Here is a 125,682-nt window from a genome sequence, read left to right on the forward strand (position 1 = left end):
TTCCTTCTATCCAAGAAACTGGTCCCAATATTTACTGGCTCCTTCCCTGTGACAATTTAGATCAGCCCTATAGTCTTTTATTTGCAATTGCCCACTGCTATGAAAATACACTAAATGTTTTACAGCAATATGAGAGAGGGGCTTCACTATCTCATTTTCTGCAGTTTCTGCCATCTGAAATTTCCACGAGCCATATCCTCCTGAACTGCTGCCCACCAGACTTTGATCACCAAAGAGGGCTCTGTTTCCTGTCACACCTGCCTTGTAAGCTGCTATTTTAGACTTACTTTAGAACCTTTTTGGGTTCTTCCAGATTTCAAGTACGGTAGATCAAATTAGGAATTCAATGCCATGTAGAACACGACAACTTTTATTGTATAGCTATAGTTAAAGCACCTTGCATGTCTGAATGCTCTTCCACCTTCCCTCCCTTTATCTTTGTGAGAACTAGGAAGGAGTTTATCTGAGATGTTTAGTAGGGTAACTTACTAAAGCCTCTTTTATTTCACCATTGACGTGGTAGTAGCTTTTCTTCATGTCTCTCAAGGCCTTTCCCTCTTCCCTCTACAATTTCATACCAGTACTTGTCAGATGACTCTGAGGATAGGCCCAGTCCATCTTTGGCATGTTGTCATTGCTGCCAGTCGATTCCTTGACAATGGGGAGAGTGTGTCTGAAGGGGAAGACCTACCACACTTCACAAACACAGAGGGACAACAAGATAGTTAAGGAAGGAAACAATGGTGTTACAGAAGAGATTCCTGAGTCCAGGCAATGGGGACAGTGCCAAAAAGAAACTCAAGAGTAGCACCACCTTAATTACATTAACTGTAAGTTGTGCATGAGTATTAATTTAATAGGCTTTAAAGATCCTGTTATATTTCCCTACTAACCCTAAAGATCTTTCCAAATCTTGGGCCAGCCTTACAGGACTTGACATAAGATTCTAAAAAAAATAATATTAGCGCAATTATGGGCACAGCTAGTGGCTACTCTCTGCCCTGCCCTCTAACAGGTGGGCATATTTGTTGGGCTACATATACCTAGTTTTCTAAAAATGATTATGTGGCCTCATTGCATTCTTGAAAATAATGTCATAGAATCCATCAAGGCTTTGCAACATAAAAATCCTACTTTAGTTAGAAAAATCTAAAAAATAAAGGTTGACAGACAGCAAAGAAGTTAACCACAACAATTAGTTTGCTTATCTTTAGCAAGTACTGCAATTTTGATTAGTAAAAAAAGGTAAATGAAGAAAATATGTCTCTAATTTAAAAAAAAACAGGACTCATGGTTTTAACCATTTTTGTTTTACATGAAATTTGAAAAATGATATGCCTATACAGTATTTTGTATTGCTTTTCTATGATGCTTCCCCCAATTAAGTCCCTTCTGGAATTTTGACTCCCAAATTCAGCAAAAATATGAAAATAAAACTGACCGTGTTTATTACAAAATCTTATAGATTTTACAGTTTATAAAGAACTGAAGCATTTATGAGTTTTTCTCATTATTCTCCATGCCTTAGCCCCTCTTTCAGAGTTATTCCTTCCAGGAATACTTCATATTATAGTCGGTAAAGAAAAGAAGGCAAAATAAATAAAACCCTGTGCATTCATCTCTTTTGTTTTACAATTGGGTCATTTCAGCTTCATATACTGTTGCAACAAACTTGCCACTCTCATGAATTTGGATTCTCAATCTAATTGAAGAATATGCTGATACATATTTTGCATACTGAAGTTCAATCAGTTGCAAGAATTAACCATGCAATACGCGCAGGAAAAGAAAATAAGGGTTTTGAAATGGCTTTCACAAGCCTTAGAAAATCTGGGGAAATCTTAAATGTGTAGGACCTAAGAAAGAAGAAGAGTAGGGAAAAAATAGCAACACAAGATTAGACAGACTTGGTTGACCATGCACAAAATTGGTAACTATTATTTCTGCCAAAGGAGACATTACAAAATAGTGACAGAAAGGGCAGTCAAACTTCTGAATCTACTATATTCATTGTTTTCTTATTTTGAAAATATAAACAGCAGCACTTGAATGTTAAGTATGCATTCAAATTTACAGAAAGATTGTTTCAGCTTCTTCTGAAACTTATAGTTTGATCAAGAGTGTTTAAATTTTGCATACAGCTACATTAGATAGTTTATTGTAATAAATAAAAACTTAGATGAATAAATTACAGTGTTTCATTTATTACAACTCAGCTTCCTCAGCATTCCTTAAAATTTAATAAATAGTTATTAATATTAATTCCTAGTGGTTGCAAACATCATAAAATGACCATAAATGTATACCTATTCCACTGTTCCCTTTTAGAGTAAACAACGTAATGTAAACATAAAAAAATTAAGAAACATTAAATAAAAAAATTAAGGTATAATATAACAGGAAAAATTGCATTTTTTTCATTAAGTAGCCATTATTTTCTTTTACAGGCAAAACCAATTTTGTTGTTTGGAAATATATATATTTTTTCTGTTGCAATTTGAACATTACAACAGGTGGAAAGGAATTAGAGTGGGGTGTTCATATGTCATGAAAATGGCTTTAAGGAGCTTCAGGATAATAAAAGAATATGATAAAAAAGTATTAGACCAGCAGATATAGAGCTACTCCAATTTCTGTTATGAACTACTCTCTTATTCTAGGAGTAGACATGCAATATATATTTATTTGCTGGTGCTTATACTGTATGCCATTCTAACTGAGCAGTCATGAAGCAACTTGTGAACGGAGCTATAAATATATTTTAGGGGGAGAATGGCTACTGTTAAATGTTAATTCTAGACCTACAGTCTTCCCCTCTTCTGTGGCCTTTAGGTATGTTGGACTATACTTCATATACATTCTAGCAAGTCTGACCAACGCCCTCTTTGTACCTCATCCTGTTGGGTCTTTCCATTGTAGGTCACAAATTGCCTTTAGGGAGTTCAGCTTTGAGTTGACTTTTGCCATAAAATAAAATGAATTCCTGGTCAGCCAAGTTTTCTCATGAAAATCATTCTGAGAATGCAAAAACCATTTTTGCAAATAGATAGCAATCTGTGACAAGAGAACAATCCTGCCCTTCAGAAAAACTCGTAACTTAAGAGGCCTGACCTTACATAACAGAGCCTCACAAACCAGACTGTTCTTAACCCCTGCATGAAAAGTCTCTGTCAAGGAGCAAATTAAACTGCAAAATGCTCAGACTATGAGCACTGTGTTGGTACAGATGAGTAACTTAAAGACCATGCTCTAACATCAGAGTAAAATGAATCAATGGATCATGCTCCCCAATGAAGGCATTGCTATTTGCTGAATTGTTTTTAGACATAGAAATACGCTTCACAGTTCAAGTGCATCTACAAAATAAGTAGGGCATATATCTTCTTTATCATACAGTGCAGTCTATTTTGTTTATGCCTATAACAAAAAAAATTCACAAGTATTTGTTGGTTTGTTACAAAGTAGTACCCACGCCACACTTTATCAAGAAGATACAATAATTCAAAAAGAAATTGAATGAAACTCTGGGATAACAGAAATTTTAACCGACAGGGCAGGGAGATGAGAAAGATTTAGCCATAATTTGATGGCGCTGCCCTTCAAATTATTTCTAACTCTGAGAGAAAATGTTTTTTACACTTTGAGAACTGGATTGTCACCTCTTCTCCAAATGTAAGCAATGTTTTAGTAAATGATCCTGTACTTTGGACAGCTTTATCTTTAACAACTAGATGCACTAAGGCAGGGGTAGGCAACCCAAAACACTCAAAGAGCCACTTGGACCAGTTTCCCACCAAAAACAAAACACCGGGAGCCGCAAAACCCTTTTGATATCTAAAATGAAGATAACACTGCATATATCCTTTTTTACCTTTATTATAGGGGTGTGTGTGTGTGTGTGTGTGTGTGTGTGTGTGTACAGACACACACACACACATTAAAAATAAAAGTAAAAATATCACTCTTGGGAATATCCATACTATTAAAACAATGATCACCAAGAGAATGCTTTAAGAGAATAAAATTACATACACACAAAGTTAAAAAAAGGATATATGCAGTGTTATCTTCATTTTAGATGTCAAAAGGGTCTCTCTCTCTCTGTGTGTGTGTCTCTCTCCCTCCCTCCCTCTCTATCTGCCCTTGGTCTGCCACTCCTCTTCCCCCCCCCGCTCTCTCTCCCCCCCTCTCTCTCCCCCCCTCCCTCTCTCTCTTTCTCCCCCCCCCCTCCTATCTGCTGCTCATCTGGCAAGCTTCAAGCTGTTGTCCAACAAGCTCAGGAGTAAGCAACCTCGTCTCTTTTATGACTCATGGACTTCAACTCCCAGAATTCCTGAGTCAGCCTAGCTGGGCTAGCTAGCTCTCTCCTGCCCTTCCTGCTTCCTGCTTCCTGCAGAGACGCAGCAAAGGGAGGAGCTCTGCCCAGTAAGCTTTTCAGCTCCTCGGAGAACACTGTGAGTGCACTCTTTTACACATACACACACACACACAAAAACACACACACACACACACATACAGAGAGAGAGAGAGAGAGAGAGAGAGAGAGAGAAAGAGAAGCAGGGAAGCGCAATTGCCTCTCTCTGTCTCTGTCTCTCTCTGCAAAGGCAGAGGAGGCTGGGAGCCACAGGGGAAGGCTCAAAGAGCCGCATGCGGCTCCGGAGCTGCAGGTTGCCGACCTGTGCACTAAGGCAATGATGGTGAACCTTTTACATAAACCGAATGCCCCAAAACCGTCCCGTCCCCGCTTCGCCTCCCACCCTGCCTGTTCTGCCCCCACCCGCCTCCTGTCCCGCCCACCCGCAGGGCCATGCACCGCCTCCATGGCAGATCGCCCACGCAGTCCTGCAGCGCCATGGCAGCCACACCCTCCACTTACACCTCCACAGCATCATCTCCACGCTATGGAGCATAACGGCAGAGTCTTGTCCCTGCTGCCCAGCTATGTCCTTGGCTGCACTGCTCCATGCGGGCTGCGCCCAGGGGCAACTCTCCTCCAGGGGGGCTGCTGGTGAGGAGGGGCCTGCAGGGGGAGGTGGGGCTGGGGCGATGGCATACGTGCCCACAGAGAGGTTCGCCACCACTGCACTAAGGGAATACATTCGGGTGCTTCATTTATAGCTGGATAAGAGCTAGTAGAAGCTACTGGAGAACCATATGCAAGACTGCATGTTTACCATTTTTGAATTCCACATCAAATTGCTTTCACTGAAACCACTGATATACTGCAATGTGACAACAGCTATTGTTCTTTTTTAAAATGCTGTATAAGAAAGCAGTGTAACTCACAAGTTTCCACAGATAGTACTTAGTGGAAAATATATACCCACTATATATAGTTTCAGAATAAACGAGAACTCAACATTCTAAAAAGAAAGACAAAGACTACATAAAACACATTGTTAAAAGAGATAGTTTAACACAACCTCAGATGCACGATCAACTTACTCCATTTCATAAAAATCTATGTACATCCAGATATCACCTTTCTTTCAATGCATAGATTTCAAACCATAATACAACAATCCCCTAGAAACATTCATTGGCAATGTAGAGCCTGTTAACAGACAATGACAAATAGAGAATGAGATACAGCAGCACAGAAGGAATGATGTATTTCTTGATGATGATTGTTCCAACAAGAATCAGAAAAAGCTAGTTTTAAGTTTAATTGTTGGTGTGGAATGTACTGTGGGCGGTGGTTGCCTGGCAGCTGCCTTTGCTTTGCTTGCCTGACTTGCTCGTACTGCAGTTTCCAGTCGTGCTTTCAGTTCAGGAGCTGCTCCCATCACTGTCTTAAATGCATGAGGATAGAGGGGCCCAATGCGGGTGAGATCCTGGAGAGCAAATTCATGAAGTTCCTTTGATAGCAGGGATGCAGAAGAAAATGCATCTTCATTTAGTAAATAAGATATGAGTGTAGGGACGAGAAGAGCGAGCAATTGTACTCCTATGGAAAAAAAAAGAAATCAATTAAAATAATTAAAATTCAAGACTGACAATGTAGAATATCTTCAGCATATACTGTTAATATATTACTGTTAGAAAATAAACATCCCCCAAATAATGATGTTTGTTCTTGATAACATTTAAAAATGCCCAGTGGTAGAAAATAGAACAACTATTTTAAGGCCTTCACATCATTCAGCAATGTGATCAGTTCTAGTCTAGAAAATATTTCTCTAAAGTGCTTGGTTACTATGGGGACAGTTATAGAATAAAACTACATTTAGCAATATACTGAAGAGGAGGTGACTTTTATAGATATGCTATTTGAATCTGTCACATGGATAAGAGAATTAGAATATCATAATCTCGTATTTCAGATTGGTTGCCACAGATAGATGTGCTCTCAAGAATGTGGAGAGGCTCTATCTAGGCATATTGCCTTATTCCTTTTAATAGAAATATATATGCCTAGTTGTCTCTTGCATTTGAATACAAATATACATATTTAAGTGAAAAGGGTGTATCTACCCATCCAACTACATGTCCATAGCAGGATAATTTGTGAACAGGATAATTTTTACACAGAAATTATTTATTAGAAATTCTAGGTTTTAGGGCAATGTGTTGCAAATGAAGATCTTTTTTTTTTTTGCTGATTAAACTAATAAAATCCAAGGGACATTGTTTTTCTTAAATAGCTCACAGAGCAGATACTAGGCATTAGGATGATCTAGCTAAGGGCTTTTCAACCTTTTCACCCATTGTACCACTTTTAGGAGATGGCAATATCCGAGTACCACCAGTCGCCTAGCAAGGGGTCAAAAACTTGATGACCAAAAAAAAAAAAAAACCCCCAGAAAAAAGTGATAAAAGTACAGGTAGTCCTCGACTTAAAACAGTTCACTTAGTGACTGTTTGAAGTTACAATGGCATTGAAAAAAGTGCCCCCCCAAGCCACAGCCAAGCAAGACACCTGCCTCCCCACCCGGCGGTGCTCTTCCTCCTGTCCAAGGTTTTCATTGTTGTGAGCATTTCTGTTGAGGATTGGCAGTGGGGGTGGGGTGGGGGCTGTTTGGTTTTTATTCCCCCCCCATCTGCTGGGTGGGGTTGCAGCAGGTTTTGGTCACTTCTCATGACCCTAGGACACTGTGACTGTCATAAATATGAATCAGTTGCCAAGCATCTGAATGTAAATCACAAGACCCTGGAGATGCTGCAACATTCAGCTGATTGGTGCTTCTTCAGGGCTCAGCAGAAGCACCAGGATCAGCGCCAAGCTCCAGCTGGAGCCTGGCGCTGATCCTGGCACTTCCACTGAACCCTGACAACCCCGAAGAAGTGCTGATAAGCTGGAAAGTGGCACTGATCCTGGCGCTTCCGTTGAGCCCTGACAGCCCTGCAGCTCCAGCCATCTCTCGCTCAGGCTTGTGCGGTGCTGCCACCAGTTCAGCTCATTCCCCTCCCCCGCTACCACTTTTCTAGGATGGTCGTGTACCACCTGCCAGGTGCCAATGTGCCACAGGTGGTACCCATACCACTGGTTGAAAAGCCCTGATCTAGCTCCAGTTAACTTTATCTCCCAGAATTTTAACTGCTCTAGATGGCTCCATGTCAGAATATTACACAATATCCTTGGAATATCACTGTCTTGCATTTAGGAAAAAGAGGGTAAGTGCTACACTTAACCAAAATATGTGGTACAAGATGAAATCTATTCAATCTCAAGAATGCTTCAGCTTTTACCACCTGTTAATGTGCTCCAACAAGATAAGTATGGTAATTCTCAATCAAGGTACTTACTATTCTGCTCCTCACCAAGCGCAACCAGTGTTTCAAGAACTTTAATTCCTTCCTGGATTGCTAAGAGTTCTGTTTTGTTGTTTGGACGGTTGTTCTCCACACCTTTTAGTTTCTCAACCATTATTGGTGCCAGGGAATGTATATATGGGGTAGAGAGAGCACGATTTGTGTGTTGGAATATAGAAAGTAGAAGATGGTAACATTTGGCTTGAACCTAATCAGAATACATAAATATAGCTGTGTTGGTAAGAATTTCCCATAAAATATCACGCTCAATTTAATCTTAAAAGAAAAAAAGCAAATAAAATTGCAACAATGGAGTCATATTTATTATCTACCTTGTAAACCTTTCCATCATGAAAGCTTTTTTTTTTTAGCTTATCTTTCTGTGGGTCAAAAATTGCATACTTCATTCATGACACATACAGGTCCAATCTCACTGGATTCAATCAAATGCTTCTAGCCACAGTAAAAAGGATTTTTGGAGAGGTAATATAATATTCTGCCTATTTTTTCACAGTTCCATATGCCAAGTGGAACACTGTATGAATATTCAAATGTGAAATATTTCAAACCAAACTATGTTGCACACCCTTAATACAAATACATATTCTCATCTAAGGCATTCTAGCCAATATGATCCTTTTTCAACAACATGATTATTAATGCTTCAATGGAGACAGAAATGTTTATCAGATAAACCTGGCTTGTCAATTTTTTTTTTATTTCTGATCTGTTCTCTAGTTTTAATTTTTAGGGTAAATATGTCAAGTTAACTAAGCATATATCAGAAACCTTATTTTTTAATTTGCTTTGTTTTCTTATTTTATTTTATTCCAAATGAAGTGTATGGCTGTCCAGCCCACAAAATGCAACTGTTGTTCAGCTAAAAATAAAATAAGATAAACAATAAATGTAAAATAAAGAAACCACAGCAATGGACTATAAAGAACGCAAAAGCCAAAAGTGCAACATATTCGAAACCTTAAAGTAATTCTGCAGATGGACTTATCCAACGTTCTAACTGAGTGAGCTTGGAAGGAAAATCAAGTTTTAAAGCCATATGGAAGATAAGAGTTGTTTTGTCAGATCTTGTGGGCTAGGCAGACTTAATCAAGATCAACAGTCCTATAAACAACTAGGCCCTATGTCATGAAAGGCTTTATAAATAATAACCAGCATCTTGAATTGCACCCAGAAGCCTACAGGAAGTCAATGCAGCTCAAAAAGTAGTGGTATTACATGGGTTATTGTGATATGCCCATAACTATACATACTATTGCTTTTCAGTAGTATAAGACCATTTCCACATAAAATGCATTCTAATAGTTGAAGCATGATCAAGGCATGAATGACTGTTGAGCAGGGCTCCCAATTCAGGATTAAGCCCAACTGGCATATAAGGAGTTACAGTTTTTATTCCCTATTCAGATCCCCCAAAGTCTCTAAACGCTGATCAAATCCTGTAGGCCAGGGGTCTTCAAACTTGGCCCTTTTATGACTTGTGGACTTCAACTCCCAGAATTCCTCAGCCAGGCATGCTGGCTGAGGAATTCTGAGATGTGAAGTCCACAAGTCACAAAAGGGCCAAGTTTGAAGACCCCTGCTGTAGCCCTTTGGAGAGCAGCTGCAAAGAACTCCAAGGCCAACAGAGAACAATCTGATCATAATATGGTACTGATAATAACATATATGCAAAATAATATCTAAAGGGATAAAAGCTAAATGACTTACTCACCCAAGGATCAGATGAATTCAATGCTGTTTTAAATCTGTTAATGCAGCCATTTTGCAATGTTTGCACACCAATTATTTCAGAGCTTGCAGACCAAAGGAAGAGTGTAATAGCCGTAAGCATACTTACTTCATCTAAAGTAGGCTTGGAGGCTTCTGGGGAAATAAAACAAAAAGATGCTGAAAAAGAGTTTGAGACAGGGTAATATAACAGCTATTTTCAAGAGTGAAGATGCTGAAAAATATGCAATGTTCCTGATTTCAAAAATAACAATCTTTTACAGGACAATCGATCAAAATATTTTTTTTGATTAAACAATAATTTTATAATGTAAATGAAAGTGGTACTAAGACAGTAAGAACCTATTTTGCTAACTTTGTGGGAAAAATCAACTTTGAATGAATTGAACTATATGAATTTTTAAAAGTGACATTTTACAATACTTACTGAATTTGATTAATTAATCAGTCCTGTCTAATAAAAAATAGAATTTCACATACATGTGAATTCCTTCAGCATGTATGGAAAAGTAAAATACTGTACGCATTAAGGAAGATTCTGAACTCTGCTCCATCAACAATGTGAATACAATACTATTTGCCTTGAATTCCGTACCCTTTTCTATAAATCTAAACATGCAGTATATTGATATAATTGTACCATGCAAATCAGCTAGCTTTGCTTCATTTTAAAAAGATGCTACAGTGATAGCATGAAAATTACCTGGTTGAGAGTATTCCAAGATTGAGGCTAGGGTGCTGCGGATAAGATTTGTCCACTGTTTATGAATATTCTCATTCATACTCATTGGAAGAGTTACTATGTTTTTCAGTCCCTGAAGTGCTGCACTGACTGGTGGTAGGATCTGATTTCCCACAGTTTTTATAGCAGTATCTTTCAACACTTGTATTATTAGAAAGAGGATAGTGGGTAATATAGTCATAGATCCTAAAACATAAAGTAACTTTATATCAGATACTTTCAGAATGCACAAGAGGCATGATCAATGCCAAACACAAAGTATTCATGAGTAACTACCATCCTGGGCTCTTTTGATGAAAAAAATCTTTTTCTTTCTTTCTTTCTTTCTTTCTTTCTTTCTTTCTTTCTTTCTTTCTTTCTTTCTTTCTCATTCATTCATTCATTCATTCATTCATTCAATTTGTATGAATACCATTCTCATTTAAATCAGCAATCTCCAACCTTTCAGGTACTAGGGACCAATTCCATGGAGAAAGATTTTTCCACAGACTGGAGGGGGCGTGGTTTTGTGTGCTGCCTGCACCCCGTGAATGGGGCTTTGCTTGTTTGCAAGGCCCAGTTTCTGACATGTTGCAAACCAATGTCAGTCCATGGACTGGGGGTGGGGACCCCTGATCTAAATAACTTTGAGCAGATCACAACAGGTGAAAAAAACAATCCAATAAAACAAGTTAAAAAAACTAATACACAAACATAAAAATCATAATCAAATTCATTATAAGAGACAGAATTCATTTTCTTCAACTCAACACAGCCACTGTAAATGCTTCCCACTACTGTCAGGATCCCAGACATGGCAGCAGAGCCATGTCTTCAGGGTATTCCTAAAGGGAAGGGGATTAGAGCCCATTGTCTGACAGATGTTCCACAGGTCCTTTTTATCATGGCATAAAAAGCTTTCTTCCTGAATCCTGTCAAATGAAACTCTTTTGTGAAGGGGACCTGTAACATGCCTCTCCTGATAGTGGGTAGATGTAACTGGGGAAAGGCAGCCTCTCAAATTACCTGGTCCCATGCCATATAGCAGGGGTCCCCAATCCCTGGGCCATTCAAAACCCGGCTATGGAAGCAGCAGGCAAGTGCATGCATGCAATTCCACTTGCACATGCAGCTCCATGTACCCGCCGCTTGCACAAATAGACCTGCACAGGTGCGGGTGCTTGCTTGCACTCACATGGAACCATCCCCTCTGCCCCCCCCCCCCGGTCTGCAAAACCAGAAAGGTTGGAGACTACTGCCATGTAGGGCTTTACTGGTCACAACCAGCACCTTGAATTGAATTGAAACTGGAGGCATACTGGCAACCAATGTGGCTTGAACAGCAGAGGTATAATGTGCACTGATTGAGAAGGACACATAACTTCACACTGATGCATTCTGTACCAGCTGCAGCTTCCAAATGCTCAAGGGCAATCCTGTGTAAAGCACATTACAGTAATCCATTCAAAAGGTGACCAGGGCATGAATGACTGTGAATATAGCCTCCAGGTCCAGGAATGGGCACAACTGGTATGCAATATGGAGTTGTATAAAGCAGGGGTCCCCAGTCGATGGACCAGTACCAGTCCGTGGCATGCCAGCAACCGGTCTGCACAAACAAGGAAAACCCCACTCACAGAATGCAGGCAGCTCACAAAATCACGCCCCCTCCGGTCCACGGAAAAACCTCTCTCCATGTAACCAGTCCCTGGTGCCTAAAAGGTTAGGGATCTCTGGTATAAAGGATCCTCTGGACCAAAGCTGCCGTCTGCCCTTCAAGAAGAAGACGTGAGTCCAGGAGAACCTCCAGACTGTGCCCTGAATCAGTTTGGGACAGTATGATTTCAAAGGTGCAACTCCTTAAAGAAATTACATCTTTTGTCCGATATTATGCAAGAATGCTGGAGAGATGTGTTTGATTTAGAGAGGTGTTTGATTATGCATGCACTTACACAGACCAATTCAGATAATTGATTAGTCCTATTAAATATTAACCAATGAAGAAATACAGGAAAGACACATGGCAAAAAATGCACATAAAAGATATGCCATAGATAAGTAGTGGTAGGAGGTAAATGTGGTTAATGCCCTTTTTTTAAGGTGTAACAAAGATTGTTCTAAAGAAAAGGAAATGTCCGAAACTGAAATTAAGGAATCTAGGGACTCTTAAAAAAGAAAAGACAAACTTAAGCTTACTCAAGTTCTCTAAGGCCCATAGAATAATAAAACACATCTTAAAATCTCTTTTAGATTTGTATGCTTGTTTTTGTCCATTCTATCACCAAGCAATGTTCTGTCCATTATTAAGTGTCACACACCACTTCCTAAACTCCTGCTGCTTGCTTAAATACTCTCCATACACTTTGTTTTGTTTAAATTTGGGTTTTTCATTTCACTGAAAAGAATTAACATTTTGCGGAACCCACTGATTGAATTTTGAGAAAGATCTATTATACTACCAGCTGGGGAACAAAGAGTGGGTAGATCAGACAGGATGGCAACAGTGGCAGCCACCAGACGAGCACTTTCTTCTGGGAGCTGGGTTCTGCTGAAAGAATGACTTGGAGAATCTGACATTTTTGTGCTCAGATGTGGCATGTGTCGCACAAGGATAAACATTAGAAGTTCCATAGCAGCAAATACAAGAGATTTTCCTGGCACAAGACCACCACTCTCTCCTCCTTCACCCAGCCCACAGCTGTTGTCTTTTTCTTTTGCATCTTCTTCATCTACAAAGACAAAAAATGGAGAAATAATATAATATGAAATTCATGCAAGACATTTTAGAAAATGTTACCAATTGCATACATTAAAAACGAAGTTTAAATGAAGCAATCAACTGAAACTCATAAGTAGTCAAAAGCTCACAGGTTGTATTTGTTTTCTATTTCTTTTTTTATAGAAACTAGTGAAAACAAGATGAGAGATGACAGAAAGTATATGCTAATATCCAAATTAAAAAATACAAAGATATGAATACATTCCATTTTAAATCAGTAAGAGATAAACTGTCAAAGCAAAAAACATCCAATGTTGACATAAACACTGAGTGACCCACCCATTTTTTTGCTTTGCTTCTATCATAATTGCATCAATGTATATCAAATTATTCCATTAAGAAAAGCTTTGCTTTTATTCTTATTTCCTTTGTACAAATTAAAAAAACAAGCAAATAAAGAAAAAATATACATAAACCTGCATATACAAAGCTAAATGTGACAGATTTATTTTCTTTTCTGACAAGGACAATAAAAACGTTTTCAACATTTTAAATTGTTTTCCTTATATTTTGCATGATAATTCACCTCATATCCCTGAAGCTAAAAACATACAGGATAAAAAATCATGAGAGGACATCAAATCTTCTCATGAACAACGTCCCTTAGAATTCTAAATAAACATCCAGGCTTATAACTTGGCACTGATCTGGTGGGGTTTTTTTTTTCAACTTTTCTTCTCTTTTAATTTATTTTAAATTTGAAATTATGTACAGTATAGCTGCTATTAAATTTCTATTTTAATTAGCTGAGGTACAAAAGTCCAAATAAATTTAAAATGTCATACATAAAATCATGTTACAGCATTTCAGAGCAAAAAATATTTTATTAAAGATATTTGTTTTTAATGTTGCAAATGTAATCTGGACATATTTTAAATATTTTGTAAATTCAAAAATGAACATCCAGGACCAGGGCAGACATTGGTCAGTTAAGCCAATACATGATTCAAGAGGACAGTTTTACATAGCCTGTTTCATTATTTTTCTAATCTGGACATCTGCAGCATGCAAAATAACATGTATTTCTTACTCAATGTATTTCTTTTGTCTTGTAAATGATCTTGAGCAGCTCTTATAATCTGTTGCACAACTTCTGTAACTAAGAGTTGAACTGAAGGAGGATTGCAGGTCAACAAGAGTCGATGTAGCACGCTCAGAAGTTCGACACCAAGTAGCTTAGAAAATTAATTGTAAGCAGAATTTTCAAAAAATGACATTTGCAATATTCCATCCTATTTTTGATACTGTCTTCTAGCCTCTTATTTAATTTATATTTGAAAGATTGTTCAGAGCAATGGATCATTTTAAGCATTATAAGCTTAAAAATGAAATAAGATCAAGGGCATCATTTTCCCACCTTACAAATGGTTAATTTCAAGTAATTTTACTTCAATTACTTTTGTGCACTTATTAAAATGAAACCATTACCTTTCATTGTTTTTTTTAATGCTTTGGTTAGCATTTTGTTGTTAGAGGTCTAAAATAATGATTTGTTATTTGATTACATTTTTTTCTTAATAACTATTAATAAGACCAATAAGGGAAGACACCAACTAATATTTCATAGGCATTTCCAGTCTCTGAAAATTACATTTTCCTTTCCTTTCATTTTCAATCTGTTCAATACTCTGCATGCTTAATGGACTACAATAATTTGTCTGCAACATACCTGATCTTCTGCAATGTGGATTCTAGCACAAGAGGAATCTAGTAAAGTGTGCAGTGCTTGCAAGCAGGACATAACATGTTCGACAGGCTCTTCTGGTCGAGGAGAACATAGAAACTGTATGCTAACACCTGGGGAGCAAATTACTTTAAGTTTATAAATAGTAAAGTAGTATTTTTTGCAGATTTTAAGGCATACATAAAGTACGGGTCCTACCGTAAATGCCGGCGTATAAGACGACTTCCGCGAGCGCTGAAATCGATGCTAAAGATGGGGGTCGTCTTATACACCAAGTCGTCTTATACGCCGGAAATACTGGTAGTTTCCGGCGTATAAGACGACGTTCTAGGAATGCAGCCCGGCTATAAAGACGGGGGTCGTCTTATACACCGGGTCGCCTTGTACACCGGCATTTACGGTAATAGTTTTTACACGCAGAAGCTGTATATTAAATCTTTTTAATTTTTAGTTTCATCAGGACAGTGTTTTCACACACTACAAAGAAAGATCTGGGTATTCTTGAAACCAGAATAGTTCTGTTTTAGTATTGCCATAAGAATCCTATTATTTGATAATGTGTGATAAATCAATAGATACACTACAGACTTCTGTAATAGACTGAAAAGCATTACCTAAAATCAAATGCATTCTATCTTTATTTATTTCTTGCAAGGTTTTGGTGGAAGGTGGCGTTTCTGATGCTGGGTTTAACATAATGGGTGCAGCATGCTTTTGTGGAGGTGTTGCTGCTGATGCATCTTCTGTTTTTTCATAGGCATTAAACCCTGTACTGTTTAGCCATAGTGCAATTGCATGTAAAATTGGGGTCCATGAATTCCGATAATGTAGTCTAGCTGTATCAATAGTCTCAGGAGTGTAAAATGCTCCACCTGTTAAATAATCATAATGCATTTTTAATAAGAGATAGAGACAATAACAATTATACTACCATTTTAATACATGTTTGTAATATATCCCATAAGACACAGAAATACCTGATCTCTCTTGTTTGGAATTCGAAGCTAAAGAGAGCTGGACCTCTTTGGTTCTTGGAATGGGAGATAATTATGGATATCAGACTTGTAAGCTAACAGGAGCTATCAAAAAATACCCTGGAAGGCAGCAATGGGAAATCACTACAGTATCTCAAGAAATCTACACAGTAAAATAGGAGCAAAGCCAAAGTCAAGGGAATCTTTACAATATAGGTGCCCCACCCCCCGGCATGGTTCACATATCCATTTTAGATAATGAGAGATTTCAGCATATGTGTAAATATTTTCATTGAGTCAATCCAGTCACAAAGTTCCGAACAGCTTTTGTGTGGCAGCTTTCTCCTCAAAAGTATCTTGCTTGGTTGGTAATGAAATGACTTACCTTTTTATACCACATGGCTCATGCTGACTTGTGTAGCTCTGTCACAATCTAAATCCATTATTGGAAGCTGGCTCTCCAATTTCCTCAAGATGACCGAGGGCAGTACTAGAGTCCAACAGTGTTAACTGTGAGCCATCTACAAACGATACTAGCATCCAGTGGAGTCTGGATTGTGGTCTGCAGACTGATGATGCCAAGCTCTCAATTGCAACAGTGGAAAGCTGTTCACTGACCTTTCAACCTTGCTCTGACTGCTGAGTGGCCTGCAAGCAGCCAGCAGCAGAATCAAGCAGACCCTTTACAGATATTGTGAAAGACCAGTTTGGAATGAAGAAGTTGGGATGAGACACGTGAGGCACAAAAAAGGCTCAATGAGCTGTCCCAAAGAAAAAGGCCAAAAAAGCCATATGAAGCCCCACAACCTAGCAAGCTCCACTGTGACTAAGCAAGGAAGAAGAGAAGCAAATACAAATACATTATGAAAACAAGTGTTGTGGGAGGAAGTCTTGTGGGAAGCAATGGATGATCAAAGGCTCCAATTAAGTAATGGCTTGATAACCATTTATCCATCCTTTACACTGGAACAGAGCTTTTATAATTATAAAAAGACAGGATTCATGACATGGCTGCTTAATATGATTCCAGTATACCATACTGATTGTCAAATTATCAGAAAAGTTGAACTACTGGTATCACTTATGTATACCAAACTGTTTCATGCATGAGGACTTGAGGCATGATTAAAAGCACTGTATTTAAAAGGGACATGATATAAAAATATTGCTGATACATGCAAGGGCTAAGTAATTAACTTATAAATGTCAGGATTTTTTTAAATCAAGGATCAGGGTGATTTTTTTTTTTTTTTTTTTTTTTGCTACACCTTCCCTCGCTGCCCAAATGCTTTTGACCAAAAGTAATTGTACCCTTGTATTTTTGCAATGTTCTGTCATGTCAGAAATGACAGCAGAGTAAATTGATAATCATCCTAATGTCTGTTTTTTACCTTTGTAAGTGGTTTCTGAATAAAATTTATGCCTTACCGTCTGGAGGAAGCTGACTTGCAAATTCAGCTGGTAATGTCAAAAGAGCATAGTCTTTAAGCGCAGCTAACCAGAGACGGCTAAGAGTGGGCAGCTCTGGTTGAACAAGGGTTATTAGACTATCTGGTGGCAGTTCATCTACTGCGCCATAATCGTTGTCATCATCCCCTCCATTTTTTGCTGCTTTCTTTGGTTTGGTCTCTGCTTCTTTTTTAATCTTCATAGCCACAACATATACCTTTAGATAAAGTATATGCAACGTATTACTAAATGTGTGGAGAATATAAAATATATCTTACATGTCATTAAACATGTTGAACTCTGATTGCTTTAAAAACTTAAAAAAGAGAATTTGGATAGTGACTGAATTAGTTTTACTAGTACCATTATATATATTGTAAAGAAAGTGTCTAAATACTATTGAATAACAAGAAAATTTTAGTAATCACATTTTTCATCAAATTACAAGTCCTCTGATATTCATTCTCACCACAATCCAAGAAAATAGCTCTTTATTTTCTTGACTGTTTTGCATTCAGGGAAGAGAGACTGAGATAAGAATGTTGCCTAAGATCAGCCAGCAAGTCTGTACGTGCAATGTATTTCATTTAAAAACTTTGCATACCATACTAGCTCCCAGTTATTGTGCTTTATGTGTGCATTAAATTTAGTGCAAGAAATGAAAACTCTTAGGAAATTTCTTAGGAAAGTATCCTAATTTACATTGGCTTAAAGCACTATAGCAGTATTTTTCAATTTAATTTAAAGGCTCAGTAACCATGAGGTTAAAAAAAAAACTTTAAAAACAGATGTATTAGAAATTTTAAATGAAAACGTATAAGAGAAAATCCTAAGAGAGCTTAGGATTTGGGCAAGAGCTCTGTATTATACCATAACACACATTATATAAAAGCAGGACTCTCCCCTGCCACCGCTGTCTTTTTTCTTAATTCTCACAATCTCCAAAGGGGATAAAATTTTAAAGGATCATCATTAAGATGAACTAAATTCAAACCTAAATGTACAGCAGACCGGAAATTTACAGAACCAGAATGAATTGAAAAATATCAGTAACCAATTCTTCATTACAGTCTGTATAAAATATGCAGTACAGGCAATTAACATGTTAATATAATCTGGAGAAGTGAAACGTGTAACACATGATATAGGGTAGCTTTGTCAGAAGCTATGTGCCTAATGAATAGCGCCTGAGGAACATGGGTAATTTCAATCAGAAGGGGGAGTGTAGATCTCAACAACATTACACTTTTCCATAACATTTAAGATCTATTGTCCTCATCAAATCACTCTGAACAGTAGAATATGGATATTAGTTAGATCATAATAAAGTCTGGCAGGGGCTGTGGGTCATTTAGCAAAATGTTAGAAATAAAATAAAATACTTTCCCTACAATTAAATTATGAAAGTGACTATCTTTTAGAGGTTATAAGTTTTAAGAAACACAAGATGCCACATAGTCCAGCCAGGATTGAGAATTTGAGAGGGATTGCTCAAAAAACATGACACAAATTGAGACTATCTTTGGGGGGGGAACCTCTGCATAAACGAAAATCTTGTCCTTATGAAAGATCAAATAGGGCCCATCTGAATGAAGGACATAAGTGAAATGTTATGCTATGCCATGCCATGTCAGAAAATGAAAAAGGCATATTCTGGAGACTAACAAGCAACAGCAACATGGGTAATACTGGATAGAATTTTTAAGAAGAGGACATACACTATGGAGAAACAAATTTGGTAAAACTTTTTCAAAACTGTTTTAAAACTGGGTGAAGAAAAATCAGTAAAGCCATCCATTAGGGCTACTGAAATTGCCACAGAAGTGATCCTTAGCTGAACGATCATAAATCTGAAAGTAGTTATGTCTAAATGCTCAGTCAAATTGTGTTGGGAGACAAATATTTTCCTGGGTAGCAGTTTATTTATTTGTATCCCACTTTTACTATTTTTACAAATAACTCAAGGAGATGAGCATATTTTCCCCACAACAACAACACTGTGAGGTGAGTTGGGCTGACAGAGAGAGTGACTAACCTGCCTTTCCTGGCTAAGATGGGACTAGAATTCATGGTTTCCCAGTTTCTAGCCTGGGGTCTTAACCACTAGACCAAACTGGTAATGGAAAAAGTTGATGAGGCCATTGCAGCATCAACAGAATAGCATATCTGCCCTGAATGATTCTGGCCAGATCCACAGAATCCATAAAAACAAAGGAAAAAAATACAAGAAATGTTGGAACCACTGGAACTAGAACTTACTTTCTAAAGATTAATAACCAAAGCCAGTTCTGCTGAAACAGGGGAGAATAATTGTTGACACAGATGGTGCAAAGCCTATTATTATGTGCTATTATGCTTCCTATTATTAGGGGCCCCCTGTAAGAGAAGAAGAGGGCCAGGATTGAAGCATGACATTTCTATCTGTGCACTGTTACTGCCAGTGCTTCAAGAAGCCTGCCAGTACAGTGCCATATTCTACCATAAAAGTGTGCACAGCTGCTATACAAGAAAGACATAAAATAGTGTATAGTCACTAAGATCTAGAGAACTGCACCTACATGCAAGTTATCAGTTAGAGCAGTGTTTCTCAACCTTGACAATTTTAAGGCATGTGGACTTCAACTCCCAGCAATGCTGGCTGTGGAATTCTGGGAGTTGAAGTCCACATGCCTTAAAATTGTCAAGAGTGAGTTAGAGTGATCTTACTGTGGTCTGGATAGTGCCTATCACAATCCCAATAATGGGAGCAAACTTTGCATGAATGGTGGTACCTTGAGAAAAGACTGAGCTATTTCAAAATAACTGCTGCTCCTGGAAGTACATGCCAGATAGCTAGAAGGCTCAAACATACTCTGGTCGAGATAGACAAGCTGGAAACTAGGAGCCATATCAATTCTGACAACATGAAACATGTTGACATTATAATAGCTTGTTTTGCTCTGTCAACATAACAGTTTATGTAGTTTAAAGTTATTTTCACCACATTTCCTATGTTTTAATGGGGGTTTTGCAATTTTGAGCTGTGAAGCTAGGCTGCTTGTTGATCGTTGACATACTGACACTTTTGCCTTGAGAAATATTGACTCCTAATGTAATGTCATGTTGGAGACTAATCATTGATCAACTGGACATCTGGAGAAATAGAAGATGAAGCTGCTACCTCTTGTTAAAGCAAATTAGAAGAGAAGCAGAGGCTTTTAAATCGAGGGAGCTAACACAGAACCACATGCATGAATCACAACAGCCACAACTGTAAGCAATAATTATTCTTTCTCTGTAACCTCAAATACCACTATCGCTATTTCACAATGTTATCCAACTTTATGGAACAGACTCATAACTGGAATTAAGTACTGCCAGCAAGAAGAGCATTGATAGTGATTTTTTTCTCCTCCATTCTGCCAGTGAAAATACTCAGCTAGGCTGAAAATCTTCCAAATATCACTCAAGTAATTGTTTTATGCTTAGAACCTAAAAAAGAAGGATGTTGCTTGCAATAGGAGCAAGCAAGTTAATTGGCTAATTTTGGCTACATTTCTATGTTATGAAATCAAGAGAGGTACAGCAGGGAACTACAGAGCATTTGCACTGAATGCATCCTTCAGTACACAGGAAAGCTAGAATAACTAATTGCTAGATTGTAATTGCTAAACATTTACCTCTGCCCAGGCTTTGAGTACTGCCAGTTTTTCCATCGTAGTGGCACTCTCCCTATACAGCTGGCTGGAAGACCCTTTTCCTGTTTGTACTTTGTCCAAAGAAGAGACAAGAAGGTTGTGAACACGACGGAGGTCATTAAGGTCACTTACTACGCCACTTCCAATCCAAGCACTGCATACCTAAATGAAAGAATAGCTCCAATAAGGTATCAGTTCAAATCTCATCTCAGCAAAAGAGAGAACGGCTGATACAAAAGAAACGAAAAGAAATTTTCAAATTAATACAAATAATTATCCCCTGCCTTTTGGAAAAGCAGAAAGAATACCTCTCATACCAAAATGGGAAAATCCCTATGCATGTATCTTAAACACCTTCAAAGATAGTTAAACTGAACTATGATACAGACGATCAGAAAATTTAAAGAAAAGAGTTGCTTTCTCAGTATAATGTTCTAAGAAAAACACTGAAACAATATTTATACTACATATTTTTAGTCAAATTTTTAGTCAAATGTCCAATTTGCCGTCCATTTCTCTCTCATTTCCAGATATTGCCTTTTGAATTTTTGAAATTGCAATAATGCTTTTCTTTGTACCTGGCAAGCTTTTGCAGTTATATCTGAAGGCGTATCCTGGGAGAAAGCCGGTCTTAAAGCAGCCCCAACCTAAAGAAGAAAGCAAGCAAAACATTTCATATTTCAGCAACCGAAATTGGAATTCCTATATTCTATGTTAATTATTTCATCTATTAGTGTCATTTTCATTGAGAAACAACATCCAATTTTAGAAGCATACAGATCCATAAAGTACTGGTTTTTTTTAAAGTATTTTTTATACTAACATTTCTGTAATAAGCAATGGAATTAATGGTGTCAGACAAAAAGGAAGTAAGCACTTCATGCGATTTGAATGGATCTTTCATAGTGTCCCTCTATAAAGACCATGTTGATAATAATAATAATAGTAGTAGTAGTAAAGTTGGAAGGGACCTTGGAGGTCATCTAGCCCAACCCCCTGCTCAGGCAGGAAACCCTACACCATTTTGGACAAATGGCTGTCCAGTCTCTTCTTAAAAACTTCCAGTGTTGGAGCATTCACTGCTTCTGGAGGCAGGTTGTTCCACTGGTTAATTGTTCTAACTGTCAGGAAAGTTTCTCCTTAGTTCTAGGTTAGTTCTAGGATCTAGTCAGGTTTATTAATATCTTAGGTCAGGGGTGTCAAACTACTGGCCCGGGGGCCCGATGCGTCATGAGGAAACTACCCACTCCATTGCCGGCAATGGGGAAAAAGCTCTGATATATCACGCGACATCACGTGACGTCGCGAGTTTGGCATGTCTGTCTTAGGTGATTAAAGAAAGAGCAACTGTAATGACAGGATGGAGAGAACAAGATTGCTATTTGATACAGCTCTAGAATAACAGATATTCTTTTAAAGCAGTGGTGGCGAACCAATGGCACGGGTGCCAGAGGCGGCACTCGAACCCCTCTCTGTGGGCACACGTGCCATTGCCCCAGCCTTGCCTCCCCTCGTGACTCTCTCCTCTCCAGCAGCCCCCCTGAAGGAGAGTCACCCCCAAGCGTGGCCACACGGAGCAGTGCAGCCAAGGACATGGCAGCCAGGCAGCGTAGACAAGACTCTGCCGTTACACCCCATCATGCAGTTGATGCTGCAGGGTGCAAGCAGAGGGTGTGGCCGCCATAGTGCTGCTGGACTGCCTGGGCGATCTGCGGCGGGTCCTGGAGGCGGTGAATGGTACTGTGGGCAGGCGGGGTGGGGGATGGGGGGGCAGAGCAGGGGTGGGGCAGGGGATGGAGCGGGGGCAGTTTTGGGGCACTCGATCTCTAAAAGGTTCGCCATCACTGTTTTATAGGCTCTTTTAAGTTCAAATAAGTATTCACAGGAAACAAAAGATATGAATGAATAATTCACACTATATATTTTAGAATGTAATTATCTTAAATTTGTACGAGTCTAGAGCATCAGATCACAACCTTCATATGAAGTACTACTTTGTAACTGAAATCTTCTGTGTATAATGGAAAACAGCAATCACTATATGCCCCCTGAAAATATTAATGGATCCTTGCAATACAATTACATTAATTTTGAATACTTGACGTTTTATAATGCAATATAACAACTCTTAATATGGTCAAAATCTCATCAAATTGCCAAATCTCATACTGCTCTAACTTAAAACCTCATGAGATTTTCCTATATTTCTTCAAATGAATAAATGAATTAATGGTGTTTTTCTGAGACACACAATATAGTCTGCGTGCAGTACCCTCATACAGCAAAACAAAACAAGCAAAATCACATTAATTTTAACTGATGAACTTTGGGAAATTAGGGAATATTTTTTCTTGGAGTAATCCAACATTTTATGAAGAAATGCCTGACCTTGATTTTAGAGTCAATCCTCATAAAATGAAATCAAGAGTAAAGGTCTGACAGAACTCCATGTCTGTATACAGACCACTGTTATCCAAAAAGCATTGGTATATGCGTTCAAAACTCCGACACAAGCAATACTGGGATGAAAGGCATAGCTTTTTCCATCTGATTTTTAAACTGGCATATAAAACCCAAAATTATCTTACATTAGCTTGATACTGTTCTAGAATTACGTGGCCTGGAAACTCTGGCTCAGGAACTGCTGCAAATTTCTTGATAATGTCTTCAAGTGTTTGGAGACCAGCCATTCGCAGTTGATTGCTGTGGTCAGTTGCAGCCATAAATGCCATGCGAATAAGGTCTGAGAGATGAAGCACTAGAAGGTCATCTGAAAATAAAAACCAGAAAAGGACTTATTTCAAAAGCCACTCACAATTGGCCAGCTTTGATTTAAAAAAATGTAAGTTGCGCGTTTACTCCAGTTTCAGCAAAGCCAAGCCTCCCACCACCCCCCCAAAAAAACCTGAGCAAAAATATTGTTTCAAATGCCAAGACTTCTCTTGTATTCTTTTCAAGATAGGAATTTTAAAAAATAATGACACATGAGTTCATCTCATGTTCTGCAAAAGTCTAAACTATATTTAGCGAGCTCATCGTGTCTATTATTCACAGAAGAGCATGTGATCCTTTCTGAGATTCAAGCCATTGGTTAATTTGGTTAAGGGAACAATGCACAGTATTTTTGAAACAAAGGCTTAATTCAGATTATAAAACAGACCTATTCGAAGAGTACAAAGATGAGAAACACAGCCTACAATCATGGCTTTCTTTGCATTTAGCATCTTTTAAAACTTTACCTTATATCAACATTATATTGGATGTGCAAAAACTATGAGAGATGAAATGCATTTTTATGGACTTTCAAAAGACTGAATCCCTATACGAAATTTGTGTGTTAAAATGATGATGATTTATTTTATTGGAAATTGCTTCCCTGGAACATCAGCAAAAATTATATGGCATGAGCTATGAGAACATAAGGCATCTTCTGTTAAGGAAAAAAATCACTATTGGATGTAAATAAATTGCCTCCCTTAACATGCAGTTTCTAAAATCTCTAACAAAAATAATATTCAGTGTCTTGTTTTATAAGATACAGTATATCACAGAAACATCTGAACATTTTTTTTTTAGTGTCCCAACTTTTAAACACATTGGTCATTCAGATGATTCTGAAAAGCTCACAATGGTAGCCTGCAAAAAATGACTTGTTCCATCTTTGTACCACTACTTTCATTGTCTTTACATTTAAGATTTCTCTATTGAATTAACTATATTTTGCGTTATACCTGGCTGAGGAAACTATGATGAGTAGCTTTACAATAAACCACGGTCTGAGATATATTTAAAAGGTGAAAGAAAGAAGGAGGGAATGATATAAGAACAGTATTCAAAAGTGAACATCAGAATATTAAGGAGCAAAACATAATTTAAAATTTCTTCTTTCATCCAAATTTCAACTGTAGAAAAACAAATCTAAATAGGCAGCACATACTTCGATAAGCAATTTAAAATCTAGAACAGACATGTCAAACACAAGGCTCGGGGGCCACATGTGACCCACGAAGTGGTTTCATGTGGCCCATGAAGCCATCTTGGAAACAGTGAGGGAATGGCCCCCACTGCCTTGGCCCTGGCCCAGGCCGGCTGGGAGCCAGTGTACAATTTTGTGGTGGCCATCTATGCTGAAACGCATTCAATCTTAGCTCCACAAGGCCGTCTGGAAACAGCAAGGAAACAGCCCCTGCCGCTTCGGCCCTGCTCCCTGGGTGCATGCTGGGGAGGTGTCACCCTTTGTGAGGAATGAAGAAATGCACCATCGCTTGGAAGTGGTCAGCAAATGGCCCTTGCCTATTTCACATATCCAGCTTGGAGGGGTTTCAGCAGGCAGTGAGGCTCTTCCAGTGGACCATGCCTTGGCACTTGCCCTGGTCCCACCCCCTTCTGCCAGAGACCCTCAGATCTGTCCCACTCCTGCCTAGGCACCCACAGGCACCCTCAACGCGAATGATGTAGAGCTGGCCGTGCCCACCCAATAGGCACACCCACTCCACACTCACCCTGGCCACACCCACCCGGCTCCCCGAGGGCAACTGCAATGCTGATGTGGCCCTCAATGAAACTGAGTTTGACACCCCTGATCTAGAAGACAAAAAACCTGCAAGCAAACACACTTGTAATGTATCTCTGATGCATTTTGCTATATTATGTCAAATCATATAGCCTATAATATATTTTGAAATATAATATGGCTCCAACAATCTTTCATCAAAGCAAAAAGAATATCTGATTACTCATTCATGATATTTCAAAGTAGCTAAGAAACAAATTCAAGAAAAATGAAAAGAAAAAAGGCACTTCCTTACTTTTAGGATCTCTAAGTTTGGCAGAACGGGCTAGAGCTAGATCAAAGTGGGCTTTATTTGCATGTTCACAGAGCATGATAATTCGACACAGACAATCTGCGGCAAATACTCGAGTAGCCCAGCGAGGAGCCACAGAAGGCTTTGATTTATCTTCTTCACCCAGTGTAGTAAACATTGTATCATCATCCATTTCATCCTTCTTCTCCAAATCTTCATCTTTTTCACCTCCTAATGAAACTGTAGTTGTCATATCTGTATACGGTAAGAGATGTATTACTGGTACAAAATATTTAGGACTGAGGCCTGAATAAAATGTCCAAGATTAGTTATTAAAATAATATCATATAAAAGGGTGGAAGAACAGCTTTGTTTTCATCCAGTGAAAAGACAAGACAGCGTTCACAATTGGAATGCCATCACAAAGGCAGCTTTATTTCCGATCATTACCTCACCTAATGGTCCCATCTGAAATTAATAGCTCATATGAACCTTCATGTGAAATGCAAGTAATTTCAGGTATTGCAATTTCATAATTGCAGTTTTGCCTTTAAATAGCCTGTTTCTCAGGAAACTGTGGTAAAATTGTCAAGAATGTAGGCAACGTGTTAACATTTCTACCAAGAAAACAATGACACATAAAGGAGAAAAAAAGAAGACTGAATTTCACTACTTCCCAGATATTGTCACTTAAAAACCCTGCCTTATGTTTTGATCCATTTAAGCCATCTGAACCATTCAAACATTACATTTGCAGTACAATGTACACAATGTATACATTGTACACAATGTATAAAAAGAAAAATCATACAACTATATCTCAGTTACAAATGAAAGCAACTCAGAACAAAATAACATTTTGAAAAATCAGGAAATTCGTCTTTAAGGGAGAGAAATTAAAGAAAAGAAAGTATATGGCCAATTTGTTAAACTGTCACCCTTTTAATAATTAAAGATAAGCATTTTAATGTTTTACAAACCTTAGTTTCTTGTATTATGTTGCAATGAAATGCTTCAAAATATGCCTAAATAACTGAAATTATGAGTTCAATTATCTATTTGTGGAAAACACAATTAACATTTAAATCCATTTCATAGATGTACCATTAAAAGTCAGGAAAATATATGAATGGATTATTGATTGAGCTCACCTGCTTACAACCTAATTTTATAGCTAAATTTCAAATAATATGGTTTTAATATTTAGGCAGTTATAGCACAAAACTTAAAAATCACAGAACTTTTAGAGGGCCATCTCTACAAATACGCACCTTCTCCTTTATCTCATTCAAAACATTAATTTAAAAAATTCTTTAAAAAGCCACATTTATGAAGGGATTTATTAAGCCCCATTGCACAAATCAAAGCACAAAAACCATTCAAAGCTTTTTCCATTACTTCATCTGTTGTCTGAGGAAATATTTATCAGCTGTCCAGAGCTCATTGGAATTAGGTGGCCCATAAATTCAAATAAATAAATAAAAAGATTTTGGTTTATCATAGATGACCTTTTAATTATTTATACAAAGATTTGCCGAAGACACAACAGATTGCAAACTGAATAGTTCTTTTACAGTAAACAAAGAACCTCTATAGAAAGAGGAGACAACAAATAATATTTTCTTCATTCATTTACCAAGTCATTTTCAGATTCTTACCACTGGATGCTGCGAGGACATCCTTACATAACATTAGCCAGTGAGAGAGCTTTTCCACTGCCAGAGATGAAAGCATATGGCCCAAAGTGTCATGAATATCAGAACACAACTTCCGATCAGTCTCACGATCTAACATTCCAAAAAGAACTCCTTCAAGTCCTGTTTCTGTTATATTAATTCCTTGATGTCTGCCATGACTATCTCTCCGGGAGCCAAGTCCTAGGGCAAAGGGATTAATATCTGCAAAACATATATTAAGTGGTACAACTTCTGAGATTTTTCTAGTGAATTATTTAACTTCATGTGCTATCATAATAGTTAATACAATGGCTACAACTAAGGAAACAAGAATAATTGTTACATTATAGTACCATAGATCTTCAATGTGTATAAAAACCTGCTAAAACTACAGCAAGATTTCATCTAGATTTTCAGTCAGACTGAATTAATCAGATATTTGATTCATCTTTCCATATCTTAAGAAGCACCCTTCAATGTTACACAAAACAGTTAATTAAAAATGCAGAGGATAAAACTGCTATTTATCTCTGCAGGCCTAGGCTCAGCAAATGCCTTTCTCTAGCCAATCAAGAGAAAACTACGAACAATCTATCAACCTGTGAAAGGAGAGAATGTTCATATTATTCGCAGAATTTTGAGAGAGAAAAATGTTTGTTGAAAAACAAAAACAGGAAACCTATTTAAGAAGTTCCACTGTTTGGTCCGATACTTACTTGTCCCATTATTCTCTTTCTCGCCAGTATTCTTTGCTAAGCTCATGGCATATTCACATACTTCTGCTGCTTCTCTTTGGGCAAGCTGCCTCAAACATGCCACTGCAGCCCTACGTAGAAGCAGGTGGGAGCTGCATAGGTGAACCTATAATCATCCAAAAGCAGCCGAAAGCACTTGGTTACTTCAAAATATTTGTACTTCTACAGATTAATGGCAATCAGTTGTTTGCTGCCTACAGATTTTATTATGTAAGATCATTTCAATCTGTGTTTCTCAACCTTGGCAACTTTAAGATTCATGGACTTCAACTCAGTTTATGACAAAGCCAAATATAATTTTTAAACAGAGATGTTAAATATCTTTCTTCCAATATTTAAATCTTTTACTTTTACGTAACATAGCAACCTCCTGATCTTTCTTCACAGAAAGAAACAATATGCAGAGTGCCAAATTATTCTGCAAGGAACTCTTTTTGAACAATTATTAATTTATTAACAATTATTCCAAAAATATTTGTGTTTTCGCCATTTCAGCAAAGTGTAACAAAAGAATTAGTTTCATAAAAGGTTCAAAAGTATACCACACTGTGTCTCATCTTCATTCAGAGGATAAAAGCATTTTAAAAATCTAAAAAATCTAAATGCCTACCTCAGACTTTCCAATGCACTCAAAAACTTACAAATTAACAGAAAGATCTATAGTTTATATATTTTATTACAAAGATAGAAAGTACATTTTATACATGCTTGCGACAAGCAGTGATCTGACAATGTGGGTATCATCATGAGCATTGTGGGACACTATTTTGGGATACTTTTGCTGACTTCCAGTGCTAAGTTTGGCAGTTCGATTCTCACCAGCTCAAGTTTGATTCAGCCTTTCATCCTTCAGGAAGTCAGTAAAATGAGGACCCAGATTGTTGGGGGTATTATGCTGACTCTGTAAACCACTTAGAGGGGGCTGTAAACCACTGTGAAGCAGTATATAAGTCTAAGTGCTATTGCTATTGGTAGGAAGGACAAAATATACTTACACAAAGACTGGGAACAAGACTGGAAAGGTTAACATGTCGTGGTGCAAACATGTGAAGCTGCTGGAGACAGGAAATGGCAGCTGCTTGAACAAGAGAGTCAGAATGATCTTGTGTAATTGCACATCCCACCAGACAGGAGGAACGAATGGTAGAAATAGTAGCTCCATTACCTATCAAAATTAACATTTTTAAATCAACTTTTATAAATTGTGAAATGAAAGACAGCCAAATGAGTATCTTGCAATTTAATACCCAAGAAAAGTACAATCCTTTAAGGCAGGGGTCCCCAACCCCCGGACCGTGGACCAGTACCAGGCCACAGCATGCCAGCAACCGGTCCGCAAAAACAAGGAAAGCCCCATCCACAGGATGCAGGCAGCACACAAAACCACGGCCCCTCTGGTCTGTGGAAAAACCTCTCCCCACATAACTGGTCCCTGGTGCCCGAAAGGTTGGGGACCTCTGCTTTAAGGAAATAAAAGGACTTAACTTAGGATATTCACTACATATTAAATAATAAATTTTTGAACATTTTCTCCCACCATCAGAAATCTATAAGATGTCTATTATTATATGTTTAAGTTCCTATAGTGTTGAAGATCTATCTATTCTTTTGGATTTTCTCTGTATATTATGGATAAATTTTATTTTGTTCCTTTTCCTGCTAACCTATCTACTAATGAATACTAGAGAACTTGTGACCTTTGGGCTGATTATTTCAGAGATATTTCCTTATCTAAAGAGAGAAATAGAATGACCACCGGAAGGGAGGGAAAGCAGTGAGAGTGGGAGCAACTTCTAACTTCTGGCAGGAAGCATTGGAAATCACAATCAAATGACTTGGCTTACTAGACAATATAGCACCACAGCAGCTTTTAATGAAACAGCCTCAAATTTGTCAAATTTCAATCTCATGAAGGTTACAAGCAATCAGGCACATGAGTGTTAGGGTGTATAAATATGTTTATACCAGTGGTTCTCAACCTGTGGGTCGGGACCCCATTTGGGGTCGAACGACCATTTCACGGGGGTCGCCAAACAAGGCTGTCTGACATTTTTCCCCCTTTTCTTTGGCCACGCCCATGGCACCCGGTGATGTATAAGTGGTTGGGGGTCACCACAACATGGGGAACTGTATTATGGGGTCGCGGCTTTAGAAAGATTGAGAACCACTGGTTTATACAGTTTTACTTCCAGTGTAATGTTTTAATCACTTCACTGTACACCATATTAAGATGCAGCTTATGCAAAACAGCCAAACAGTATCTTAAATAATAAACTGAGCTGCGAAAGGAACTGAACTCTATAATATAATTTCTGAGGGGTATTCTCCTTAAGATACATTTCGGATGGTATGAAACCTTAAAGAAAAATCTCTGATTAAATATTATTGAAAGATCAAGATGAATTCTCAGAATTTTGCTCCGAAAATGACCAGGACCCGAGGCAGTTCAAGAATCACTAGTATGGTATATCATAAAACCAGCCTAGAAACAACCGCATCTACATGCAGTTACAGTTAGATAATCTGGATTGAAGAGCCAGTTTGGTGTAGTGGTTAAAGTACCAGGCTAGAAATCAGGAGACAGTGAGTGATAGTCCCACCGTAGGCACAAAGTAGTTGGGTGATCTTGGGCTAGGCATTTTTCCCAGCCCTAGGAAAAAGGCAATGTCAAACCACTTCTGAAAAACCTGGCCAAGTAAACTGCAAGGACTTGTCCAGGCAGTCTCTGAGAATCAGAAGTTCTTAGATATAATAATGTAAAGTATATAATACACATAACATAGAATAAGACTAGAGTAAAAAAGAAGAAAAACAGAATAAAAATAGTAAACTTGCCTCTCACTTTGGATTTAAAGCCAAAAAAGTGTCTTGGAACAAACATTTGTTGGCACCTCCTCACTCCTAGAATCACAATAGCCACCTGGGGTCAACAAAATACCTGCTGGGAGTTTAAGAAGGTGCCAACAGTGTGGAAACATATGTCTGATAATGATTGTAGGTGCACTGTCAGTACCTTTTTAACTTAAACACCTATTTTCCAGGGATCATGCTTCTGCCATGCAATCTCAGGAAAATTAGTAGCTTTGTTAAGGATGTGCCAAGAAGAGCAGCACACATACTCACGTCTGCTTTGAAGAACTTTTTTTGGTTTTGGATCCAAAGCACTGTACCTTTGTATTAAATCACATGCAGTGTAATATGCATAAAACTGTAGGGAAGGTCCAATGCTTTTATTGTTTTCATACTAACCTTGAAGCTCAGGACCGACAGTAGTTATTATAGCACCTAGACATCGACCCAAACATTGGTGAACTTCTGTATGGGAGGGAGGCACTGTCAGAAGTAAGGTAAGGACCAAAGATAGGGTAGGCTCCACATAGCCACGATACATTGGTCCGCTGGAATCCACTATCAGAGCAAGTGAATGGAGAGACCATGTCTAGAAGAAGAATGAGTAATTTAATCATATGCTTTCATCTGAATTAGGATCCTTAAAAGGCTACAACTATAGGTAGTCCTCCACTTACAACCACTCCGTTTAGGGACCTTTGGAAGGTACAACGGCACTGGAAAAAAGTGACTTCTGACCTTTTTTTCTCACTCACAACCATTGCAGCATCCCCAGGATCACATGATCAAAATTCACTTGGCAACTGCCATGTATTTATGACGGTAGCACTGTCCTGGGGTCATGTGATCACCATTTGTAACCTTCCCAGCTGGCTTCCGGCAAGCAAAGTCAATTGGGGAAGCCGAATTTGCTTAACAACTGCATGATTCACTTAACAACGGCAGTGGTTTGCTAAGAACTGTGGCAAAAAGGTTATAAAATGAGACACAACTCATTTAACCACTGCCCCACTTAGCAACAGAAATTTTGGGCTCAACTGTGGTCGAAAGTCGAGGATATCTATATAATAAATGGATTCTCAAATTATATACTAACATCATTAACATCTCTCTCTAGATTGGGAACTGTACAGGAACTGCCTATTATAATGATAATTAAAGAAACGTAAATGTCCCTATGCCTCACAAAACAAGAGCAAGCAGACTAACAAATATAATTTATGATTTCTAGCCGACAGTTCTATAACATACACGTAATAGTTTTTTTTAAATTCAGCTGTTTACAAAAAGGATAACGAATAAAGATTTTAAAGCAAGAAGTTTGCCTTATTATGTTAAAAATATTTTATTACAAGAGTCATGCTAACTTTAATGAGTGGATTTGCTGAAGCAAGTTTGCAGAAAACCAAAAAAGTCATGCTTCTTAAATGAATAGCAGAGAGACTATACGCTTGTGTGAAGTCCAAAGCATATCTGAATATTTTTCAAAGCATAAATATTATATTCCTATCATGTATGTTCATACAATGTAATCAGACATGTCAAACTCGTGACATCACGTGACGTCGCGCAACATATCAGGACGGTTTTGCCATTGCTGGCAATGGGGTGGGTGCGGCTTCCAGATGAAACGTCCGGCCTGCGGGCCGGCAGTTTGACCCCCCTGATGTATATGAATGCATATTAATTTTACCTGAACTTCAGGAGAGGTTCCATCTTGTGCTAGCGCTAACAGAATGCTGACACTGGTTTTCAAATGCTGCCCAGAACCTATTCCACCAACATAGCGATGCAGACACCCAAGGGCCAAAGAGTGGCCAGTTCTTGAAACAACATCTCTAGCAGATTTCAACCTGCCAATATTTTTTTTTTTAAAAAATCATTAAATCCATTATTTTAAACAAAATTTTATAATTAAATTGTTAAAACCTGTTTATACTTCTAAATAACTCCATTTCCCCATTAAAAACATACTTTTAAAAATTCCAACAATATTAGAAAATTAATGTAGGATAGTAGCAATTGGGTCTAAGCTTTTGTCTTCATTATTATCTTCACGATTTTCTTCAGGGGTATCTTCCTGATATTTGTAATATAAAGCATTTATGAATAATTTACTAAGTAAATGAATCTGGGCTAAAAACTGAATCAGAAAAATGTTCTGAATTTTTCCCTCTTTCTTGCTCTCACTTCTTCCCTCATTTTTTTCACATACATAAAAATGTTCCATATTGTAGTGTTAAACCTAACAAATGTTATAATCATTTAAATCATTTGGAATACACAAATCCCTTATTTTTCTACAACCATGAACTGATATAAAATAAATACAATTAAAAGAATTGTAACTCTGGAACCACAAACCTTCTCTTTAAATTGATTTTCTTCCTTTTGACTCCACACGATTCCAAACTTTTAGAATACTTAGAACCCAAAGCCAATCAAGTTATCTGGACACCAAAATTAGCCATGTATTTGCACAGACACTCCCTTTCGGGCAGAAAACAAATGAAATAAACTGGCATTTTTGTATTCTTTTTCAAAGTAAGATCCACTGAACTGAAAAGTATTTACACCTTCTGAATTTGTTTGGGGTTATGTGGCGATAATCTTGGAAGAAAGCAGCAGCAGAGTTTACAACAGAATCTCTTTGTCTAAGTTGCTCAAGCTGTGCTAAGATATCTCTTGTACCAAGGCACTTGCCCTGCCTACTGCCAGAGAGGCTGTAACTTCTCTTCATTGAATAATGTCTGCTTTCAAACACTGCTTGACATGCCACATTTGCATCTGAGTCCATAATTGAAGCAACAAGGGCTTTTAGTCAAGCAGTTAGGTAGGAACTGTAATGGGAGGAGGGCTGGATCTCATTTACTATTCATTCCTAATCCATTTCCAAGCAGTCACTCGGTCTCTACTACCTCAGGATCCAGAACCACAGCCTTGCCAGTTGCCACTCATCCTCCTAAATTCTATCCCTAAATGGCCGTAGTGGGTGAGAGAAGGGGGACAAAAACTGCATAGCATCATAGCAAGCTTACCTTGGCACAAAGGCCACACTTCTTTTTAATCAACCAACTAAGGAAGTAATACTGATCAACTTCATTTATGTGCATTCTTACAGCCAAATTTTTCCAGTTATAGTTTATTCAGCCAAAATTATTGTCATATTATTGTTATAAACAGTTCATGTATTAGCAGTTTTGAATATTCACAACTGTTACCTGTAGACAACATTTGGGCATACAAATAAAAGATCTTCACATATCCACATTTTGGCTTCCATTTTATTTCTTTATATGTGTACAAACTGCAGATGGGCTTTTACATATCTGCAAAGCATGTCTTTCTTTTTCAGAATAGAGTTAGATTGTCTGCATAGTATATTTGTTACTTTTTCTCACTTGGTTATAACAGATCTTGCTGGATCAGCCTGACTGTAAGGTTCTGAGTGGCTATCTTTTGGTATCTGGCTGCTTTCTTCTCTAGAGCAAATTAGTTGGCTGGTGATGAAGAATGTTGCCTTCATCATGCCAAATGTCTTGTGGTAGTTTCTTACGTTTACATGATTTTCAGTGTCATAAGAACCTCTTAATTGGGTTTAATATGGCTGCTGGAGAGTGCTTATGGCTTGCTCCAATGGGATTGGGCTGAGGTAGTATTTTTTTTTTTTTTGAAACCTTAGAACAGGGGTCTTCAAACTTGGCCCTTTTATGACTTGTGGACTTCAACTCCCAGAATTCCTCAGCCAGCCATGCTGGCTGAAGAGTTCTGGGAATTGAAGTCCACAAGCAATAAAAGGGCCAGGTTTGAAGACCCCCTGCCTTAGAATAAACTACTAATGATAGAAGCTGGTACTGCTCTTGCAAGCAGGAAGACACAGCCTCTCTTGGCTGAGGAAAATGAGCACAGACTCCAGAATCTAACTACTCGTTATTCATGGTTTCATTATTCATGGTTTTATGAATGATTTGGAACAGAACCTCTACCAATAATAAGAGTCATACATAGTTTATATATTTTTCATATGTTGTACAAAAGTAGACAATTTTAAAGAATAAACAAAAAAGCCCAAACAGAAGTAATATTTAGCATAGTTCTTGTTTTACTTAAGGTAAAATTACAACATACTTATCAAAGCTGTACTGAGCCATTCTGGCAATGAAAGTTGCTTCCCCAACCACCTGTGCCATTCTGCCCAGAGCTTCTCCTGCAGCACATCTCAAAATAGGATTCGGATTGTCAAGTGCTCCCATTACGAGAGTCAAAGCAGACTTGCGGACTTCTTCTGGTCCTAAGGTACTTTTGTTCTCAGCCAAGCCCTTTTACAAAAGGTAATACTTTAAAACATTATCTAGAGCGTCTTTAAAGCAGTCATTGATTACTTTAAGAAAATACATTTATGAATGAGCTCTGATATACTCGCTTTTCAGCATCTTACAAATCATTACATTTTAATTATAAAATTATCGTTGTGTGTTCACTTTACAATCCATCTTTCCACCCAAAGGGCACTCAAGTCAAGTAACAATAAAACCGTTGTTTAAAGGGTGATAAAATTATTAACATCACTGTGTGCTAATTAAACTAAAAAGGCCTAGCTCAGGGGTCTTTAAACTTGGCTCTTTTATGACTTGTGGACTTCAATTCCCAGAATTCCTCAGCTAGCATGCCTGGCTGAGAAATTCTGGGAGTTGAACTCCACAAGTCATAAAAGGGCCAAGTTTGAAGACCCCTGGCCTAGCTGAAGCAACAAGTCTCTTACTAAAAACCAACAGAGCAGGAAAAGCTCCTAAGAGTCCATTCCATTATTTGAGAGCAACACTATAGTTTCATATTTTGAAGTAGATTTACCTTTAGTGCACTGAGAACAGCAGTAAAAATATTAAGCTGCACTGCTTGTTGACGAATGCCTTTTGCCTGTTTGATGCATTCTGCAAAATGATCCAACATCTGTAGCCTGAAAATAGAAATATGAGGAAACTAGTATTCAAATAGCAACCATCCACATTCCAGTAGTAATAGTTGCTAAATATCTTGACACTTTAAAGCAGCTTTTGTCAGATATGAATTAATGTAATTAGAATTAACTCTGAAGTTTACTTTGTTTACTTCTAAAAATCTAGTCTTGTGCTGCCGAGATTCACTGCAGCTGTGGTGAAACTTGGTTTATTTAATCCAGAATGGCATAATCACTTTTAAGTTTCTTGGAAATAAATGAATATGCTTTAACTTATTGCTGAACAACTTAAAGTAGTTCTTGCACTGAAATTATCATTTAATTAATTCTTTTTCCTATAGTGTGATATCTTAGGTGTGCAAGTGGTGGGGGTGATATTTTGACTTTCATTTATTCAAAGGAACCTTATGAGTCATTAAAAGCGCATTCATTGTATAATGATGAGGAAGAAAGTTGTTTCTCTTTAGTTTTATCAGTAAATGTCTCCTGAGTGCTTCATTATACAATCACCCTCACAAAGGATACCAGTATTTCTCGTCTTTTAACTATACTAGTGATTTCTTTTTCTTCCATCCAACTTTAGCTGCCTTTCTCCTCACCTAACTCCATCACCATCCCCTACAGTTCCCCAAATTCTCTTAGATTTCTAGTTGCCTTCCACATTTCGAAGTATCCATATAATTCTTTAATTTCATCAGTATGAACTTTAAGTCATACTGGCTAGCCATTCTGGGTATTACAGTCCTAATACATCTGGAGGGCATCAAGTTGGGAAGGAATGCTTTAGCCCCTTTTGAGGAAATATGCACACTGATAACATGTGGAAACCAACAGTTGTATTGGAAATAAATGTAAGGTCAGAGAATTTCTAGATAAAAATTACCTTTGAATGTCAAATAAGATGGAACTCCTGCTCATTATAGCCATTTTATCACATTTAGATAATTAGTATGCTAATCAAATAACATACAAGGCACTTCCGCTAGCTTTCTCCAAAAGATAAGCTGTAACATTTGAAAAATTACAAAACTGGAAAAAGGATAACTTATCTTTGTATGATTCTCATTTTGATATTACTGAATGAAAGAACACCTTGATGAGGTATAGAAGTGTTAGCTTTTATTATAACAAACCTGTGTTTGGAGGACACATGAGGGAAAACAACTCCAAAGAGAGCCACTGAGGCATCAATGACTGATACTCCCAATGGAAGAGGACCTGGCACTGCTTCTCCAGCTGGAATGCGCAAGTAAATGGAGGAAGGATCATGTTCTAGAGCACCACTACCTGAGGCACTGTTGGGCTGGAGCTGTAAAGTATCAGCACATTTGAAATCAGAGACATGTATTTTTTATCCCATAATATTTCATATCAGCTAAAAAATGTTGTCCTAGTTCAGGGATAGGCAACCTTGGCTCTTTTATGCTCATGGACTCTAACTCCCAGAATTCCTGAGCCAGCCATGCTGAGGGGAAAGGGAAAGTTTCCAAGCTGAGCCATGCTGGCTCAGGAATTCTGGGAGTTGAAGTCCATGAGTCATAAAAGAGCCAAGGTTGCCTAGCCCTGTCCTAGTTAAAAGAGTACTCTATGGGGACTATACAATGCATTTTCAGTTTTTGTAGAACAATTATATCCCCAAATAAGTATATCTGTTATTCATTACCATTTTTCATTATCAGAGAATCAGACTGTTGATAGGGGCCTTGGAGTACTTTTAATCCAATCCCCTACAGAATACAGGAATCCTGATACCATTGTGAACAAATAGATGTCTAGTCTTTTCTTGAACACCTCCAGTGATGAAGCACTCACAACTTCAGGAGTCAGGCTATTCCACTGTTTAATAGCTCTCATAGTCAGGAAATTCCTTCTTAGTTCAAGTTCAGATATCTGATTGTAAAGACTCTACCCACCGGTTCTTGTCTTATGCTTAGATAATGGGAAGAATAAATCTACTGCCTCTTCCCGGTGACATCCCTTCATGTATTGGAAGACTGCTATCCTGTCTCATATTACCCTTCTCTTCTTGAAGGTAAGCAGACCAAGTTCCTTCACAGGATTTAGCCTACAAGAACCTTACCATCTTTGTTGTTCTTGTCTGCACTCGTTCCAATTCCTTAGCATCCTTTTTGTACTGTAGTGACCAGAACAGGGTATAGTATATCAGATGTTGTCTGACCAGTGCACCATAAAGCAGTGCTATAAATAGCATGACAATACTGTGCCTCTGTTGATACAGCCATAAACTGCATTGTTTATTTTAGCAACTGCAGCACATTCTTGTCTCACCCTCAATCTATGGTCTACCAAGACTCCACCTCTCTCTTGCAAGTACTATTGCTAAGCCAAGTACCATTTATCTTGCACATGCACATCTGGTTTTTTCCTTCCATGTAATAGAGAAAGTCTATGTTAGTGGTGGGCCCTTCAGCTCAAGCAAAGTGAAGACCTTCTCATAGGCTGCATTATTCAGTGAAATGGATTCAATCATATAATTATCAGTATGGCATGAAATTCCTGAGTTATTCTGAAATAGAAACTACACAACATACATTTTCATCCAAAGTTTCTATCTGGAATATTTATTTATTTGTATCCTGCCTCTATTATTTTTACAAATAACTCAAGGTGGTAAACATATCCAACACACTATTTTCCCATCAACAATAACCTGTGAGGTGGGTTGGGCTGAGAGAGTGACTGGCCCAAGGTCACTCAGTTGGCTTTCATGCCTAAAGTGGGATTAGAACTCATAGTCTCCCGCTTTCTAGACTGGTGTCTTAACCACTAGACCAAACTGGCTTTCTAAAATATAAAAAGGAAGTATACGTCACAATGTGTAAAAACTAGAGAAGCACAGCACCCAATAACTATAGAAGGTGCAACTTTGTATCTTTACTAGAACCTTCTCCGCTTCAGTTTTTAGCCTGAAAAATAGTTTTATCCCAGAGCTGTAACTATATTAAATACTATTTATAGTGCAACATTGAAGTGCAATATTAGGGGCAGCACAATGGTGAACAGAATGTGAAGGACGTATGTATATAATGTATGTTCTTATTTGTGGTTTTTACTTGTGTGTAGTGTGCACTATGAACAGCACTTAATTTCATTGTTACACAATGACAATAAATATTATTCTATTCTATTCTATTCTATTCACAATGTACAATATGCTTTAGGGTCAGACAAATATTCCTATACATTTAAAGGCAACTTGCTAGAAATAATTATCAATTTCTTATATGGTGCCTTAACATATTGCAAGCCAAGTGTTGCACTGTATTTCAGCTCCTACTAAAAGTACTGCTGTAGGGAACCTGAAGCAGGAGCCTTTAGTGATATTGGAAATTATACTGTATGCACTATGTCTAATTTCTGCCTCTCTAAGTACCCAGATGTGGGATTGCCAGCAGCAGTCTCTACACTTTATAAGAAGGTATTTTTGCAAGCAGCATCAAATGAATGGGGAGGAAAAGATGCCATCACTTCAAAAGTTATGGATTTTCTCAAACATTAATAACAATATAATTTTTTCCAATACTTCCTCTAATATACTAGTCCATATTCCCAAAGCAGAAGTGAAAGCTGCATGGTGAAATAAATGGGGAAGCCCAAGATTTAGGGAAGTTGTATATCTGCTATAAAACAATTAATTGGGTTAAATATGTCAGCCTATATCAGCCATGGGGGACTATTGCTCTCCAAATATTGCTTCACTAATATTCCCATATTAGCCAGGGCTATGGAGAACTGGGCTCAGTACATCAGGAGTCTCAAAAGATCTTTTCATTTCTTTCATATTCTTAGCTTTACTGTTCTGGAAACTGATGGGGCAACTCTGGAAGGATTGAATGCAGAACCCATTTTATTTTGGGGTGGCTCCATTTCGGTATCAAATGCCCATCCAGCCATCCAAGCTCAACTTTAGTAAATAAACAGTTTCCCTAATGAATTTATGTCTTAACAATCTGACTAAGATTTAACATGCTAATATTTTAAAAAACTGAAAATGTGCAATTTATTTGTCACACACATAACAAGTGTGTAATTAAAAGCAATTGACACTTGGAAAGGATTTGAAAACAAGATCGGATACCTGATCTTCAATTGATTTATGGTCTGTTTCTTGCAGCCAGGAGCCAAGAAGAACACTATCATCATAGTGGCAAAGTGATCTAAGCAGGGAGGTGGTTGTATTAGCAGAATTGTCTGTTAGAGTAAATTCTGCCACCAGCTCCCGAAGAAGTGGATTAAAAGATCCTAGAGCAAAACAATAAAATACAGTTTTTACACAGGCCATTAAACAACAAGCATCACATGATTCAGCCTAGTTTTAAAACAGAAAAAGCAGAACTAATAATATTCTGATCACATGAAATCCCATGGCAAAATACTGTGTTACAGAAGCTTCAGTAGCTTTGTACGATGAGCAATTCCCCCATAATATTTCTATGATTATAAGGTCATTATTTGAACACAACTCCTAGAAAGTTGCAGGAAATGTTATCTGAGAGTAGGACTACTATGCATGAAAGTGAGTATATGGGAGCACAGAGTTCTCCTGCTGAACTTTCTGTCATTTAAAAAAATAGAGAAATAAAATGTTTACAAAGCTTCTACTTCATATTAAAGTGGTATATTTAAGAACAGGAGAGATAGTGGGGGAAAAACGTGAATTTTACCTTCATATGTTTTTGATGGTAACAAAGCCAAAATGTCATAAAGCCTTAATCGAACCATTGCTGCACTTGCCTTCAGATGTGCTCCATGGGCTTTAATTACAGAAGGAATGCTATCATGTTAAAAAAAACATGAAAATTACCATTACTTCAAAAAGCTATTTAATTTATACTGTAGATACAGAATACTGGGAATAAAACCACCTTTTCCCCTATAAACTTTGGAAGATATGTGCCAGTAGAGGAACATGTTATTTTGCCCTTTGAAATTACAGAGGGAAAATTGGTGAGATCAAAAGGTACTGAGAGAGAAGGCAGGGTATTAATGAACTTATTCTATGTTCATCACCCATATGTATATGAGCTCTCTTTCACATGAATTTATTACAATTTAGCCATCCACGTCCACATATCCATCTGGAGAGGGGAAAAATAAAAAAGATTAACAGAGGAGGAGAGAGGTTGATTAGTGGTTTAATAAGAAAACAGATCACAGATTGTGTTCTATTAGTGATTAGGTAGACAAACTGATTATAAAAGAAAACTAGTTTCAATTTCTAAGAAACATACTTACTGAGACATCATTGTCATAGCACATTCAATAGGTGTCATCAACTTTCGAATAACATCTTCTGTTAGAAGTTCAGGGCAGTGGGCAACAAAACTCCTCATAGCTAGCAACAAACAAAAATAGTAGAAATGCTAGCTTTAAAAAATCAGTGTAAACATATCCATCAAATATATAATGCAATGGACAGCTGAGTTGACATATGTTCAAAATAAAATTACTGAGGGGAAGAAAAGACATACAGAGCCATGGTGATGCAGTGGTTAGAATGCAGTATTGCAGGCTAACTCTGCATTTCAGGAATTTGATTCAGACCGGCTCAAGGTTGACTCAACCTTCCATCCTTCCGAGGTCAGTAAAATGAGGACCCAGATTGTTCGGGGCAATACGCTGATTCTGTAAAGCACTTAGAGAGGGTTGTAAAGCATTGTGAAGTGTTTACAGTATATCAATCTAAGTGCTATTGCTATATGTCATTATCTCTTTCTCTCTCTCTCAGAAACAGGGCTCTCTGCTCAAACTACAGCTTTCCACTAAAAAAAAAAAAGTTAAACTGGCTACACACAAACACACATACTGTCATGGTTCCGATAGATGAGACCAGAACTCCAAGGCAAAAGGTTTCCTTAAAGAATATATTTATTGGCTACAAAGTATTGGCAGGATCAAAAGTGAAACCAAGAGTGAAATTCTCTCCCAACTGTTACAAAGTTACAAAGTTGAACTTCCCACCTCAGTAGTATGTCATAAGTCACATTCCCCAATAAATTATGTTGGCGGGCTTTCTAAGAGAAAGCTCAGCCCGCCAAAACCCAAGCAGCAATGACCTTGGTTCCCACAGGACAACTTAATGTTATGTCTACCATTAAAAGCACACATCCCTCCTCCCAACTGTGACAACCGAAAACGAAGTTGCAGCGTTGACACATACATAATATGGTCACCTAACAAATACAGTGCTCAATTCAATTATATTTGTATCCTGTTAAAAAAAATTAAGAACATCCTATCCTATTCCTATCCATACTCATATACTAGCATATTCCAAACATGAATATGATGGAATACAATCCGGCTGCATTTTTCCAAATGTATTCTTAATATTTTGCATTTCAATGGTCATAACATATGTACCAGTTCCTTCACTTTGTCACAAGGAATCAACATCTAAAGATTATTCAGAATAGCGTTTTCAGTCCTTTTGATTCTGGCTAATTATTTTATTCATAAAATATAGAGTTAGGCTGGCTGAAATAGTACTGGACAAGGTACTGTATATTTGAGATTCATACCACAGAGAGCTCCTGCGCGTCCTTCCAGTGTTACTTGCCATGTAAAGGAATCTCCACGAGCTTTTTCAGCTTCTAATTCCTTTAGCGAACGGGGAAATACATTTCGCCACAGTAACAACATTTTAGGAAGATGGTAACGGACAACTGAAGGACCTACCAAGAACACAAATGATACTGGGGCTTAATAAATCTTCATGAAAGATAAAGCCAAAGAATTCTAAACAGACTTCAGTGCTATTTGTAGATGGCATTTTCAAAAACCGACTTTATATTTTATATGCCACTTTGACAAATTTTAATTAAAATAGAATTATCTATTAAAATAAATAACTTGTAGAGTAAATTTAGGAATCTTACTGTAATTATAATTGATTTTAAGGTTATAGAAATATTTGTACCTTTATAAATATGCTTACATATTAATAACATTAAACGATTCAAATCAACTAAAGCTAACTTTAATATTCTGTTATCCTTCAATGTGCTAATTGTAATTTAATACTCCTAGCTACTGATCAGAGTATATTTCTACCTAGACTTTTACTTCATAACGAAAGCAATCTGGCATGGTAACTGCACTTTCAAAATAATATGGATTTTGGTAGCAACAGCAGAACCTGATAATGTTTAGCATTAAAGAGATAGTGACAATCTTGCTGCGAAGTGCAAGTCAGACTGTGTTGCTAAAAGAAAGGAGTGTGTGCATACACACCTAAAGTCATTAGAGCACCCAGCAAAAGCCACCCAGCCTGGGTTCGCTGTAAGGACAGCCTGCTATTTTGTGCAGCAGTCCGCAAGAGATCCTCAGCAATGCTAACAACCATCTAAAATAAAGGGAAAATCAACTTAGAAGTGAATTAGAAAGCTTCTTAATAAAACTCATAACCTAACCTTAACACAGGATAGAAAATAAAAACTTTATTTAATATTAAGTTAATTATTATTCAAGTTATTTTTTCCTTTAAACAGTAAAATGAAGAAGTCAAACAAAAGAAGGGGTTGGTTGAGACTCAGGGCAGGCAAACAAAAAGATTACTAAAGAAAAAAAAATCAAGATATGGAAAGCGATAAGAGAAATGCCCTGAAAAGAAGAGCAAAAAAGAGGAAATGCTCCAACGTCAAATGAAATTTGCTTCTATTGTTGTGACGAAAAAGGTATTTACCCAGGAATAAGCACTATTCTGTAATAAAAATGAGCATGAGAGTATAAAACTCCTAGACTCGGCTAGAGCAATTTAAGAGGTCAGATTAAAAAGAAGCAACTTAGTATCTTATAACTAGGAAGGAGCAATCATAATTTCAAAAGGGATCCTTCCTAGTTTTGAAGCATAACAGTGTTTATAAAAAGGCATTTCCTTTTTGGCATGGCTAAGATATTTCAGGTTCACAGAGAAGTACATGTTCCTTGGTAGCTATAGCTTGAGCTGTTCAGACTTTAAACCTTGAATATAACGGGGAAACTAACATTCGGGAAAGCAAATCTTTGAATGCAATTTCTTTGGAATATTCCATTAAATAGCTCATGTTACTTTGTGACAGCCTCCTTCTCCACCCCGGCATAGACAAAACAATGCAGAAATGTATTAATAATCTCACCTTTCCTTTGGCGTGGGGGATGCCTAGAGAACATTGATGAACTCCACCTAACAAAGCAGCCATTGCAAAACTGTACCCGCTAACAGCTTCTGGGGAGGTCTTCAGGTTGTTAAGCCTTTCTGCACACCGGTCCAATAACGGAGTCAGCTGGAAAGGCAAAGCCACAGCCACACAGCGCAAACACCATGCAGCAGCAAGTCGAGCAGCCATACTCGGATGGAGAAGAACTGAAGTAACAGTCTCAAGCAATCCTGAAAACAAACCAGAGAAGAAAATATTTTGAGGAAACTACCAAAACATTTATTTGTAGTAGATTTGGTCAAAGAAAGAAGTTGAAATGAAGTAAATCTTTCATACTGAGTAGCAAAAGATACTAGGCTATCTATTTTTGATGCTTTAAAGTCTTAAAAACATCAAGAAGCATTTAACACAAAGCACTCTTTGGACACCAAATTCAGATTCAATGGCTATAGTCTATCCTGGAAAATACGCTTTTTCTGCCTTGGTGGTTCACTAGCATGATAATTTTTCTTTTTATGTAGGAAACAATTTTAACGAACCACCCAGATTTCTGATCAATATATGTACTACGTATTATCTAGATTTCTATGGCCACCTTTCCCACCGTAGCAACTCTGGACACTGAATAAAGCTGAAAATAGAAAATACAATTCTTTTTTTTTTTAAACTATTAAATGGCTGAGCATAAAAAAGTCAAAAATCACACCCAATCCCAAGTCTCTGTTATGCTTTATATTTTTATCTTTATGCGTTATTGCTTATGCTTCATCTTTTTGATTATGCTGATAAATAAAACAAATAACATCAATAAAATCAATATTTTAGTGTTTTATTATTTTGATTATATTACATTCTTAAATCTGTAACTATTATATCATTTTCCTATTATTAATTGCCCTGATGCCTTAGAAAGGTGGAAAACTGAACTTTAAGTAAACAAAACAAACAAAAGTGTATTGGTAATTACCTATTCTATCCACTTAATCAATTAAACTTCCCATCACTTGGATGAAAACTAGAAAAGCCCAAAACATCTCATTTTCACTGGTACTTAGGTTTATATTTCACATCGGTATTACATTACATACATAATTAAATGGTAGAAATAAATAAATAAATAAATTTATTAAATATTCTTAGTGTGTATAGCATGGCAATCTGAATGATTTACCTATAGAAGGTTCCTGTATAAGTGGTGATGCAGTAGCATTCAGGCTTTGAACTAAACTTCCCAGCTCTTGAAGAGCACAAACCATGACATGCTGACTTGCGGCAACTTCTGCTGCTCCTGATTTGTTTTCAATATTAGCATCATTCACAACTGTTTCTGTCAAAGTAAATTAGGAAATGGTGAATAATCCAGCATTCCGTTACACTTAAAACGCACTGCTTTGGACTGGGTTCCCAAAAAGTATTTCAGAGTGCACGAGGAAGAAGCCCACGGACCCTCCTTCCCTAACTCAAGTTCCAGAGATCTTCAAAATATAAGTATGAGATGGATGATGCAGGGTGAGGAGGAGGATGTGGTGTGGGATGGGGATGACATAGGCAGTGGGGCGCTACAACGTCCCTGCAGCCAGCTGTAAGGGTGAACAACCATGGGAATGCTGTAGTGGCCTTAACTTTGGGACTGAGTCATAAGTAGCTTTTGGGGGGGGGGAATCCCTTGTGACTCTGGTTATAAATCGAGGACTACCTGTACAGCATTATATTTTCACAGTCTTTATTCTTCAGGTACACAATTGTTGCAAATGATCTCATTTATATCATAACCACATAAGCCAGTGTCATACACGCGTAGCTCAATAAATTTGAAAACTAGCACCTCCTTATCCTAGAATTCAAAAGATTGGACAAGGATAGTAAAAACAATACATGCCTACACTAAAGTTTGCTCTCTTACCTACTGCCTTCATCTGTTTATCAATAGCCTGACAAATATCTTTAGCAGCAGCAATCTGTGCCTTCTCTCCCAATAAACTTCCTATTGTCGCTCTGAGGATAAACGAGACACATCTTCGAGAGTAGACAGCTTCTACATGAGTTTGAGTTGCACGAGGATGAGAAACCAAATCCAGTACATGTGACAAGAAGGTTGCAAAATTGCGTTCTAGCCACTGACCTCCTAGGGTTGTGACAAAGACAACATAGGCCTGAAAATTCAAAATTATTAAGTTACTTAAGGTATATGGGATTTGTATTCTGAATTTAAAATTTTATTTACATTTTTTACCTTCAATTCTCTAATATCCCCATCCCACCCCTTAAAACCATATTATGTTTGTTTCTGAAGTGAAAATACCAGATCAGGGCCTCTAATACAGGGGTGTCAAACTGCCGGCCCATGGGCCGGTTTCATCATACCGGAGCCGCGCCTACCCCATTGCCGGCAATGGCGAAAAAGCTTCGAGACATCGCGAATTTGACATGCCTGCTCTAATATTACAATCACATAGGTTTATCAAGCTCAGTTAACACCTCATCTATGATGAAAACTAATTATAATTTCTATAACTAGTTCTCATCATAGTTATAGTTTTAGTATAATAATAATTGTAATATTGTGATCATATAAGACAATCTCATAGTATATGGCCTCAAGGTTGTTGGAAGCCTTCAAAAGTGAGGGTTTCCAACAATTTGTTGAATAGGACTATCAGAGTTTGAGCAAAACCTTTTTCTCAGGAACTTAACCAGCATCTTCACTGATCTACTAATTTAAGCTACTCAATTGTATAGCATATTATAGCTAGATCCTGAAGGATGAGGCCTGTAGCATTCCACGTGGGATTTTTATTCTTTAGCATAAACAAGTAAGTAAACAAATTTTATTCACTGCTACTTGTTACTGCTGTTGAAAAGGCTCCACATTTCAAAAGAATTCTATCACTTGCCTTTTCAAGAAACAGCCCAATGCCCACTGGGCTTACTTGAATACTTCTTTGAATCTCAATATATACTTATCTTACAGCTGGAGCTGTAAGAACTTAAGTGTAAAATAATGAAAAGCAATCTTTATATGCTTATTAGTATATACATAACTAGTTTCTACAATTCTATGAAACCTGGGTTTTTTTAGTTTCCCTGGTTGTGAAAATACTTTGAAGCATTTTAAAATAAACATACCTGAGTAACCCCAACTCGTACTTCTCGATTAACAGATCCTCCTACTTTTAACATCTCTCCACCACTTTTTAAGAATCCAGATCCTCCTCGCAAAAAACCAGTAGCCATGAGTTCCAAAACCTCTTCTAATGTTGCTTTCTTCACATTCTGGCGCATCACTTAAAACAAATAAACAGGAAATTTTATTCAAAGGAATATTTTCAATCAGTTCTCATTGTAGTTTTGAGATTTTGGTAACTAACATGTCATGTTAAAAATACCAATGTATTTTTAACCATGAAATTAATACAAAATCTTCACCAAATTAAAAACTGTGAAAGTATAGGGTTTTTAATCATTGTTTACAGTTAACAATAAATATTTAGCTTATCAATGTGTCTATTGCTGAAAAACAAAATAATAATGATATGAATAACTCAATGTATAATACCTGCTGCTTGCTTTGGTATCAATGCCGTAGCCATAACTGTCCCCAGAAGTTTGGATACTGCAACTCGTACACCATAATTTGAGTTTTCCAGAGCCTTAAAACATAGAGTTGCTACATTTTCTAATTCTGATGTCCACATAAATACAGCTTCATTTTGCAGTTCTAGTAGACACTACAAAAAAATTATCCCAAAACTGTTAATACTTTTAGAATGCTTATTCATTCATTCTTTAAATTCAGCCATCACAATACCATCCTTTTTTTTAAAAAAAAAATGTAACTGATAAAAGATAAAGTGGAACCTTTCTTCACTTTGAGAGAGTTGTATATACTACAGTATATGCACAAAGATTATAATCAAATTTGGAATTGGTGAAAGGAATGGAACATTAAAGTCTAAAATGCTTTCCCAATAGTTTTCAGTGTTAAAGTCTTGTGTAGTGGGGATTCCATCTCCGGACAGGTTCCAACTTCAAAATCTGTCAAAAAATAAAATCAGCTTTTGCTTGACACCAAACAACCTAAAGGGAAGAAACTAGATACGGACAAAAGGCAAAAAAATATAGCAGCATTTTATCCCAGCAACAGGAATTCTGCCTTCAATCAGAATTGCATAATTTATTTGATTTGCATCGCAACTTTAACACTTAATGTCAGAAATAAGACTGTGAATGTAAGAATGTGAATGTGAAGCTACGCACCTTCAGAAAGTGATTAAAAACCAAACTACTAACATATCATGTACTTTTCCAGAAGAATCTATAACGCTGGTTGTAGCACACACACAAAAAAAGCTGTGTGACTTCAGAGCAGTGTCCATATCTACACTAAGCTGTACAACATAAAAAGCACACTTAGAACACTAGATAACCTAGAAAGCGCTATGAATGATGCAGTAATGTTTCTATCATTTAAAAAATTAAGCAAACTTACCTTTGCTACTGCACAGCGCACAGCCATAGCTCTGTCTGTCAGGAGAGACCGGGCATTCTTATAAATGTCACGGTGACAAGAAGCTGCTGCACTTCCCAGGCCACTTAAGACTTTTTGTAAACTCATTAATATTTCACTCCTTCCCTGTGACTGCAAATCACCGGAAGACATAAACATATTGTATTTTTACCAAAACCATGCTTCTCATTTATTTAAACACAGTATATATTGTAATGAAAAATATTCTTGTATCTCTAAAAATGGAACTCTTCATCATAATAGTAAATATTATCTTTTAATATAGTATGAAGATCATAAACCTTATTCTTTAATATGTTGCTGAGGAATTCTATTCCAAAGTCATAATTTATGGAACATATAAATCAACACTCATTCTTTTTCAAACATATATTATTTTATTTCACTAATATTTGACACATTTCATCCTTATTAAAAAAGATTATCATTTCTTCCAGCCATTTCCAAGGATTAAAAAATAAATAAATAAATAGGAATTTGCTTTTAATTTTATTTTCAAAATTAAACTAGGAAACTATAAGGGGCATTTGATACAGGAGGTAATTCTTATTCACTTCACAAATTTTAGATCTGATGGAAACACTACTTCTCCAACATCTATGAGAACAACTCCTTTTCAGTAGTTGTAGAGTATAAATTATTTGGTATAGTATATAGTATGGATAATAGATGAATCTAGTCAAACAGTGCTTCAGCTCAGCTATAAGTTTAGTTGGTTGCCTTTTAATAATATGAACTAGCACTGAGATTCAATGCAACATTTCAAGCAGTAATTATGTTAATCACAAGTCACATTTTTCTAATTGCCAAATATATCTCTATTTTTAGCTCACTACAACCTTGATAAGTACAAAGATTTTGTTGACATCTTAACATCAGGCAAATTTATTATGCCATAAGCTTTCATGAACCATATAACTGACTGAAGATCACAAAAATCTATGACATAAGAATTTTGTTTTTATTTAGATGGTCCAAAATTAATTTTTATCGTACAAGATTAAAAGACTCTTAATTAAATAAATGAAAACAGCACAAAAATTCAAATATTCTATGAACATTGCTGTTACTTACTTCAGCACTTTTTAAAGATTTTAAGAGATTGTTAACTGTTTCAGGAAAAGAACTGCCCAGCATTCTTCCCATTTTTTCATAAAATGCTCCAACACATGCCACTGCAGTACTACAAAAGACAAGATAATTTTGATAAGATAATTTCTAATTATTGTATAGTAATAGATTCAATAGGAAATCCCAAGTCTTCAGGTTAAACTTTGAAATAATAAAATAATAATAATTTGGAAGAAGACGATAGCAAACCATTTCTCCACTCTTCCTTAAATATCGTCCATTTAATCACCACGAGTCAAACTCAGCTCAAAGGCATCTGTCTTTTAAATGGGAGCATCAAGCCAATATACTTTGAAGCAAAGATGAACCTCTTCATATACTGGATAAACTTTAAATTCAAATAATCTAAATGTATAATCTGGATACTGCAATGATTTTACAGATAATCAGATTAGTAATGAGATAACAAGAAAACGGATGTAACAAGAAAACGGATGTAACTTTGACTTCGTGATTTAAAACTATTTTTTCTTCAAATATAATGTATCCACCAACAATTTGGCATATTTTAAGTATTTTACATAGATGCATACAATAATCAAATAAAATAGTTTCATATGATCTTACATATTGGAAATATTTCCTAATACATTTCTGAAGTTGTGGAATTTTTCTAGTAGGTAACATTTACTTACAGTTTTGTCAGTAAATAGGCAGAAGTATCATCTTTACTCCTGATGATATCATTACACTTATCGAGTGTTTGGAAGACAGTAAAAGTATCTCCAATGCTGTATAGAGCAGCAAGATTTTTAGCAAGTAATTTCCTTGTTGGTGGTCCAGGAGAGCTGCTGATAAGACCTGTTAGCTGTTCAACAAGCTTTTTTTGTTTTTCTTTTACATCTGTCTGTTAATGAAACAAATGAAATCTTGTTCAGTTTTTATATGAAATTATTGAAGTTCATTATTACTTTGTTATGTCATACAAATATTTATTTCAGATGTTCTCTAAAAGTTTATTTTTATAGTTTAAATGTGAACATAAAACTAATGACCATGAATTTAGACTAGAGGATTCATTAAATAAAGCTAAAAATACTTGCTATATTCTCAAGTTTATTTCCATAAATGCCTTTGGCATTTTTCAAAATAGCATAGCACAGCATAGCATAGCATAGCATAGCATAGCATAGCACAGCACAGCACAGCACAGAACAGAGTAGAATAGAATAGAATAGAATAGAATAGAATAGAATAGAATAGAATAGAATAGAATAATAATCCTATACAGCAGAACAGAAAATGGACTTTCTGTATAAATATGCATTATCAAACAGTTCAAAATATTTCTGACATGGCAATTTGGTCATATTACAGAAGAATCATTAATACAAAAATAAAGGCTGAAAAAAATCAATTATCAAACTCAAACTGTGAGATGGGTAACAAATAAATTTAATACCGGTAATAAAAAAATAAAAGTATACCTTGTTAGCAGCTACAAGCACCTTCTCAAGAAACCGTAACCACTCAAAGATAAAAACTGGTCGCTTTGCTTCAGTGATCTGAGCCAAGGCCTCTTCATTCAATAATAAACTATGAGCAAGTTCCATAGCTGGTTAAATTCTTTTTGTACAGAAACTACCCTTGTTTCCTATTATACAAATAAATAGAAAAACAAAGAACAGTAGATTTAAAATATCCCACCTAAAACAGTCTTAAAGTGGATTTGAATCAGTTTATCTATTATTTTTATAGAACGTATTTTATTAATTCAATTACCTACATATCTGCTACAAACAACAGATTTTTTAAAGTCTCTATCAAAAAGAGTGGAAGACCAATGATAATAATGTGACTATTATGTGTGCATGCACACATGTGTACTGGTGTACACATATATGGTAACTAAATTATTACTGTGTTCAATCAGTGCATCTTATTAAGTCATTAAAAACCTAGAAATATTTGATTAAATTTTGGTACTGTTCAACTCCAAATTGATTGGGAGGCTGTTTGTATGATCTAGTGACAATCTGGTTAAAATTTTTGTGGTTATGTGAATCCATTCAATGATTCCTTGTACTGTGCAACCTTTGCCCCCAAAGGGATCATTCAGTAAACACATCAAATACATACTATGATTGTAACTAATTGTTTGCTTAATAAGAGTGTGGACAAAAGTGTAAAATCTAATCTAAAATGGTTTCACTTAGGTCTATCTATGAATTTTAGAAATCTGTAGTATTTTATTTAATTCCAAAAATACATATTGTTGAAAGATTCAGATCCTACATTTTTTTAAAAAATGTACTCTCAAGTATTACAATTTCCAGTGTAAATTAACAAGGAAATATCAACATGAAATAAAAACAGAAAAAACAATATTCTAATCAGCAAGTGTATCTTAAAGAAAGAACTCATTTATTACATGCAAATTTGATATAGAATATTTTTTAAGTTTTAATAATAATGAGAATACAGTTACTCAAGGTTGAAACAAAAAATATGCTTTGATTGCCAGATTTCAGCCCTTTAATGTATTATTCAGGCAAAGAACACCTTTCTTTTGAATCTATAAAGTCTATTCACATAACTTTTTAATTTAAAACTTTGCTCTGATTTAAAACTTTGCATTGAAAGTTGAAAATTCAGATATAATTACTATATTTCATCATACTTATACTGCCCAGAGTCACCTTATAGGGGAGATGAACAGCATAAACATTTAATAAAAATACATACAGCCATCCATCTCACAAAATGTGACTCTGGGAAGCATACAATAAAAAAAAGTCCAGGTAATCTGCTTCATCCAGACTCCTCTGAAGCTGCTGCCCAACCAACTTCTCAACTACCAATGGTAAGAGTTGGGATTTTCTCCGGCTTTTTATTAGCAGTAGAGGCACCTCACAAATTCAGGTTTGATGTTGCATAATGTGTGAAATAGTTCCATACTGGAGTCCCTTCACCCCACACAGGCTGATATGACATGCTGAAACGCCAAGCTGCCAAGTATACAGTAGTTTATGGTTCAGAACAACATGCACACACAGAAAAAAATGTGGATTTAGTAAATTGATTATGAATAGCTTTTATAGTTGTATCTTGATTTTTAACTTATTTTTATTGGATTATGTTTATCCATTACGAACCTCCCAGAATCGCTTAGATGAAATGGAAGGCCATGGGGCAATAACAGCAAATCAATAATAATAAAACAGTTATGATGTATAGATAGGTAAGCATATTATGCAAACATGGCTTATTACAAAGGAGGGGATGTCCCATCCTGGGCTCAACTATGGAGTACAGGTAGTCCTCAATTTACGACCACATTTGAGCCTTTACAACAAAATTGAGCCCAAAATTTATGTTGCTAAGTGAGAAATTTGTTAAATGAGTTTTGTCCCATTTTATGATTTTTATTGCCACACCTGTTAAGTGAGCCACTGCAGTTATTAAATTGGTAACACCATTGTTAAGTCAACCTGGGTTCCCCATTGACTTTGTTTGTCAGAAGATCACAAAAGATGATCACATGACCCCAGGACACTGCAACTGTCATAAATATGAACCAGCTGTCAAGCATCCGAATGTAGATCACATGACCATGGGGATGCTGCAATGGTCATAAGTGTGAACAATGGCCATATAAGTCACTTTTTTCGGTGCCATTGTAACTTTGAATGGCCACTAAACGAACTGGTGTAAGTCGAGGACTACCTGTATATCCTTTGCATCCTAGGGTCACCAGCTCTAGACTGCCAAAACCTGAACGACAGCAAGGAGACACACAGGAAACTTTGCCTCTTTTCTGCCATCTAGCGGTTCCCGGAGCTTTGCCACTCGGATAGCAGACTATCCCGGGAGGGCGGTCCAAAGTGTAATACTGGAAAGGGGCCTTTAAGAGGCTGCCGTCAGTTGAGTCAGTGGGCTAAAGAAAAGGTAGGTCCCAGCTCCCCGGGTCATTGTTACACCTGCCATCCACCCAGGGAAAAGGGATCATCCGCAGGGACGATGGATGCCACCTCGGCGGGCGGTGCCTTCAGGCCGAAGGATCCTCTACAATGGGGAGCCCGCGGTGAACCGGCTCCCACCCGGGGAGGCAGCCGTGGTCCTGCGCTCCCGCTTCCTTCTTATGGCCTGTCAGCCCTCCCACCCCCTTCCCCCTTGGGCTCTTCCCCACCGAGTGCAAGCCCCGCGTCTCCCTGCCCAACCTTTCCCGACTGACCATCCCACCTTAGGCAGCGGCGGCCACCGACCCAGCCAGAGCCCGAAGGTCGCCACAGTTTACGCCCCCGATCCGGCCCGTCCCCACAACCAGCTGAAGCAGCGCCGGCTCAGACGCATGCGCTCTTGAGACTCAGGAAGTGAGGCCACCGAGGCGCGCAGGCGCAGGAGCGGCTTAGGAATTGGGGAGTGGGGAGTCTGGTGGGCTGTTTTTTTGTTATTGGTAAGGAATAGCAAACGAGGAGAAATTTTTGAGCGTTGCTGCCGCGGGTTGCGTGATGGTTAGATCAGTCAGTTATACAATAGCAGTCTAGATAGGTATGTTGAATTAAGTAAACTAGCCTCCCCCAGTGAGTTTCCACGAATGAGTATGAGCTGAATCTGGAATTTACAGGGCAAAGACCAACATCCTATCATTGCCCTGCTTTGGTTTTCTCCTGTGCTGATGCTGATGCTCTGGCTAGCTAAGAAATCAGGGTCTTATGGAACAATCCTGCACAAAGATCAAAATCAGAGTTTGTTGCGTTGCATCTAATAAGTATGGAATTTTCCTCTAGAAAGAAAAGTGGTTTTGATGCATTTTAAAATAATCATGAACTGTATTTATAGGTAGCAAGCTTGAAGGTGGACGATTGATATGAATCATGGATGACGCAGAAGAGGATTATATGTCTGATACCTTTATTAATACTAAGTAAGTGGATGTTTTTCTAAGTATATCATGCTTGCCTTCGCCTAATAAGATTGCTGAAGTTTAACTGGCTTTATGAAATTTCAAATATCCAATACCCAATTAAAAACTTGGGTACAATTTTTCAAATACACATTTTGCTTGAAAATTCTGCCCATATAGAACAAAACGTCAAGGAAGATAATTTACAGAATTAGATTAGAAATACAGGCGAATAAATAATAAATAATTTTCTATGACATATTTATTTTATTGTTTTCAGAAAGAAAAAGAAGTTAAAAATCAGTAAGACTTTTAATTACTATTAATATAATTCATTACTCAGTATGTATAGTGAATAATCCTTAAAGTATGTTAATGTATTATATAGTATTTTTTTACATTGAGGCAAAAACAAATAGAATATTAAAATTATAGATAAATAAGGATAATAAATTTAGAATATTTCAATTGAAACTCTTAACTATAGGACTGTTATCTAATTATGAAAAGAATTAAACTCGGATTATTATAAAATTGAGAATGAAGACATGTCCTTTCATCTTTGTAGAATTATGCTTTTTGCAGCTATAAGAGCATACAATGTCCTTTTCTTTTGTATTCATGTTAGTTTCTAAGCCATTGGTATGAGCATTAACAAAAAATTTTGCTTTGTTCAGCCAGGACATCAGGCCAGGAATGCCGATGTTGAGACGTGTAAAGGAAACTTTTAAAAAAGAGGAAAAAGGAAAAGAGGCTAACCAGAAAAGTAGGCAAAAAAGCATCAAAGAACAAGAAAAAGAGCAACGTGAAATGGTTCTAAATGTTGCTTTGGGGAATGAAAATAAAGGCTTTGCTATGCTTCAGAAGATGGGGTACAGAAGTGGCCAACCTCTTGGCAAAAGTGGTGAGTTTTTCCACATCCAGTTTTTAAAGTGTGACTATGTTAAAGAATCAAGTTTTACTGCCCCATAAATAGTTAACGCTGATATAAAATCTGCAGCTGGCAGAATAATGGAAAAGGGAGCCAAAGACATCTAGTAATTTACTTATTACATTTATATTCTGAATTTCCTCAACGTAACAAATTTGTTCTCTTGCTTTGCTCCCAATTTTACTTTCTCAACAACTCTATGAAATAAATTAGACTGATCCAGAAGTTACTTGATGCACTTTGTGTCTGAGTTGGGATTTGAGTTTGGTTCTTGCCAACCCTAAGCCAGCCTTCTAATCTCTGCAATTGTTTTTTGAACCATTGGAGAAAAAAAAAAAATAGAATTCACAGAGTGAATCCTGACTTGGGAAGATTACAGAAGAGTGGGGTGCCTTTCTGAGTTCCTTAAGATCAGAGATCCAATATGATCTTGCAGTCAAACCTGTTTCACAGGTTTATTTAATGTGGGGGAAAATTGAATAGACTGTTGAGTTCATGAAAGGCAAAACAAGGTATAAATATAAGAAATAAAAATATATAGAAGGGAATACAGTAAATACTATTACTATTAATAATATTTAAAATTTGTATACCATCCAGTTCTCAAAGACTCTGCACAGCTCACAGCAGTGAAACAAAGATATTACAATAAAATTAAAAAGTTAAAATATGGAAATAAAAGATAGCAAGCACAATGAAGCAAGGGGATCGTATGTTATTTTACTAATAGCAAATACATTTCTTTCTTCTGCAGGAAAGGGGATAGTTGAGCCCATTCCTCTGAATATTACTACAGGTTTGTGAAATAACTGACCTTTTTTTTTTCATTCAAACATGGTGTTGCTCAATCAGTCAAACAACTGCCTTGTATTTGGGACAGGAAGAAGTGGGCTTGGCCATGAAGAATTAAAAAAACGAAAAGCTGAAGAAATGCTGGAAAACTACAGAAAAAAAATGAATATGAAAAAACAAGTAGAAAAGCAGACAACTGACCTCTTCAAGTAGTGCTTTCCATTTATTTTATTCCTCTGACATTTTCTCTTAATTGCTAATGCCTATTGTATACTGAGGCAAGAGTTGTACTTAACCTGGACAGCATATATTTTGTGTGTTGAAGGACCCTGGTATAAATCCTGGCACCACAAGGTAAAGCTAAAGAGATAAAATCTCTTGTCAAATTCTACAAAACTAATGTAGAATCTAATTCAGCACTCAGCAGCTCCGCCCAAAATTATCATTGTCCAGCTATTCCTGAAAGATCTTGTATTCATCCCTCAGATATTAGGGATGAAGCTATTCTGTTTTAGCTCACATATTGAGTTTATTAATATCCAGAACAGAAAAATGTCCTTATCAAAATACAGTCTTCTATTAAATTTACTGATTATGGCTTTTGTCTCATGAAGAATGAGATTGAAGACTAAGCAGGAGCAACTGCAAGTACAACGGGACCTTGAAAAAAGTCAGAAAGCCTGCCAACAATTGGATACACAGAAAGTAAGTTTAAATAAAACCTTTATTTTTGCTTTTGGCATGTAGAAGCTTTGACCTCTGCTTTAACCTTCCTAATAATGCACAATTCAACAAACAATGGAAACATTTTAGAACAGTCCTGTTGCAAATATGTATCAGTGTAGATACATTTGGTACATTAATGAGTTTTTTTAAAAAATATATTTTAGATTTATAAATATGATTAGTCTGGAATCAGGTCAGCAAGCAGGAGGCTATTCATAAGACTGTTACTGACAAGGTCAACCTTTTGATTTTTATTTTTTTTACTACTGCAATGTAATATGTTTAAAATATCAAATCTACGATCGATGTTGTGTTGGATTTTTATTTCTACTGTTTGTTACTTTTAATTGAACAATTTCTATAAAAATAATGAAGCAGTTTACAGATTGAGAATCCAATACAAGAATATTAGAAACAATACCGCACAATAGTCTGTCACTGCAACATCCAGATGAAGAGCAAATATTAGGGGGTTCCATAGCAAAGACCTCATAACCCAAATGCTCAGGCTGAAATCAGCCACTGGTCTGGAGGTATCAGTGGCTCTGCAAGCAAGATTTATAGGCCTGGCTAGTGCATACATGAAATAATTTTCCAGCAAATATTTGGGTGTCAATAAGCTCTTTGAAGTATAAGTAGTAACAGGCAACTAGTATAGATTGTAGAGACTGAATGTAACAGCCTTACACATTACTTATAGAGAAGTGGCAACTTGCAGCAATGGAAGCTTTTAGAACAGCCTTTGTTGGCATTATAGTCTTCAATTTACAATCTTAATTGGGATTGGAACTTTTGTAGCTAAGCAAGGTGGTCATTGTGAGGTGCACCTGATTTTATGACTTTTTTGCTATGGCCATTAAGTGAATCACACAGCCATTAAGCAAATCCAAATTCCCCCATTGATTTGGCTTGTCAGAAGCCAGCTGGGAAGGTCGCAAATGGCAATCACATGACTCCAGGACATGCCTGCTGGTTTCCAAGCACTTGAATTTTAATCACATGGCCACGGAGACACTGCAACAGTTCTAAGTATGAGGACTGTTCATAAGTCGTTTTCTTCAATGCCGAATTTTGAATAATTACTAAATGAGTGGTTGTAAGCCGAGGACTGCCTATATAGTAATCTAAATTTGAAATTGAGATATGAAGATGTAAGGTAGGCCTCACATGGTTAGGTTCACCCCAGATCTCTGAATTACTTTACCCAGCAGTTTCATAGATTTGTGAAAAAGCATTGTGGATGGAACTGTGCATCCCCTACAGCTTAAACACTGCATGGCTAAGCAGACCTGCCACAGTGATACTATGAAAGCAGAACTCGCATCATCACCAAAAAATCCATTTCAAAAGGATAACTCTGGTTGATAATATAAAATAGGCCATGAGATCTAAGAAATCAAGAGCTTTATTAATATGCAGTGTCTCCTAAAATTTCTCTTGTGTTTTATATGATTTTTCCCCATTTCGGCAAAGATTTCAGCAATCCTAAAAAAATATAATAGTGTGGAGTATGAGTTATTGCCATGTTTTTATTTAAGGGCCTTGAAGTCCCCAAAGAGATTTGGTACTGGTTAAGCCCGAAGACCGAAGAAGACCAAGAGGAAGAAGAGGAGAAGGAAGATGAACTCAATGTAAATACATGTTCAGATACTGTCTTTGTAGTTATCTTTGGTGGATCTTTATATTATTATGCTCTATAGCACAGGTCGGCAACTGCATGTGGCTCTTTGAGCATCCCCCTGCGGCTCCCAGCCTCCTCTGCCATTTGCAGAGACAGAGACAGAGAGAGGCACTTGCGCTTCCCTTCTTCTCTCTCTCTCTCTCTCTCTCTCTCTCTCTCTCTCTCTCTCTCTCTGTGTGTGTGTGTGTGTGTGTGTGTGTGTGTGTGTGTAAAAAAAAAGAGTGGACTCACGGTGTTCTCCAAGAGCTGAAAAGCTTACTGGGCAGAGCAGGAAGCAGGAAGGGCAGGAAAGAGCTAGCTAGCCCAGCTATGCTGGCTTAGGAATTCTGGGAATTGAAGGCCATGAGTCATAAAAGAGCCAGGGTTGCCTAACCCTGAGCTTGTTGGAGAACAGCTTGAAGCCAGCTTGCCAGGTGAGCAGAAGATTGGAAAGAGGGAGAGAGGGAGAGGGGGGAGAGAAAGAGAGGGGGGGAGAAAGAGAGAGGGAGGGAGAGAAAGAGAGAGAGAGGAAAGAGAGAGAGAGAGAAAGAGTGGGGGAAGAGGACTGGCAGACCAAGGGCAGAAAGAGAGAGGAAAAAGAGGGGAGAGGAAAGAGAGAAATAAGGAGAAAGAGAGGGAGAGGGGGGAGAGACAGAGACAGAGAGAGACCCTTTTGACATCTAAAATGAAGATAACACTGCATATACCCTTTTTTACCTTTATGAGATGTATATATAAATATATATATAAAAAATGTATGTATGTATGTGTGTGTGTATGTATGCATGTAGGTCTTTGGTTATTCGGGTTTTCTCCCATGTCAAATTGGAAGTGTCTTGGCGACATTTCGACAAAGTCTCATCCATCATCTTCAGGCTGGTGTTTTCGCTTCGTGCTTCTAGGAGCAATGTGTGATCGTAGCTGTTTCTTCCTTTTAACTGCCAGTGGAGGTATAAACTGATTGGATGAGAGCTTGGCTGTGTTCTGATTGGATGGAGGTCTGTTCTGATTGGTTAGGAGCTTGGCTGTCCTCTGATTGGATGGGTTGGCTGTGCTCTGATTGGATGGGGGGTTAGCTGTGCTCTGGTTGGGGGAGTGTTGTCTTTGGGTGGGGGCTTTGTTGTGCTCAGGTTAGTCTGAGTTGCACGGGGATGTGAGATGGCGAGCTGCATTGCTATTGTTTGGCTTTGCGTTCGTGGTCGTGCCTCATCTTCATGGTGGGTGTCAGTTTGCTTCATGTATGGATTGGAGAGGTTTAAAGTGGCTAATGATGCAGCTGTGGTCTGGCTTCTGGTTTGTGGTTGTGCCTCATCATTGGTGTGGGTTTGGGTTTGCTTTTTGCGTGGACGTGTGGGGGTGACATCTTGTGTGGCTTTTGTGAGTGTGGGTCTGGTGTCATTCTTTGTGTTAGGGACTCGTCAATAAGGGCAGGTTTCCAAATGGCTGGTAGGCGGGAGGTATCATCTCGTTTGTTCATGCTGTATGGGCGTTTTTCTATCTCGATGGCTTCTCTGATTATTCTATTATTAAAGTGTTCAGTTTTGGTGATAGTTCTGGTCTTTTTAAAGTCAATTTCCTGTCCTGTGATTTTAAGGTGTTGGACCAGGGAAGAAGTTGGTTCCTCTTTTTAGACTGAGTTCTTATGTTCTTCAATGCATGCACTTATTCTTCTGTTGGTTTGTCCGATGTATGTGGTGGGACAAGTGGTGCATGGGATTTCGTATACCCCTTGATTTTCTAATTCAATTTTATCTTTGGGGTTTCTTAGGATGGTGGATATTTTTCTGTTTGTGCAGAATGCTGTCTTAATGTTGTGTTTGTGGAGGATCCTACTGATTCTGTCTGTGCTGCCTTTTATGTAGGGGAGGAGGGCTTTGCCGTTTTCTTGTTCTCTGTCTTGGATTTTAGTGGGGGTTTCTTTTTGGATTAGTTTGGTAATCTTATTTCTTTGGAATCCATTGAATGTAAGTACATTAGTGAGAGTGTGTAGTTCAGTTTTTAGGTGTTGTTCATCAGCTAAGCGTTTTGTTCTAGAGATGAGTGTCTTGGCTACGGAGTTGATCTGTGCTGGGTGGTTGTGTGAGAGAGCGTGCAGATAGCGGTTTGTGTGTGTTTTCTTCTGGTAGATGGTGTGTCCTAGGGAGCCATTGGATTTCTTGTAGACTAAGACATCCAGGAAGGGAAGTTGGTTATTAGCTTCTGTTTCCATGGTGAACTGTATTTTGGGGTGTAGGCTGTTGAGGTGTATGAGGAAGTTGTCCAGTTTTTCTTTCCCATGTGGCCAGATTATGAAGGTGTCGTCTACATATCTGAGCCAGAGTTTGGGTTTGTGATCAGATTTTTCTAGAGCTTGGGTTTCAAAGTGTTCCATGTAGAGGTTTGCAATGACAGGTGAGAGGGGTGATCCCATGGGTGCTCCTTCTATTTGTTTGTATTTTTGTCCATTATAGATGAAGTATGTGTTGGATAGGCAGTGGTTGGTCAGATCTAGGATGTGTTTGGGGGGGTTATATTTGTTTTGGATAGCTGTCAAGGCTTCTTTGATTGGCACTTGGGTGAAGAGGGATATGACATCAAAGCTCACGAGTAGGTCGCTGGGCTGTAAGTTTTGTTTCTTTATGATCTCTATAAACTGGAATGAGTTTTTTACGTGTGAGGTGATGGATTCTGCATAGGGCTGTAGTTGTTTGGCGAGAAATTTGGCTAGGTTTTGTAGAGGTGAGCCTATGGAGCTGACTATAGGTCTGAGTGGGGTTCCTTCTTTGTGTATCTTGGGGAGACCATAGAGTTTGGGCATCTGGATGATTTCTCTCTGGGAATGATTCTTTGCTGGATCTCTTCGCTAATGGGGGAGGCTTTTATTTTGGATCTGGTGGTTTTTTCCAGGTAGGTGGTGGATCTGTGTTTAGGGGTTTGTATGTAGAGTCTTGGAGTAGGTTGGTTAATTTGGTTTGGTAGTCAGATGTGTTCATAACCACCGTGGCATGTATGTATGTATATATAATGGTAAAAAAGGATATATGCAGTGTTATCTTCATTTTAGATATCAAAAGGGTTTTGCAGCTCCCAGTGTTTTGTTTTCGGTGGGAAACGGATCCAGGTGGCTCTTTGAGTGTTTTGGGTTGCCTATCCCTGCTCTATAGTGATCACCAAACTAGGTGAGAGGTAAATATAAATATTTATTGCTGTAAATATAAATGTTGAACAAAATGCATGCATTCTCATCACTCTTAATTAAGTTTGGTTTAGCTTAAATGCATCCATCTACATGTGCATCAGCACAATGTACGTTAATTGATTGATCTATGATGTGCCATGAAATCAGTTTCTGCTCTTAGACCACACAGATGCATTTCTTCATAATGGTCTGTCCCAAATCTGGTCCTTCAGATCTTCCAACAGGGCACTCATTGCCACTATAACTGTGTCCCATTTTGTTGCTGGTAGTCCGCTGCTTCCTGAGTCACAATAATGTAAGCTTTGGTATTTCCTATGACATAGAAAAGAAAGTTGGACTTTAAAGAAATATTGGAGCGATGGGGGCACGTTAGAACTGAAAGACCAGGTTTGGGCTACTTCAGGGGTGTCAAACTCAATTTCATTGAGGGCCGGATCAGCATTGCGGTTGCCCTTGGGGGGGGGGTGATGTGGTCAGGGTGGGTGCAGCCTACTGGGTAGGCGTGGATGGAGTGGGCGTGGCCAGCTCTACATCGTCCACGTCAAGGGTGCCTGTGGGGGCCTGGGCAGGAGTGGGACAGATCTGAGGGTCTCTGGCAGAAGGGGGTGGGACCAGGACAAGCGCCAAGGCATGGTCCACTGGAGGAGTCTCACTATTCCTCTCAGGCCATGCGTGGGGGCTGGATGATGGCGCGGGCTGCCCGGAGCCCTGGGCAACAGAGGTCAAACACCCAACCTGACCCTTGAGCACCTGCGGCACCAAGCCCAGCCTCACTTCCCCAAGGGGGCGCCCAGCTGTACTTACCTCCTCTTCAAGGCTGCTTCTGCTGCTGTACTTGCTCTCCTTAGCCAGGTTGCTCATGATGGGTACGAGGGCAAAGTCAGAGGGAGGCCCATTCCCTCTCCATGAGAGGAGACCCAGCTTTGTATCCAAAGCTTCCTTAGAATAGGATCGAAGACCCCCAGGATAGGCCAGGAGGAGGGGGCAAGGGGATGGTGAAAGGGCAGCAGGGCAAGACTAAGGCAGCACTTCCTTCTGACCCTCACTCTCCTTCTTCTTTCCTTCCTAAGTACAGAGTGGTGGACAAATATTTGAGATGAGGGAAGGAGAAAAACAGGCAAGAAACACAGCTAGGGAAGTGTCACCCTTTGTGAGGAATGAAGAAATGCACCATCATCTGGAAGTGGCCAGCACATGGCCCTCATCTACTTCACATATCTGGCTTGGTGGGCTCTGGCAAAGGGGATGCCATGAGCAGTGTGAGAGTCAACGTTACCTGTGCAATGCCGCCCAGCCCCTAGGCTGCCCAGTCTCGGCAGGCAGCAGGGCGCTCTCCTCATAATGCCGAGAGGTTGAGCCAGGCAATACAAAGCTCGCCAGCTTTGCACCTTGCTGCCTATTGAAACTGGGCAGGCTGGGGGCTAGGCAGCATTGCACTTCTCATCAGATTCGCGCCATCCGCCTCAGCCTCTCGGTGCTGTGAGGAGAGTGTCCCGCTGCCTGCCGAAACCCCTCCCCTGGAGCCCATCAAGCTGGATATGTGAAGTAGGCCAGGGCCATTTGCTGGCCACTTCCAGGTGATGGTGCATTTCTTCATTCCTCACAAAGGGTGATAACCTCTCCAGCGGGCAGGGCCGACACAGCAGGGGCTGGTTCCTCGCTGTTTCCAGACAGCCTTGTGGAGCTAAGACTGAATGCATTTCAGCATAGATGCCACCACAAAATTGTACATTGACTCCCTCCCAGCCAGCCTGGGCCAGGGCCAAGGCAGCGGGGGCCATTCCCTCACTGTTTCTAGGATGGCTTCACAGGCCACCTGAAACCAGTTCGCGCCCCCGTGCCTTGTGTTTGACATGTCTGGGCTAGTTCATCATGGGAAAAAAAAATCTATGTTGTCACTAGAAATCAAAAATAATATATGATGTATGTTTTGATTAAGTGCCATCAAATCTGTGGACTTTTAGTGACCTTATTATCGATTTGTTCATGCATGGCTTTATCTGCCAATAAATAAGATTCATAAAAGCCATCACAGATTTTATTCTAATATTAAGAAGAAATAATAAGTTGGAAGTAATAAAAGACTTTAAGAATCCTAATAGTTATTTAATAGGAGCAGCTAAAGGCAGAAGCTAAACATTCTAATTTATTTAATACTTTTCATTGCCAAATCAATGATTACACGTGTCTTTCTCAGATTGATTTATTCAATGGATTTAAAAATTTATTTATTGGTGCTTTTTCAGGAATCAGAAAAGTTGATCAGTTTAACAACTTATTTAAGAGAAGAGTATCTCTATTGCATCTGGTGCGGAACAAGCTACCAAGGTAAACATAAATTGTTTTTTTTTAAAATGCAACAATTCAAATTCTGTGGAATTTTTTATTCATTATGCATAATCAATTTTGATTGTATTGATTTTTATTACTTATTTTCTAGGGGTTTTCCTTGAAAATTTTGATGTTTCAGGATTTTTACTATAGTCATGTATCTTTTATGTCAAAAAGCTTTTATTTGCTAGTTTTACTGCTTTTATGATGGTATAAGTCAGCAAAAGGAGAGAGGTGCAGATGTATTGGCGCAAGAGCTGATGAACTAATTAATCTTACTGCTAGTCAAGAGCATTAAGGGGTACAGGTAATCTTACTGCTAGTCAAGAGCATTAAGGGGTACAGGTAGACAGCATTCCCATTAGCCCAGCCTTGTATATAGGCATTGCTGGGGGACATGGTGCTGGGTTTTTTTTTCTCTCCTTCTCACTCTCCAATTTACAAGGACTCTTGTAGAAGGAAGTGGCTGGAAAGAAAAATTGGAGATTGCGCAAACCAGTGGTTGGTTCCCAGGTGAGGGAGAAAAAAAGTCAATTATTGGTTTCCCTGGAGGAAGAGAAGCAAAGACTCAGAGAAGATGGTACATTCACCAAAGTACAAAACAGGAAAGAAAGAGATTGGATAAAAGTTGGGTTCATACTCTAAATAAGTTTGCTGTTTATTGTAAAGGAGAAGCATAAAAGTTTTCACTCACCATATCAGTTTCTCTACATTGATTGCCTCTCTTGGAAACCTAAATATTACTCCAGTTCTAAAAGAGCCCAGTCACACTGCGACAATCTCCTAAGGGTTTTGTTCTGAGGTAGAATAAACCTAGCTTTGCTGTTCTGACGTTGAAATAAAACTTGGCAACTTAAAGCAGAAACAAGCTTGGAACTCCCAATTTAGAGTATTTAGTGCTTGAAATAAAATTCAGAATATAGTCAATCCAGAACATTTCAGATGCGCTATTTGCTTTGAGTTTGAAACAAAATACATTTTCCATTTCAAACGTCTAATCTATTATTGTATGCTTGTTTGCTTGTAACTTCTGCAAATTTCTCTCTTTTTCCTTTGCAGATGAAGAAGATCTATCTTCAAATTGCCCTGGGAGCACATATACAGATCATGAATAACTCTGTAAAAATTCAAAACAGTAGCAAAATTTTTAATTTCAATGATGAGCATAGCTATGAACTATGTTGTTCTATATTTTTCACTGAGCAAATTGGTCGTTTCTCATTGCTCTGTGTTTGGGTATAAAATGGCTTTTATACTCTATTTAAATAATTATTTGGAATAGGAACTAATCTGTTATTTTTCCAAGTTATTTATTATTATTATTTTAAATCCTGCTATGTTTACTTCTGAAAAATAAAATTAAAATCTATTGTGATTGACTAGATGCTGCAGATTGGATAAATGCATGTTTTATTTCAGCAAAGTAACATTTCAAGAAACCCTAAATAATGAATTTAGCTGTTCAGAGATAATTCTGTTTAGGCTCACAATAAAACTGAACATAGGATTTCATGAGGAGCTCATGGAAAATAATCCATGCTTCAACACATACAAAATCTCCTTGTGCTTTTCTTCCCCTCTTTATTAAGTTTCTTAGTTTTTTTAACCAAAGTTATTAGGCAACATTGTGTTAATGCATAGAAATTCAGCTGTGATTTATTTGGTTTATGCACCACCAGTGGTTAATCATTGATTTGGGTTTATTTTAAGCTTCAGGCAATTTGTGTGAATAACTTTTCTACAAACTGTTCCTTAGAGTTAAGCTAAAGTGAATAACCTGGCTGGCAGCATGATGCTGTCTTCAGACTTAGCCCTAGGGGTTACTACATGTTGTAGTTTTGCCACTTATCTTATTTTTTCAATGGTCTTTTCCAGAGATTCTTCAAGATCTTATCCCAAATTATCTAGAACAAAATGATTGTTAGCAGCCAGAGAAACAAGTACTCAAGCTTTAACTAGTTCCTATAGTTTAATATGGCTAAAAATTCATATTGGAATTCTTCCAAGTTGCTAGCTTCCCAACCAATAGATTTTTGTAAAAAGAGATGGAAATCTGAGATTCAGGAGATTACCAGAAATAATTGTTCAATCTCATCTGTTAAATATTTATTGTAGTCTAGCTCAGCCTTTCTCAAACTTCTTACTTGGGAGAACCGTTGAAATAATTTCCAGATCTTAGGAAACCCCTGCATACAAATTTCCATGGTTCAGCAAAACCATGCCTTTATTATATCTGCAGCTGACAGTTAATTGGCATGATCATAAAATATACATATAATAATCCACTAATAATTGTCACTAATAATAGTTTTTGAGCCGAGAATAATTTTCTGTGGATCTACTTATTTTGACCAATATATTAGCCTTTCCTTTTGGTTTGAGTCCCCCTCCATCTTAAAGGTTATCATCTTTAATGTAAATCAATAGAAGAATCTTCAAATTTTCTTTTAAAAAAATTCTGCTTGATTTCTTGATTACCTTATCCAAGTACAGGCCTAAAAGTCTTTTACTTTATAAGATGTTAATGAGGAATGATTACAGTATATGACAGAGTATGTTTTTACTGTTTAAAACTGTTTTAACATACTTCCACCCAGTTCTTTAAAAAATAAAACAGATAGCTTATCTTTCTTGAAATTAATATTTCATTTGCTTTCATAAATTTTAAAAACACACGGCAAACATAATGTATAAAAAACAAGCTTGAAACAAAATGTTCAAAAAACATTTTTTTTTTACAGCCACAATTTGTCATAAATCCTCTAACAACCTCTTTTATGTATTCAGGAGGTTGAGTCTTAGCTTTTGGAGGGTTGAGTTCAGAAAGATTGGTCTAGCTTTTTCTTTTTCCAAAAATTTGTACATGCTGGATAAATTACACAATTTATACTGGACAGAAAGCAACACTGAAGAAGCAAATTCAGGAAATACATTGTTCATTTTTAACGTTTCTTTATATTGTAGTAATGAGAAGCAAAAGCAATATATGCTCTAGATGACAAATTAAAGAACTGAAATAGTTGTATATCTGGATTCCATTAATGTTTGTCCCCCTTTTTTAAAGTTCTATTTCATTTTATCATTATTATAGAGATTTTTTCAACCTTTGACTATATCCTCGCTGTTGTTTTATATTGGTTTGTTTAATTGATTAATACAAGGGCAACTCAGAAATAAATCTCCATTTGGTTATCAATGACAGATACTTGCAAATACAGAACTTGTATTATACACATTAGAAAACTACAACATTACATAACTTTTTGACATAATCGCCATTCAAATTGAGGCATTTGTCATAACATCTTACTAGGTTTGAAATTCCTTTTGCTAAAAAATCTCCTGCCTGGGAATGAAGCCACCCTGTAACAGCATCGTGAAGCACATTGTCATCATTGAAGGGGTGCGATGCAAGCCACTGTTTCATTTTAAAAACTGGTTCATTTTCAGTTGATCTAGCAGACGAGTCAACTGGAACACAACTTCTTCCACTCCTCACTGCCTACTGAACTACTGTGCATGGCGTCATAGGACAGGTGTCGCTATCCCCGCCTATTTCTCGCACATGCTCAAACGGAGGTTTATTTTCTAATTGCCCTCATACATTAAATGATTTAGAGCATGGGTGCCAATCTTTTGGCTTGCCTGGGACTACACTGAGTGAAGAAATGTCTTGGGATACATATAAAAATACAATTAATGTATATAAATAGCAAATGTCCTTTGTTTTTTATATTTTTTATTATGTGGGGCTACATTACTAGCTGTCCAGGGCTACATGCACCTGCAGGTTGGACATATCTGGTTTCAAGTATCAAAACACAAATGCAAGACAGCACATTAGATCTGTTTTAGAAACAACATAATTATAAGCACTGTTAGATGCATTACTCATATAATGCTGGAGCTCTTGATTTTAAGGTAAGTGAAAGCTAAATGTAATTAAATGCATTGTCTTGTACTTCCAAAACAGTTGCCCATCTATGCATTGCAAGTTAAAAGGTTCATTTATGGATTTACATCTACATTTCTGCAAAAGAAAGCAAACCATATCATATAACTTTTTTATAAATCAGTAAAATCTCCAATAGCATTCATTTGAAAAAATTCAGAAAAAACTGAAAGGAAGTGAATACTCTGTCATAAAACTGCAGATTAATCACAGTACTATTTTTCACAAAGCAAAAGATAGCAATTAACACTTGATGCCAGTAGTTCCATGAGTTAGAAGGATGGTATTAACTTTGCTAGGCAATATTAAACTTAACTGTATAACAACAGCATTGGAATGGCACATTAAAACTTTGTAAAAAAAAAAAATCAGATACATCAGATTGCCGTTATGTGATGAGTCTAAAAGGTCTTGCAAAGTTCACAAAAGGCACTCTTTCTATTTCCATTAGATCTTCCCATTCCACTTCCATTCTCATTCTTCGCATTCTTTGACTTCTCTGGAGATCCCAAACATAACAAGGCATAAGGAAAAAACCCAATCCTTCACATTTAATGGGTCTCGCAATTTGTCTATTCACACTGATTTCAGGAATCAAGAACAGCAAAAGAAACATGAACCAAAAACCTGCGCTTTGACAAATTCACTAATAAGTGTGTCGTCCGTGTTGCTGGAATTTTACGAGTTCCAAAATATCAGCTGCTGATGGTCTTTGAGATGGCTCTTTGGAAAGCAGTTTCTTAATTAGAGAAGTCTGCAAGTGAAGAGGATATTAATATAAAAATTAAAAGATCAACATGGAATTAAGAAAAATAGATTAAAAGATTTAAAAAATAGGAATGTTTTACAGCAGTATACCTCTTTTGTAAACTTCTCGATGAATATTTTTGGAAGTTTGCCTTCTTTAATGTTGGGCCATTCCTGAAAAATCAGAGTGTATTTAAATTAAAGTACACAATTCTATTTTAAAGGATTTGTATGCTAAATTTCAGAAATTTAGCCAGTTCTCCCAAAAGTAGTTTACCAATCATAAATGTTTAAGTGGTCTAGCAGCAGAAAAATCCCACCATTAAAACAATAGCTAAGAGTATTTGCTTTGATAAGATGTTTTCTAGAAGCTACAGTATGTCAAGAATAATATTAACTGATAAGATATACACATAAGGGAATATTCACAGCTGTTCTTTGCTCTCTGCACTAATTGATATTTTATCATATTTGTACATCTTTATTAATACAAATTTCAACAAATTCCCATACATGAGCTTTGTCCATTAACCAGTAAAAATAAGACTAAAAATATGTGCATGCAGGAACACAATTTGGTGTCATAGCATAGGGATACACACTTATGCTTGTATTCATAAGCATATAAACAGTAATATGTATATTACAACATAATATAAATATATATGAAATAGGCCTAGTTCCAGTCCACAGACAAAGACACTTTCTAAGCCTATAAAAAGTTACAAAGTCTTCACTGATATATAAATTAACTTTCCAACCGAAATATGTGATATCACATGTGTGACATATGTGATGTCAACTTTTGCCTGGTTCCGTAACAAAATGTTTACAACCCCAGAACCTTCAATAACTGGTCATACAAACCCCTATGGCCTTTAATCAGCAGATGAAAAAAAAAGTTGAGAACTTGATCACTTTTCTTTCAAAAATAATTTCCTTCCCCATATATCTGCTGTGGCTCTTACACCAAGGCATTCCATTTGTGAATATGATGGACGGATAGCTTTTCTCCTTTTGCTCAGCTTTTTAAGGTATAAATTTCTAGAGTTAACTATTTTAATTTATTTTTCTAACATTACATTAAATAAGTCAGTCTGAAAAGCAGCTTGAACATATTTCTCCTATGTTTATTGAGAAATACATGCAGGCAGATATAAGAAAAAAATGGATTATTTACCTTCTCTTTCTCATGACTAGTTGAAAATGGGGAAAGCATTTCATATAAAATTAATCCTAATGGAAAGATATCTACTTCCTTGCCATAGCTGCATCCTTCCTAATGGACAGCATAACACAAGCATGTTAGGTACTTCAAATGTAAAAACAAAGTACAGGGTGAATCAGTGGATTTTGTTTCAAAGATGTGCGCAACCTTCATTCAGCTTCTTAGAGTCTCTAGAGGCAAAAGAATTGTATACAATCTTATGCTGTTGAGGAAAAATGCATGAGAATAAATAACAACGCAATAAAAGTTAATTTTCAGCATATGGTCGTTTATTTGGAGATGATGATTTTCTCTTAGATGAAATGGAACAACTTAGTATTTTTGTGGGGGATGTAGATGCTTCATTTATCAGCTATTTTAAGAGTCTGACTTCAAATTATAGCACAGTAGAGAGAAATTACAAGTGGAAAACTATACAGGTAGTCCTTGACTTACAACCATTCATTTAATGACTGTTCAAATTTACAATGGCACCAAAATGATTTATGACCACTTTTCACACTTAACAACCATTGCAGCATCCTTGTGGTCATATGATCAAAATTCAGGCACTTGGATCAAAATGGATCAAACATTTGAAGAATCTGCAATTGGGTTTAACCAACTGAAAGATGTCATGAATACACATACAAGAGAGAAGTTAGATATGTGGATGAAACTAATATGTAACTTATTATTAATGGATTTGATGGAGAAAAAGCTTTACCTGAGAATTGGTATAGCTTTCAAAGAATTGTAATGTAAAATAGTAGTGTAGTAAATATTATAATTATAGATGTGAAATTTTATAATTATTTGTAGACCCACAAATCCAGGGGAATCTAAATTCCATTAGATTTATTTGAAAATATTTGTCAACATACCAAACAGGATGGGCGATGTATGTTTAATATTGGCTTTATATATGTTGTGCACTTTATTATTATTTTTGTTGTGTTTGTAATTTTTGTCTTTTGGTGTTTTTTTGTTCTTGTAGTTTTCAATATTTTATCTTTGAAAAAAAGTTATCAAAAGGCACTTGTCAACTGGCATGTATTTATGACAGCTGCACTGTCTTGAGGTCATGTGATCAACATTAGTAACTTTCTAAGTCGACTACTTACAAGCACAGTCAATGGAGGAAGCCAGATTTGCTTAATGACTACATGATTCACTTAACGGCAGTTTGCTTAACAACCATGGCCGAAAGGTCATAAACTAGGGCAAAACTTGCTTAATAACTGCCTTGTTAGAAACAAAAATTTTGGGCTCAATTGTAGTCCTAAATCAAGGACTACCTCTATATTCAAAGGAAATAAGCAAATTCCTTTCAAAGGGATTTACAGGGCATACACACAAAAGAATTATTAACAATAATTACCTGCTCAGGTGCCATGTAACGCAATGTTCCTTTGTTCGTTGTCCGTTGTACTGAAGCATCATTTGCACCTGATGTTGCCAGTCCAAAATCACCTATTTTTATGTGCTTTTCACTATGAAAGAATATATTTAGAGGCTGTAAAAGAAAAATATAAATACTATAAGAAAACACTTTATATTTAGGCATATAAGGAACAAATATTTTTTTCTAGGATAGCAGAAGTCAATTCACGGACTGATTCTGGGGTTACAAATACATTTTTGCGAATAAATGAATTTGCAAATATAGAACTTGCAAATAATCAGGATTGCCTGTACCTGACAGGAAAGGAAAAAGCTGACAAAGTCAGAAGCAAAGAGCATGTGATGATATTTATTTTATTAAAAAATTTTTTTGAGAAATGGAAGCTCCTATTCCCTACAATAGAAGAGAGAAATAGAGTAAAGTAGAGTAGAGTAGAGTAGAATGGAATGGAATGGAATAACTTTATTGTCACTTTAAATGCACACTAATCGGCATACATTAAAATGAAATTTCATTGCATTCAGCTCTCAAAGGGTCACAACCTCCGACATACACTACATAAATATGACAAAAATAAATAAATACAGAATTATGCATATACCCACATATATGACAAAGAGAAACAACAGTCTAGTTTGGGTTACGTATACATGTGCATGGCGAGAAAAACAAATCTTGCAAGTTTAACCAGATGGATGGCAGAGGGAACAAAGCTATTACAGAATCCGATAGTCCTGCTAAAAATACTTCAAAACCTCCTCCTCTTTGGCTCTGAGCCTTCTAGTTCAAGTGTCAATCTGGGTAAAGCTTGACCCTGCTATAACGTGGAAAACTAAAAGGGGTGAAGGAAAAGATTGTGGCTCACTCACTTTTTTCTACATATTTATTTGTAAAAGTGAAATACCGTATTTTCCGATGTATAAGACGACTTTCTAAAGCCTGAAAATCTTCTCAAAAGTCAGGGGTCGTCTTATACGCAGGAATATACGGGTAGCTGTTCTCTGAATTTAAAACCAATCTGCCCCCTAGTGGCCAGCCCTATTTTTTTACAGAAATAAGCACTAACAGGACAAAGCTTTCTAGCAGCAAAGGAGCTCCTATTGTGCTCATCTATAAACAGAAATTCAATATTGTACTGTATTTTCTGGCGTATAAGATGACTTTCTAAAGCCTGAAAATCTTCTCAAAAGTTGGGGGTTGTCTTATACGCCCAGTCATCTTATACGCCGGAATATACGGTACATATAACTGGATATAAATCCTATAGCTGACAGATAAATAAATCAATTTCCTGTCTTTCATTCAGAAGCTCAAGGCAGCATATACAGCACTTTTCCTATTTTGTCCCCACAACTACCCTTGAAGTAGATTGGGTCATGACAATTTTCCATAATTGTGGGGTAGACTAGATCCTCCAATATTATAATAATTACATTATACCAACTCTCACTAAAATCTAAACTTAAATCTAAGGCTTGATTTCTAAATTTTGTATCACTGAGTTTTTCTACATATGTATGGCTTTTCTCCACTCTAATAAAGCAAGTGATCTAGAATATCAAGTCCTGAGGGTTTCTGCTGTTATCTATACATGAATGCAGGACCGAATTTCAGGAAAAATACTGTAGAGATTTACGGCCAGGTCTGATATTTTAGACAAAGGAAGCAAGTCACATTTCATTCTGGATGATAAGTGATTCACAGAAAACAAGGAGCCTATATAATTAAAACGTAATATTGTATAGATGCTTTTATTTTTATATTTTTCTTATTTTACAAGAGAATTTTCAAAAGCTTTCCATAAGAATATTGTTAAGATGGCAAAACCTGACATTTTGAATTACTGACAGTATGCACCTTGAGATCTCTATGAATTAAATCCATAGAATGAATATACTTCACTCCTTCCACTATTTGGTGAAATAGAATTTCTATAGAATCTTCTTTACAGGATAAATTTTCCTTTGGCTGATTTATCCAATCCGCTAGATTTCCCTTTTCACATAATTCCATTTGAATGAAGAGGCAGTCAAATTGCTCTGAGCTGTTAAGAATAATAAAAGTCAATAATATTAAAACCATTCACCTCCTAATTGCTTTATGGGCATCAGAGGTAGGTCCAATTCTTTGCATGGATCTAACCATTTTGTTTATTTATGGGGTTCAAATACAGCTGAAAACTCCTGATATAACTAACATGTTTCAAGTAAAGCTCTGAGCTATCAGGAAAAGCCAGTTTCTATAGCAGTGGTTCTCAACCTGTGGGTCGGGACCCCATTTGGGGTCGAACAACCATTTCACGGGGGTCGCCAAACAACGCAGTCCGCCATTTTTTCCCTCCTTTTCCTTAGCTGTGCTACTCCCTTTTATTCTATTGGCTTTTGAAAGCCAATAGAATAGACTCTCTTGAATAGAGTCTAATTCTATTGGCTTTCAAAAGCCAATAGGAATTGTCCAGGCTGACTCTGCCCTGCTGAGCCCGCCAAAAGTCCCATTCTGCAAATGGTGCTGCACCAGTTGAGTAGTCCTCGACTTACGACCGGTTGGGGGGTCGCGGCATTAAAAAGGTTGAGAACCACTGTTCTATAGGATGACAGAAAAGCCAATTTAATTTAAATAAAAATTTAGTGACTCAGAAAATATCCAATAAAAGTATTTGCTCTTAAAGGCTAAATAAATGCAGGCACTCTTGATAGAGATTTCCTTTTTTCTTCTGCAGCCTGCACCTCCATGGCCAAAATTGTTCCTATTCTTGCAGCCTTCCAGAACCTTGGCAAGGTCCTAGGACAGTTGTGACGAATCTATGGCACACATGCCAGAGGCAGCACTCAGAGCCCTCTTTGTGGGCTCGTGCACTGTTGCCCAACCCCGCCTCCCGCCACATCTCCCTCATCAGCAGCCCCCCAGAGGAGAGTCATCCCCAAGCGTGGCCTGCGTGGAACAGTGCAGCCAAGGACATGGTAGCCGGGCAGTAGGGACAAGACTCCACTCTCATTCCCCATCGCGCGCAGTTGCTGCAGGGCGTGGGTGGAGGGCATGGCTGCCATAGCACTGCTGGGCCATCTGGGCGATCTGGGTAGTCCTGAAGGTGATGGGTGGCCTGCAGGCAGGGTACAGGGCGGGGGGGCAGGACCAGTTTTTGAACACTCAGCCTCTAAAAGGTTTGCCATCACTGTCCTACGACATATAATAATTTGAGTGGGCCTGGTGCCAGAATATGAGGATGTAGTCAATGTTATTATTTGGTTGTATTAATGCTCTAATTTATTATTATTCTATTGTTATAAGAATAACCATCACTTACAGCCTTGTTGGGTTGAAGTGTTTTAAAATAAACCCTGATACAGAAATGTTAATGATTTCATTCTGTGATACTGCTCCATGCCAACTTTCCTTTATTTCAGCTTGCTTTGTAATAAAAGGTAAGATACTTTCTGCCTATTTATGTTCAATGTAAGTTGTATGCATTTAAGACTGCAATATATAAGTCTGAATAGAATAAATTGAGTGGAATATGCCCAGTAACTGTTACGCTAACTAAGCACAAACAAAACAGATATTCAAAATGTTTTCTTTAAAAAAATACATGTTATGTAATGATGAAATTACCTGCTCTCACTGGTATCAGGAAACTGGAAAATGTCTTGATCAGGCCAACAAGTATAATATCGAACAATGTGCGGGTGATCAAGTGTTGCCAATGCTTTTACTTCTCGTTCTCCACTGTCTTTTTTGCTGTTATGTTAAGCAAAAACAACAACCATAATAACAATAATAAAAAACCCTTGTTGTTAACAATTGGTCCAAAAGCCTACACTGCAGAATTATTTCCAGAAGCAGCTGTTTACAAGATTAATTAACTACAGGTGTTTCTATAAAAAGGAACAAGAATCAGATTTGGGATTCTGCAAATGTGTCAGAAGGTACACTGCAGATAATAAAATCATAAAAGAGGAAATCTGAAAAATTAATGATGCACCTGTTTTACCATTAATACAGTATAGGAAATGTTCTAATGTAAAAATTAGACTTAACGATGATAGCATATAGAAATTCATATTCATATTAGACAAAGAATACATCCCTAATCTATTCTTGTCTGTTTTTCCTAGTTCATATAACAAAATCAAGTCACATGGAAATCTCCCTCTAACTCAGAGTTCCCAACCAGGGGTGCTAAACAATATTCCAGGGGATGCAAAAACTTGGGTTTATAGTGTACATGCATAATTCATTGCCATTATTTCAAACTTTTGTAAGGGTGCGAGAATATATTAGAAGCCTTCTAGGGGTGTGGGGTATAGAAAACATTGGGAACCACTCTACTTTTTACTATGTAAGCACAAGAAAGAAAAATAAAATATTTCTGTTATAATTTTGAAACTTTTGTGGTGGGACGTAGTTTTTCACTAGTGGCAGACAAACAAGTCATGTTTTACATACCTAAATATTTTCAAAGCACAGCAAAATGATATAAGACCCACATCTGTCCTTATTCTACAACTGACTCTCGATACAACAGTAACTCAGTCTTCTACACATAAAATCTGAAAGTCTCTCAAACAAGTGATTTGTAGTGATGAATTCAAAGTGCACGCTATATAGTCCTTAGGATTCCACCAAAACTGTTTCAAAACCTCTGTTAGAACTTCTCTGTTCAGGAGCAGTCAATGTGAGACTTAAGTATGACATATACAGATAGTCCTCATTTAACAATCATTCATTTAATAATGGTTAGAGGTTATGATGGCACTGCTTACAATGGATCCTTGGGCACACATCAATGCAGTATCCCCATGGTCACATGATTGCGATCCCAGCACTTGACAACCAGCTTGCACTTACAGCAGTTGCAGCATTCTGCAGTCATGTGAGTGGGGAGGCTAGCAGGAGGTTAAAAATCATAGTCGCATGATACCTCCCTTAATGACCATACCACTTAACCAATTTTCTGGTCTCTATTGTAGTCGTCGAGGACTATCTGTAATGTTAATGTAGAAAATTCTACGTGTTTAAATGCTTTATAACAGTATAATTAAAATTAAAGGAAGCATAGTGTAACTTACCCTGAAAGTCGGATGCGTTTGATAGCACATAATCTATCATCAATGATATGCTTTGCCTTGAAAACATTTCCAAAGCCACCTAAACCAATAGGCTCTATATCATCAAACTCTTTAAGAAATCTGTTTTTAAAAACAATTTAAATCTTAGAATGGCATATAGCAAAATGTTTGAAAATACTTACAGTACCAAAAGCATTAATATATAAATATTGTTATAATATAAATATATACAATCCTGCTACCTAGATCTATAACCAAGCAGACATATTTGCTCACCTTCATCTTTACCAAGACACTTCAAGGTCTTGTTTTCAAACTTCTTATATAATATTCATACATCCCTGCCTTTCCATCTTAAAAGAATCTAACAATTTTGAGGAATGTATAAAAAAGAATACAAATAATTAACTATGCAAAGGGAAAGGAAGCTTTTACAAAGCATAATGGGTTGAGCGAAATCCCTTCTTTGAAGCATTAAAACAGCAGTATCCTCTGGAAGGCTCATCATGACCACTTCAAAATGTTTCTCCATGCAGGTGCCTAGACAAGAAACATTTCTGGTGGGATTGTAGGTGAAAAGGCATGCAGGGATGACAACAAAAACAAAACTCTTTCAAATTGCCATGCCTTTGGCTATATCCTTTTAGAACAATGTCAGCATTTAAAAAAAATATGCCAGACAAAATTATTTGTATCTTCTGGATGCTTTTGAAAGGGAATCTAATCTATCGGAATTGTGGTAGTTCCATCTGCAGTTAAGTAACCCAATAAGTCTACTGTGAATTCAATGGTGTCTACTCCTGAAGATGTAAGGATGGGATCATCATCCTGTGCACAATGATGGATGGTTTCCTGAACTGGTACATCTATGGAAATAGCCTAACCAGATTAAACGTATGCTGTCCATTGTCAAGCAGTTCCAAATCAAAACCAGATTAAACGTAAGCTGTCCATTGTCAAGCAGTTCCAAATCAGAGAGCAGCTCTGAATTTATCTTAAGAATTAAGGAAAACAGCAAGTCTATTTGGTAAAGAATATATTTGCAGATCTTCTGTTCACTATAGTTTAACTGAATTCAAAACTACTAGGGAGGCCGCATTAAAAATATCACTGGAGCAAAAGCAAAATTTGGGGGTTGCCATCATGTCTGTTTTCCAGAACACCTCTGAAATAACACTATTAGCATTAAAAAGAAAGTGGAGGATTTGGACTGCTGGACTGGATGTTATACTACCAAGCAACTATTTTAATATGGCTTAAAGAATGGATAATGCTTAGAGACAAAACTGGTTGGCATGCCTTTCTGTGGTATGGGAAGAATAAAATACATAGATACTTTCAAAACCACTTTATAGGAAATGCACTTCTTTTAGAATGGGGAAAAAAGCGAAAATTTATATCAAAATACCTGTATGGCTTTCAACAATGGAAGCTTTTGCTTACCCAAATTTAATTAATTATGACAAAGTCATGACCTATAAATGTATCTTAGACAATGAAGAAAAATTGAAAGACAGACAAGATTTACAAGAACAAGGTATTGATCTATCATGGTGGCCATATTTGCAAATCCAAATGAGATATGAAAAGATGTTTTAAAAATGGGATTTTATAACGAACAGACAGAATTTGACCAGATACTGTTAAAAACAGATGAAAAGTTGATTAAGAAACTCTATAAATATGTGTTAAGCTTAAAGATGGAGGAAGAACAAGTAAAATAAACAATGATAATATGGGCAAAGAACTTTGGATATAATATAGAATTAGAAAACTGGCAAAAGTTATGGAAAAGAAATGCTAAATTAATGAAAGTAGTGGCATATAAAGAAAACTTACATAAAATGTTTTACAGATGGCATATGACACCAATGAGATTAGCAAAAATGTTTAAAAATACTTCAAATAAATGTTGGAAATGCAAACAAAGACCAGGTACTTATTACCATATCTGATGGACATGCCCTAAAGCAAAAAGATTTTGATTAAAAATACATTTATGGTTGGAGAAAATGACTAAAAAACAAATAGACTTTAAGCCAGAATTATTTTTGTTAGGAATAATAGGAGCAAATTATGAGAAAGACTGTATATATTTAATTCTACGCAACAAGAATTGTATTTGCCCAACATTGGAAAAATGAAAATTTACCAACTGAAGAAGAATTAATTAAAAAATTTTTAGATTGTGCAGAAACGGATAGATTGACTTCAAAGATAAAAGAGAAAGAAGACTCTATTTTAGAACATGGAATAATTTTTATCAATGGCTAGAAAAACTAATTAGAGAGAAAGGAATGTGATATGTAACTTTGAATATATATTAACAAGAAGACCATCAAGTGATTAATTAACATAGTTTATGATAATTAACTACTACTCGTGGGTTTTTTTAAAATACATGAATCCAGACATTATGCTGTTTGCTAAATATTGAGAACGTTATTTTAAAAAATCCTAACCCCAACCCCAATCCTAACCCTACCCCAAATCCCAACCCCATCAAAATATTTGATTCTCATCTCTTCATATTTCACCTGTGAAGTGGGAAAGGTCAGCAAAAACTTTGCCTCCTTTGGACATCAGAAATTTGAGGAAATGGGAAGAATTAATTATAATTCTTATTCATTCAACTATTTCACTGCTGACCCACCCAAAAAATAATTATCTCCCAAAGTTTGTGGAGAAGGAAAGAGCAGGATAACATCACCTGGTATTTATCTAAAGCTGTGCCATGATTAAATACTATATTTGTTAAAGAAGATAAAATTTTAGCTACCAATTAGACATGAATACACAAAATGGGGGATGTTGAACAGTTGAGTATCAAAAAGTATTTGTCTGGATGAAGTTTTCATGAGCATATATCTTATTACTTCCATTTGAAGATTTGAAGACTGAAAACAGTCAGACAGCACTGTCATTCAGATATTTGTGAGTTCAAAATGAATGTTTGAAGACAAAAAGATTTTATTGTATAAAACAAGAAGTGTAAAAAAGAATATCTGGAAGATCTTCTTTTGTTGACCAGGTACCTCACATCTGTGGGTCCTTGGTACTTTTTGAGCTTGGTTGTTTTCTTACAGATGTTTCATTACCAAACTAGGTAACATCATCAGTGCTAGCAGGGAGTGGGGTTTGTTCTCATTTTATGTGCTTGTGGCTTGCCCTGTCAGTGCTGTTGGGAGTCTTGATGGTTCCTTAATTGAGTTGTTGTTTACTGTTTGTCACATCTTCTTATCATTTTATATTTTGCCTGGCCATCTTAATAATGGAAGTTGGAGACTGTGTGTTTGCAAGCCTGCAATGAAATCAAGCAACTATATTCCAATAAAGAAAAGATTGATTTGATATAAGTCCCTTTCTCAAATTTCTGATTTCAGCTTTGAAAGGTGCATAGCATCCAAATTGTGACAGCATAAGTCTTTGCACGATCCCCTCTATCAAGCATGCATAACCATAGAATAACATGAGGGTGTCTTGCAAATCAAAGATTTATGGAAGCTTCATCAATTTCTACCATAATCAAATTAACTTTAAATAAAAACGTTTTCAATTCAAATATCCCTTCCACATATGTTCTACTTTCTTAATTTTATCAAAATCTTATTTGTTCCTTCTTCCATTACTCTCCCTTATTTAGAGTAAAATATTAATCTATCCTGTACCTATCAAATCTATCAATTGATCTATCTCTTCAAGCTAAAAAAATAATATCATACCTTAAATCATGTCATTCTATTAAACAAAATTCAAATCTCCAATTAATTATCATGACTAATAACGTCCATATCATCAGAAAATCGTATCATCTTATTACATTTCAATTATTAGTTCACTTCAAATCTGAAACATCTCTTCAATTTTAGTCATTCCATTGCATCATAATTTTCATAGAAATAAACCTAACATTCTAAAAGGAACATTCCTAATATTCTAAATTGTCTTTAATCCCTTATATAGATATCTCATTTTTAAACAAAAATATTAATCTATCCTAGACACATCTAAATGTATGTATTTATCAAACTATTCTATAGATATCTAATCCTTCACTTAATCAATCTCTTTGAATTAACAAATTAATATCAAACCTTAAATCATTTCAATCCTAAGTAAAGTTTAAATGTTATAGGACAAACAAGTTGTCTTATTTAATTAACATTCAATTAATTATTGATTCACTCCAACTCTAAGACATCTTTTTACTTCAAACTCAAAATCTCAGTCCTTACATCAGCCCATAGTTCTAAGTTGCCTTTAATCCAATTTAAGAAATTTTAAATTTCATTTTTCAATCTTATTCTAGCTTTCCTCTTTTACCAGGTAGGTTTCCATAACAGGGCTTCTCTTACAGATAATAGGTCTCTTTTTGTTGCTTGTAGTGTCACTTGATTCGATACCGACCATCTTGATCTCTGATTTAATCCTCTGTTTCTCTTGTCCATAAAGCCTCATTGCTTCAGAAGTCCAAAGTTCGGTCTTTGCTTTTCCTGGTCTTGCTTGTAAGGCAAAATAAGATTTTCCTTATCCTCAGTTAAAACCTCTTCTTGTATAATCTGTTTTGTAGTCAAGTGTAGTCTGGGAGTCAGTTTTAAGTTTTAAAGTAGAGATTCTGGCTCTTAGTTCTGTAGTAGCCTCTTTTATTGTAGTACATATTTCTTCTTTAGCCTCATAGATCTTTTCCAGTATAAGTTTACAGTTTGAGTGTGATTGGGGCTTCTCCATTTTAGCAATAGTTGAAGAAGAGTCCTTTTCCTTTTTAGTGAAGGTTACAGTTGAACATTATCTACCCCCACAGATCACACAGCTAGCTCAAATTATCTTTTTTCTTGAAAAACAGTTTGAAGGCCAAAGCTCTCTCATCTCCAAATAAACAACATCCAATATTAGCTTTTGACCAGTAGGTGACCTCAGTGAGCTAAAAAAAACTTCTTAAAATGCCATTTTTTTCCTTTTTTCTATCTTTTAAAGGGAGAATAGAAAAAGAAATACTCTGCCGATATAATACCACTCCAAAAAACACCAAAAAGTTTTTTGTACAGCACAATGTAAGTAGGAATAGAGTATAGTCTTTAAATGAATATTTGTTTTTTCTGTCCTTTTTGTAAAACGCGTTTGTTCCCACGATTACTAAAGCCGATTTCTCCAGACGAGAAAATGATAGCACAAACAGCTTCTACAGGCAAAAACAGCAGGGGTATGGAGAGGAACAAAAGGGATCTCACCCGGATCATCCGCGGTGGGTCATTAATGCTTAGATGACGATGTGACTTTCGGCTGGTGCAGCAGGGTGATCGGCCATCTTAAGGCCGATCTTTGCTCCGTCAGGCCTAAGGAGAAGTTGGAGATTCGGGGGAAGCTGCCGCCCTTCCCTATCTACCAGCTGACCTCCTCCTCGGTGGTCGTCCCTCCAGGGCGACTTTCGACCCCCTAGGGGGTCTACCGGCGAAGGAAACTCCAGACTGCCTGGAGAGAAGTTTCCAGGCATGACCAGCGTCGCTGCGTTCTGGATTATGGTAGAAATTGATGAAGCTTAAAAACAGGTTCAGGTTGAATAAATTTAAGCTAGAATTGGATATTCTAAATATATTATGCTATTTGAAGGAAAAAGAGAGGGAATATTTGACGTATTGATTATATTATGTATATATGTCTTGTTTTAAGATGTTTGATTACCCCAACACCACGGTGTGTCCTGAATATATTGCTTTAAGAACTTAAAAAAACAATAAAATTTGTTTTTGTTTTTTTTTTAAAAAAAATTTATGGAAGGAACAGCAATCCTCTAACATCACTGTCCAAGACTACTTGAGAATCAGTAGTTATGTAAAACAAAGTTACCATAGAAAAATAATCCAGGATATCATAGTTAGTTGTATTAAATCCTTGGGCAATTCTAAAAGAAGAAATAACCAGCCTCTTTATTTCCCAAATACCTCAAAAACTAAAATAGTTTCCTCGTGCCAAACAAGTCAAGAAACCAAGTTAAAAAGGTTTCTTGTGATCAGTATCCCTAACAATATTCGAACAAAACATGCATGAAAACAATAAACAAATGTTTTAAGTAAGGAGTCAAGAAAGAAAATTGCAAATGTATTTTTAAAAATCACACAAAAACTATCTTGTGCCATACAAAGCGAGAGATAGTTTGTCACTCATTTTCTTACCACACGGATCCAGTTCCCCTTATTCAATTGCTGTGGCTATGTGACAAATAAGCTTTTCAAATAAATCTGAACCAGATATCAATCTATATCTAATTATTAGATTTCCTATTAATCCAATATCAAATTAAATAAAATAATTCTTATTCCAAGAATTAAAGTAGTTTTGTTACCTGTCGCTTACAGTGAATTTATTTTTTCTTCTACACAGATTTGAAAATTTTGCAGCCAGAGGTGTTTCTTTTCTTTGGGAAAAAAAACTTGAAATGAAATATATTGACATACATAAATGGTATACACAATTGTATATAAATACCACTGATTTAATATGTTTATTGTATAGCTAATAATTCCATTTCAAAAGACGACACATACCTTTTAGATTTCATAGTTTGACTGGATGGACTGACCTAAAGCAAAATGGAGGTAAAGAAACAAGTATTATATTATTCTATCTTGGGGTAAATGCTGAAAGTTTAAAAGTTTGATCAAAATTACAATGGAAGGAAAGACCACTGGGAAGATTAAAACCAGGAGCTCTGCACGCAGTTTCCCCTTTCTTAATCAGGAACTTGAATCAGAATCTGATTGGCTATGTTTAAAGTAATCGATCAATACTTTGGCTAATTTAAAGGTAGCTCCTCCTAGTCTGAGTGCCTCAATCTCCAATACAGAAAAATGAGAATGATAAGACACTTCCAAGATTTTCTACATTTTCTCCCTAGAACTCATCAATATGGGCAAGAATTTAACTTTCCAACTGTACTTCCAGTTACTTTTAGCTGCTTCCCTTTTGTCCGTTCTGTGTGGCCAGCTGAGTTTGATAGTGAAGTGCCCTAGAAAGTGGGTGCTAAAGTATACAAACACATTAAGATAACCTTTATTGTCATTTTTATTGCACACTAGCACACATTAAAAATGAAATTCTGTTGCCTGCTCTCAAAAGTGTACAGATACATAACAAACATATAAGCATGCTCTATACATACATATGTATATACCTACACACACACACACACACACACACACACACACACACACACACAATATATATAAAATCACTCTCCATTTTGAATACATAGCGGAAGAAGGAAGCTTGAGAGTTCACAAGGTTGATACTGTATGGAATAAAATTGTGATTGAATCTGAATGATCTGCTTCGGATACCACAAAGCCTCCTCCCAGAAGAAAACAAGAAAAACAGGTCGTGAAGAGGATGTGTAGCATCCCAAACAATCCTGCGGACTCTGCTCAAGCAATGCTGATATGCTATGTCCTGGATAGAAGGGAGTGAACTGCCAATGATCTTTTCTGCCATCCTCACCATTCTCTGCACCGCCTTCCTGTCTGCACCAGTGATGCTTCCAAAGCAGACTGTAATGCAATATGATAGGATGCTCTCCATCGTCCCTCTATAGAAAGTGATAAGGACAGGAAGGAAGATGTACTTTTCTCATGCAATGCAGAAAATGCAGGAGCTGCTGTGTGCGCTTCACATATGTCTCTCCGTTGAGCAACTAAGTCAGCCTATTTGTTAGCTGCACACCTAGAAATTTGATGCTGCTAACCATCTCCATAGGTGAATCATTAATGCACAGAGGAGTGTGCCTGTGCCTGCCTTTTCTGAAATCGACAATTCATTTAAATAATGAATTAAAGGTAATTGCTTATATTCTAGCAAATATAACTTTACAGACAAATCAACATGTCAAAGTTCATAACTTGTCCTGCCTACAGGTGTTTTGGTAAATAAGTTGACTTCTTCCTCTTTGTGGCAACCTCTCAAATACTGGAATACTGCTATCATGTCACCCCTAGTCCTTCTTTTCTCTAGATTAGCGAAATACAAATTCTGCAACCATATGAAGAATAGTCTCCAGGCCTTTAATAATCTTAGTTGCTCTTCTTTGCACTTTTCCAAAGTCTCAACATCTTTTTTGCAATTGGTGACCAAAACTGGATCCAGGTGTGGCCTTACTAAGGCTTTATAAAGTGATACTAATACTTCATGTGATTTTGAGTCTATGCCTCGACTAAGGATTGTATTAGTTTTTTTGGCTGCTACCACACACTGCTGGCTTATATTTAAGTGATCGTCCACTATGACTCCAAGTTCCCTCTCACAGTTAACTGTTTTTGAGCCAGGTTTTGCCTACGTGTAAAACCTTGCTTTTCTCCACATTAAATTTCATGTTGTTGGATAGGGCCCATTGTTCAAGTCTGTGAAGATCTTTTTAGACCCTGAGCTTGTCTTCTGGACTATTGGCTATTCCTGCCAGTTTAGTGTCATCTGCAAATTTGATAAGTTCCCCTTCTATTCCGTCATCTAAATCATTTATGAAGATACTGAAGAGTACTAGGCTTAAGATAGAACGGCTTACTTCCCTCCATGTAAATGTGGTACCATTAAGGATGACTCATTGAGTATGGTTGGTCAGCCAGTTACAACTCCATCTGGTGGTGATGCTATCTATCCCACATTTTTCTAGCTTACCAAGAAGTAGTTGTGATCTACTTTTTCAAATGTCCACAGCATTTCACTGGTCAACTAATTTAGTCACTTTATCAAAGAATGAAATAAGATTGGTTTGGCATGGGGGGTATCTAGGGGAGTGAATCTGGATAGGATTTCTTATAAGGAATTACTTAGTTTGGTAGGGCAGGATTGGCAGTTAAAATCTTTAGCTGAGTTGAAGCAAGAAAATATTGTTCACTCTTGGTTTCAGTATAATCAGTTGTTAATTAGGTGGAGTTTAGATCAAAAGGTTGGTATTACTTTAGAGGATGTGAATTTGGTAAAACAGATTAAAGATCAAACTCCAGCCCATATAAAGAGAATTTATAATGTTTTAATAGAATTGGATTCTGAAACGGAGTTAGTTAAAGATTGTATGGTGAAATGGGCTCAAAATATTCATGAGCCGATTTTATTGGACACATGAGAGACAATTTGGATTAGAAATGTAAAATTTACTCAAGCTCAAAATTTAAGAGAAAATTTTTATAAAATGTTTTATAGGTGGCATTTGGATCCTCAAAAGTTGTCTTGTATGTATCCTAATTTACAGCCTAAATGTTGGAGATGTGGAAGCTTAGATGCAACTTATTTTCATATTTGGTGGACTTACTTGTAGAGATATAAAAGCTTTTTGGATTAAGATTTGCTGGAATATTCAAAAGATTTTTAAGAGAAAGATAAAGTTTACGCCGCAATTATTTTTGTTAGGTATTATTGTAGATTTTGATGTTAAAGAAATTAATTTGATGTTGAATCTTATAACAGCTGCAAGATTATTGGTGGGGCAATATTGGAAGAAAAATTCTTTGCCTACTATGGAAGAATGGATACTTAAGGTGTCTAATTTAGCAGAAATGGCAAAAATCTCCGCTTATTTGAAGGACCATTCACAAGAAAAATATATTTCGGTTTGGAGAAGATGGATTGATTATATTCAGAATAAATATGAGACTGAAAAGTATTATTTAGCTTATGAGTAAATTTTAGATTATTATTAATAGTTTAATATGGTTGAATTTATATTTTTTTAGCATTATGGTTTAATTATATTATTATTTTTGTTCTTAATTTGTTAATATTTATTTTGAAAAAGATTAAAGTATGTTATGGATTTGATTGTTAATATAATTGGGTAATGTTAGTTAGATTGTGATTGTTTATTTGTAACCCTGTAATCAGCTTTGGGAAGTAGGGGAGGGGGGGAGGGATATATTGTGTAAAATCTTTAAAACTTTTAATAATAAAAAAAAAAAAAGATTGGTTTGGCATGATCTGTTTCTAGCAAACCCATGCTGGCTTTTAGTTATAACTTTGTTTCTAGTTATTGTTGTTAGGCTGATTGGTCTATAGTTTCCTGGGTCTGTTTTTTTTCCCATTTTTGAAGATGGGAACCACATCAGCTTTTTTTTGAATCCTCAGGTATTTCCCCAGTATTCCAGGAGTTTTGAAAGATATGGTACAATGGTTCTGTGATAATGTCTGCCAGCTTCTTCAGAACTCTGGGATATAAACCATTAGGCCCTAGTAATTTATATTCGTCAAGATCAGATCTTGCTTATTTTAATATTTATTTCTAATCTGTCTTTTACAGTTAGGTTTTTGGTAAGTTAAGCTATAGTTTTGTTTTGTGTGAAGACTGGTGCAAAGAATGAGTTAAGCAGCTCTGCTTTCTCTTTACTGCCTGTTACTTCCTTGCCATTTTCTCTTTTAAACGGACCTAATGTTTCCTTGACCTTTTTCTTATTATTTATATGTTGAAAGAAACTTTTTTTATCTTTTACTTTTGTTGCAAATCTTTGTTCATTCTGAGCCTTAGCTTTCCTGACTTCATCTTTGCAGATTCAGGCTATATGTTGATATTCTGCCTTAGTGATGTGTCCCTCTTTTCATTTTTTGTATTTGTCCTTTTTGTCTTTCAGTTTATCAGAGAGATCTTTGTGCAACCATGCTGGTTTCTTCTTGGATTTCTTGTTTTTCTTTTTCAGTGGTATTGTGTTGGATTGGGCTTTTATGATCATATTTTTCAGAGTTTCTTCTTGAGTTGTTTTCTCCTTTTAGGATTTTCATCCATAGAATTTTTCTTAGGTTCTCTCTGAGTTTGTTAAAATCGGCTCTTTTAAAGATTAAGACACTGGCTATATTATGTTTTATTCCTTGTGTTTGCATTATATTGAATTTCAATGTGACATGGTCACTGTTGCCCAAGGTTCTGGCAATTTCAACTCCCTCTATGACTTCTTCTTCTCCCTCTATGACTTAAGTCTAATATAGCTTTTCCTCTAATTCCCTCCTCTACCTTTTGGTAGTTGTCTGCTAGGTTTGGCAGGAACCTGTCTGATCTCCCACTTGCTGCAGAGTTTGTCTCCCAGTTGATATCAGAGTAGTTAAAGTCTCCCATTACTACTGTGATATATTTCCTACATACATTTGTTAGGTTTTTTAGCAAAAAGCAATAGACTGAGGAACTGATTGATTTGTCACCTATAAATGGAGAGCCTGTAGATATAGACTTGTATAGATAAATATAATGAAATATGACATTCATTTAAACAAAATACAATAGGTTAAAATGATAATTCTAAATGCATTAGAACTAATATTTACTTAAATAATAATTAAATTAGATAATGATATATAGAACTATAACTACTGCTAAAATGATCTTTTCTTTTTCCTTTGTTGTATCTTTTCATTTTTTAAAGCACTTTCTATATGTTTTTTCCTTTTCTTTGACAATGTATGTATTTTTCCTTTTGTTTATTTTTCCCCATTTATTTTAAAAGCAGTAAAAGAATAAATTGAAAAATATTTTAAAATTCTGTTTACAGTTTTCTGAGATGATGAAGATTCATTTAGCTGATTGGCATCGTCAGAAAATATATCGCATATCTTCATTGGTTCTGAATCCAAATCTGTACTGCTACAGAATTAAAAAAAACACAGTATAATTACAATATGACTGAACCACTATCTACGTAAAACTGAAACAATCTTCACAGATTATCATGACTGCATTTTAGTGCCATTAAGTTTGCCACATACACGCTTTTCTACATCTACACTTTGCTGAAACTCAAGCAAACTCAAGACATTTGTTCTCAAGCTAAATCTTTACAACTAAAGTGTGCACAAAATAAAAAAAACAAGATTTGTTTGATTCATGTTTCTTGAAAATTTAGTTGAACAATTCTACACAGCTTATGACCTATCCAAATTAAAATGCAGATTATGTAGTAGGCTGTTCCAGATCACTCATTCACTTACTTGCTTGCTCACTCACTCACTCGTTCATTTATTATTTTTGTGCCTTCAAATCACTGGGGAATAGGCAGTGATAGATCCCATTTGTACAATTTTTTTATTGTAGAAGAAAGTAATAGTGAACAAACTGGCCTTCTGGATAAACAAAGACAGAAAAAATGCCTGAAGAAGTTTCCACTGAAGCAAAATTCAACACCTTGAGAAAATGACCTTGTTTTGCTGCTATACTTTCATTCTATTTTTGTCTTGTCTATAATTACTATAAATCTACTTTAATGGTTCAGAAGCACTTTTGAGAATATTTCTATTAGGACCTAACTAGTATCTAGGTATGTACTGCATTTATATTTATGTAAAAATGAAAAAAAAAAAAAACCAACCAGAACAGCTAGAAGGGGAAGAAGATATTGTTGAGATTCCTTTAAACTAGGGGTTCTCAACCTTGGCAACTTTAAGACTTGTGGACTTCAACACCCAGAATAACTCAAAAGGGGTAAAAATGATGAAAGCAGCATTATTGCAATATGTTCTACCCCTTTTGAATACGCATCATCACCACCCCAGGTGTGTAGGAAAAAGTAAAGATATAATCCAGACAGAGACTATGTCAGTAAGCAATTCAGCTAAAAATATTCGCCCTATTAACTTGAAAGACATAAAAGGAGCTACATAGAAATTCCACAATCAGAATAAAATTATGGAAAGGCCTTTCATACTAATTACTGTACCTCTCCTAATTGGTATTCACTGTGTGATGTAATGTTCTTTATATCAATTTAATAGTATTTTTAAAAAAGTAATTCAGTATAATCTTACCTCCGAGATGCTTCACTCGATAGACCTTGACTACTACTAAATGTTGTATCTGAAGAATCACTGGTAGAGTTAGCACATTCTTCTGCCTAGAAAAATAGTAATTCCAAAACAAAAGATTTATTCAGCAAAAGATAATGTAAGAAAAAGCATGAAAAATTATTCATTTTATACCTGGGAGTTTTAAAAATATACAGATAATCCTTGGCTTATGACTGGTTGCTTAACAACCATTTGAAATAATGAGAGACCCCCCAAAAAGCTACTTACAACCCAATTTGACTGCATATGCACACACCCATGATCAGGGAATCGCATTTTGAATGCTGGCATCTGGCTCATGTTTATAGCTATTTGCAGTGTCCTAAGGTCACAAGTACAATTCTCATCCATTTTTATCTATCTATCTATCTATCTATCTATCTATCTATCTATCTATCTATCTATCTATCTATCAAATTTATTTGCAAACCATCTAGCAGTTCAGGCAACTCTGATCAGCTTACATCAAGATAAAACAACATAAAATAATTATAAAAATAAAATGGATTAAAATTACAAAAATTAAAACAAACTAAAAAACAAGGGTTTGGAGAAGAGAAGTGGGTTGTCTTCTCTGTTAGTCTACCCACAACCTCCAGTCAGCAGCTTCTCCTTTAGGACCCCATGCCAGCTGACATGGCCAAATTTTAAGGACTTTCCTAAAGGCCAAAAGAAAGAGGGCGGATCTTACCTCCTATCCCAAGATGTTCCACAGGGTAGGAGTCATGGCAGAAAAGGCTCTTCTCTTGGAAAGCACCAGCTGAAATTATTTGGCTGATGGGATCCACGGTAGGCCCTTTCTGCCAGCACAAGTGGGACAGGCCAATCCCATTGGGGAAAGATGGTTCAGCTGATAAACTTATGACCCATGCCATAAAGGGCTTCAAAAGTAATAACCAACAACTTGAATTGCACCCAGAAGCAAAGCAGCAGCCAGTGCTGGACCAATTGTAGCTTCTAAATGCTCTTTAAGATTAGACTCATGTAGAGCGCACTGCAATATTCCAAGTGGGAGGATTATTTTTGCCATGTTTGCCTTTGATTATTTTAGTTTTTGCCAGGTTCCAGTGTTTATTCCAGTTTCCAGCAAAAAAAACCCCACCCATTAGGTAAATGGATTCACTTGATAATTGGACATTCACTTAACAAGCACCACAAAAAATGACACAATGCTTCGACTTATGATTGCAACAACTTATGACCATAATTCTGCACTCAACTACAATTTTAAGTAGAGAACTACCTGTAGTAACATGCCATGTGATGTACCAAGAAAAGAAGAAATTACAAGATCACAACTATTACTACGTAAATAACTGTTAATAAGCAGGTTTGCACTTTGAAACATCCAAGAGGAAAAAAAAATGACATAATAGGAAACAATGGAAAACTGTATTCCACCCACCCTCATAATCAGGTTGTAAAACTATTCACATTTGTTTAAGAGCTAGCACAATAAAAAAAGAGACTGAATTCCAAATAGACACAGAATCGCAGTATTCAAAATAATGCTCTGATCTCATGATTGTGAATCAGAATAAGTGAAACATCTGGTAAATCATTATGAATATTTGAATAAGTACTGTACAGTATATAGTTTTCCAACAACTCATGTTAATGATCTATCCAGATGTTATTTAGGCATGAGTAACTATGGTCAGACAAGCTCTATTCTAGAGAAATTACAATGAATGCAACAATAAGTTGCTTAATTTAGGGGTCCACAACCTCTGGGCCACATCCCACTACCGGGCTATGGCCTACTTGTAACCAGGCTACATGAGCAGTGGACTGGTATGGGCCCACAGCTTGAATCACGCAAGCAGTAGGTTGGTGCACATGCGCACAGCTCAAGTCGACCTGTGCACGCATGCATGTGTGCACCAGCCCAACAGTCACACAGCCCAGTTTCCCTTACCCCCTCCCAGCCAGGCCGCCAAGCCACAAAGGTTGGGGACCGCTGGCTTAGATACAATTTGTTCTACACAACTCCTCTATCACCTTTTATAATGAAAATAATATTTATACACTAAAACCTTTCGAAAATTTTGCTTTCTGTATATCAAAAGACGTACCATAATGCAGCTTGTTAACAATTCCATTCCATAGAACTGGAAAACAAAACTTAGAGAGCAACCTGATTTCCTTTATCCAAAACATGACAGGGACTATGTGGTATATTTTGGTTTACATACCCTGAAAGTTGATGAGCTATTCAACTTTTCATATGCTAATTTGGCTGCTTCATGTTTGGCTCTTTGAATATTATTTCCCATTCCAACACCACATACATCACCAATCTGATACTTGTAAGAAAAGCTAGAAGTTATAAAAGGAGAAAAAAAAATGATGTTCAGTATTGTAAAAGATGGCTGCTGACCAATTCCTATCTATCTATAGGTAATTGTCAGTAAATGAAAGGAGCCTATTTCTGATATAAAAGCACAGGATTGAACAAAAAAGCTGCAATTTTTATACATATATCTGAAAATAAGCCTGGTTCAAGGTAGTCAGATTTACTTTTGAGTTTATGTAACTAAAGACTGAGTAATCAACCTTTAAAAATACACAATTTATTTGTACATAGCTATGTAGCAATATATATTTCCTAAGTAAATAAATGAACAAGTGTTATGTTTTTGACTCATTTGTTTAATTGGGTTCGCTTTTTTAGACTTTTGTGGAGAACAGTTTACTTTTAGCTCATGTTTAAGGATAAATATTAAAAATTCAAAAAGGTTCACAAACTTTTAAGTACCACATATATCAACCTTAAAACCAGAACTTTAAAACACTGTTCCTTTTTATTCTGTGTTGGCTAGACTGCATCGGCTGTAAGATAAGACAGGGCAAAATTGTTCCAAAGGAAAAAAATCCATTTATTCCATTTCAGTTGGACATCAAGAAAAAGTTTCCTTCCATAGAACAGATTGTTTCAGGAGACAGCAAAAAAAAAATTCACGGGCAATGTTTAAACAGGGTCTGGATGGTCCTCTATTAGGGATGCTATACTGGTGGATACCCATATCAGGCAGGAATTGGACTAGATCTCTTCCAACCTTTATGTTCTATGATGGTATGATTCTGCTTATCTTCTAAGCCTAAACAAGGCTTATTAATATATGCAGAGTTAGAATACAAATAACAATATATTATTTATGATAGACCTGATTACTAAAGCTAGTAGCTAGAAGACCAAGGTGTTAAATTAATCTGGATAGACATGCCCTCTCAGAAATCAGCATATTGGGTCTATACTTTATTTTTCTTCACAGTATACATCCATAGCCCAATCATTACTATGATTTCACTTAATGGCTATACTATAGATGCCAAAAAGCAAGCATAGGCTAAATATGTTTGTACATTTTGATAGGACCACAGACTTGTAAGAGGCCATTTATCTATCCAGTCCAAGCCTCTGTTCAATGGTAGAATCCAATTCAAGCTTCCCTGATGGTCTAGTGCAAGGGAGCCCACCATTTCTCTGGGTAATTAACTTATCTTTCAGATGGCTATGATTGCAGAATCTGCTTTCCATAAAGCAGTATTTTCTGTGTTGCATACTTGAAAGATAGTCAACAGTCTTGTCCTTCTGTGTGACATTATTTCAGATACACCCTCAGCTTTACCTTCTTAAACATTCTCATTTTCTTCATTGTCTCTTGTGGGATGTTGGTTTCTAGCTCTTCTCCAAGCCCATTTTAATTTTTCTAAATTGTTAAAGCATGATGCTCAGAACTGGATAAAATACTTAAGGCGGGGAAAAGCCAACAAAGCAAAACTATTATTTACCATGATTTTGAAACTATATTCCTGTTGCTGCAGCCTAAACTTGTACTTGTTTGTTTGCAACAATGTCATCTGATGGGTCACACATTCTCTGTGCCAAAAGGTTTTTAGAGTGATATTGTAAATATAGCTACTGTGATTTATAAACCATGGTTTATGATTAAGGATAGTGCATAAATCCTACCATTATTCAAGAAATCATTGTCAAATAAAAATATGTCTCATTGCAATGTGTGAACCTGTCTCCTATGAATACAATTCAATAACACCTACGCATCTCAAGAGAATTTCTTTTTTAAAAAATGCAATCCTACTCCCCAAGATAAAATATTATCAGTAACTCACATTGGTTTATGTTCCAATCCAGTTTTAGATATAAGGTTGTGCTGAACACATACATTGTTCTTTAATCCATATTCATTAAGCATGGAAATATAGTTAATTGAATCTGAAGATGAGAATTCAGGTACACTTGCAACAAGCTCCTTATTCTGTTCACATGAATCCAGCTTTTCCTACAAAAATAAGCACAAGTTAATCTGCTTGAGGAGAGTAAGGTTGTTTTTGGAATTCCTGTTCAATGAACAGATAACTTGCTCTTAATTTATTATCTCGTGCAAAGAGAGATAGTAACATAAATTACAGTATTTTTGGCAAAAACATTGTTCTGATTTAGCAAAAAGTACAATGAGTCACAAATATATACCCAAGGTAAAAAAAAAATGAGAAAAGAAGTGCAGATCTACTTTGTGACCCCACATGACTATGTAAAATGTATGTGGGTTGAAGAATCACTCAAGCTGTAGAAAACTTTGGAGGGGGGGGAGGAGGGAGATAATTCCATGCATATTCCATAGGCCTAAGCTGGAAATGGAATTTTGATCAAGTTAGCTTTAGCTTCTGCCATAATAAATCTGTTAGTCTGAATGAATCTGAAAATGTTTTTGTGCAACCTTGAGAAAGCTTGTTTTACAGAGAAAAGCAAGAGAGAGTTGTGTTTTTACTAGTTTCCACATAAGGTCATGTGCCCCTGAAGTAGTACTGTACCTAGCAGAAGTTGAAAACCTCATACTGTTCAAAGAAGGGCAGGGTTTACAGGGGAAATATGGCATAAATGTTAACACTCCTTTCCCTATAGGTACCACTCCTTAGAATCAGCTACCTGGAGTTAATCACTGAAAGGACATTCCTGTCCTAACCACAGGCTGCCTGAGGAATGACTAATTTGACTTTATGGCAGAGGTAGTCAACTCATGGCCTTGAACCCTCATGGAGACCTGTTCTAAAGCTTTGAGAACTGGTAGTTGCCTTCCAGATTGAAGTGAGAAACATTAAAACTAGATTAATTCCTAAAATAAGTTTAAACAGTATTTTAAAAGCAAAATTTCTAATCCTCTCCCAAACCTAGACAAACCCTACCCACTTTGCCTGTTGCCATTCTCCAAACTTGACCTCAACCTCAACAGTAAAGGAAAAATAACTCATATTACTCTTTAGGGCTATGATAGACAAGAACATATTAAGAAAGCTCACCATATAACAACATCTGTTTAAATTAAAGCTTGTATTTTGTTTTATGGGATGCACAGATTTCTACAAAGTAGTCAGCTTATCCTAATCAATTTCAGTTTGAAGATCTATAACCCTCAAGCCCAATATATGCAGTAATATGAGAATTTGGACTAGATTTGAAAACATAATGGAATATAGAGTGAGAAGAAGACCTTGATAGATGTGTGCAAGAAATATTAACAAAGCAAAATGTGTTGAAATATTGTTGTTGTGTTGTTAATTGCGAAGTCGTGTCCGACCCATCGCGACCCCATGGACAACGTTCCTCCAGGTCTTCCTGTCCTCTACCATCTTCTGGAGTCCATTCAAATTCACACCTACTGCTTCAGTGACTCCATCCAGCCATCTCATTCTCTGTCGTCCCCTTCTTCTATTGCCCTCAATCTTTCCCAGCATTAGGCTCTTCTCCAGTGAATCCTTCCTTCTCACTAGGTGGCCAAAGTACTTCAGTTTCAACTTCAGGATCTGGCCTTCTAAAGAGCAGTCGGGGTTGATCTCTTCTAGGACTGACCGGTTTGAACACCTTGCAGTCCAAGGGACTCGCAGGAGTCTTCTCCAGCATCATAGTTCAAAGGCCTCAATTCTTTTGCGCTCAGCCTTTCTTATGGTCCAGCTTTCACAGCCATACATTGCAACTGGGAAAACCATGGCCTGGACTATACGCACTTTTGTTGGCAGGGTGATGTCTCTGCTTTTTAGAATGCTGTCTAGATTTGCCATAGCTTTCCTCCCCAGGAGCAAGCGTCTTTTAATTTCTTGGCTGCAGTCCCCATCTGAGGTGATCTTTGAGCCCAGAAAAATAAAATCTGTCACTACCTCCATTTCTTCCCCATCTATTTGCCAGGAATTGAGAGGGCCGGATGCCATGATTTTGGTTTTCTTAATGTTGAGTTTCAAGCCAACTTTTGCACTCTCCTTCTTCACCCGCATCAAGAGGCTCTTTAGTTCCTCTTCACTTTCTGCCATTAGAGTGGTATCATCTGCATATCTTAGGTTGTTGATATTTCTCCCGGCAATCTTAATTCCAACTTTTGATTCATCTAGCCCTGCCTTTCTCATGATGTGCTCTGCATATAAGTTAAATAGGCAGGGCGACAGTATACAGCCTTGCCGGACTCCTTTTCCAATTTTGAACCAATCAGTGGTTCCGTGTTCGGTTCTCACTTTGCTTCTTGACCCGCATATAGGTTTCTCAAGAGACGAATGAGATGGTCTGGTACTCCCATCTCTTTAAGAACTTGTTGTGATCCACACAATCAAAGGCTTTTGCATAGTCAATGAAGCAGAAGTAGATGTTTTTCTGGAACTCCCTAGCTTTCTCCATGATCCAGCGTATGTTGGCAATTTGATCTCTAGTTCCTCTGCCTCTTCGAAATCCTGCCTGTACTTCTGGTAGTTCTCGATCCACATACTGCTGGAGTCTAGCTTGTAGGATTTTAAGCATAACTTTACTAGCATGTGAAATAAGTGCAATGGTGCGATAGTTTGAACATTCTTTGGCATTGCCTTTCTTTGGAATTGGAATGTAAACTGACCTTGTCCAATCCTGTGGTCACTGTTGAGTTTTCCAAATTTGCTGGCAAATTGATTGTAGCACTTTTACTGCATCGTCTTTTAAGATTTTGAATAGCTCAGCTGGAATACTGTCACCTCCACTAGCTTTGTTGTTGCTCAGATTTTCTAAGGCCCATTTCACTTCACATTCTAGGATGTCTGGTTCGAGGTCAGTGACCATCTCATTGTGGTTATCTGGGATGTTAAGCTCATTCTTGTATAGTTCTTCTGTGTAGTTTTGCCATCTCTTCTTAATCTCTTCTGCCTCTGTTAGGTCTCTGCCATTTTGGTCCTTTATCATGCCCATCTTTGCATGAAACGTTCCCTTCATATCTCCAATTTTCTTGAAGAGATCTCTGGTCCTCCCTATTCTGTTGTTTTCTTCTATTTCTTTGCACTGTTCATTTAAGAAGGCATTCTTATCTCTTCTAGCTATTCTCTGGAATTCTGCATTCAATTGGGTGTATCTTTCTCTTTCTCCTTTGCCTTTCGCTTCCCTTCTTTCCTCAGCTATTTGCAAAGCTTCCTCAGACAGCCATTTTGCTTTCTTGCATTTCTTTTTCTTTGGGATGGTTTTAGTTGCTACCTCTTGTACAATGTTGCGAACTTCCATCCATAGTTCTTCAGGCACTCTGTCTATCAGATCTAATTCCTTAAATCTATTTGTCACCTCTACTGTATATTCATCAGGAATATGATTTAGTTCATACCTGAGTGGCCTAGTGCTTTTCCCTACTTTTTTCAATTTAAGCCTAAATTTTGCAATGAGAAGCTCATGATCTGAGCCACAGTCAGCTCCTGGTCTTGTTTTTACTGACTGTATAGAGCTTCTCCATCTTTGGCTGCAGAGCACATAGTCAATCTGATTTCTATGTTGACCGTCTGGTGATGTCCATGTGTAGAGCCCTCTCTTGGGTTGTTGGAAAAGAGTATTTGTTATGACCATCGTATTCTCTTGACAAAATTCTATTAGCCTGTGCCCTGCTTCATTTTGTACTCCAAGGCCAAATTTGCCTGTTATTCCGGTTATCTTTTGGCTTCCTACCTTAGCATTCCAATCCCCCATGATGATAAGGACATCATTTTTTGGTGTTAATTCTATAAGGTGCTGTAGGGCTTCATAGAACCGGTCAATTTCATCCTCTTCAGCACCAGTGGTTGGGGCATAGATTTGGACTACTGTGATATTGAATGGTTTGCCTTGGATTCGAATTGAGATCATTCTGTCATTTTGGGGATTGTATCCCAGTATTGCTTTTCCTATTCTTTTATTGACTATGAAGGCTACTCCATTTCTTCTGAGGGATTCTTGCCCACAGTAGTATACCTGATGGTCATCCGAGTTAAATTCACCCATTCCTGTCCATTTTAGTTCGCTGATTCCTAAGATGTCCATATTCAGTCTTGTCATCTCTTTTTTGACTACGTCTAGCTTGCCTTGATTCATGGATCTTACATTCCAGGTTCCTATGGAGAAAAAATCTTTACAGCATCGAACTTTCCTTTCACCACCAGATATATCCACAGCTGAGCGTCCTTTCGGCTTTGGCCCAGTTGCTTCATTCTTTCTGGCGCTACTAGTACTAGCCCTCTGCTCTTCCCCAGTAGCATATTGGACACCTTCCGACCTGAGGGGCTCATCTTCCAGCGTCATATCTTTTTTCCTTTTAGTACTGTCCATGGGGTTTTCATGGCAAAGATACTGGAGTGGTTTGCCATTTCCTTCTCCAGTGGATCACATTTTGTCAGAACTCTCTGCTATAACCTGTCCGTCTTGGGTGGCCCTGCACGGCATAGCTTATAGCTTCATTGAGTTACGCAAGCCCCTTCGCCACGACAAGGCAGTAATCCATAAAGGGGGTTGAAATATTAAGTTTACAAAAATAAAATTATATTTGAGAGGGTCTTAGGCAGATGCCCCCATTGTTCACTGGAGAATAAGGGGGAGAGAGGAGGTTCAGCATAATTAGTCTTGCAATATTCCATTATTATAGCCAATTTTAATATAGGTAGTTTTAGCCTTCCCATGGACTTATTTCCTGGTCTGGTCTACTTAATGAGGCTGACATGAAGAAAGGATTTCTGCCTTATTTTCCCCCTTGATCACACAAATGTATAAATAATACATCGGCCTATCCCAAGTCTAGTCTAAACATCTGGCTGAGTGTGCAAACAACCATAATTATAACAATAATAACATTTTATTATTATATTATATACTGCAAAAAGATCACACTGACAGATTACAAGCAATGACATGACAAAGTAGGAACAATGTTGCATTTGAAGATCAACAAGAAATATCATTTGCCTGTAAGTGAGAACTGGTGGGACCATAAAATAGAGAAAGTCATAGAAAAGGAAGAAGCTAAATTGCTTGGGAGTTTAGAATTCAAACAAACAGGCGCCACATAACACCCCAGACTTAGCAATTGTTGACAAGACAGACAAAAAAAAGTCTGGATAGTGGACGTGGCAGTGGCTGGGGACAGCAGAACAGAAGAAAAAGAACTGGAGAAGATAACAAAATACAAAGACCTGCAATAGAAATAGAATGACTGTGGCAAAAGCAAGCAAAGGTAGTAGCAATAATAACAGGCACCTTGGGTGCAATCCCAAAACAATGGAGCACCTCTTGAACACCATTGACAAATTCACCATCACTCAACTGCAAAAGGCAGCTTTCCTTTGAACAGTTTACATCAGCGGCTCCCAACCTTTTCTATACCCTGCACCCCTAGAACACTTCTGATATATTTCTTGTACCCCTTACAAAAGTTCAAAATAATGAATTATGCATATACACTATAATTTTGAAACTTCTAAACCCAAGTTTTCACACCCCCTGGAATATTGTCTCGTACCCCCAGGGGGTGCAAGCCCCTGGTTGGGAACCCCTGCCTTACATCCTGTGATGATATCTGTACCACCATCAAGCATCATTATCTGCCTATCCCTGGTCCTTGAAAAAGACTCGATAGGTAGAAAAAAATGCAAAATCCAGTCTGAACATCTGGCTGAGTGTGGGAGGAACCATAAAAAATATTTTATTAAATTTATATGCTGCCTGACTCCAGCAACTCTGGGTTGTTAGGTAAAGGAACTAACTAATAATGTTTTTGTTGTTTAATGTGGAAACATCACGTGACATGATGATACTGACATTTTTTTTTTAAAAAAAAGAATGGATTACTATTTAAGAGAAACATTTTACTGAATGGTTTATGCACAGTCAAGTTTTGGAAAAGCTAATTGTTAAATGCAGACCCTGCCATAGCAATGCTATGTTCGCTTCCTTTTCCATGACAAACAAAAATGTATGCAGAGGGCAGATTAAAGCAGGGGTCCCCAACCCCTCATCTGTGGACCAGTACCTGGCTGCAGCATACCAGTAACCGGGCTGCACAATCAAGCAAAGCCCCATCCGTGGGATGCAGGCAGCACACAAAACCACACATCCTCCGGTCCACAGAAAAAATCTCTCTCCACGGAACAGGTCCCTGGTGACCAAAAGGTTGGGGATCTCTGGATTAAAGTACAAGGTGATCCTTCACTCTATTGACAGGAAACATTAACTTATCCAAAATCAAGATATTGCCTTTCTTAGTGAAAATATGAAGCTGGTTACCTGAACCTGCTGTCTAGATCTTTGCGTGTAGGCACTCTTCCCCTTACCTTCTTTTGCTTCTGTATGGTCCTCCAAGCTGATACAGCTGCCAGACCTCTTGCTTCTTTCTTGGATTTACCAGTGCCAAGACTATATTGGACCTTGTCAATTACAACCGCTACAGTAAATCTACAGTGAAGAAAGTAATTTATAAAACATTGTGAAGAGGGAGGCGAGATGCATCGTCTGCAAAATATACACTCCATTGTACAACTATGACTCCTATTTTCTCCATCATCAGAAAAAGTTAACAAAAGTTAACAACAGGTTGTGTCTTGGAAGACACAACCATCATTTATTTCCTTTTTTTCCCTAAAATCACCCGGGGGGGGGGAGGAGTTGTTTTAATAAAATCTCAGGTTCCCCAAATTCCAGTAGGGGATTCTAATAGGAGAACTAGACTATTTTCTCTGAACTACATTTCCATTCCTCTCTCTATCTTGAAACCATACTTCTAGCTAAATGCTGGGCACAAAGACTAGTGATAGAACCACTTCTTGTTTAGTGACCACTATAGTTAGCAACCATTTGCAAACAGAGAGCAATAATAATAATAAAAAAATCACTTTCTGATCAGCACCTGCATTGAGGGTCAAATTTTAAATGCCTGATAGCAAAAGCCTTCAGTATGAAACTGATTAAGATTTGGTCAGTTTCAGGTAGGAGAGGCCAGCCTGCCGAAGAGTCATTAAAGTCACAGAATTGAGCTCCTTAAGTTATGGTCAACACTTTTTAGGAATACCCTGCTCTGTTGAGTAAGCAAAGCTGGAAGAGACAGCTTTTTAAGCATGCTCTGTTGTGTGAGGATGCAAAAAAGGAAGAGGAAAAAACAAGTCTGACCCAGGACACTGTATAAGATAACTTTATTCTGAATCAGACAGCAGCAACCAGTGATCTCCATAATCTCTGTCTCTCCCTCCCCCCCCCCCTGTGTGTGTCACACAGTTCACTTAGTAACCATTTAGCTTAATGACAAAGTTGATGGGACATACTGCAGGCCAGTAAACAAAGACAGGGTATACAACATCTATAACAGTGGTTCTGAAACTGACACAATTACTCCTTTTTTCCAGTCTCAATAATGCCATTATTCCCACATAAAAAAAACAGCGTGTTCTATTATACCAGGATATACCTAAATTATCCCCTTAGTTAGCCCCTTCAGTTTAAGAACCACTGATCTATATGCTGATGAATATTTTTTGGGAATTTAGAAACCGGTATCAGTAGACAATAAATAAAGCTATACAGAACATTGATCATCTCTTATCCAAAATAGGAATATGATTTGTGAAGTAGAACAAAAGTACAGAGAAGAAAATTTGGAGCAGTCCAATGAGAAGTTGTAAGAATTCAGAAATGTTTTACATAGCGGGGCTATTAAGTAATGGTTGGGGATAAACAGTCAGGGAGATGGACAGTTTTTACTATTATGAAAAACATCCTGCTCCACAGCACACATAGAGAGGGGTATTGCCTCTTTTATGACCTTTGGATATTCTTCATCAACTTACACACGATCATGAGATGGGCCTGTGACACCAATGTCTTTGTACTCCAATTTTAAAAGGCTCTTCTGACAATGTTCATTAAGTTTTGCCTTGCATGTACGTGGGTCAAGATGGTTGTCAGGCATGTTACAACCTAGAAGAAGAAAAAAATCACAATATGAATATTTACTAGCAACTTCCTAAACATAGCAATGGACTAATATTTTTAATATTTCTAAATCTTTTCATAATCACCTGCACAGCCATATTCTATGCCAGTTGCAGATTCTGAATACTCTTTAAGAGTAATACCATATATATTATATTGCAGTAGATAACTAAGATGTGAGTGATAATGAATAAGGCTTCCCAATACAGTAAATAGTGGACCCACAAATTTACAGTCACTCAGTTTAACTAGAGTTAAATCTGAGCCTGTTCTTCCCAATCCAGACACCTAAAGCCTCCTGATCTAGAAACAGATTCTCAACAGCCAAGTATTGAGATAATACAACTAAATATCAAATATTGATACCTGAACTCATACTGATAGATGAGCCTGCCCAGTAGCATCACGTAGAAGTTTAGGGAGAACTGGCTACAAACTTAGTTTTTGTACAGTGGTTAAAAAAAAAACCATTAAAAAAAACAAACATGTAAAATTCTGTTTGTTAATGTGCCACTATTATTCACCATCATGCCTGACTACTATCTACAATTTACCATATCATCACATTGTCCAGACCCAAAATGAAGGCCTTCTTCAAAATCCAGATATCAGATTTGCTATACTGTAGATTAAGCTGTTTTTTTTTTTTACCAGAACAGTATTTTGGGTGTAAGCAAAAAAAAAAAAAAAAAATCCTGCAAACTTCAGTTACACAGTTATGTGCCATTTATAAAGGGAAATTAACCAGGCAATATGGGCTCCTAAGATACAAAATAACCAACAGTCTCACAAACGTGGAATTGAAATCAGCATCGACCAATCCTCTACAGCCCCGTTTTTCAACCTTGGCAACTTTTAGATATCTGGACTTCAATTCCCAGACTCCCTTAGGCTGCTGTGAGTTGACATCCATACAGGATTGAGAAACGCTGCTCCATGGGGTGCGGGAATCGCAATTATCCAATTTTTCTTCTACCAGACGATTCGACAGCCTTTGCTTGAACGCAATCAACCGGAGGCCCGGAAAAAAAATACGGAAATTTTACAGGGAAATCTGTCGAGTGGTTGGGGAGTCCTTCCTCAAGAACCCTTGAACCCGAACGTCGAATGAGCCGATTTCATTTAGAAAAATGAAATCCCCTCGCCTCCCCCAACTCTCCACACACAGAGCCGATAGCATCTTCAACACAAGGAGGCCCTTTCCAGAGCTGCTGCCGCTGTCTCCAAATTTGAGGAGTCCTACCGGTCCCCCAGGAATGGCGAGAAGCTTATTCCCCCCGTCCTGTCCCCCGCCTTTTGAATACTCACGGAAGCAGCAGAAGCTCTGGAACCAACAGCTTTTCTCCGCGAAGAAGACTCGTCGCCTTTCTTCTCCAGCAGAGCGCAGCCGAAGGAAACCACTGTCCTTTTCGACTTTCGTTTCTCGCGCGGCTATGCCTGCCCCCAGCCGAAATCTCGGCGAAAACAGCCAAACCCGCCGGGAAATCGAAAGTGAAATGTCATCCGGCGGGAAAGCGCAGCGCCCGCCTCCCGTCGCTCTCAGCGACCGTCGAAAGTCTCCCTACTGCGGTTGTCGGCGGCCGGGTCAGGAAGAGGTAGAAAAAGGGGCGTCAATGTTTCGCGCTCTTCGCGGGAATGAGGCGGGGAGACCTGCCAACAGAGCTGCTTGGCCACAAGGAAGGCTCTGCTTGGGAGACGACGGTGGTGGGTCCAACCCCGGATGCCTGAAGAGTGTACCAGTTTGGATAACATTCCTGTGAACGATCTGACTCCTACAGTAATCAGTGTTTCCCAAACTTGACAATTTTAAGGCATGAGGACTTCAACTCCCAGAATTCCACAGCCAGCAACGCTGGCTGTGGAATTCTGGGAGTTGAAGTCCACATGCCTTAAAATTGTCAAGTTTGGGAAACACTGCAGTAGATGGTATGAGAGCATAGGAGCCGGTGGGATCTGTGGTCCCAAGATAAGATAAAGAACGTGCAAGAGAAAAAGACATCTCTGCTTCCTAAGATTGGATGAAATTTAGCGAGATGAGTAACCCGAAAGACAACGTGGGCAACAGCGTTGGCCTCTGACCTGAATTTACAAAAACGAAGAAGAGAAAAAGACATTCTCTCCCAGGCTGAGGAGGAATTCCTTAAACAGCAGCTTTTCTTTTCTCTTCAAAGAAAAACAAGAAAGTCCAGTTGTCTCCTGAAAAAGCACCTTTGGAACAGCTCCGAGACAGTTGGCTTCTTGCTGGGAGAGATCCTGGAGAAGGTCAATGTCTGAAGTTAAACAAAGGCTAGAAGAATTCATTCACATATCTTGATCACAGAGGAAAACTGTTAATTCTTTCTGTCTTGAAAAAAACAATTTGATGGGAAATGCCCCCTTCCAGACCATCTCCCTTTCCCTCTTGAATCCAGTTGAAAACAGCCCTGAAACAGACGTACTTTCAGTTCTATTCTGACATCAGGACTCTAGAACAGCGGTTCTCAACCTGTGGGTCGGGACCCCATTTGGGGTCGAACGACCATTTCACGGGGGTCGCCAAACAAGGCTGTCCGCCATTTTTTCCCCTTTTCTTTGGCTATGCCCCTGGCACCCGGTGATGTATAAGTGATTGGGGGTCACGACAACATGGGGAACTGTATTATGGGGTCACGGCATTAGAAAGGTTGAGAACCACTGCTCTAGAACATGAGCATGGGGATATGTTTGTAGGTCTACTGGTCACAGAAAACAGCCCATCTGTGCTCATTGGTGAAAAAAGTAGCTGAATGCTTCATTTGTCCCCATCTCCACCCTTCCAGTCAGATGACAGCCATCCCATCTCACTAACAATATATAGGAGAATAAAGTACTTGTACCTGAAAGATCAGGTGAGGACAGAAAATATATATGGGTGCTAAGAGTTGGCATTGATTTAATGACACATAACCAGACAACACAAAGCTGTATATGGTCACTCTATTTATTTAACTTATATGCAGAGTACATCATGCAAAATGCCAGGCTAGATGAACCACAAGCCAGAATTAAGTTTTCTGGGAGAAATATTAACAGCCCCAGGTATGCAGACAATAGCACTCTAATGGCAGAAAGTGAGGAGGAACTAAAGAGCCTCTTGATGAGGATGAAAGAGGAAAGTGCAAAAGTTGGCTTGAAACTCAGCGTTAAAAAAAGGTAAGATCATGGCTTCTGGTCTCATCACTTCCTGCCAAATAGAAGAGGAAGAAATGGAAGCAATGGCAAATTTATTTTCTTGGGCTTCAAGGTCACTGGGGATGGTAACTGCAGCCATGAAATTAAAAGATGCTTCCTCCTTAGGAAAGTATGGTAAACTTAGATAGCATATTAAAAAGCAAAGACATCACCTTTCCACGAAAGGTCCATAGAGTGAAACCTATGGTTTCCCCAGTAGTTATGTATGGCTGTGAGAGTTGGATGGTAAGGAAAGCCAAGTGCCAAAGAATTGATGCTTTCAAATTGTGGTGTTGGAGAAAACTCTTGAGATTCCCTTAGACTAGAAGTCCCCAACCTTTTGGGCACCAGGGACCGGTTCTGTGGAAAGAGTTTTTTCTGTGGACCCAAGGGTGCTGCCTGCATCCTACAGATGGGACTTTGTTTGTGCGGACCGGTTGTGGAATACCATGGCCTGGTACTGGTCCATGGACCGGGGGTTGGGGATCCCTGCCTTAGACCACAAGGAAATAAATTCAGCCAATCCTAAAGGAAATCAACCCTGACTATTCTTTTGAAAGACAGATGGTGAAGCTGAAGTGCAAATACTTTGGTCACCTAATGAGATGAGACAATTCATTGGAAAAGACCCTGATGTTGGGAAAGATTGAAGACAAAATGATAAAGAGATAGTATAGAGCGAGATGGTTAGAGTTTGTGATGCAACAAACATGAATTTGGGCTAACTCCAGGAGACAGTGGAAGAGATGGGGGGGACCTGGAATGCAATGGTCCGTAGGTCACAAAGAATTCAGACGTGACTTAGTGATTGAACAACAATAACAACAATCTGCTCTGAAAACAAAGTTCAATGGATAATTCTTTGCCATCTGTTTATATTGGAAAACAAGCCAAGTGACCTGTTGAAGATATGGTGAGAGATGAGATATAAAAGACATAGACCTGCTTCATGTCCTAGGGTTATCAAGGCCAAGGCAGCACTTTCTTTTTCAGTATTTGATCTTCCATCCATGTAATATTTCTTGAGTTCCTTACATATCTGTCACTGCTCCCTATTTTTTTAACTCATTATTGTATTTTCAATGAAGTACAGGAGAGCAGAATTCCATATTTTATCATCTTTATCCACTACCAAAGGTGTTCCTGCATTTTTTTCGTTGTGAGAAATAATTAGACCTGTTGAATTGGACACAGTTGATTCTCTGTTTCCCTGTATCAATTTGGATCATTTTCCTCCTGAAATAATGAAGAAAGCATCAAGGTTGCTAATCAATTTCACTCAATTTCAATCATCCATCCATATAAGAGCTAAGTAGCTCCACAGTCATGGGAGCCTATTTATGTTCTGAGTTTTCTGTGTATCGGTTATAATTACCCAAATTAGAAAAGAAAGTATTAATACTGCTGAGCTGAATTTAGCAATTATTGTAGGCAATGTTTAATTTTATGGAACATCTTTCCATATATTTCATTTTATTTTAAAACTTTAGAATTTGTTTTGTTTTTTGTGAGATGTGCAAATGGCATGTGGGATAAAAGTGTAGGCAACCAGCCTAGAGTGTTCCTAGTGAGGTTTCTAAATTGTAGAGTTGTATAACAATGCTAGCTTCACCCCATATGTACTCTTTGGTTGATTAGATGTGGGGAGGAGCTTTGCATGAGTTGGTGGTATGCTGAAGGGAGTTATCATTAATGCCCCCAAATTACCTATTCCTGAAATCAGGTTAACATGACTTAGCTTGGAATTTAAGAAGGCAGGAAGGAGGTTGGTGATGGAAAGCCAATATTAAGTTGGCACTGCTTTATTCTGATATGATGGATGTGTAGTGCTTAAATCAATGATTGAAAAATGGCCTATGTTTCTACCCATTGGTGTGAATGAACCTCTCATTCAGTTTTCTGATAATGAATGAGTGGGCAGGGACAGATAAGTGTGTTTGTGAAAGGAGATATAATAATAGTTTCAAGCATACAAAATGTGCTGCAGATATTACCCAGAAATCTTTGCAGCAATCTTGAATGGAAAGTCAGTATTGTTAATATATTGCACATTCGTTAGGGAAAGCTGGAGAAAAATATAACTTGCTGGTTCTGAAGATATTTTTACAGCAGAAGCAAAAAAAATGAATAGTCGTATTTATTATTTGGTAAATGAGAGAGAGAGAGATAGGGAGCCAGTTTGGTGTGGTTAAGGTGTTGACCTGGAAACCAGGAGACCGTGAGTTCTTAGGTATGAAAAAACAGCTGGATGACTTTGGACAGTCACTATCTCTCAGCCCAACAACCTCACAGGGTTGTTGTTGTGGGGGAAAGAGGAGGAAGGAGCATTTGCTGATTTGAACTGTATGTGAAAAAGGCAGAATAAAATCTTCTTTAAAAAAACAAATTTAGCTACCTACCTTCATATGTTCTCTTGATAGTGCACAAAGTGAAAAACACAAATTTACCAAAAACGTAACAACAAAAGCCATTACAAATTAAAAACAATTACAACCATGAAACATTTTCATAATTTAGTCACTTGTGTTTAAATATAATCATTTGAATGTTAAATTAGTATACTTTCTCTCTGTTGAATCGGGCATGCTTATTTTACGATGACCATCTATGCCTTCAGCACTTCATATCTATCTTTCATATTTCTATCCTTCCCAGACCCTTTTCCCATTAAGGATTAAATCCAGTTGAGTTCATTAGAATCTTCTCTTCTGAAGTCTTGTATGCAATGTTGACTCTTCTGAGCTGTTTCTCTTTGGAATATAATGAATACTTCTTTCCAAGGTGTATCTTCTTCAACCAATCCCTCTCTCTTGATAAGGATTAGCTCTAGAATAGTAGAATACCTTCTACTTTATTCTACAGTATTTTCTGTCAAATGAACATATCAGCAAGAGAAAATGTTGAATCTCTAACTCTTGGCAGAATTAGATATGACAAAAGTGTTTGTGAATTACAATGTTGTTTCAAAAAGGATAAAATTGTTGTCTTTTAAAAGTATGACAGTTATTAAAAATAAAGACAATTTTGTAATAACACCTTTACAGCATTTACATGCTGATTCCCAAACTTTGTTTCCTGTTTGAAAGTTAAAATTAGATTGAGTAAACATAAAGCAAAACCAAACAGTAAAAAAATCTTGAAATATATATTATTTTTATTAGTTTATTAATTTAATTTCTCATTTAAAAAAGGTATAACTAAAACCCAATTTATTTTGAAAGTAAATATCTTAAAATTTGCAATATTTATCATATTTTAGTTTTGCACCCAGTTTAGTTCCAGCTAAACATGCTTCAAATTTTGCATCCATTTCTTTGCTCTGAGCTTCAGTGAACAAAGTTCTCCAATCGCCCACTTCACCTGTACAAGATCAATGAAAAAAGTATTATTTATGTCGTCATCTATAAAAATTCAACAGTTTGAAGCATCTTTGGAATTTGGAATTGTGCATAATTTATATGCTTTGTAATGTATTCATACGTAATTCTACAGTACTCAGAAATAAGCCCTGTTGAATTTAATGGATATTCCAAATAGTAAAGCTTTATAGCCTAAGATACTTGAGAATAAACCAAATGAGGTGATAGGGGTAATTAAAGTCCAAAACATTTGAAGGGTGTTTGGTTGCCTCTGTGGTAGCAGGATGTATGACTATATCTGTTTATTTAAAAAATAAAATAGATTAGATCAGGTTTATATTTTACATACAATGATAAAAGTAAAAAGACATTGCTGGTCTTTTAAAGTGTTTCTGTTCCTCTATTCTGCAATGTAGCAGAACAACAAAACATTGAAATAGGGCCCTCAAAGTACTGATACAAAGCACATCATAAACCTTTGTTGTTGTTGTTGTTAATTGCGAAGTCGTGTCCGACCCATCGCGACCCCATGGACAACGTTCCTCCAGGTCTTCCTGTCCTCTACCATCTTCTGGAGTCCATTTAAATTCACACCTACTGCTTCAGTGACTCCATCCAGCCATCTCATTCTCTGTCGTCCCCTTCTTCTATTGCCCTCAATCTTTCCCAGCATTAGGCCTTCTCCAGTGAGTCCTTCCTTCTCATTAGGTGGCCAAAGTACTTGAGTTTCAACTTCAGGATCTGGCCTTCTAAAGAGCAGTCGGGGTTGATCTCTTCTAGGACTGACCGGTTTGAACGCCTTGCAGTCCAAGGGACTCGCAGGAGTCTTCTCCAGCACCATAGTTCAAAGGCCTCAATTCTTTTGCGCTCAGCCTTTCTTATGGTCCAACTTTCACAGCCATACATTGCAACTGGGAAAACCATGGCCTGGACTATACGCACTTTTGTTGGCAGGGTGATGTCTCTGCTTTTTAGTATGCTGTCTAGATTTGCCATAGCTTTCCTCCCCAGGAGCAAGCGTCTTTTAATTTCTTGGCTGCAGCCCCATCTGAGGTGATCTTTGAGCCCAGAAAAATAAAATCTGTCACTACCTCCATTTCTTCCCCATCTATTTGCCAGGAATTGAGAGGGCCGGATGCCATGATTTTGGTTTTCTTAATGTTGAGTTTCAAGCCAACTTTTGCACTCTCCTTCTTCACCCGCATCAAGAGGCTCTTTAGTTCCTCTTCACTTTCTGCCATTAGAGTGGTATCATCTGCATATCTTAGGTTGTTGATATTTCTCCCGGCAATCTTAATTCCAACGTTTGATTCATCTAGCCCTGCCTTTCTCATGATGTGCTCTGCATATAAGTTAAATAGGCAGGGCGACAGTATACAGCCTTGCCGGACTCCTTTTCCAATTTTGAACCAATCAGTGGTTCCGTGTCCAGTTCTCACTGTTGCTTCTTGACCCGCATATAAGTTTCTCAAGAGACAAATGAGATGGTCTGGTACTCCCATCTCTTTAAGAACTTGCCACAATTTGTTGTGATCCACACAATCAAAGGCTTTTGCATAGTCAATGAAGCAGAAGTAGATGTTTTTCTGGAACTCCCTAGCTTTCTCCATGATCCAGCGTATGTTGGCAATTTGATCTCTAGTTCCTCTGCCTCTTCGAAATCCTGCCTGTACTTCTGGTAGTTCTCGATCCACATACTGCTGGAGTCTAGCTTGTAGGATTTTAAGCATAACTTTACTAGCATGTGAGATGAGTGCAATGGTGCAATAGTTTGAACATTCTTTGGCATTGCCTTTCTTTGGAATTGGAATGTAAACTGACCTTTTCCAATCCTGTGGCCACTGTTGAGTTTTCCAAATTTGCTGGCAAATTGAGTGTAGCACTTTTACTGCATCGTCTTTTAAGATTTTGAATAGCTCAGCTGGAATATTGTCACCTCCACTAGCTTTGTTGTTGCTCAGATTTTCTAAGGCCCATTTCACTTCACATTCTAGGATGTCTGGAGGTTCAGTGAGTGGTTATCTGGGATGACCATCTCATTGTGGTTATCTGGGATGTTAAGCTCATTCTTGTATAGTTCTTCTGTGTAGTTTTGCCATCTCTTCTTAATCTCTTCTGCCTCTGTTAGGTCTCTGCCATTTTGGTCCTTTATCATGCCCATCTTTGCATGAAACGTTCCCTTCATATCTCCAATTTTCTTGAAGAGATCTCTGGTCCTCCCTATTCTGTTGTTTTCTTCTATTTCTTTGCACTGTTCATTTAAGAAGGCATTCTTATCTCTTCTAGCTACTCTCTGGAATTCTGCATTCAATTGGGTGTATCTTTCTCTTTCTCCCTTGCCTTTCGCTTCCCTTCTTTCCTCAGCTATTTGCAAAGCTTCCTCAGACAGCCATTTTGCTTTCTTGCATTTCTTTTTCTTTGGGATGGTTTTAGTTGCTACCTCTTGTACAATGTTGCGATCCATAGTTCTTCAGGCACTCTGTCTATCAGATCTAATTCCTTAAATCTATTTGTCACCTCTACTGTATATTCATCATGAATATGATTTAGTTCATACCTGAGTGGCCTAGTGCTTTTCCCTACTTTTTTCAATTTAAGCCTAAATTTTGCAACGAGAAGCTCATGATCTGAGCCACAGTCAGCTCCTGGTCTTGTTTTTATTGACTGTATACAGCTTCTCCATCTTTGGCTGCAGAGCACATAGTCAATCTGATTTCTATGTTGACCGTCTGGTGATGTCCATGTGTAGAGCCGTCTCTTGGGTTGTTTGAAAAGAGTGTTTGTTATGACCATTGTATTCTCTTGACAAAATTCTATTAGCCTGTGCCCTGCTTCATTTTGTACTCCAAGGCCAAACTTGCCTGTTATTCCGGTTATCTTTTGGCTTCCTACCTTAGCATTCCAATCCCCCATGATGATGAGGACATCATTTTTTGGTGTTAATTCTATAAGGTGCTGTAGGGCTTCATAAAACTGGTTAATTTCATCCTCTTCAGCACCAGTGGTTGGAGCATAGATTTGGACTATTGTGATATTGAATGGTTTGCCTTGGATTCAAATTGAGATCATTCTGTCATTTGGGGGATTGTATCCCAGTATTGCTTTTCCTATTCTTTTATTGACTATGAAGGCTACTCCATTTCTCCTGAGGGATTCTTGCCCACAGTAGTATACCTGATGGTCATCTGAGTTAAATTCACCCATTCCTGTCCATTTTAGTTCACTGATTCCTAAGATGTCGATGTTCAGTCTTGTCATCTCTTTTTTGACTACATCTAGCTTGCCTTGATTCATGGATCTTACATTCCAGGTTCCTATGGAGGAAAAATCTTTACAGCATCGGACTTTCCTTTCACCACTAGATATATCCACAGCTGAGCATCCTTTCGGCTTTGGCTCAGTCGCTTCATTCTTTCTGGCGCTACTAGTACTAGCTCTCTGCTCTTCCCCAGTAGCATATTGGACACCTTCCGACCTGAGGGGCTCATCTTCCAGCGTCATATCTTTTTGCCTTTTAGTACTGTCCATGTGGTTTTCATGGCAAAGATACTGGAGTGGTTTGCCATTTCCTTCTCCAGTGGATCACATTTTGTCAGAACCTTAGTTTTGTGTCTAATAATAATTATCTCCACTAGAGGACATGTGTGTTCTTTGAAGAAACAGCTTCTTAACAGCAGCTGTCTTGAAACCTGAAGTAAATAATACCTTTTCTGAAAATAACAGAAGCAAATTGACCCATAACTTCTGGATATTTGCTACTCATTGCTTGAAAAGTAGCATTATCTGCAACAGACTTAATCATCTCATCAGAGAGAGGGAGTTGATAAAAGTCAGCAATTTGTTTGACTCCTTCCAGAAGGTTCTGTAAAATAGTACAATCAATTATTTATAATTTATCAATTATATATAAAAGCATTTAAAATACACGTAGTCTTCATTTAATAATAATAATTGGGAGCCACAATTTGGCAAGCAATAGGGTTGTTAAGGGAGACATCACATGACTGTGACTTGGGATTTTACTGCTGGCTTCTTCATTAACTCTGTTTATTGGAAGCCAGCTGTGAACATGGAAAAAGAGATAATGTGATCATGGGACTTTGTGAAGGTTGTAAATGCTCTCCAGTTGCAAAGTGCCTAAATCTCAATCACATGATCATGGGGATGCTGTGATGGTCTTAAGTATGAGGACCAGTTGTAAAGTTACATTTTCAGCACCATAATCATGAATGTTCACTAAAAGGGACAGTTATTGAGCGTGGACTAACTGTATACTACTTTGATACCCAAGAATGGAATGAGTTAGAACAGTGTTCCTCAACACTAGCAACTGTAAAAAGCATGAATTTCAACTCGCGGTATTCCCAACCAGGCTGTAGAAAAGTACAGTACCGTATTATAGTGCATTAATGTCTTTATTAATGAGAGGAAGTAAATGATGTGCAGATGTGAAAATTATTATGTCCAAGGTTTCAGGGTTTATAGTACAAAGCTTTAATTTCTGAGGATCACATTGCCCTGTTTATATTAAATATTTACATATATTTTTCATTTTTGCAAATCCAATTATTAATATGTACTTCAATCTCATTACCATTTATAGTAATGAGTAGTAATGAATTGGAATTGCCCCTAATTGTAGAAACACCATGTATATTTTCATTTTAAAATATTTAACCCAAATAACTTTGATATCAAGTAGATTAAATAATGAAAATACAATTTATATTAATTATGAAGCTTTGCAACACAGAAAAGTCAAAGCATAGCACTGAGACCAAACAAGAACAAGACTAGATTTTTATACTGCACTAAAAGTAAGTTTGTTTGTGGCTTAAGGGGGTTGAATAATTCTAGCCATTTGTAAAGCATAGTTTATGGATTATCATATTAACCAAGAAACCATGTTTAAGCAAACGGTGGCGAAGTATTATATGTCAACCCAGCCTAGCTCATTTCCCAATCATCCTATGACACATACTGACAGGATAGAAAAATGAAAGTCTTTCCCACTTGTGCCCTGCACTCTCTTAAATCCATGTCATTGCCCTCATTGTCTCTAACCATACCTGAAGCAGCTTAAAGTTGTCCTCACTGTCCCCCTAAAGCAGTCAACAAAATATGTAGTTTTACCCTGTATAGATTCCGGCATGCTTCACCAACCATTCCATTAATGCTATAGGATCAGCCTAGCATCTATTGCCCACTTCTGGCAGATGCTGTCCTCCAGGGATATTCTATTTGGGAAAGCAAGGAAATTTGGATCTTTTAAGCTGGGTTCCCCATTTATGAGCCAATTCCTGCTCATAAATCTGGATCAGTCTGAACAGCAATCGTGGGAGCTAAAGCAGGAATGTCTGCAACTATTCATGATAATGGTGAAAAAAATGGACATGCATCAGTGGCGGGATTCAAATATATGAACAACCGGTTCTCTGTGTGGATGCTGTTTCTGGAAATCCGTTCTGGGCCTGAGCAACAAAAAATTAGCTACTCGTTCTGCCAAACTGGTGCGAACTGGCTGAATCCCACCACTGACATGCATGTATGGTGATGTCATTGTGCAAACTTCATCCTTTTGTACTTGTATCCTGACAATAGGCACAAGTTATAGGATTTGCATCAAGATATTATAATGCACTTTTTTGTCACTTGCTCCTTTCTTGCCCTTTCCCATATATGCCTATTTGCACATTTAGAAGTTGCTTGTATTGGGGAATGCTGGAGAAGGTTTCCTCCATAGCTACAGGCTACAGAAAAATGAATGTCTAATACAAATATTATTTTAATTTCTAAAAGGCTTACTTCTTTCAGTTCTTCATAAGTGATTATCATTATATTTTCTTCATCCATATATTTGTCCCAAGCAAGAGCATGGTCAAAGTAGGAATTCCACGCCACTGAAATGAAATATATACAATCTCTATTTTACCATCTAATTAAGTTCTCTACATGACAGAAGGAAAATGTACCAATCTCAGTCATATCAGTTGGATTGGAACCAGATTTATCATGGCTATTTTAATCTGATTCCTATTATAAGTAAGAGATATCGGTACAGTCCAATGTGATACAGTACTGGCCCCAGGCTGACCTGCACAGGACACATTTTTATAATATGCAAACAAAATAAACAAATCAAATGGATCTTGTGATGAAATTTAACTAAGTTTGTTCTAATTCAGTTAGTGATAAATTATTATAATCTGAATCATATCTTGTTAGGACAAGTCTGATACTACATGCAGTGATATCATTCAAAAAAGTCAATTTTTTATTGGATCAGTTTTGTGCTATGTGAAAATTCTTTTATCACATTAAGGAGAGGGTGAAAAAAGAATTTCTTATCCTCCAAAAAGTTGTGGAACAGTGTAATAATTTTATAGTAGTCAATGCAAATAACATTTTAGCTAAAAATTAATCTGAAGATTATGCTTAGTAATTCCCTTCATAAAGAGTTAGAAAGATATGGGAAATGCTTTTATTTTATTTTAAATTTCATATATTACTTCAATTTGTATGCAATTCCATTTCTAAATTCTGAGTTGCATATAAGTAATGAAGTAATAAATGAATTACAATCATTTTTTCAGATGAGGGCTTCTTTAATTGTACTTATTCAGATCACTGAGTATAAAATTTCTTGCCTTCCGATCACAGGAAGAATCAGAAAGGCAGGCCAAAATTTGGAGTCAGCTCTTTTGCTGTCACCATCTTGTTGAAGAAACAAGTGGATGTACTATATACCATAAGCCATGTCATGAATGTGGTTTCTACAATATTTATACACAAATTATCTTTGGAATGTTTTCCAAAGTAATTAAAAGTATACCTATTGCAAATATACTCATTCATAGTTTTACTTATGTAACCAGGATTGCTACAGCAGTTTGCTTCTTATATACCATATGAATTAAATAAATTACCATTTTAAAGTTGCTCATGCATATTAGTTTTACTACTGGTATTAAAATGTATAGGAAGAACTAGCTTGAAATAAGAAATATGCTAAAAACATAAATAATGGACAGCTTTTTGAAGTTCAAGTCCCAATAAAATACTTTCTTTGTATTAAAGACAAAAGGTTATGTTCTAATCTATGCAATTGCTTAGATAGGACCAGATTTAAATTTAACGGGAAATATTTTCAGGCTAAACAGAATTGTAGATGGGAGGCTTTGAGAAGATCAAAAGGAATACATATTGAGATTGTGAGGTGTGAGATTGGCCCTAGTCCTTTTATCCTTTTGTCATGGCCTAAAGAGCTGGTGGCTCTACCAGTTGGCCTTGGGCACCAATGGGGAAAGAGCATATTGGAGATGGTTGATTGAATAGTAACAACAGATCCCACCTCCCTCCCCCCTCACCTCCCCCACCCTCCTCACAGGCCCTTATATTTTAATCTTTGGTTTTAATTTATGTTTAATATAAATATTTTTTTACTGTAAGCCACCCAGAATTACCTTATGGTAAGATGGCAACCAATATATTTTATAAATAAATAAAGATAACATACCTTCACCATTCATAAACTTTTGAAAGAAATCATCCCAGGAACTGGCATTAGGAAGCAAAGGATTTTTGTTGCAAAAATGATAATAGGATGTAGCTGTATCTTTGGGATTTCGAAATACCACTAGCATCTGTTTAAGTAGATAGATGATCATTAAACGTGTCTTAAAAGAATTATAAATGGCCAGTAGATATTCGCAATGTTTATATAATGAAACTAAGACATAAATCAGAGTTGTGTTTTCTATGCCAAAATTTGCATTTGGCCTTTGAATGGTGGCATACCAAGAATCACACCCTAAACAGTTATATATGGGGCCAAGTCAAAAATATTTTATTTGAAGTTAATTGTAAACGTAGGTATCTGTAAATGTAATCAAATGTTTTTGACTTGGCTTCAATTATTTTATTACACTTCACAATATGTAGCAACATTTTAAGATATCAAAGCAATAGAGCCTTGGAGCCTCAGGCTTTTTTTGATATAAATGCAAATTCAGAGTGGGAGGTTGTTATAATATGCAAGATTACCACCCCTTTACTCCCAGTAAGATTGGAGAGGTATTTCTATACTACAAGGAAGATAGCTACATCAAGTTGCCTTAACAGGGAGATGGGCAGCATTTAAAATGAATGAATGAATGAATGAATGAGAAAGAAAGAAAGAAAGAAAGAAAGAAAGAAAGAAAGAAAGAAAGAAAGAAAGAAAGAAAGAAAGAAAGAAAGAAAGAAAGAGAAAATGGGAACAGCAATATATGGTACATATGTTGAGTGTATGTCTCAATAACATTCTTAATTGAAGAAATCTTAAGAATTTCAATTACTTTGGATAAATATTGAAGAAAAAGATATGATTATTTATATTATGGTTTAATTCATAGATCATAATAGAAGCATTGCTTTTAACCATGTTGAAACATAGGGGAACTAAATTTTTTGTGACCTTCAGAAATGTATAATATTTAGTATCTACATATTGAGACGAGACCAGGTAATTCTGTTGGACAATTGTACTTACAGTGAAATTGGTTCCCTACCTTCACTTTGTTCTCCAGAAAGGATTTTGGAATATTATCATAATGGAGATGAGTTACATAATAATGGGGAGATGGTTGTTCTTTCATTTTCTGAAATAAAACCAAAAGATGCTAAAATTCTGCTGAAGAATTTTGTGCTCAGTTGTGATTATAATTGAGGATTACCTGTTCAATTTGCTGCAAACATAACTGCATTAGCAAGTCCTCATTAGATTCTTTGTTATGTAGATGGTAATAATGACCACCCAAATCTCCTCTGTCTGTAACCCAAGTCTCCTGGCCTGCCCTCTGCTTTGGAGAGGCAGCTCAGCTTACATATTTCTTTTGCATACACAAAGCAATTCCACAAACATACCAAAACATAAAACCAGACTGGAGATTAGGCTGGTTAGTTAGAAGTACATTCTCTCAAAACCCATGGAATGGCTAAGTAAAATAACTTTGAAAAGCTTTTTAAAAAAATTTGCATCTCAGTATCTCTGTTGGATTTTCTGTTTCTTTGACCCTGATCTAGAACAGGTTCATAAATCCAAAGATTCTAACTCTATCAAAACAATGCAATAATATATATTGGAGCTGTGCTGTAGATTGTCAAATAAAAATAAAATCATCTTCAGGTCTGACTTCACTTCCTGATGATTTACATGAATGCATATATGCAGCTTTTTCTGGCTCACAACAATCTGGCATTTTCTTACACAAGAATATTTTTTCAGATCCTCAGTGTAGCTTACAACCAGGATTCTAAGGTCCAATCAGTTAAACTCAGCTCTGGTGCTGCCATATGTTGAAGTAGGAAAAATTATCCAGCTTATTTAACCACTTATATTATTCTAGGCAAAGACTGAATTCATACTGACCAGAAATTTTTCTGGGCCTCCAAATTCAAGCAATAAGTGGTGTCTTGGTAGTGGTAACTCCTTATTACTAGAAATTGCAGCTACCATTTCAGTTAGAATTTGAAATACCCAGTTGGTACCTACAAGAGAAAACAGGTAAGCTGCATTTAGATTACAGATTGCATTAACCTTATAACCACGAGCACAAACTCAAACATGTTTTCTTGAACCCAGGGAAGCCTGCCAACCACCACTGGGCCATGACTGAAAAAAGTCTAGAAAATTTAGACTTTAGCTTGTACATTTTGTGATGTGTTGGCACTGCTTGGATATAATACTTAAAAGTTGGATATAATACTTAATATTTATTCACTTTTGGTAGAAAGTAACTAGAAAGTGAATCTCCAAATTGCTGTTTCACCCAAGATCCAAGTGACAAGCAGGCAGTGATCCTGATTTACACAGCCCATACTAGCTAGAGTTCAACCAGTAGCACCAGTAGAGGCTGAGTCAGGTGCCTTCTTGGGGTTTGTAGGCATTTGTGCTCTTATAATTGCTCCATCCATGCATCCATTTTACTGTTATTCTATCTCATTGAGTCGTCAAGAGTTGGGCAGCATACAAATTTAATAAAATTATTATTGTTGTTGTTGGCTGCACTGTCAGCCAGATGTTTAGACTGGATTTGGCATTTTTATTCACCTACTGAGTGCTTCCCAAGGAGGCATCACCATCATCATCATCTCCTGGTGTTTTCAATACCTTCCTTACCTCTTTACAAAACGTCATCTTTTCTCTTTTCTTCCTTCCCTTGTCTCTTTTTCATAGGTCCTCTAAAGGTCAAAGGTGAGACAGCACCTCTGTTGATTCCTTTCTTAAGTACATGGTGCTGAATTTGGGGAAGACCTCTAAGTCACCAACTGGGATAAAATCTTCAAACAGCCTTAGTGCAAAATTGAGGTAGATTTACAGTAGATGTGTCACAGGAGGTTCTCTATAGCATCCTGACCCCACCATTTCTTCCACTTCCCAGTCCAACAGCAGCCTGAAGACGATCCACAACCATCCTTAAATCTGCCAACTTTAAAATGCTGAGAACAAAAGCAAAGAACCATTGCTTTAACTTGAGCTGCCCCAAATCTTGCTTCCCACTTCATGCAAAAGAAAAATTAAATTGTTTGCATACAGGTCTTTGTTTCAGGCCTCAGTAGTAATCCTTATGGTGTGGATCTGTCTCATTTTATGTAAGAAAATAAATCCATTGAGGGACAACTGAGAAAAATATCTCAGGAGCCAAAGGCATGGAAAGACAAAACTTCCTATAAACGCCCTAATATTTCCTTGCTTTCTGGATGTTATCTAGAATTTTGCCATCTTCAGAAGTTGTATATCATTCAGAGAGGCAGTTCCTCTTTGTTGGAATGTGGTCAATGACCAAAGTCTGAATTATTCATAGTGACAGGAACAACTGAGAGTGCTTTGGCTCCCTGTGGTGTCAGGGGCAAGGAGCAATCAAGGAGTACTCTGGGTCTGAATTCCTGCCTTTTCAACACACAAGCTTCTCAATTCAGTCTAGTCATTCATCCAGTTCCAGGAGTTAGGGCCTAAAATATACAAGCTTGTGTTATTTTTCCTTTATTTTTCCAATTTCTACACTGCCTTCTTACATATGACTCTGGGATCCAGCCAACCATATCCTCATTACAATGTCCAGCCAACAGAAAAGCTTTCTTGATATAACTACGGTAGGAATATTTGTTAAATTATTTCCTGATAAATAATATTTTTCTAAAAATTAAATTTTGCATTCAATTAGGTGAAGTTAGCTTCAAACCAAAAAACTGTTTTTAAAGGAATGGGGCCAGCCTGTCTGAAGGCATGCTTTTTTAAAAAAAACAACAACAACCCTGTATATAGATAGTCCTAACGAACAATTACAAATGAGACCAGAATTTCTGTTGCTAAGCAAGGCGATTGTTAAGCAAGATGTATCTGATTTTGCAACTATTTTTGCCAGAGTTGTTAAGTGAATCACTGTAGTTAACTATATAATGCAGCTGGTAAGCGAATCCAGCTTCCTCCATTGACTTTGCAGGTCACGAATGACAATCACATGATCCCAGAATGCTGCAATTGTAAATAAATGCAGATTGCCAAGCATCTGAACTTGATAACATGACTGTGGGGATGCTGCAACAGTCATATGCATGAGGACCAGTTGCAACTCACTTTTTTCTGTGCTATTATAACTGCGAACGGTTACTAATGAATGTTTGCAAATCAAGGACTACCTCTATGGTGGTCCTTCTTAGCCAAAAGACCCCCAAATGATCAGTTAACAGGGTAAGACATCATAGAATCTAAATTTTGAAAATGTCATCCTCAAGCATATTTACATTACTTTTGAGGGATGGACACGAAAATAAAAGTATTTTGTTTGGTTAAATTTTTTAACAGAATATAACATGCAGCTTATGCAAATTATTCATAAGAACATAAAAAGCTGAGCAGTTTCACTTGGTGCCCAGCCATTCTCCAGCCTTCCCCAAACCCATCCCTTCTAGATTTTTTAGATTGATAAATGCTACCCTCCCACCATATAGGAAAATGACAATTGAAACTTGAGGTATTTCCAGGATGTCATTTTGGGGAAGTCTATTATAATATATTGCAGATAAACTTGAGATTATTTCAGAGGCAGAAAAATGGGGGATAAACTTGAAAAAAGTGATAAAAAAGCCAAAATGTTCCTCTTGCCCTTGCGAAAGAAAGAAAGAAAGAAAGAAAGAAAGAAAGAAAGAAAGAAAGAAAGAAAGAAAGAAAGAAAGAAAGAAAGGAAGGAAGGAAGGATACTCACCACATTTGGGATAAGCGATGACCAGCATATCATCCTTTCTTGCTTCCATAGTTTCCAGTGCTTCAAAGGTTTCTGCACTACAAAGGCGATTAGGATACAAAACTTCTTTGAAAGTAAAAAAAAGCTCTTCATTCTTGTTGTCTTTATTCTCATCAAATAGCTTATTAATTTGTTGCACTAAACTGTTACTTTCTTCAGCCATTGTTTTCTCTTGCCAGCAGTCTCTGCCTTCTCATGAATCCTTTCAAAAGACAGCTCTAGTTTTTATGCAGTCAGTTTATTAGCTGGCCCCTTTCTCTTGCTCAATAAAGAAAAAATGCTGACAAAACAGTCATGAATCACTAATCTTCTCACGCTACATCCTGGTGTGTATTGATTACATAACCGCCTCTGGGAGTACAAATTACTTAATCTGTGGTAGAAGAATACAACTTTCTTCCAAGAAGAAAATAAATTGTTTGAGGAAGATTGTAATGCCAGAAGCCAAAATGAGTGCAAAGTAAACAGCCTGAAACTCTTGTCGATTGATTAAAATAAAAGGTTTCTTCCTTCTTTAATGGAAGGACTCTATGGAACTTTTTTTTTTCTGTCAACTCAATAACATGAATGTTAAAATTCTGTACCTGCTTTTGAAATTGAGTATGTAGCACAATATGAAAAACACAGCGAGTTTAGATTGATAAGAAGAAGTTGTAGAGCAGTTTGTAGCACAAACCTATACGCATTTACTTGATTGTAAATCAGTGTTCAGTGAACCTTATGCCCCTGTAATTTAGCATATTTTCCTGAATATGTATGAATTTGTGAGTGGGACCAAGCTTCATTATGTTGAGCTGAGGCAAAGGTATATCATCTCTGGAATACATTTTTAAAAACATATTATTTAGAATTACAGCTATGTATGTCAGTCTTTAGAAGGCCAGATCCTGAAGTTGAAACTCAAGTACTTTGGCCACCTAATGAGAAGGAAGGACTCACTGGAGAAGGGCCTAATGCTGGGAAAGATGGAGGGCAATAGAAGAAAGGGACAACAGAGAATGAGGTGGCTGGATGGAGTCACTGAAGCAGTAGTGTTCTGGCCCATATAGCTCTATGGCCCATATAGCTCTATGGCCCAGCTCTATGTTGGAAGGTCTGGCAGTTATTGGGTTAAATGCTAGGTATGTGGATGGGTCAGTGGGAGGAGTTCCAAAGGTCTTTGGGAGACTTCCTGGACACAAGCCACATGGGAATCTCTTTGTCTGTAAGAAGCATGGGCCATGGAAGGTCTCCCTATAAACATAAAGATGGTGTGAAGAGCAATAACACTTTCTTACCTAAAGGGATGATCTAAAAGATGAACAAAGATGTATTTCCAGCAGCACCAATCACAACGTGAACGCAAGTAATCTTTCTCATTAAAATATATTTTGTTTATTATAAGATCGTTTCTTCTGAGTTAACTATCTGACAGGATTTAAAAGAGATCACTTTAAGTTTGTGTCAGAATAAGTAGTCGCGAGCTTAAATGGACTCCAGAAGATGGTAGAGGACAGGAAGACCTGGAGGAACGTTGTCCATGGGGTCGTGATGGGTCGGACACGACTTCGCAACTAACAACAACAAATGTCAGTAATAACACCCAGCCATATAATCTTCTTTTTTTAAAAAAATCTATAAATATTGTCTCAGAATTTGCATCTATAAATGATAATTAGAGCTCCAGTTGCACATCCAGGTAGTCCTCGCTTAAAGGCTGGTCACTTAGCAACATTCAAAGTTACGGAGGAGCCCCCAAAGCTAGTTATGACCTGGTTCCAAAGTTATGGCCACTGCAGCACTCCCACAGTTGTTTGCCCTTTCTGACCACAGGGATACTGCCAGACTGCCCTCCCATCTCTATCCCATTGCCCAATCCCTGCTGGGAATCCGTGGGGGAGAAAAGGCCTATAAGAACTCAGGCAGCAGAAAGCAGGCCCAAAAGCTATGGGGACCTCTGAAGGGCAGGAAGTGAAGCATGGGGTGTCTTGGGGGTGGGGGACACCTTAGAAGGCCTGGGATAGGCAGGCCTAGGCCTATGCTAGGTCACCCTGGACATCCTACACTCATGTAGCACCCTGTGGTCTGCTTAATGAGCCATGTGATTGCTCCATGACCACACCAGGAACAGCAGGGAGTGGAGTTCATTAAACTAGGCCAGGGGTAGGCAACCTTGGCTCTTTTATGACTCGTGGACTTTTATGACTTTTTTATGACTTTTATGACTCAGGAATTCTGGGAGTTGAAGTCCACGAGTCATAAAAGAGCCAAGGTTGCCTACCCCTGAGCTAGGCCATCTCACTTAATGGTTGTCACCACTTGCAACCATAATGAACAGGCTCCTTTAAAGTCCTAAATTGAACATAATATATATACCAGCTCAATGGGGTTTCTTTCCAGGTAATTTCTTTTTAAAAAGTGGTAGCAATATAAAACTAGAATAAAACTTATTTCCAACAACAGTTGCAAACTAATGTGAGTGCTTTGTCTTATAGTTGCTAATTTGGATGATACTTCCCATTTATATTGCATCATTCAGATTAACAGTAAATGTCGTGGAGAATCAATCTTAGCCTTGACGCAAGTTTCACTCAGCCTAAGGCAGGTCAAAGAAACACTTTAATCACTGCCTAATATTCCTCAACCAGCTATTTAGAAATAGGTACTGACTGAAAAGTTACAACGTGATTACATCATCATGAAATAATAATTTCTCCTTTGTACAAGTGGAGTATGTAAGAAATATTTGGAGTAACTATGTTATCAGTATTTTATTGCTTGTTTTTATAGTTATGAAAGCAAATTAATCCTTTATAGCACCAGCCAGACAGCAAAATCAAAACACCCTTGCTGTTATTTTGACAGTGTAATTAATATATATTGACGCTGATAAAGGCCTGCATCTCAATTTTATTGAGTCTTCTCAACTGTACTGAAAAGGATCAAATGAAATAATAGCTTGTGTGTGATTTTTAAGATTGAATATAAGGGAATCTAAGCAAACAAAAATTATAAAAATAGGATGTATGCTGAACTAATGAGATGATGGTTATGAGAATAATATAAGCTGAAAAAATGTTATATACAGAGATTATTATTATTTGTATAAATATAAAAAATTCCTATACCTAATCATTTATATATTGAAAATATTAAGAATTATATTTTGGCTAAGGTTGAAGAAGGAAAATACAAATAGGAGAAGGGAAGATCAAGAAATGTATCATTAATTAATATATTAACTATGGAATTATCAAATTTAATCATTATTGACTGCTAATTATTACTGTCCTTTTTTTCTTGTTAAAATATAAACCAAAACAACATGCAGTACACCAGGCACTGGAGATTATTATAGTTAAAAACTAATAAAATATCTATTAAAAAAGTTCAACAAAAAGCACATACTTTATTTGATGTTAATTATAGTATAGGGCTATAGGCTTGTCCAATCCGAAGGAATTCTGAATGATGTACAATTCCCATTGGGATAAAAGCAAAAGACAATATACAGTCATGCAAACCAATCAACAAAATCGCCTATATAAAACCCAGGCATTAAATATCATCAGAAAAACATAATAAATAATTCCAATCACTCGAGAGGGGAAAAACAATCATTTAGACCTCAGGATCTGTTTAAATAACCAGGTTTTAATCAACTCCCTAAATGCTAAAAAGAAGGATTGAATGAACATTTGGGGAATGGGGACATAAAGAAAGCTCACTTCCTTGATCTATGGACAGATATTCACGGAAAGCGGACCCATGGATATCCAGACCCTGAACCATGAAGGCCTTTAAAAGGGACAACCAGCACACTGAATTGCACCCAAAAGCCAACGCTGCTCCTATTTTAACATTCCCCCTCCTTTGTGTTCTTAGAGAAAAAACAAGATTGAAGATAACTTTATATCTCTGTGTACTTTTCCATTTCCATTGTGCATTTATACCACTTCTTAGGAGCGAATAAGCAAGCAGATTGGTTTTGTTCCTGCATATCTGTAGAAGAGCACATGCAGTTTTTGATCTTAACAAGCATTCTTCGGGCAGTGAACTAATACCCTGTCACACCGACAGAGCAGATGAGAGATTCTTGCATATTTCATTAATATAGAGAGATGCAAGTTTGTAATGGAGAGTCATTTTGGTGTGGTGGTTAAAGCACCAGGCTAGAACCAGGAGACCATGAATTCTAGTTCCGTATTAGGGATGAAGCCAGCTTAGTGATCTTGGACCACTCATTTTCTCAGCTTAGGAAGACAAGAGCGAACTAGTTTGAGCATTTGGCAAGAGGAAATCTTGCCAAATGCTCAGACTAGTCCAGTCATCAGGAATCAAACTGACTCAAAAGCAGACAGACACACAGACATACACTCTTTCTCTCTCTCACACACACACACACATTTGTGACGAATATTTAACTGCATGACTGATGCAATAGTTTCCAATATTATTCATTTTACAGGCAAGATTTAGGTGAAAACTGAAAGCCAAGAGCATAAAACATTCTGACAAATTTTACCAACAGGACAAGGTAAATTGGAGCACTATGGCTTCAACCCTCTATAAGCTTTCTAGCACCCAGCCGATCTCCACCGTCTTCTCATCACCAGGAAGTCATTTTAAGTTTAACTGAAAAACAGTGCCTGACATTTTTCTTGAATAGAAAAAAACAAAAACTCAAAAATAAACACATGAACTTGATAATGCTTACTTTGTAGTTTAGTTGTAGATGCTTTTATTCTAAACATTCATAATCAATTGATAATTCTACCCCATAAATGGTAAATGTCAAGGAATATACTGTAATTCAGCCAGTGAATAAGTGAACTACAATCTAATTCCATTAAATTCTAGCACTTGAAGTCTTGACTTGACTTTCTACTCTTTGAAACATAGGCTCTTGAATTTTTCACACACGTTCAATAAACCTTTGAAAATATCACCTCTCCATCATTGTAGCAGTACTGAATTGGACATTTTTTTTGGCTGCAAGCTTCTTTGGGCAAAAAATGCCCAAGCCGGTACAAAATATTTTTGGACTTGGGCCTTTTTTGTAATATTCTTTGAGACTAAACACACTGCATCCCTCTGTTAATGATTTGCATTCCTGTTAAATGATAAACTAATTTCATTCCTCTGTTCTAACGGGTGGGTGGGGCTGCTTTACTACAATGGTGGAAAGGTGACATTTCCAAATATTTATTGAACATGACTATAAAAAATTCAAGAGCAAATGTGTTGAAGAGTAGAATTTAAAACAGAATGTCTTTTTCACCTTCCCAATATTAGTAAATTGGCCCATTTTGCAGAGCTTCCTTGAGATTTATTAACCA

At 37.2% G+C, this 125,682-nt stretch overlaps 4 protein-coding genes across 8 annotated transcripts; 1 reads left to right on the plus strand and 3 right to left on the minus strand.

Annotated features, from left to right (window-relative positions):
* Positions 1–5,392: 5,392 nt before the first annotated feature.
* Positions 5,393–53,947, minus strand: HEATR5B (HEAT repeat containing 5B). Of its 3 annotated transcripts, none has more exons than XM_039352307.1 (36): positions 53,829–53,945; positions 51,074–51,240; positions 50,282–50,493; positions 49,590–49,698; positions 48,477–48,626; positions 47,544–47,715; positions 47,114–47,271; positions 45,891–46,140; positions 45,159–45,314; positions 43,967–44,217; positions 43,083–43,194; positions 42,371–42,523; positions 41,085–41,184; positions 40,514–40,623; positions 39,928–40,091; positions 36,962–37,137; positions 35,723–35,828; positions 35,000–35,190; positions 32,565–32,724; positions 31,271–31,460; positions 29,017–29,186; positions 27,983–28,127; positions 27,249–27,467; positions 25,594–25,845; positions 23,374–23,555; positions 21,364–21,432; positions 20,768–20,947; positions 17,088–17,325; positions 15,300–15,557; positions 14,671–14,798; positions 14,032–14,176; positions 12,682–12,951; positions 10,205–10,429; positions 9,485–9,636; positions 7,747–7,960; positions 5,393–5,947 (listed from the first exon to the last, which is right to left on the minus strand). In XM_039352307.1, the coding sequence occupies exons 2-36, from the start codon at positions 51,197–51,199 to the stop codon at positions 5,643–5,645; spliced, it is 6,198 nt and encodes a 2,065-aa protein (XP_039208241.1). In that variant the 5' UTR covers positions 51,200–51,240; positions 53,829–53,945; the 3' UTR covers positions 5,393–5,642. The 3 variants fall into 3 exon arrangements, with proteins under 3 accessions (XP_039208241.1, XP_039208239.1, XP_039208240.1); XM_039352305.1 differs by having other exon boundaries at positions 27,249–27,488; XM_039352306.1 differs by having other exon boundaries at positions 5,643–5,947; positions 27,249–27,488; positions 53,821–53,947.
* Positions 53,933–67,135, plus strand: GPATCH11 (G-patch domain containing 11). 2 transcript variants are annotated; one of them, XM_039352310.1, is made up of 9 exons: positions 53,933–54,042; positions 54,429–54,513; positions 55,170–55,396; positions 56,178–56,219; positions 56,304–56,424; positions 56,830–56,920; positions 58,480–58,572; positions 64,026–64,107; positions 65,170–67,135. In XM_039352310.1, exons 2-9 carry the CDS (start codon positions 54,464–54,466, stop codon positions 65,223–65,225), a joined length of 762 nt encoding a protein of 253 aa, XP_039208244.1. In that variant the 5' UTR covers positions 53,933–54,042; positions 54,429–54,463; the 3' UTR covers positions 65,226–67,135. The 2 variants fall into 2 exon arrangements, with proteins under 2 accessions (XP_039208244.1, XP_039208245.1); XM_039352311.1 differs by having other exon boundaries at positions 53,999–54,137.
* A 376-nt stretch (positions 67,136–67,511) lies between these two features.
* On the minus strand, positions 67,512–103,218 carry EIF2AK2 (eukaryotic translation initiation factor 2 alpha kinase 2). Of its 2 annotated transcripts, XM_039352308.1 has the most exons (16): positions 102,841–103,212; positions 101,388–101,517; positions 99,882–100,002; positions 93,426–93,595; positions 91,484–91,607; positions 89,250–89,335; positions 87,999–88,092; positions 83,030–83,064; positions 82,828–82,899; positions 76,488–76,607; positions 75,031–75,156; positions 73,279–73,465; positions 71,398–71,532; positions 69,990–70,088; positions 68,921–68,983; positions 67,512–68,816 (listed from the first exon to the last, which is right to left on the minus strand). In XM_039352308.1, the coding sequence occupies exons 2-16, from the start codon at positions 101,507–101,509 to the stop codon at positions 68,709–68,711; spliced, it is 1,662 nt and encodes a 553-aa protein (XP_039208242.1). In that variant the 5' UTR covers positions 101,510–101,517; positions 102,841–103,212; the 3' UTR covers positions 67,512–68,708. The 2 variants fall into 2 exon arrangements, with proteins under 2 accessions (XP_039208242.1, XP_039208243.1); XM_039352309.1 differs by lacking the exons at positions 67,512–68,816; positions 68,921–68,983 and having other exon boundaries at positions 70,029–70,207; positions 102,841–103,218.
* Positions 103,219–107,220: 4,002 nt separating this feature from the next.
* On the minus strand, positions 107,221–120,630 carry LOC120312075 (sulfotransferase 6B1-like). Its single transcript, XM_039352312.1, has 7 exons — positions 120,326–120,630; positions 117,490–117,608; positions 116,630–116,719; positions 115,597–115,723; positions 113,886–113,980; positions 111,786–111,942; positions 107,221–108,081 (listed from the first exon to the last, which is right to left on the minus strand). The coding sequence occupies exons 1-7, from the start codon at positions 120,525–120,527 to the stop codon at positions 107,951–107,953; spliced, it is 921 nt and encodes a 306-aa protein (XP_039208246.1). The 5' UTR covers positions 120,528–120,630; the 3' UTR covers positions 107,221–107,950.
* Between the last annotated feature and the right edge of the window lie 5,052 nt (positions 120,631–125,682).

This window comes from Crotalus tigris, unplaced genomic scaffold, assembly GCF_016545835.1.
Source record: "Crotalus tigris isolate CLP2741 ecotype Arizona unplaced genomic scaffold, ASM1654583v1 scf7180000018420.1175843, whole genome shotgun sequence".
Classification (NCBI taxonomy): Eukaryota; Metazoa; Chordata; class Lepidosauria; order Squamata; family Viperidae; genus Crotalus; species Crotalus tigris.

Bases quoted from the DNA above. Each gene is read 5' to 3' on its own strand.
- EIF2AK2 (XM_039352308.1), bottom strand. From the start codon at position 101,509: ATGCCTGACAACCATCTTGACCCACGTACATGCAAGGCAAAACTTAAT. The intron at 75,157-76,487 runs GTAAGTTACACT...TTAACATAACAG, and splicing joins AAACGCATCCGACTTTCAGG to CAAAAAAGACAGTGGAGAAC. The intron at 71,533-73,278 runs GTGCATACTGTC...TTTCTTTTACAG, and splicing joins TAATTCATAGAGATCTCAAG to CCTCTAAATATATTCTTTCA.
- GPATCH11 (XM_039352310.1), top strand. From the start codon at position 54,464: ATGGATGACGCAGAAGAGGATTATATGTCTGATACCTTTATTAATACT. The intron at 56,220-56,303 runs GTTTGTGAAATA...TATTTGGGACAG, and splicing joins TCCTCTGAATATTACTACAG to GAAGAAGTGGGCTTGGCCAT. The intron at 56,921-58,479 runs GTAAGTTTAAAT...TTTTTATTTAAG, and splicing joins AACAATTGGATACACAGAAA to GGCCTTGAAGTCCCCAAAGA.
- HEATR5B (XM_039352305.1), bottom strand. From the start codon at position 51,199: ATGGAACTTGCTCATAGTTTATTATTGAATGAAGAGGCCTTGGCTCAG. The intron at 15,558-17,087 runs GTAAGGCATAAA...ATTATTTAACAG, and splicing joins AAGTCAGCTTCCTCCAGACG to GTGGAGCATTTTACACTCCT. The intron at 5,948-7,746 runs GTAAGTACCTTG...TTTTTTCCATAG, and splicing joins GCTTGGTGAGGAGCAGAATA to GAGTACAATTGCTCGCTCTT.
- LOC120312075 (XM_039352312.1), bottom strand. From the start codon at position 120,527: ATGGCTGAAGAAAGTAACAGTTTAGTGCAACAAATTAATAAGCTATTT. The intron at 113,981-115,596 runs GTATGTTATCTT...ATTTCATTTCAG, and splicing joins AAAGTTTATGAATGGTGAAG to TGGCGTGGAATTCCTACTTT. The intron at 108,082-111,785 runs GTATTATTTACT...GATCTTGTACAG, and splicing joins TTCTGTTATTTTCAGAAAAG to GTGAAGTGGGCGATTGGAGA.